We start from the raw sequence: 144179 nt of genomic DNA, 5'->3' as shown, positions 1-144179 counted from the left end.
AAATCTCTCTCTAAAATCCTCCTCTGAATTCTTCTGAATATATACCCAGAAGTGGGATTGCTGGGTCATTTGGTAATTCTACATTTAATTTTTTAAGAAGCCTCCATACTGTTTTCCATAATGGCTGCAACATTTTACATTCCCGCCAATGGTACACAAGGGTTTCAATTTCTCCATATCCTTGTCAACACCTGACATTTTCTTTTGTTAGTGGTGATCCTAACTTCTGTGTTGCCCTATCAAATATCAACTGTGCCAGTCAGTCTCTTGATAGGAATATTGTATAGCAAGCAATTCAAGATGGAGGTTGTTTGGATGCCCTGAATTGTAAGGGTTGCAACAATCTTAAATGTACACATTTAATTAATTTGAAATGGTTTAATAATGGTGGGCAGTCAAATAGTGGTGCCCATGCTATACAGTAGTGGTCTTTGCTGATGCAGTAGTCTTCGGTAACGTGGTATAGCGCTGTCAGAGAAGACAGCTTGAGTTTCCCAACCCTGATCCTGCCACTATCAAGTTATAGGATGTGGGAAAATACTTAACCACTCTGAGCTCATTTCCCACATTTGTGAATTGGGAATAATGATATCTAGTGCACAGCACATTGTTGGCATGAGGATTAAATGAAAGGATGTACGTAAAGTGTCTGGCACATAATATGCTATCAACAAATGTTAGCTTCTTTTTGCTTAATCCCCAAATCCATTTCTCATGCAAGTTAATATATTGAGAGATCAAGCCTGAATTTTTAATAAAAGTATGATAGGAAGTTTCAGGAGACATTCAACAGTCACTGTAATTTTAAGGAAGATTTTTTTATAGTAGTCTACACCAGACATTCAACCTGAAGCTACCCTACATGAAGAGGACTCTGCCACCCCAGATAAGATTTAAGCAATGCCTTCTGCAGAAGAGTTGCCTTACCTTTATCTTTAATATAAGATGTTAAATCAAAAGGGTTTTCATGAGTGAGTTGTCCTAGCATCTTCAGCAACTGGGGTCTGAGAATCTATACTCATAGGCCCGGAGGAACATGGAGAAGGCCTTACACTGATGTCTTTGGTAGTTCACCAGTCCATTCTATTTAATAAATGCATTATTAATCTATTTTCAACAGATCAGCCAGAGGGATGTTCTCTAGCTATTATACCTCTTAATCCTGTCACACCTCCAACAGCTTTCTACTAGAAAGTTATTAAGCCACAGATGGCAGGAATCTCTGTCCGTTTTGATCACTGCTTTAAACTTAGTACATAGAATAGTGCCTAAAAGATAAGAGGCCCTTAATAACTACTTATTGAATAAATGCATATATGAGTAAAGGAATAAACGAAACAGTCAAACTGAAAGGATTTCCATACAGTATCCCAGGTTCTGATTAAATGTCCTACTTCTTGTCAAGGCCTTCCTTGACTTCTAACCAAGGTCTCTGAAATAGAGTCAGGAAACCAGTCAACCCCTGGTGATGCAAGTGTGTGTCACTTCCTCTCTGATGTTTGAAACTACAGTCAGTACAGACATCTCTCCCTAAAGATTTCCAGGCTTGAACACTGTAAATTGTTTTCAACTCCTCCCTGCCCCCCACCGCCGGAGGAGAGACCTCACTCCAGTTCAGGCTCCAAGTCGGCATAAAAACTCAGGGCATTATTGTGGAGGGAGAAGCAAGTCTAGGGCACCACTATACTTTGAATTCCAACTAAGATGTTCTTCTCACGGACAAACAAGGATATGCTAAATAGTCAATTATCAATAAATTTTTGCTCCTTCGATGCAAACGAGGTTACCGCAAGATTTATCTTTGAGTTTCACTTAAATATATTGAGTTGTAGTTGTGAGTTTGATCCAAAATTTCTCTTGCTGGATAGGATATCATTGTAAGAACAATGGCCTATTGGGAAGCAATATCCTAACATTATCCTAAGCTAGGTAATCTAGCAATAGAATTTTTTTTTTTTTGCAGTACGCGGGCCTCTCACTGCTGTGGCCTCTCCCGTTGCGGAGCACAGGCTCCGGACGCGCAGGCTCAGCGGCCATGGCTCAGGGGCCCAGCCGCTCCGCAGCATGTGGGATCTTCCCGGACCGGGGCATGAACCCGTGTCCCCTGCATCGGCAGGCAGACTCTCAACCACTGCGCCACCAGGGAAGCCCTAGCAATAGAATTTTATTAGAACCATTTCTATTCTTGACATTCCGACTCCCAAAATTACTGTGTCAAATAAACGGTGCCTCAGACATATAATGTTTAACCAGCTCTCTACTTGGGACCATAAATCTGGACTTTCATATGCCTACTGGTAGTGTGTGTGTGTGTGTGTGTGTGTGTGTGTGTGTGTGTGGTGGAGAAACAGAGATAGGGACAGAGAGAGAGTGAGAAAAAGAGAGAACATACTCAGAGCTGGCTTGCCAATTAGTCAATCAGGAATTAGACATAGATTCTCATTGGTTTACATTCAGGTAGTTTAAACATGACCTGATTGATACTGACTTCACTCAGTGTGATCAAGAAGTCCTGAACTCCACTAGACATGTGTGGTTGGGTGATATTCTCTCAAAAACACAGAAAGGAAAAAAACATAAGTAGAGAACAAGGTTACTATATTGAAGTATCAATAAGTTAAATTTAGAAAACTGGACTGAAGGCCTTAGAATATTGTTTTCAGAATTGAAAGTGCACACGTATCACCCAAGGATCTTGTTAAAAATGCAAGTTTTTGCTCAGTGGACCTGGATTGGGACTGGGATTCTGCATTTCCAACAAGTCCCAGGTGATACTGATGCCTGCTGGTTCACAGATCACACTTTGACTAACAATGTTTGCAGACATGCTGACAAAGGCCTGGTCCCCCCAAATGAGAAAGAAGCCACCCAAACAAGGCAGGTCAAAGCCCAAAGTGATTTTAGAAAGCCCCTGAATCATTGTCAACTCATTGGAAGACCATGATTACATTATGGGAAGAAATCAGTATTTTATCGTGTGTTATAGTTCAAGATCCCTTCCTGTCACAAGCACGAATCATTGACGCTTAGTCTGCGGTTGTTGCCATGAGTTTTTATTGCTTGAATTCAAGAGCTACACAATAAGTCTCGCCTTTAGCACATTCCACGTTTATAGGAAATAGAAATAGAATCCTATGCAGCAGCACTGTATAAAACCAGTGATCAGGGCTTCCCTGGTGGCGCAATGGTTGAGAGTCCGCCTGCCGATGCAGGGGACACGGGTTCGTGCCCCGGTCCGGGAGGATCCCACATGCCGCGGAGCGGCTGGGCCCGTGAGCCATGGCCGCTGGGCCTGCGCGTCCGGAGCCTGTGCTCCGCAACAGGAGAGGCCACGGCAGTGAGAGGCCCACATACCGCAAAAAAAAAAAAAAAGAGAGTCACATCTATCCAGACAAAATTTTGTAAAGAACGGAAGAGTCAGGATTGAGTTTGGTGAATGGCTACAGTTAGGAAGAATAAAGGCTGTTAGAAGTTCATCTGTAGACATGATTTGTCCACTTAGCCTTGAACTTTAGGAAAAGTCTTTAAAGTGTGACCAGGCGCGTTGGGCAAGAAGGCCTAGAGAAGCTCTGCACCACCTGGATGCCTGCAGCTTGCCGCTGCCTTGCCTCCTGGGGGCGCTCTGGTCCCCTGACTCCTCCAAGCACCACGCTGGGCCACGGCGAGCATCCCTGCCCCTCCCCAGGACACATTCAGCATCAGAGGCTACACCTGACCAGCACAGAACAAAAGAAAGGAGACAATTATGTGAAAAAGCCTAGGGGGAAATACCAAATAAAAGCACTCAGAAAAGCTCTTCAACTTGCTGAAAATTCATAACTTGAGTAAAAGTCATTTACTTTTGAGCTTTTCCTACAGAATTCTCTGGCGTGTCCTGTTGTGCTGCATTGAGAAACAAAGCAAAGTCAGACAGTTATTTTCCTCACTGACTGAGCAGAAATATACGTTGGAGTAGATGTGAGTATACCGGAAACAGCAAACTCATCCACCTACGGCAAAGAGAAGATGCAGAGACCTTTGAATTTGGAAGTTTCAAGGTTTGACTTCCTTGTTCAAATAACAAAACATAATTTATGGGCCTTATATTACCATAGTTCTAGACAAAATGGTTTTGGCTACGACACATCCAATTGAATACTGAGGAGAAAAAACAACTTATTCTTTAACAGTTGTCAGGGTCAGTGTGACTTGCCTGAATATTGAAGCACATGTTCTGTGGGCGGGTAGGACATTGTTATAGGTTGAACCCTATGAGTATTGGAGTGAAATGGGTAGGAGACATTGAGGGCCTAAGGAATGTGTTATTGAAGAAAATATAACGAAAGACAGAGCCAAGGACTTAACCTCAGGGAAATTTTATACTTAGGGACGGGAAGAGAGAGAAGAGCCATGAAAAGTCACTAAAAGGACTGGTCAGAGTCAAATGTATTAGCACAGAAGCCAAAGACAAGAAATGACTTGGGAAAGGGATAGAGGTGCCCAATTGCTTTAAATATTCAAGAAAACTCAAGAGGTATGAGCACTGACAAAAAGTCACTGGATTTCACAAGCAGCATTTTACCTTGAGTATGTAGCGTAATTAGAGTTAATATGAATGACATTAGGAAGGGTTAAATTTAAAAGATAATGTGTTCGCAGGGAAATGGAGAAGTTTAACCTTGTATGAAAGAAGGTTAAGAGGGAATAACAAAATTAAGAGTTTTGAGAACGGGATGGAGAAAACACATTTATGTCAACGTAACATGGAGAGGATCCATGCCAGACGGGTCAGTTTTCTAGTCATGGTAGGTGATGCCACATCATTTCGGAGAGGGACACACGGAGCAGAGCTAAAGGAATATAATGGGCTTTGCTCTGAAACAGTTGGGAAATTAATATGAGAAGGATACAACGACTGCTCTGTATTTATGTACAAATATAAAGACACTTAAAGTGGGTATAATTTAGCACTAGAATGACCTTAAAACTCACTTTATAAAAAAACATCGCTCATTTCTTTGATTTCTTGGAGTTATTAGTTTTATCCCTTGGTAATAACACTATCGTTTGATAATAATTTTATAGAAAAATCTTTCTAAACAAATGTATTATATTTATTTTTTCTGTGCACATCTCTGCTCAGCCCAAGTCAGAGCAGCAAACATGGAAATGAACATGGCAGGAAGAGGCCTTGGGAATCTTCTGGTCCAGTCTGAGCCCATTTTTTGCCTCACTGAATATGCAATACTGTAATTATCACTCATGGGTGTTACCCACTGCCTTCCCTACTCTCCATTCTTCAGAGGAAGGAAAAAACATAAAGATCCTGTCATCCTCTTGACATTACATACCCAACTGGTGATAGATAAAAAATGCCAAACCTCTGTTTAAGACCCAGTCCTCTGTCTGTACCTCAGGCATAGCCCCCTATTTAGCCAGAACTCTTAACCTCTTAACAGAGACCTGAGTTCACTCAACATTTGATCTATTTGGTAATCAGTCATCTTAATAGTAAAATCTAAGAGGGTTCACCAAAGGAATGTGTTGTCATTTAAAAATATTTAGTATATTCAATAATAGTCCTATATAAAATAACTCAAGACATTATTCTATTATTTATTTATTTTATAAATTTATTTTATTTATGTTTATTTTGGGCTGCATTGGGTCTTTGTTGCTGCATGCAGAGTGGGGGCTACTCTTCATTGCAGTGCGCGGGCTTCTCATTGTGGTGGCTTCTCTTGTTGCAGAGCACGGGCTCTAGGTGCGCGGGCTTCAGTAGTTGTGGCGCACGGGCTTAGTTGCCGTGGATGGCACATGGGATCTTCCCAGACCAGGGCTTGAACCTGTGTCCCCTGCATTGGTAGGAGGATTCTTAACCACTGTGCCACCAGGGAAGCCCTACTGATTATTTTATGATACACAGTTATGCCAAACAGACTCTCCCTGATTGCCAATTCTGCACACACAAATCCTTGGTTTTTCTTCAAAAGTAACTTGCATGTGTTTATATTATCTTCATATAAAGATTTGTCCCTGCCCCCTAGTCACCAAAATGTGTATCTGTATGTGAAACTCAACACTGGTATCATTGGCCCTGGGCTACCCATACTCCTTTGCTTAGAATCCTTTGTGATGGAGTGTATATTCATGCAACTTTTGACCTGCTTAAGTGTATCATCCAAATAAAACAGTCATTATTTCTTTTGTATAAACATGTGGTCTATATGGAAACTAAGCCTAAGAATTTGGACTCATTAGCATGATGTTCAAACTGGCTTTGTTAACTCCCAGGAGGCATTATTACCCTGAAATATTTTTATTTATAAATCAGAATACAATCTCATGCTAATATATCAGTATTGTCGGAAAGGGTGGTGCTCTAGGAAGATTTCAAAAATAAAGCAAGGAAACAGGAACAGGTACCACAATACAGGGAGAGACACTGGTACACACCAAACGTGTACAGAGGTAAACAACAAGAATCCTGGTCAAAAAAAGAGCGGAGGGTCAGAAGCCAGCAGTTCATGGTGATCTGTGCTGGCTGATCACTCAGAGCGAGGGAATGAGGAAATACACAGGCACAAAGGAAAGACAGTATGAGTTCAGAGAAGCAGACGTGCTCCACAGGAAGCGAGGGGAACACACTGTGAGGTCAAGTTCTACCAGAGCCAGGAATTTCCTCCCACATGGAGTATCATTTTTGTTGCAAACAAACCACCTTAGAAATGAGTGGTTGAAAACAATATCCACGCTTATGTAACACAGGTATAGGGACCCACTGGACGGTTATTTCTGATGATGTGGGCCAGGCTCAGCTGATCTTGGCTGAGCTCCTCATGTGTCTGTGGACAGCTGGGGTGTTGGCTGGGGCTGGCTGGCCTCGGAGGGCCTCGCCTCAGAAGACTCAGCTCTTCTATTTGTAATGAGGTGGATAGACCTAGAGTCTGTCATACAGAGTGAAGTCAGAAAGAGAAAGACAAATACCGTATGCTCACACATATATATGGAATTTAAGAAAAAAAATGTCATGAAGAACCTAGGGGTAAGACAGGAATAAAGACACAGACCTACTGGAGAACGGACTTGAGGATATGGGGAGGGGGAAGGGTGAGCTGTGACAAAGCGAGAGAGTGGCACGGACATATATACACTACCAAACGTAAGGTTGATAGCTGGTGGGAAGCAGCCGCATGGCACAGGGAGATCAGCTCGGTGCTTTGTGACCACCTAGAGGGGTGGGATAGGGAGGGTGGGAGGGAGGGAGATGCAAGAGGGAAGAGATATGGGAACATATGTATATGTATAACTGATTCACTTTGTTATAAAGCAGAAACTAACACACCATTGTAAAGCAATTATACCCCAATAAAGATGTAAAAAAAAAAAAAAAAAGAAGACTCAGCTCTTTTCCAGGTTAGCCTGGGTATGTTCTCACAGTGAAGTACAAGAAAAGAGATTATACAAGTGCCTTTTTCAAGCCTTTGCTCACATCTGGTCTGCTATCGCCCCATTGCCCAAAGAAAGTCATGCAGTTAATCCTGGAACTAATATGGAAGGGCACAACCAAAGAAGATGGTGTTAAGTTGGAACCATTCATACAGTCCATATACCATACTAAGGAGCCAGTATCAGGGCATTGGTAGTTTGGAGCTAAATGATAAGGACAGGTAAGTGCACATACGTTCTGATGAAGAAGAGCCTGGGAACTGATGCAGGGAAGGCAATATTTCACTTGTAAATACTTGCTGAAAAGTAATTAAAGGAAGACAGGCCACTCAAAACCTGGCTGCACGTTTCTACCCGCTAAGGTTTCAGGATGCAGCATGGGAGACTTAGGCTAGATGTAAAGAAAATCTCGCTGACAATGAAAGTTTTTAAACACTGCAATGGATTACTAAAGGAACCTGTAATTTTCTTTTAAAGTACTTAAAATCAAACTAGCTACCTTGTTATCTGGTATGTGCCCTTGGACAGAAGCAGAAAGACGAACTAGTTGACCTTTCAGAGTCCCTCCAGACCTATTATTGTCACGCTGAACCTATTCGCACCGTGGAAGAAAGACTCTAACAGCCTGCCTTTGATTCCTACACTAAACGCACATTTATTACAGACCCTCTCTGTGCTTGGCACGCTGCTTGGTGCTAGAGATATAATCTCAGCCTTTAAGGAGATCACAGGCTTTGGTCAAAAGGTGAAGCAAAAATGCTCCATCTACATAAGTGTTAACACATGGGTGATAGAAGATGCTATTTAAAACAGTGAATGTCTTCAAAGGACAAAGGCTACTGTGAAGGGGAAGACCCCTTGCCCTGGGTCTCTGCCTATCTTTTGAGCCGCCCAAGAGACCAGAAGGCTCTTTTGTTCAACTGGGCCCATTGATGGGTTTGAGATAGACAAAGGGACTTAGAGCAGAGTTACAGGTATGGGACTGGAGAGAGCAGAGTTCTCTGCATAATTAAGTGAGAATTTGTGATTTGCTAGAAAACTTAGGTAAGAATGGGAGCAGAATAGGGATGGAATAGGGAAGGCAAGAGTCCAGGCATTACATGGGGTAACATGGCCAGGGAGAAAGCCCTTGGTCTGTGGTGGCTAAAGCATATCTATGAACCTAACAATCTCACTTTTAAAAAGCTAACAAGAGAGACTTCTGTCCAAACAAGATAACTAGTATAGACTCGTCTCTCCCTACTTTTTCCTACTTAGGATAATGATAAACACTGGAAATAATGCAGGATAAAATCAAAGGAGAACTCTGAGAGGTGGTTGGTGAAAGGCAAACTGCTTTAAGGAGCCCAGGACCGAAGAAACAGCATTATGTCTGGGCATCTTACAACCTCATGCCCAACAGAAGGGCACATGGTTGGCATTTCCCAACCCCCAAAACTAACGACAGAAGGTGTTAACATAGTCCACAGGGGTTTGACCGAAGCCCCAGTGAAAACAGGTTACCCAGGGAAATATTCTCCTTCCCTGACAGTCCTGGGACTCCCCTCTCCTACTCAGAGACACCCACGAAGCAGATCCCACCACAAGCACCTTCCCAGGAAGCCCTCTCTGTCCCCACAGGTCAGAGACTTCATTTTCTCACCTCGAGATTCAGGACAGGTGACACACCTGATGCCATTCCTTCCACCCCTTCAAGGAGCACCAGCGAAGATCTGTTGGAGTCCCGTGGCTGACCTTAAAGAATGGCCAGAAGAAGTTCTTCAAACAAAAATGAAATGAAAAAGAAGGTTTCCAAGCCACAAAGAAGGAAGAAAAAAACAGCGAGAAAAGCAATACAATAGACTGTCATTCTTCTCTTGAGTTTTCTAAAATATGTGTTATGATTGAAATTAAAATTATAACACCATCTAATACTTAAGACAATGATATTTAAAGTAGAGAGGGTAAAAGATAAATTGAAATGGGGTTTCCACATTTAACTGGAAGTGGCCAAATGCTGATACCAGTAGTCAGTGGTAAAGCATGTATATATATTGTAATGCCCAGAGCAGATACCAAGAAAACTACACTAAGCAAAATTCTCAAAAATACAAAAATTACATCAAGGTGGAATCTTTAAAACATGTTCAAGTAACCCGCAGGAAGGCAAGGAGGAAAAAAAACAAAGAACAAGAAACAGAGGAAATAAACAGAAAACAAATAACAAAATGTTAGATTTAAGCTCTAACACATCAGTAATTACTTTAAGGGTAAATGGTTTAAATATGCCAACTGGAAGGCAGAAATTGGCAGACTGGATTTTTTAAAAAATGATCCAATTACGTGCCGTTAACAAGAAATTTACTTCAAATTCAATGGCATAGGTAGGTTGAAAGAAAAAGGATGAAAAAAGGCATATCATTTTGTTTATGAAAAGGGATTGAGATACATGCATAAGCTTGTATATGTATAAAAATGTTACAGAAGGGCTTCCCTGGTGGCGCAGTGATTGACAGTCTGCCTGCCGATGCAGGGGACACGGGTTCGTGCCCCGGTCTGGGAAGATCCCACATGCCGCGGAGCGACTAGGCCCATGAGCCATGGCCACTGAGCCTGCGCGTCCGGAGCCTGTGCTCCGCAATGGGAGAGGCCACAACAGTGAGAGGCCCGCGTACCGCAAAAAAAAAAAAAAAAGCACTGAAAAAAATGTTACAGAAGGCTACAAAAAACCATTAACAGTATTTAGTTCCAATGAGGGTAATTGGGGATCTGGTATGAGAATACTTTTCACTGTCTACCCTTCCATGCACTTTAAAAAATTTAACACATGCACTGGTAAAGTTTATGCACGTTTATGTAAAAATAAACTGAAGACAATAACTTTGGTTAATAAAACGTAAGGACTATCTACTAAACAATGTTATGTTACTATAGTAGTAGAATAATAGACCCCACCAAGGCCAACCACAAACCATTAGTAAAAGTCCCACATTATGTGATTTATCTGCATTAATATTGCTCTAGAGTTAAAGGAGAATCATGGAAAAGGATCCACGTTCCCTCTTTGTGTCAACCCTGGGACTGAGATATAGGAATAGCCACAAGCTAAAGAATGAAGAATAATAGCTCAGCAGAGGCAAGAGAGAGCCAAAGTTGCTCATAAAAATATAAGTCCCCCTTGCCCTCCCCATCCCCATCCACCAGAGAGTCACAGAAATCTTGATGAAGCCATTGAACTTTACAGTCATGTGTGGTTGTTCAAGCTCATCTCCTTTTCAGCTCAAAGAAGAGAGACTTTTAGCTGACCATTAGGTGACAGCAGCATGACCTATACCTTGGTCTAGGCCACTTGTGTCCACTTGTGGAAAGACAGCCTTAAATGGTTTGACCAGGGCTTCCCTGGTGGCGAAGTGGTTGGGGGTCCGCCTGCCGATGCAGGGGACACGGGGTCGTGCCCCGGTCCGGGAGGATCCCACATACCGCAGAGCGGCTGGGCCCGTGAGCCATGGCTGCTGTGCCTGCGCGTCCGGAGCCTGTGCTCCGCGGCGGGAGAGGCCACAACAGTGAGAGGCCCATGTACCGGAAAAAAAAATGGTTTGACCAAAAACAATTCATCCAGAGTTCTCAAAATTTTTCAGTGGTAATGCCCATTGACAAGATTTATTATTTTAATTACTTAAGTATTATTTCTAAATTATAACAAAAGAATCATGTTCCTTAGATACAAGCTACTTAAAGCATCTACACCATGTTTGCAATATACCTACATCCATTTTCAAATTCAGGAAGAAAATGCCCCATGATCAGAACCCTGATGACAAATTCTGTTTCCTCTTTCATGACAGTAGCAGTGGGTGAGATAGATGACTCAGTGCTTTCATACATTATGGTTTCCCCATTAGCTATTTATACGGAAATCTTTTAAAAATGTATATGCTTAAAAGTTTAAAGTGTGTTTCTCAGGACATTACACTGACAAATAGATATTCTGTAGGTTCTTTCACTCCAGACAATTTTATTGCCAAAGGAAACAGAAAATGTAGAACGGTTCAAGTTCCTGATCAAAACCCTTAAGTAGGGACTTCCATGGTGGCACAGTGGTTAAGAATCCACCTGCCAATGCAGGGGACATGGTTTCGAGCCCTGGTCCGGGAAGATCCCACATGCTGCAGAGCAACTAAGCTCGTGCACCACAACTACTGAGCCTGCCCTCTAGAGCCTACGAGCCACAACTACTAAGCCTGCATGCCACAACTACTGAAGCCCATGCGCCTAGAGCCCGTGCTCCACAACAAAGAGAAGCCCCGCTCACTGCAACTAGACAAAGCCCACGCGTAGCAACGAAGATCCAATGCAGCCAAAAATTAATTAATTAATTAATTTGTTAAAACCTCAAGTAAAAAGAGAATTTCTTCCTAGATAAAAAATAATATTATCCAAAAATCCTTAAATTAAAAGAAAACAAAACAGGATTTTTTTCCCTAGAAAAAATACAACAGTACAAGACAATACACTTGTAAGCGTGATTCAAACCTAGGAAAGAAGTGGTATTTGGAGGTACAGGAAGAATATTTAGATTAAATGGAAGAAATGACAAGAAAAACCACCAAAGAGGAGTTGGTCTTAAGGACCCCATTGCCTATCCTTGTCACCCATCTCTTCTGTCTAGTGGCCTTAGAAGTGGCACATTTCTAAGTGAAGAGATGAAGAAATTACTGTAGTGGTTGCCATATTAGAATTCTATCTACCTCCCTGTCAAGTGAAGCTCATTTGATTCCTGTGGATAACTAAGGTGCATTAGTCAGCACATTGAGATGGAGCGGTTTTTTATATAATCAAATGACCTATTTAATTGAAAATCATGATTTCATCTTGGACAAACTACTTTTGGCCTATGCTTGCCTAACAGTAAAAAAAAAAAAAAAAAAACAGACCAGATCTTGCACTAGCATTCACCAGTAGGCTTAAGCTTCTTGGATACACTCAGTTTCCTTAAAGCCAAGAATACAATCTTCCACTTGGCTCCCAACCAGAGACGCCAAAACTCATTGCCTAATGCTGCAATTTATTTTGTGACAGCCCTCTTCTTAGCCCATATTTAAATTCCAGTACAAAATAGATACAGAAGGCACTTGGGATTTCAACTCTCATGGATTATATTGTTTAAACCTAGAAGAACAAAATGCCCTAAAATAGTGTATGCAAAACATGTATAAGTATTTTGAAGATCCAAATTTCTTTAAATCAACATAGTATTCCCTTTCTGCTTTCACTAAGTACTAAGTGGCATATGTGAAGGACACAGGCAAACCTGTGGAACCCGAGTCTGAAAGATTTTAAGACAGCAGCCCATAGAATAATAAAATCACTTTTAATTCAACAGAGTTACTAGGATAACCTAAAGTTATATACCAGCTTTTTAAAAAAATATATACAAAGCTTAATTCAGCTGACTCCCCTAAGTTTTTTCCTTGTATTCAAGGAATTTGTAACTGAATAGTATAACCAGCATACCAAATTGTTCAGTGATGCAAAAGATTATAAAGAGAAGAAGAGAGGTAAAGAAGGAAACAAGAGTCACCATTGGAGAAAGGAAGCAACGATTTACATGGAATATTTGGCATGGAATGCTTTACCTTGTCAAGACTTGCTGTGCACTGTAAAATCCTGTTTAGAAACTATGGCAGCATATTAAGGAGATTTAGTGTTATGAAAACAAATGGGGAACTAAAAGTAATAAAACAAAGTTTCTAATGTCAACTGACACTAAATGTGTGACCTCGAGCAAGTCACTTAACTTCGTAAGTCTTAATTTCTATGAAGACCTTAAACTAGAATTATTTCTAAGCTCTACACAATAGGAAATATGTTTTTTTAAGTATTAGGAGTCAAAATTTTAAAACATATTTTGGAAGAAGTAATACATTGACTATTGTTTCTTTTAGAAAAAAATTTTTACATTTGATATTTTGCAAAAATAATTTCTATTAAAAAAGACATCTATGATGTTTTTCTCAAGAATTTTGCATTATTAAAGGTTGGAAAGTCAGGTGAGACTTGAAATGTTTCTGAATAACAACTATGTCTAAAATGTTTTTAAATTATTCAGTCTTCAAACAAGTTGATAATTATTTATTTTAAAAATATCTTGCAATATGATAGCAGAACACGTGATACCTGTAAAAATCTTTTGTCAACTGAAAGGTAATAAAAAATATAAATATCACTGCTATTATTGTTAGTGCTAGAAAATTCTACATACGCTGCTGAGTTCTTAGGTTTATGGATTATTCCTTTACATTTTTAGTGACGATAAAATCTAGATGTTAAGTTCTAAGCAAGATCCTATAATGAACAGCTCATATGAATGTTCTTTCCCCTTAGCTTTTAGAATATTTGGTAAACCCAGATCCTATGCATGATTCTTCAACAGTTTTATTCAAATACAGTACTAGTACTGATTTTAACTTAAGAAGATATCCATTGTCACTCATGTAGCTCTGGATGAATGAATTTTAATTTGACCCTCAAGAGTCAGTCTAGCCAAATAATAACAATGAAAATGCATGAGAACAGTAATTTCAACCTGGCTATTTCACAGACAAGCTTATTTTATGCATCAATAGCAAATAAATCAAGAAATTGGATGGACTTGCTGAATGTCTTTCACTGCTCTAAGTAAATCCATCTAGCTAGCGTAACAAGCAGTTCTGAAGATTGGAATGTAAGCAGAGAAGAAATATTGATTGATTGCTTTATTTAGAGTAGAACTGTAACACCACCTATGCAAGGCATTTAGCATATCAAGCTAGGCAGTACCATCTTGTTGCTATAAACTTAACTGCAAGATAGATTAGACACTGGTGTGTGGAGTCTGGTCCCATAACTAAGAGCCATCTCTAATGGCAAAGCAGCTCCTACGAAAGGCATTAACTTTAGGGAGATGCAAGTGACTGCTGGCTGGCACATTGGATTTCCATACCGCAACACTACAGGGCAGCTGAGCATCTGTGGGAATGTCAAAATGCGCGTGTGGGAGTGAGTTGTTTCCAATCGACCTTGTAGGCACTTTAAAGAGGAAGAACGCCAAATTCGTGCACCATTTTGGATGTTTGGACATTGTTATGGACACGTAACAGCAAAGCACCCTCTAGAACAGTGGTCCCCAACGTTTTTGGCACCAGGGACTGGTCTCGTGGAAGACAATTTTTCAACGGATGGTGGCGGGGAGGGGGATGGTTCAGGCGATGGGGAGCGGCAGATGAAGCTTCGCTCGCTCACCCACCGCTCACATCCTGCTGTGTGGCTAGGTTCCCAACAGGCCACAGACTGGTACCCGTCCACGGTCCAGGGGTTGGAGACTCCAGCTCTAGAAAAACCTCTCCTTCCCTCTCAGCAATTCTTATTGTTGTTGTAATTATTATTTCACAAATAGAAATAATACAAATAAGCCCTGGCCCATCATCTGAGACCTAGTAGATGTCCTACTGAGCCTGAAAGAACATAAAAGAATTTAAAGAATGGGAAATACCTGCATTAGCAATATAACTGCCTGGTAGAGATATGTTTAAGTGCTTATTCCATGATGAGCAGCATCTTAATAACAATGCCAGCCCTGAGAAAAACTGGGAAAAATAGTTACCAATCTCATAAATTTCTAGACTAATCCACAAGATTATCCAGATCACTCAAGTTTTCCAGTTGATGTTTCTCTGGGATTGACACATCTATTCTGATGCCTTGCTTGAACAGCCTCCAGCCGGGGCTACATTCATGGGCATTTGAAATGCTTGCCTATGCCTGGTGCCTGAGTTTTCAGGGCACCCCTCATGCTCCACGCTCCATCTCCCACTTGTACAGTGTTGATGCAGACACTCCTTGGGGACCTTAAAATATGGGGGAAACAAACTTTGAAAGGAGACAACTAGAAATTCAAACAATTGGTTACCTTATGCCAAGAAACCAAATTGTCCAAAGTAATAGAGTGACTCGACATTCAGGGAGACCTAAATCCCAAGAGCTTTGCGTACTACAAATGAACACCCAACAACATAGCTTATAAATCCTTTTATAAAATAAAGCAAGTTATATCTGAAAAACAGACTCAAATGATGTCTGCAATTGCTCCAAAGAGTTACCTTGAATATCATAACCAGTAGAGGAATCCCAGTGCATGGAATTCCAACTGCTTTTTCAGAAAAATGACAAATTGCTATAGACCCCAAGCCTTGAGGAGGGTCACTTGTAAATGTAACTGCTCAACCTTAATTTATTACCGTGTAAAACCTTACAGGCATTCTTATCAGAAGAAGAATGTTTGTTCTCACAAATAACTTGATATAATCAGTTGTAATGTGATTCAGAAGTAAAATCATTGGTTATATTTGATACAAACGTCAAGGGAAAGTGTTTAAATATATTTTTAGTACAATCAAATGAACATTAGTAGTTTGTTAACTTTAAAAGAAGAACACGATTATAATTCTTTTTAAAGGCTTGGTTTACAAAGATCTTCTCCAATAGCCTTCAGAGACTCTCCTGTGAAACCGATGTTTGTCTAGCTTTTACTCTGCAGTTATAGTACTCCAGCGAATCCATCATGACAAGCCTTCTCTAAACACCACAGTTCCTACACTGGAGGATTACAGAAATAGGTGATATGTTCTACTGAATGTTACAGCTTTCACTCTGTTGCAGTGATGTCACACAATGTGAGCATCACTTGTGTGAAGGTTCTGGAGCGACCTGACCTGGGTCGCTCTCCTTTTCCCGTGAGACCTCACCTCTCCTTGGTGCTCCTGCAGTTCTCTTTACCTCGATCCTGGCACATAACCCACCGTGTTGATATTAATCCAAACATCATGTGAATGAACAGACAATAAGCTCTACAGGAGTAGGAGCTTTCTGTTACTCAGCTTTGTGTCTGCAGCCTCAAGCAATAACTGCACGTCACTCAAAAGTTCACAGAACATGTTCTTACCGGTTGAACTGAACAGTGACCAGGCATTTGACTATGTCAGCTTATTTTTTCTTCTTTTGTTTTTGCAGAATCTAAAAAAAAAAAGATACAAATGAAGTTATTTACAAAACAGACACAGGTTCACAAACATAGAGAACGAATTTATGGTTATGGGGGTGGGGGGAATAGATTGGGAGTTTGGGATTGACATGTACACACTGCTATATTTAAAATAAAATGCCCTTCCATATGTCAGCTTTCTATGTCTAAAGACCAATACTTTCATCTGAGGCCCCAAGAGGCATAACCAACCAACTTCCTGGCAGCAGCTCATAGGACTTTTTGGTCCTCAGGTTTTAGAAAGGAAGCTACTGTAACTTTACACAGCAATGCTGAAGGGAGATCTAAGTGCCTCTCTGTGAGATGCAGAAATAGGAATAGTTTATCACCTACTATAAATAGAAAAAAATGAGCATGTTTACTCTCTTTTCTTGTAGTACAGTATGAAAAAAAATTGAATAAATATCCTTGATGCCAAACTCATTAGGTTTCATTCTAGAAATGATTGTGTGAAAAGGGAGAGTTTCAGAAAAGCTTTTTCAAAATGAGACTGTTTAAGTAGGTTTTTTTCCTCAATCCAAACTACAAATTTTGATTTATAAACCACAAGCAGTTTCAGAAGCATCTCTGAAAAGGCTACTTATACTCTTCCAGGCAGGAATCTGATAGTGCTGGGTGGTTATTTTTCTAGAGAAAATGCTGTCTTCCAACAGGTTGGGCTTGCATTGTTCCATAGGAAACCACATTTCTCCCATCAGTGAGATCTCCCCGCTGAAAAGAGAATTCCATTTTCTTGAACCTTCTTTCTGCCACATCAGAGAAGAAATACCTAGAAGTTTGCACAAAGCTTGCCGAGGATTGAGCTGCAACAGCCTGAGAAGACTGGTAAACTCCCCACCTCTCCCTATGGGCACGGTGGCATCACGCCACGCGACTCCTGTGGCGGGTATCACATGCTCTGTCATAGAAGAGGACAGAGCGTCTGTGTCTATTCTAGATTTCTCTAGCAGTGATTTTCCTGTTCCTGTTCCTATTTGAATTGCCCCTTCTCTTTCTTCACAAAACATATCCCAGCTTCATTTTCAAGGCCAAGGAGGAGAGTAAGCTGTTTCCATCCAAGGGTGATTTTCATAATTAGTCAGTTCATCCCATTTCACATTCCCAATTTATTTCATGTATCTTCCAGTCCCAATAAAGGACCATATGAGCATTTTTATTTTTTTAAAGATATTTTGCAAATGGAAAAAAAAAGAACAGTTTTAAAGTGTCCTCTAAAGTTGTCAGGAACATAAAATTAAAATCCCTTTAAGATACCAAAATCAACCTAATGAAGAACAGATTAATAAGATTTCAGGAAATCTTTTTTTATTCCCTTAATCAGCTCCAGCTAAGAAAAATATAAATTCAACTCAATAGTAAATTCTTTCATGAGAAATGATTAAGGTTTGGAGAATGAAGTTTAGGAAGGGAAGAGGGAGGCCATTCTTCCACAGTGAGGACTAATTTCTAAGGTTAACATCATTCACTCACATACAAAATGGTTCTGAAAATTTATGTGGACAACTTACTATATCTACAGAGTAAGGAAACCATCATGAAAGATTTCACCCATGAAGGATTAACTGCTATGAAAATTTCCACCTGCAATAAACAACTAGAAAACGAGACAATATATATGAAACAAATATTTTCAAACAGTGAACACCAGGCAATGTGTAGGTCAGTGGTTCCTAAGAGAAGGAGAAAATGAAGTAAGTCCTACAATTGCCCTTGTTTACTGCCTGGGGTCAGTTTCTAGGTCCAAAACAGTGAAGCAGGAAATAAAGAGAGGCTGAAGTTCTCACTGAGTTGAAGAGATCAGGTTTGGAGTTTGATTATCTAAGCCAGATTGTCTAAAATTTACAGAACAGAATAGGGGAGAGGAGGGAGCTACACAGAGGTAGCTCCAGAGATCTGCAGAAGTGTCCACTGAAATCGTTGCCTAAATACTAAACTATGCATGTGTATGGTAGAACTCCAGAATGCTGGGGGAAGAACCAGAAAGCAGTAGGATGAAAAATTAATCTAAGAGAAGGCAGGAAAAACAGGAGAAAACAACGACCAAAAAACCCCAGATGGGACAAATAGGTAACAACTAGCAAGACGGTAGATTTAACCCAAAACTTGTCAATAATTACATTTAATATAAATGGTCTAAAAACTAATTAAGAGACAGAAATTGTTAGATTTAATAAAAAACCAAAACCAGCTATACGCTAGCTTCAAGAAACCAATTTTAAATATAAATACTCAGATAAATTAAATATAAAGGAATGGAAAAAGATATACCAAGAAAAATAATCTAAAGAAAGCCAGAGTGGCTATATTAACATCAGAGAAACTAGACTTCAGAACAATAAATATTACCAGTAATTAAGAGGGATACTTCATCACAATAAAACAGTCAGTCCAACACAATCTTAAAGGTGTACATACCTAATAACAGAGCCCCAAAATATATGAAGTGAATATTGATGGAACGAAAGGGAGATATAGATGAATCCAAAATTATTGTTAGATATGTCAATAATGTTTTTTTCAGTACCTGAAGTGACAAGTAGAGAGAAAAATCATTAAAATATTGAAGACTTGAGGAATAACACTATCAATCAACTTTGACCTAACTGATATTTATAGAAAACTCCACTCAAAAACAGAAGAATAGGGCTTCCCTGGTGGCACAGTGGTTGAGAGTCCATCTGCTGATGCAGGGGACATGGGTTCGTGCCCCAGTCCAGGAAGATCCCACATGCTGCGGAGCGGCTAGGCCTGTGAGCCATGGCTGCTGAGCCTGCACCTCCGGAGCCTGTGCTCTGCAGTGGGAGAGGCCACAACAGTGAGAGGCCCGCGTACCGCAAAAAAAAAAAAACAGAAGAATAAATATTCTTTTCAACTGTAGATGAAACACATTTACCAAGATAGACCATGTTCTGAGTTATAAGACAATAAATTTATTTATCTCAATAAATTTAGACAGACCAAAATCATATAAAGTATATTCTTTGATCACAGCAGGATTAAACTAAAAATTTAAAAAGATATCTGGAAAAATCATCAACTATTTGGAAATTAAATAACACACTTCTAAATAATCCAGGAGTCAAGAAAAATTATAAGGAAAATGAGAAAATATTTTCAACAAATGATAATGAAAATACAACATTTGATATCTGTGGAATGTAGCAAAAGCAGTGCTTAGAGGGAAACTCAAAGCTTTAAATACTTATATTAAGAAAGAAAAATGGTCTAAAAATTATTATCTAAGAAATTAAACCCAAAGTAAGCAGAAGAAAGGCAATAATAAGAAAAGGGACTATGAAATAGAAACAGGACACACAATAGAGAAAAAATCAGTGTAACCAAAAGCTGGTTATCTTAAAAAAAGAGAAAGAATATAAATTACCAATATCAAGACTAAATGAAGTGACATCACTTCTGAGTCTATAAAAATTAAAAGAATAATAAGAAAATACTATAAACATATTTATACTAATAAATTTGACAGCTTAGATAAAACAGAAAAATTCCTTGAAAGACAAAAAAATTCACTCAAGAAGAAATAATGTTAAAGACCTATATCCTATTCAAGAAGTTGAATTTATAGTTTAAACACCATCCCACAAAGAAAATTCCAGGCTTAAGTGACCTTATTGGTAAATTGAACCAAACATGAAAGGAAAGAATAACACCAAAGCTTCCAGAAAACAGAAGAGAAAGGAATATTTCCCTAAGACCAACACTATCCCGATTCCAAAACAAGACAATAAAATATTACAAGAAAAGAAAACTACAGTTGAAGATCTTTCATAAACATAGAGGTAAAAATTTTTAATGAAATATTAGGAAATCAAATCCAGCCATATATAAAGACAATGCACCATGACCAAGTGGGATCTATTTCAGGAATGCAACATTCAAAAATCAATGTAATTCACCATGTTAAGATGTTAAAAAAAAAAAAAGCAAAACTACATGATCATTTCAATAGATACAGAAAGAACATGTGAAAAAATTCAACACATACTCATATCAAAAACTGTCAATAAACTACAAAAAGAAAAAAACTTCCTCAACTTGATAAAGAACATCTACAAAAAAAAATCTTCAAATCACACTGTAAAGAAGGTAAGTCACTCTTGGAGGAGATATTTTCAAAACATATAGCTGATAAAGGACTTTTACCCAGAATATCAAAATAAGTCATAATTTGTTAAGAGGAGAATCCAATAAAGACTGGGCAAAACATGTGAACATTTCTTAAAAGAAGATATACAAGCGGCAAATAAGCACATCAATAGGTGCTCAATATCATCAGTCATTAAAGAAATTCAATTGCTACTCATGCCCACTAAATTGGCTAAAATTAAAGACTAACGCTACCAAACGTTATTGAAGATATGGAGTAACTGAACTTTCTTACATTGCTTCAATGTATAAATAAAATGAAACTTGCTATAGCTACTACGCAAAATAGTTTGGCAGCTTCTTAGAAATGCTGCAAGTACATTTACCATACTACACAGAAATCCCACTCCTATATATTTACTTAAGAAAAATGAAAATATATGCCATGCAAAGATATACCTGAAGGTTCATAGCAGTTTTATTCATAATAGCTCCAAACTGGAAACAAGCCAGATATGCCTCAAGTAATGAGTGAATAAACAAATGGTATAATTATACAGGTGACTACTACTCAGTCACAAAAAGAAATACTGAAAGACTTGAAGCATAGATGATTCTCAAATGAACAACGCAAGTGAAAGAAGCCAGACACAGAGAACCTACAGGCCAAATGACAAAGACAAAACTAATGTCATGCAAAGATCAAGAGTTTCCAGCGTCCAGAGCAAAGGAGAGACTGAATGCAAAGGGTCATAAGAGGATTTTAGGGATGATAAAAATGCTCTATATTTTTATTGTGGTGATGCTTACTTAGCAGTATACATTTGTCAAAATTATACATTTAAGTTGATTAATTTTATCGTAAATTGTTCATCAATAAAGCTTATTCTTTAAAAATATCAGAAGGAAACATAATAAAAAGAAGCCATCATCATTTATTTAAAATTCTATGCAAAAAGATATTGCTCTTTTTTCCCTATTATTGTGTGTCCTGAGGTGTGTTTTATCTTTTATCGAATAGGGGAAAAATCAAGCTATTTTAAACTGAGATTATGTGGAAAGAGCTTCAAGTGGTATAAATACATTTATATTAAAATTAGAGTACTTTACAATAACTAATTGATGGGGTTTTTTTAACATATATTTTAGAAGTGCAGAGAATACACATGGATGCTTATCTTTTTAAAATTAATTTTTATTGGAGTGTAGTTGATTTACAATTTGTTAGTTTCTGCTGCACAACAAAGTGAATCATCCATACATATACATATCAGATGCTTATCTTTATTGTGATTTATTAAGTAGTTGGATGGCTCTACTCAAATCTCAATATTTACTACTTTCAGTACTTCATTTGAATTACAGTTTCATTTAGAGAATTCTAATTTTTATAATCAATAAGTCATTACTTTTCACATACAATTATAATGAACATAACGTTGGGATAACATTATGTTTACTGTTTTGCAGTTTCACTTCTAGACTATTTCGTAAAAAGTTGAAAAACTAATTCACTGATGGGAATAGATTTCCTCTGCTTGGCTTTCAAATTCATTGTAATCAATCCTGTAACATTAAGCACATTTCCTCATCAATACAAAAATTAAACTTCAGGGACTGACCTTATAAATAGATCAGAGAAAGCAGAAGGACACTGAGAATAAGTTAACAACATTTCCAGATAATCAAGCCCAATAAAAATGTAGTGTTTGAATGTGAATTTGCAAAATAAATCAAATTGAAAGGTATGTTCCCAGACTTTAAATAGCCTATGCTGGGGCTTCCCTGGTGGCGCAGCGGTTGAGAGTCCGTCTACAGATGCAGGGGACGCGGGTTCGTGCCCCTGTCCGGGAAGATCCCACATGCCGTGGAGCAGCTGGGCCCGTGAGCCATGGCCGCTGAGCCTGCGCGTCCGGAGCCTGTGCTCCGCAACGGGAGAGGCCACAACAGTGAGGGACCCGCTACCGAAAAAAAAAAAAAAAAAATAGCCTATGCTGAAAGAGAAAAGAGTAACCTAGTAAATCTTGATCACTTTAAATTGGCAACACCGGAGGCTTCCGGGAAGATGGCGGAAGAGTAAGACGCGGTGATCACCTTCCTCCCCACAGATACACCAGAAATACATCTACACGTGGAACAACTCCTACAGAACACCTACTGAACTCTGGCAGAAGACCTCAGACCTCCCAAAGGGCAAGGAAGCCGTCACGTACCTGGGTAGGGCAAAAGAAAAAAGAATAAACAGAGACAAAAGGATAGAGATGGGATCTGCACCAGTGGGAGGGAGCTGTGAAGGAGGAAAGGTTTCTACACACGAGAAAGCCCCTTCGCGGGCGGAGACTGCGGGTGGCGGAGGTGAAAAGCTTTGTAGCCGCGGAGGAGACCACAGCAACAGGGGTGCAGAGGGCAAAACGGAGAGATTCCCGCACAGAGGATCAGGGCCGACCGGCACTCACCAGGCCGAGAGGCTTGTTTGCTCACCTGCCGGGGCGGGCGGGGCCTGGAGTTGAGGCTCGGGCTTCGGTCGGAGCGCCGGGAGAGGGCTGGGGTTGGCGGCGTGAACACAGCCTGCAGGGGGTTGGTGCACCACGGCTAGCCGGGAAGGAGTCCGGGGAAAAGTCTGAACCTGCCTAAGAGGCAAGAGACTTTTTCTTCCCTCTTTGTTTCCTGGTGCGCGAGGAGAGGGGATTAACAGCTCTGCTTAAAGGAGCTCCAGAGACGGGCGCGAGCCGCGGCTAAAAGCACGAACCCCAGAGACGGGCGGGAGAGGCTAAGGCTGCTGCTGCCGCCACCAAGAAGCCTGTGTGCGAGCACAGGTCACTCTCCACACCCCCCTTCCAGGGAGCCTGTGCAGCCCGCCACTGCCAGGGTCCCGGGATCCAGGGACAACTTCCCCGGGAGAACGCACGCCGCGCCTCAGGCTGGTGCAACGTCACGCAGGCCTCTGCCGCCGCAGGCCCGCCCCGCACTCCGTGCCCCTCCCTCCCCCGGGCCTGAGTGAGCCAGAGCCCCGGAATCAGCGGCTCCTTTAACCCCATCCTGTCTGAGCAAAGAACAGACGCCCTCCGGCGACCTACACGCAGAGGCGGGGCCAAATCCAAAGCTGAGCCCTGGGAGCTGTGAGAACAAAGAAGAGAAAGGGAAATCTCTTCCAGCAGCCTCAGAAGCAGCGAATTAAAGCTCCACGATCAACTTGATGTACCTGCATCTGTGGAATACATGAATAGACAACGAATCATCCCAAATTGAGGAGGTGGACTTTGACAGCAAGATTTATGATTTTTCCCCCTTTTCCTCTTTTTGTGAGTATGTGTATGCTTCTGTGTGAGATTTTGTCTGTATAGCTTTGCTTCCACCATTTGTCCTACGGTTCTATCCGTCCGTTTTTTTTTGTTTGTTTTGTTTTCTTAATAATTATTTTTTTATTTTAATAATTTTATTATATTTTATCTTTATTTTATTTCACTTTATCTTCGTTCTTTCTCTTTTTTTCCTTCCTTCCTTCCTTCCTTCCTTCCTTCCTGCCTCCCTCCCTCCCTTCTTTCTTTCTTTCTTTCTTTCTACTTCTACTAATTCTTTTTTTCTCCCTTTTATTCTGAGCCGTGTGGATGAAAGGCTCTTGGTGCTGCAGCCAGGAGTCAGTGCTGTGCCTCTGAGGTGGGAGAGCCAACTTCAGGACACTAGTCCACAAGAGACCTCCCAGCTCCACATAATATCAAATGGCAAAAATCTCCCAGAGATTTCCATCTCAACACCAGCCCCCAGCTTCACTCAATGACCAGCAAGCTACAGTGCTGGACATCCTATGCCACACAACTAGCAAGACAGGAACACAACCCCACCCATTAGCAGAGAGGCTGCCTAAAATCATAATAAGTCCACAGACACCCCAAAACACACCACCAGAAGTGGACCTGCCCACCAGAAAGACAAGATCCAGCCTCATCCACCAGAACATAGGCACTAGTCCCCTCCACCAGGAAGCCTACACAACCAACTGAACCAACCTTAGCCACTGGGGACAGACACCAAACACAACGGGAATTACGAACCTGCAGCCTGCAGAAAGGAGACCCCAAACACAGTAAGATAAGCAAAATGAGAAGACAGAAAAACACACAGCAGATGAAGGAGCAAGATAAAAACCCACCAGACCTAACAAATGAAGAGGAAATAGGCAGTCTACCTGAAAAAGAATTCAGAATAATGAGAGTAAAGATGATCCAAAATCTTGGAAATAGAATAGACAAAATGCAAGAAACATTTAACAAGGACCTAGAAGAACTAAAGATGAAACAAACAACGATAAACAACACAATAAATGAAATTAAAAATACTCTAGATGGGATCAATAGCAGAATAACTGAGGCAGAAGAACGGATAAGTGACCTGGAAGATAAAATAGTGGAAATAACTACTGCAGAGCAGAATAAAGAGAAAAGAATGAAAAGAACTGAGGACAGTCTCAGAGACCTCTGGGACAACATTGAACGCACCAACATTCGAATTATAGGGGTTCCAGAAGAAGAGAAAAAGAAAGGGACTGAGAAAATATTTGAAGAGATTATAGTTGAAAACTTCCCTAATATGGGGAAGGAAATAGTTAATCAAGTCCAGGAAGCACACAGAGTCCCATACAGGATAGATCCAAGGAGAAATATACCAAGACACATATTAATCAAACTCTCAAAAGTTAAATACAAAGCAGCAAGGGAAAAACAACAAATAAAAAACAACAAATAACACACAAGGGAATCCCCATAAGGTTAACAGCTGATCTTTCAGCAGAAACTCTGCAAGCCAGAAGGGAGTGGCAGGACATATTTAAAGTGATGAAGGAGAAAAACCTGCAACCAAGATTACTCTACCCAGCAAGGATCTCATTCAGATTTGATGGAGAAATTAAAACTTTACAGACAAGCAAAAGCTGAGAGAGTTCAGCACCACCAAAACAGCTTTACAACAACTTGTAAAGGAACTTCTCTAGGCAAGAAACACAAGAGAAGGAAAAGACCTACAATAACAAACCCAAAACAATTAAGAAAATGGGAATAGGAACATACATATTGATAATTACCTTAAATGTAAATGGATTAATGCTCACACCAAAAGACACAGATTGGCTGAATGGATACAAAAACAAGACCCATATATTTTCTGTCTACAAGAGACCCACTTCAGACCTAGAGACACATACAGACTGAAAGGGGCTTGAAAAAGATATTTCATGCAAATGGAAATCAAAAGAAAGCTGGAGTAGCAATTCTCATATCAGACAAAATAGACTTTAAAATAAAGACTATTAGAAAAGACAAAGAAGGACACTACATAATGATCAAGGGATCGATCCAAGAAGAAGATATAACAATTGTAAATATTTATGCACCCAATATAGGAGCACCTCAATACATAAGGCAAATACTAACAGCCATAAAAGGGGAAATCAACAGTAACACATTCATAGTAGGGGACTTTAACACCCCACTTTCACCAATGGACAGATCATCCAAAATGAAAATAAATAAGGAAACACAAGCTTTAAATGATACATTAAACAAGATGGACTTAATTGATATTTATAGGACATTCCATCCCAAAGCAACAGAATACACATTTTTCTCAAGTGCTCATGGAACATTCTCCAGGATAGATCACATCTTGGGTAACAAGTCAAGCCTCGATAAATTTAAGAAAATTGAAATTGTTTCAAGTATCTTTTCCGACCACAACGCTATGAGACTAGATATCAATTACAGGAAAAGATCTGTAAAAAATACAAACACATGGAGGCTAAACAATACACTACTTAATAACGAATTGATCACTGAAAAAAATCAAAGAAGAAATAAAAGAATACCTAGAAACAAATGACAATGGAGACACGATGACCCAAAATCTATGGGATGCAGCAAAAGCAGTTCTAAGAGGGAAGTTTATAGCAATACAATCCTACCTTAAGAAACAGGAACATCTCGAATAAACAACCTAATCTTGCACCTAAAGCAATTAGAGAAAGAAGAACAAAAAAACCTCAAAGTTAGCAGAAGGAAAGAAATCATAAAAATCAGATCAGAAATAAATGAAAAAGAAATGAAGGAAACAATAGCAAAGATCAATAAAACTAAAACCTGGTTCTTTGAGAAGATAAACAAAATAGATAAACCATTAGCCAGATTCATCAAGAAAAAAAGGGAGAAGACTCAAATCAATAGAATTAGAAATGAAAAAGTAGAAGTAACAACTGACACTGCAGAAATACAAAAGATCATGAGAGATTACTATAAGCAACTCTATGCCAATAAAATGGACAACCTGGAAGAAATGGACAAATTCTTAGAAATGCACAACCTGCCAAGACTGAATCAGGAAGAAATAGAAAATATGAACAGACCAATCACAAGCACTGAAAGTGAAACTGTGATTTAAAATCTTCCAACAAACAAAAGCCCAGGGCCAGATGGCTTCACAGGTGAATTCTATCAAACATTTAGAAAAGAGCTAACACCTACCCTTCTCAAACTCTTCCAAAATATAGCAGAGGGAGGAACACTCCCAAACTCATTCTATGAGGCCATCACCTTGATACCAAAACCAGACAAGGATGTCACAAAGAAAGAAAACTACAGGCCAATATAACTGATGAACATAGATGCAAAAATCCTCAATAAAATACTAGCAAACAGAAACCAACAGCACATTAAAAGGATCATACGTCATGATCAAGTGGGGTTTATTCCAGGAATGCAAGGTTTCTTCAGTATACGCAAAGCAATCAACGTGATAAACCATATTAACAAGTTGAAGGAGAAAAACCATATGATCATCTCAATGGATGCAGAAAAAGCTTTTGACAAAATTCAACACCAATTTCTGATAAAAACTCTGCAGAAAGTAGGCATAGAGGGAACTTTCCTCAACATAATAAAGGCCATATGTGACAAACCCACAGCCAACATCATCCTCAATGGTGAAAAACTGAAAGCATTTCCACTAAGATCAGGAACAAGACAAGGTTGCCCACACTCACCACTATTATTCAACATAGTTTTGGAAGTTTTAGCCACAGCAATCAGAGAAGAAAAGGAAATAAAAGGAATCCAAATCAGAAAAGAAGAAGTAAAGCTGTTACTGTTTGCAGATGACATGATACTATACATAGAGAATCCTAAAGATGCTACCAGAAAACTACTAGAGCTAATCAATGAATCTGGTAAAGTAGCAGGATACAAAATTAAGGCACAGAAATCTCTGGCATTCCTATACACTAATGATGAAAAATCTGAAAGTGAAATCAAGAAAACACTCCCATTTACCATTGCAACAAAAAGAATAAAATATCTAGGAATAAACCTACCTAAGGAGACAAAAGACCTGTATGCAGAAAATTATAAGACACTGATGAAAGAAATTAAAGATGATACAAATAGATGGAGAGATATACCATATTCTTGGATTGGAAGAATCAACATTGTGAAAATGACTCTACTACCCAAAGCAATCTACAGATTCAATGCAATCCCTATCAAACTACCACTGGTATTTTTCACAGAACTAGAATAAAAAATTTCACAATTTGTATGGAAACACAAAAGACCCCGAATAGCCAAAGCAGTCTTGAGAACGAAAAACGGAGCTGGAGGAATCAGGCTCCCTGACTTCAGACTATACTACAAAGCTACAGTAATCAAGACAGTATGGTACTGGCACAAAAACAGGAATATAGATCAATGGAACAGTATAAAAAGCCCAGAGATCAACCCACGCACATATGGTCACCTTATCTTTGATAAGGGAGGCAGGAATGTACAGTGGAGAAAGGACAGCCTCTTCAATAAGTGGTGCTGAGAAAACTGGACAGGTACATGTAAAAGTATGAGATTAGATCACTCCCTAACACCATACAAAAAATAAGCTCAAAATGGATTAAAGTTCTAAATGTAAGGCCAGAAACTATCAAACTCTTAGAGGAAAACATAGGCAGAACACTCTATGACATAAATCACAGCAAGATCCTTTTTGACCCACCTCCTAGAGAAATGGAAAGAAAAACAAAAATAAACAAATGGGACCTAATGAAACTTCAAAGCTTTTGCACAGCAAAGGAAACCATAAACAAGACCAAAAGACAACCCTCAGAATGGGAGAAAATATTTGCAAATGAAGCAACTGACAAAGGATTAATCTCCCAAATTTATAAGCAGATCATGCATCTCAGTAACAAAAAAACAACCCAATCCAAAAATGGGCAGAAGACCTAAATAGACATTTCTCCAAAGAAGATATACAGACTGCCAACAAACACATGAAAAAATGCTCAACTTCATTAATCATTAGAGAAATGCAAATCAAAACTACAATGAGATATCATCTCACACCAGTCAGAATGGCCATCATCAAAAAATCTAGAAACAATAAATGCTGGAGAGGATGTGGAGAAAAAGGAACACTCATGCACTGCTGGTGGGAATGTGAATTGGTACAGCCACTATGGAGAACAGTATGGAGGTTCCTTAAAATCTACAAATAGAACTACCATATGACCCAGCAATCCCACTACTGGGCATATACCCTGAGAAAACCATAATTCAAAAAGAGTCATGTACCAAAATGTTCATTGCAGCTCTATTTACAATAGCCCGGAGATGGAAACAACCTAAGTGCCCATCATCGGATGAATGGATAAAGAAGATGTGGCACATATATATAATGGAATATTACTCAGCCATAAAAAGAAACGAAATTGAGCTATTTGTAATTAGGTGGATAGACCTAGAGTCTGTCATACAGAGTGAAGTAAGTCAGAAAGAGAAAGACAAATACCGTATGCTAACACATATATATGGAATTTAAGGGAAAAAAATGTCATGAAGAACCTAGGGGTAAGACAGGAATAAAGACACAGACCTACTGGAGAACGGACTTGAGGATATGGGGGGGAGGAAGGGTAAGCCGTGACAGGGCGAGAGAGAGGCATGGACATATATACACTCCCAAACGTAAGGTAGATAGCTAGTGGGAAGCAGCCGCATAGCACAGGGAGATCACCTCGGTGCTTTGTGACTGCCTGGAGGGGTGGGATAGGGAGGGTGGGAGGGAGGGAGACACAAGAGAGAAGAGATGTGGGAACATATGTATATGTATAACTGATTCACTGTGTTACAAAACAGAAACTAACACACCAATGTAAAGCAATTATACTCCAATAAAGATGTTAAATAAATAAATAAATAAATAAAATTGGCAACGCCTGGAGTGTGCTCTGCAGAAGGTTTGTGTCAGATACACACACACACACACACCATGGGTTCATTATCAAACCAATCACAATAATGTAGATGTAAACAAAATAAAACCAATTTTCTCATATCAGGACGTCTCAGAACCTTTAATATGCTAATCTACATTGGGATTCTTACTGGAGAAAGTTGCATGTACCACAAATTATTTAACTATGAAATCTTTTATCCAGGATCAGCTACTGGAGTTTGTATTTTAAAAACGAACTTTGGGAAAGCTGGCCTAAATTGGTGTTTATTTTCCCAGAGAAACTCTTACATATATGAGCACAGTTCTCTAAACCACATCTTACTTAATCTTTTAATAGGTATGTTGTTTTATTTGTTCTGTTTGGTAAATGCCCGAAATAATTATTTTGTTGCTTGTTTTTTAATAATCTCTTGGAAAGTGTTTATTTGTACACATTTTCAATAAGTAAATAATTATAAAATGTATGTATATAATTTAGCTAATGATGAATGGCTCTATAACATTTTCTAAACCTAGGCAAAGCTAGTCTGCTTTATAGTAGATAGACATACCCTCTTATCTACAAAGGGACACTTTTTAAACAAGAGCAGTTGTTAGAAGACAATTCTCCATGGGTCTCATGCATTTCTGCATGTCTTATGACCAGAGGCATTGAGAGTTTTTTCAGTACTATCTTTTGAAAGACATTTGTCTAGCAAACAGCCTTGGAAGATATAGAGTCTTCCTCTGGGGCACAGTACTCCAGACAAAGGTTGGGCAGGTTTGCTAGCAGTCCCCTTCAAAAGAATAATTCCTTTAAAGTTTGGTCCCTGAACTCCCTTTAAACACTCAGGGCTTCTCAGCCATGAGACAGATGCACTGCATTGGAGTGTCCACCTGGGCTACTCCATATCACACCCACGGGCCTCACGGTGCAAGAGGAACATTGTGAACATGAAGTTCAAGCTTCCTGCTGTGCCATGAGTAATAAGATCCTTTGTCTCTGACCCAGGAGTCTCGTATCTGCAAGCATCCATGAAACTGTGACAGGCTATCATTAGCTTGCAAATAGGATAAAAGCTCAGACTTTTCATAGTTCTTGGCAGCGGTAACATTTACACTGAGGTGACACTTTCAGGTGAATAACTTCCTGTATAACAGCAAGAAAAGTTTGAAGATGTCAGTGGAGGATTGAACAGCACAAGACAGGGAAGGAGTAAGGAGGCTTAGTCTTTTATTTTATTTTATTTTTATTTTTATTTTTTGGCTGTGTTGGGTCTTCGTTGCTGCGCACAGGATTTCTCTAGTTGCAGTGCACGGGCTTCTTACTGCGGTGGCTTCTCTTTTTGCGGAGCATGGGCTCTAGGTGCACGGGCTTCAGTAGTTGTGGCATGCAGGCTCAGTAGTTGTGGCACATGGGCATAGCTGCTCCGTGGCATGTGGGATCTTCCCGGACCATGGATCGAACCTATGTCCCCTTCATTGGGGGACAGATTCTTAACAGCTGTGCCACTAGGGAAGTCTCAAAGGAGGCTTAGTCTTATTGAAAGAACCAAATACATACCATTGGTTCCCAGGAATGGCCAATGTAAGACACAATGACAAAGTCAGAAAGAAATAACAGAGGCAGAATTTCAGAACACAGTGATTTTGTTTTCATGGTCCAGCTGTACCTTCTACACAGTTTATGGGACTTACAAGCAGAAAAGAGTGACAGGAAGCTAGAATCTGGGAGAGTCAGGATAAGTCTATTCTATAGGTCTGCAAGAAAAAATCTAAAAAGCTAAAATAGTTCTGTGTAAACTGTAGTACGTCTTATTTTGGTTGCTCAGGCATGATCAGAATACGTACTTCATGCTTGCAATTCTAGAATGGAAGAAAGGACTTGAAAGGTAACTTGGAATAAGGACAAACTGCAAAGGAGAACATTCCAGAAAAATAAATGCTCTAGAATTAGAGAAATAAGATCCTACTGTCTACACTCATGGTTAGCACCTAACAAGTTATTCCTATACCATTTTGTTCATTTTATTCTTTTAGGACCCAAAAACCAAAAATCCCAAAGTTTTGGATGATGAAACTCTGGGTCTTATTATTCAATACTGTGGTAAGCAGAATAACAACCCCATAAATATTCATGCCTTAATCCTCTGAACCTGTAAGTAAGTTGCAGTACATGGCAAAAGAGACCTTTCAGATATAATCAAGGTTACAAAGTTGCAAATGCGGAGATTATTCTGCCTTGTTTGGGTGGACCAATCTAGTCAGGCAAATTCCTGAAAGCAGAGAACTTTTTTCCAGCTAGAGCCAGTAAAGATGCAGCAGTGGGAAAGTCGGGGAGATTTGAAGCATGAGAGGGACTCGACTAGTTGTTGCTGGAGGGGCACCACATGGAATGCATGAGAAGGAATGTGGGCAGCCTCTAGGAGCAAAGACCAGCTAGGGGAAAGACCTTTGCTGACCATCAGCAAGAAAAGGGAGACCTCAGTCCTACAACTTCGTGGAACTGAATTCAGCCAATGACCAGAATGACCTTAGAAGTGGATTCATCCCAGAGCTTCAGAAAGGAGTGTAACGCTGCCGTCACATTGAATTCTGCCTTACAATCCTTTAAGCAGAAGACCCAGCTAAGCTAAGCTATACCCGGAAATTCTGACCTATAGAACTGTGTGATAATAAATGGGTGTTGTTTTAAGTGCTAAATTTGTGGTAATTTGTTATGGCAGAAATAGAAACTAATACAACACTAAACTCCCTCTGTAACCGCTGATGGACAATTTGTCTGAAGATTTTATATTTGAGGATTCAAGAAGTGATGTCCCGATAAGCAAACCTATGGAGATGGTACCAGTTTTTAATTCCAGTGTCATTTATTTGCCTACAGACATTTGTCTAGTAAATGAAATAACTTGGTGAATAATTGAAACTTTGCTATTTGATACCTTTTCAATTATTCAGTAACAAAAGAGAATAACAGTATCATTCCCAGAGAGTTTAAATAAATATTTCTCTCCTGAATTTATTTAACTCTTACACTGTGACCACAATGTCAAGGCTACCATGCTGACAGTGAAGATTGGAAAACTTCTTTTGAATTATTCTTTTAGGCATTGCATGTGAGGTCGCTGTAGGTTAGTGAAGCACATATGTTAGTATTTGCATCAAGATGCAGTCCTTCTAAAAGGATCTTTCTCGTTCCTTTGGACTAAGGAAGCTAACTTTGAGAATAAAATTCCTTGACAATCTAAACAGTAGAATTGGAGTGTTGTAACTTTGGGGAGATGGTTATATAGCTGATCATTAGTTAACTCACTGCAAGATTATTTTTATTAACAACACAAGAATAGTAGTAAAGAACGGAAAAGAGAGGAGTGGTCTCTCTAGGATACAGTGAGTGGTTTGGAAAGATCACGATTATTTATGTGGTAACTCTGAGTCAATACTCCAGAGGAGGGAATGCTTTTCAGTATCACTAACGAGGTCTTAACTCTTCACATGTTTTCTCCCCATCCTTTCATTTAATATTAAGGTACGTTAGCTAATAATAACAGATTACCAATTACCTCCTTCCAAACATAAATCTCAGAAGCAGAAGATTCTATTTTCTGTCTTCTGACATCAACAACAAAACTAGAATAGAAAAAGATGCTGGTACCTCCCTAGAAAATGTTCTGCACTGCAGAACGTGGTAGAGAGCATTAAACCCCTGCCAGGAGAACTTCCACTTTGATAATAAGAATACACCATATCTCACTTACAATGTATGGTCTCCAGTAAAGGAGTATCAGAAAAATTGAGGGGAAATTCTCCTTATTGAGTCAACATTTATTTTTTAAATTGTACCCGGACATCTGTAAAGGGCAAACTCAAAGTGGAGCTTACTATGTAATATGTCCTCTTCTTAAGAAGGACAATACCATCTCAAGTGGATAAAATTTCCTGGTTTGAAAAAGTCCTCTAGAAAGGGGAATTTCCCAGTGTCCTATGGCAACTCATATTGATATAGCATTTTTGGAACATTTATTGTCATATGTAACTCAGCTGTTGAAGTCTGCTTCTTCTTGAAAAATCTTTCAGTCAATATTTATTAAGTACCTACCATGGTCTGATTCTTCCTATCTCCTATTTAACAAAGTTATTGAGCTATAATTCACATACCAAAAATTCACCCATTTAAAGAGTTTTTAAAGTGGTTTTAGTGTATTTAGAGTTGTACAGCCATCATCCCAGTCTGTTTAGAACATTTCCATCACTCCAGAAGGAATCCCATTAAAAGTCTTCCCAGCATTCTTTCTTCCCCCAGCCACTGGCAACCACTAATCTGCTTTTTGTATCTGTAGATGTGCTTGTTTTGGACATTCAATAAATATATGGAATCATATCTTTAAGACTGTTTTTTTTCACTTAGCCCAATGTTTCAAGGTTTATCCACACTGTGGTATGTATCAGTTCATCATTCCTTTTTATGGCTAGATAATATTCCACTCTATGAATATATAGCATTTTATTTACCCATTTATCAGTTGATGGACATTTGGGTTATTTCCACTTTTTGATCATTATGAATAATGCTGCTTTAATCATTCGTCACACAAGTTTTTGTGCAGATGTATGTTTTCATTTCTCTTAGATACGTACTAAGAGTGGAATGATGGATCATATGATGTGGTTAACATTTTGAGGGACCACCAAATTTTTTCCCATAGTGGCTGCACAGTGTTACATTCCTACCAGCAATGTCCTACACATCCTCTCCACACTTGTGATTTGTCTTGTGTCTTTTTTCTTACTGCCATTCCAGTTGATCCACAATCAAATTTTCATGTGCTAATTAACCACTTATATATCTTATTTGGATAACTGTCTATTCAAATAGTTTGCCCATATGTTAATTGGGTTATTTAACTTTTCTATTATTGAGTTGTAACAGTTCTTAATATATTCTGGATACAAATATTTTATCAGATACATGATTTTCAAATATTTTCTCCCATTCTGTGGGTTGTCTTTTCATTTTCTTGATGGTATTTGCTGAAAAAACTATTTGTTTCTCTATTGAATTGTCTTGACACCCTTGTCAAAAACCATAAATGTGTGGGTTTATTTCTCAACCTTGAATTCTATTTCATTGATCTACATATTTTTTTTTTTTTTGCAAGTACCACACTACCTTGATTACTGTAGCTTTGCAGTAAGTTTCAAAATTGGGAAGCATGAGTCCTTTAGCTTTTTCTTTTTCAAGATAGTTTTTGCTATTCTGGGCCCCTTCAGATTCCATATGGATTTTAGAATCACTTTATCAATTCCTACCACAACCAAAGAAAGAGCAACTAGGATTTTGACAGAGACTGTGTTGAATCAGAAGATCAGTTGGGGAAGTATTGTGTTTTAACAATACTAAGTCTTCTGTTTTGTGGTTTGCACTCCTTTTGTTAATTTGTTTCTTTTGTTAATGTGTTTTACAATCAGTCCCATGAATTAACTGTCACTGTGCCTACTGACCAGGCAGTTTGACTTGTTATGTATAAAAGTTCTTTAAAGCTGCAAATTCTCTTTTCTGTTGACTTTGAATCTCCCACAGCACCCAGTTAGAGTATAAGATACTCCACAGAAAGTTAATTTGTAAGCACTGAATAAATAACTTTTACTGAAAGTTGATTTATTACCTATTGTGGGAGCTGAATGATCCAATGATCACGAACGAGGAAATGAAGATAATATGCCAAAAGATATTGGAGAAAGTCACCCCAGGATTGGTTGCTGAAGACAAAAGATGCAGTCCTTGACTTACAAATGATCTTTGGCTGTATAGCAAATGCTGTGGCCTTTACATTTTTTTTCCACCTCCAGAAACCCAGACATCCATAAAGGCGGGGGGCATAGGCACAAGAAGCCTCTTCAGTCAATAGCAGTGTCAACATTTTTATTCTAAAAAGGATCGATAGTAAATACGTTTCGGGCTATCTGTCCTCTGTTACAGCTACTCAGTTCCACCATTGTAGCACAAAAGCAGACACAGACAAAACATAAACAAATGAGTGTGCCTGTGTTCCAATAAAACTTTATTTACAAAAATAGGTAGCAGATCAGATTTGGGCAGCAATCAGTACGTAGTCAACTCCTGGTCTATCATGATGTACCTAGAACACAGTGCTGTCATTACAGACCTGTTTAACTAAACAGCATGGGCAGAGGGTGCTAGTTCAAAGAGAAATCTTTTTCATTATTACAACCTAAAGTATCAGAATCACATCTGTATCAGGCATTCAGCTGACCAAGAGGAAGATAGACTGCCGATTCTATACCTTCAGTGATGACTGACTCCTGAGGAGGGAGCTGGGTTCATGCAGCCAGAGAATGGGGAGCTACAACTGCCCAAGCCTTCTGGATTAGTTTGCTAGGGCTGTTGCCACAGACTGGGAGGCTTAAACAACAGAAATTTATTTTCTCACAATCCTGGAGGCTGGATGTCCAAGATCAAGCACGTCAACAGGCACCAGTCATATTAGATTAGAGCCCACCTTAATGACCTCAGTCTAATTTAATCATTTAAAGACCCTGTCTACAAATAGTCACATTCTGAGGTACTGGGGGTTAGGACTTCAATGTATGAATTTGAATACAATTCAGCCTGTAATACCTTCTCTCAGAGAAAACCCAGAAACACTTAAGTGTAAAACCAGCCCCTATATTTTCCTTTTCTTTGTTTCACCTGTCTCCGTACCCGTACTTCCCACTTCCCTTTCCATGGCCACCACCAGCTGTGTAGGATCTGGATTTCTTCCCATCCTAGTCTACCAAAGAACAGATAAAATCTCCCAGCTTCTTCCTTATTTCTCCAGCCTATAGAGCATGCTCATAGCCATCTGAAGATTTCCATATGTTTAAAGTAGTGTGTAATAAATATTCTTTCCCTCTTTCAGAACTTAAACCTTGTTAGGACAGACATAGTTATACTAGAAGAGATCGTTGTATATACAATGGACAGAAGAAAGATTTGTCTAGTTTACTGTCAATAACACTAACTCACATTAACATCGAACTTTGCCGGCCACCATAATATACATATACATATATCATCACTTTTCATCCTTATGGTAGCCTGTGAGGAAAATAGGTCACCCCCAATTTACAAATGAAGATCTGAGCTTTAAAGAGTTTCAGTGATTTTGCCTAAGATTATACAACTAGGTTATACAACCAGAAAAATCCCATGGCTCTGACAAAGACTTGGGGCTATTTGTACCTGATATTATTCAGATATTCAAAGCTAGAACCTTCCTATTTTAAATGTAAATGAAAGTGTGTCATTTCTGTCCATCAGCAGATGAATGGATAAAGATGTGGCACATATATGCAATGGAATATTACTCAGCCATAAAAAAATGAAACTGAGTTATTTGTAGTGAGGTGGGTGGACCTAGAGTCTGTCATACAGAGTGAAGTAAGTCAGAAAGAGAAAAACAAATACCGTATGCTAACGCATACATGTGGAATCTTAAAAAAAAAAAAAGGTACTGATGAACCTAGTTGCAAGGCAGGAATAAAGAGGTAGACATAGAGAATGAACTTGATGACATGGGGTGGGAGGGCAAAGCTGGGGCAAAGTGAGAGTGGTATCGACATATATACACTACTGAATGTAACATAGTTGGCTGGTGGGAAGAAGCAGCATAGCACAGGGAGATCATCTCGGTGCTTTGCAATGACCTAGAGGGGTAAGATAGGGAGGGTGGGAGGGAGGCTCAAGAGGGAGGGGATATGGGGACATGTGTATGCATATGGCTGATTCACCTTGCTGTACAACAGAACTAACACAGTATTGTGAAGCAAGTATACTCCAATAAAGATCTATTTTATAAAAAAAAGTGTGTTATTTCTGATTGAGAAAAAGGAGGTAAGGATGGAGGGTAGATTTGCCCAAGGAGTAATGAGCAGATTCAGTCCTAGGAGAAACGGAAGAAAATATGTAAGGTAAGTAGGCTGCAATATTCAGAAAGTACAATACAAACCCCAACCAGGAGGGGAAATAGTGTGCTTCCCCTCCCCACACCTCTGCTAGGCTGAGGGTCCCCAGACAAAAGTTTGAAGCGCTAGCTTAGGGGAAACACGAGGGAGAAGATAAGCAGAGCTGCCTGGGCTTCCCAAAACCATTTTCTAAAAGGAAAGATGGCAGAAGGCTATCCCAAGAGGTAGCTGCTCCCACGACCACGGGGGAACAAGTTTGCAGACCAGTTTCAGGTGTTCCAGGCCAACGTTCCTTAATATGCAGCCTATGTATGTCAGACACAAGTAAGCCTGGATCTGCCTGCAGCCTGTTGACAGAAGAAATGGTCTGTCTTAGGTTTATCTTAGGGATAGTTTATCTTAGGGATAAACCTAAGAAGAAATCCTCACGTTGGAATACTCAGTGTTGAAAAGAAATTGTACAATCCTTCCCTCCCTGCCCTCCAGAAAAGGCTTTTTATTTTCTAAAGGGCATGATGCTTAAATTGTTCCAAGGCTGTGCAGAGCTCTTCAAAGGGGCTTCTGTGGCTGCCCTTGGGAGACAGTGCCAAAATACATTAGATTTTGAAGCTCTAATTTGAAAAAATGTTTCTCATTCAGATCCTCCAGTTTCCTTTAGTAAATTTCACAGTATTATTTCTTGTTATACTTCCTCTTGGCACTGTATATAATCCTACCCTTCTTCTTACCCTTTAGCTAGCAGTCAAGAGTTATTGCATCTCTCCAATTCATCACTTAGTTAAGACGTATAAAGCATAGTGAGTTATTTTAGCCACCTTTCTCAGGCTTAAATCCTTAACATGGTCTCTTTATCGTCCCTAGCACTTTTCTGGCAGAAGATCTCAAAGCTGGGAGAAATTTTAAAGATCACCTTAGTCCAGCCACCTAATTGATATCTAAATCCCATTCACCCAGAAGACCAATAAAAAGAACCCCAAATGGCTACTCAGCCCTCAGGTAACTCGGTACCTTGTGAAGCAACTCTTTCTTTGGACAGTGGATATGGTTTTTCTGTGTGTTCTTTTGTTCTAGTGAGGGAAAAAAAACCCTGTGGCTTCCAACTATTGTTCCATGCTCTTAGCACTAAACAAGAGTCTATTCTTTACACATGCAGCTGATCAAGTATTGAAAACAAGTTTCGAGCTCATTGACTATCCCCAAGACTCTAGCTAAGGTCAGATAGTAAGGGCGTACATTAAATTTAACTATGAAGTACGCAAATTGTCTACCTACTTACTCATTAGCTTGACTGGAAAAAACACAAAGAAAGCATCCAAGTGCTATTTACGGAATTTCCACCCTCCCCATGTCTTTTTTTGGTCAGTGTCCTGCTTGTTCTCCCTGGAGAGCCTTTACTTTTACCTTTTCCCCCATCATTTACCTATATTTTCCTTAAGTCCCTACTACGTAATTGGTTAAAAATCTAACATGTGAATTTGAACGACTAAGTGACCAGGACAGAATGACTTAGCCTTCTCTGACAACATCATTTTATGAGAGACCATTAATATTTAACACTAATAAATACAGGATAGTGCAAACACCAGATGACCTAATAGTTTGAAAGGGGTGAGACCCTGAGCTCTGGAAAGTAATTTTGACCCTTTTAAAAGTACATTGTTTATCTAGCCTAGGGCTCAGTGCTGGAGAATAACAGTAATGTGTTTCAGATTCTTGAATAAACCTCCATGTCAACGTTAAAGAATTGCTTATGTTTTTTCATTTGGGGAGATGACTCAACACTTCCAGCGTAAGCTGCAAATCAGCTCAGCTGAATTGCATTTGCATCTGGGAAGTGAGAAGCTTACCATAAGCATTCTCCCTTGATTAGTCATATATTCAAGGGAAGAAAGGTCTTGACTATATCTTTACCCTCATTTCTAGAAATCCCTTCATTCTATGGACAGAGAGACCCATTAGCTTAGCTGTTTCTCTACCAAGGCAGCACTCCTGCACCTTCTCTGACTGATGAGAAGTTAAAGGTTTCCCAGGAAGCAAATGCCACTGACTCCTGTGGTTACCTTTGTCAGTGTGGCACGTAAATATGCCTGTATGTCGCCCTGCCCCTCCCACCCTGATTCCAAACCCTCTGAGCCTCCCTGCCTTTTTCTACTATCCCCATGAAGGCATTTTTCACCCTTCTGGTCCTGACAGATTCATCTTTGCTGGGCCAGCTCTGACCTCAAAGAACTCCAGACGTTCCATTTGCTTCCAGAGTAAAAGCCGAAGTCTGACCAGGCATTCCAGATTCTTCCTGAGTGAGCCTCTTCCCACTGACCTGAACTTCAGTGGGGCTGTGACTGACCTTCCCACTGGGGCTGACCTCCCATCTTCCCTTCACAAATCCTCTTAGGCAGAGCTAACCATCGGGCTCACCTCCCATAAACACAGACCCTTTCACACCAGCCCTTGATGTCCTTTCTGCCTGGAACTTCCTTTGCTACTTGTTCCCAAAGGGATACGTTCTGCTGCCCCTCAGAATCTAACACTAATGCTTCCATCAAGGGTTCTTTGATATTGCTCATAACATTTCCTTCTAAACTCTCAGGAGACTGGCTTTATTACTTTTTTGTGGTACTTACAAATAGCCTAACTTGCACTGTTTTGTCATCTTCCTACCTGCCTATACTAATGTCTTACACCAGCACCTAGTACTGTGTTTGAATCCATTGGCGCTCAGTAAGTGCTTACCAGATGGCATCAAGCTAAAGCCATTAACCTGAGTTTATTCATAAACTCAAATTCCAATGAAAAAGACATAAGAAAGAAGAGATATATAAATGACACATACACATGTTCATTTTAGGCCCAAGACCAGCTTTTTAGAATATGGACCTTGGGCACTTGATCCAAGGCATTTTTGTGGTTGTATCACTGAGTCCTATGTTATTTATATATTTTGCTATTAGAAGACAATGAAAAAAGCTCATCACCACCAAGTTTTAGTACTGATAAACCACCCTGGAAACTCTTTTGTGTTTCATTCATTGCTGGCTCCGTCACAATGTTGCATTCCATTGGTGCTCTTGCTTTCCTTTTAGCATTTCTGGGTTGCTCTCTTAAAGTCCTTGGAGTTGTTGCAGAATAACATTGTGTCTTGTAATCACTGAGAAAAATGGAACAATTCAATTTCCCACCAACATAACTCTGGGTAATCCTCCTTTGCTGCTAATTCTGGAAAGGACCAGAAAACACAAAGAAAACTTCAAAGTGCTCTTTCCTGAAGTAATTCCATTCTCCTCAGTGCCTTCTCGAAAGTGACAGCAGAAGCAGAAGCTACAAGGTGCAGCTTGCAGGAGCTAATGACAGTGCCGCAGTCCAGGACTGCAGTAACTGAGTTTTAATGTCCTGAGCTGTTGCTTGTCATAAATCCTCTATATGTAAAACTCTAGCCTCCGCTAGGCGAGATGAATGGTTAGCAGTGTACATATTATTTATTAAACCTCTTTTTATGTTGCTTGGCAATCTGTGCTACCTTCAAACAAGTTGAAATAATTGACATTTAGCACATCAACCCGCTTTTGACTGAGAAGCATGACATTCATGTAGATAGTAAACATTTAGCAATTGCTGTAAATGTCTCCAAATTTAACGTCATGACCTTTTCTCAGGTAAATGTTTTTGGATAAAATGTAAATAATGATTCACTGTATGTCAAATACCACAGTATGTCAAATACTGTGCAGTGTCAAGTTTACTGTCTTGTTACCCTCCAGAGGTTCATAGATTGGTTGACCTGTTGCATCTTTCAGTGAGTTTTATATTAAAACTCACCATTATTTATTGTAATTTATTGGCTTTCCAAACTTTTTCCCCCACAATACTTCTGATTAAGAAGAAGTGTGGTTTGGTTTCATTGTTTAATTAAATGAAACTTGGCATTTTAAAAATCCATACTGCGGCATGAAAAAATTAATTCTATTTCAGAGGCTTCTAAGCACAGGGATACACACATGCCTCGGAGTCTCTGGAAGTAGTAACTGCAGATCATCAAATAGAAAGTAAGACTAACGGATTCAAGGGGCCCATTTTTTACCCTCCAACATCTTTGGGCTCTTCTCCAATCACATAACAAATGCTAATGTTATGAAAGTATAATGTAACTGCATCTAATCATGCTGCTTTATAAAAATTCATCCTCATTCATCACCATGAAAAGGATCACTCTAATTAATAATCCATAGGGCCTTTGTTACTGCATTTAAATCCTTTCCCTAAGAAGAGTTCTACTTTTCAGATGGCGTTCTCTTTGTACATGCTAAGTGCACGTGGCATTTTTTTCATGCGTCTTCCATTCCTTTAGTTTAACAAAGTATTCTAGACAGAGTATTTTGCAACTCTTGAAGTGGTTCAATTAGACTATTTTAATGTAGCAATAGAAATAGATATGCATTGACATGCTAAGAATAAAATGAAATCTATTTAAATTTTTTTTCTGATGTTGAAAAATAAGATAAGCGATTTGGTCAAATTTCTAGAGAGGTTCCTACAGAGGAACTCAGATAATCAGTTAAAGAAGAAATAGGTATGAATTCTGTTTCTAAATTGAAGTTTACTTGATTTACAGTGTTTCAGGTATATAGCAAAGTGATTCAGTTTCATACATATATATAATACATATATATGTAAGTATGTATATATATATATATATATATACATTCTCAAATATATATACATATTCCAAAACAAGAATTTTAAAAAAAGAAAAGGCTATGAAGACCCATTGTGTGCCTGACATTCATTTTGCATTTTGATCACCCTTTAGTAAACAGTTTTTTCAACAGAATTTTATTAAGCGCCTACTCTGGGCAAAAAGTCACTCTAGACCTTGTGACTTTCACGCTGGATGAGGCATTGGGGTGCCTTCCTCACAGAGCTTACACTCTGGGGGAAACTTTACATTACGCAGACTCACCCTCTCTTTGTTTTCACAACACCAAGGCACAGTTAAAACTGTTGAAACCTAAGAGATCACTTCTTCCAACACCTTCATTTTCTACATGGAAAACTTTAGTCCCAGGATTTCTCTCTGACTTGTCTGAGGTCACACGCTCTCAGCAGCAGAAGGAAACGAGAATGGAGTTCTCCCACCTCCTGCAGGGTTTGTGATCCTCCCACTGTCCACCTAATTCATCTTCTAGTCCATTTAAAATTCAATTCAAAATGCACCTCATACAAAAGTTTGGGGAAAATTATCCTATCCTTATGCAATTACCATTATGGGGAAACACAACAAACTGCATAGATATTTAAATATCTCTTGGGAATACTGTCAAATTGTGGTTAAAAATAATAGTGATGATGATAATAATATTAAACTCCTTTATCATGCCTCTTAGCTTCCAAATATACTTCTAAGCCCTTTACGTATATTAGCGCATTTAATCCTCAAAACACTATGGGGCAGGTCCTATTAACCCCACTTTACACAAAGACACAAAAAAGGCACAAAGAAGCAAAGAAACTAGCTCTTAAAATATTCTTCAATTTAATGAGACAGTGCAGCCATTAAAAATAATAAGCTGACAACGTGTACATACTGTACACATTATTGATACTGTAAGATTTCCATAGTTTATTGTTAAGTGAAAAAAATATGCATTTATGTATGTGTGTAAATACATATATGTATATATATGTACATATGTACCTATATATGTGTGTGTGTTGCTATTGTTTGTTTTCTTTTAATCGCCAAGGAACTTTGTCAAAAATATACTTTCCACACTAGTCAGGCATAAAAAAGAATGAAATAGTGCCATTTGCAGCAATATGGATGAACCTAGAGATTATCATACCAAGTGAAGTAAATCAGAAAAAGAAAGCAAATATCATACGATATCACTTATATGTGGAATCTAAAACATGACACAAATGAACTTATCTACAAAACAGAAACAGACTCACAGATAGAGAGAACAGACTTGTAATTGCCAATGAGAGTGAGGGGATGATTTGAGAGTTTGGGATTAGCAGATGCAAATTGTTATACGTCGGATGTAGAAACAACAAGGTCCTACTGTCTAGCACAGGGAACGATATCCAATATCCTGTGATAAATCATAATGGAAAAGAATATGAAAAGAATGTATATACATGTATAACTGAATTACTTTGCTGTACAGCAGAAATTAACACAACACTGTAAATCAGCTATACTTCAATAAAATAAAGTTAAAATAAAAAAATATATACATACACGTGTACATACATATACTTTCCAGTGTCTTAACTCTAACCTATCAAATTAGAGTATCTCTGGATGGGGTCTACACCAACTGATTCATAAATAGGTGATGCATCTAAGCGCCCTTGGTTAAGATTGCCTGCCCTAGTGGAGTCGAACTCAGCAGGGAAACGGCATTCTAATTAACTGATTACTATAAGTTATATTAAGTTATGAAATCCAATAACCTTAAAATTCTCAAGGCTTATTTACATATATATAAATATATCCCACATCGTGTACAAGGAAAGGACACATGAACAGGAGCAAGAGCTTTCAGCCCATTGCTAACGATGGGCATCCAAGAAATCTTTCCTGTCACTAATACACCAGAAAAGCAGGCTTCAGAATTTTAATTGTTAATCCCTGACTTAGACCATTGAACTGCAATGCCCTTTAAGGCTAAACTAAATTTTCAATTCAATTCACTTGAAGGAGTTCATGGGTGACCTTTGAGAAATCAATTGTGTAGTATTCCAGGCAAAAAGATGATCTAACTTCCCTGTAAATTGATGACCTTAAAAGTCATGTACCATCCCTACCAAATATATTGGGAGTCCACTTTCACGGTTCAAGTTCGATGACAGACTCTTATGTCCTAATGGGAAACTTTGAGTCTCCACAAAACGAGGGATGAACACTGAGAGCCAGCTCTGAGTTTGGTTCTCTGGAGAAACATTTAGCAATTTTTATAAACACTGTTTTGGTCTCACCCACTCATTGTTTTGATTACTTAAATAAAAATTAAAGTCAGTCCTTGATTAAAATCTTTATTTTAAAAGTAATAAATGTTCTGTTTTGGAAAAATAAAAGGTGAAGTGGTTTGTCTCTAGACAAACTTTAGAGGTAGTCATGGAGACACAATTTTCAGTATATAGATGCAGGAAACAGTAGCCGTCACCATGAATTGTCATAACACTCGAACGAGTCCACCTCCCACAAGTGGCCATGGCCTCACCACGTGCTTTCTGTCTGTCAGGGGCCCAGGATCCCTGACCATCCAGATTCAGGAGTCCCTTTCCTAAGGCTGAACCTTGTTTCTATTAAATTTTATATCAAGATCAGTGGACCTCCCCACATGACGTACGACCTGTTGCAGAGAAGCTCCCTCTCCGGAGACCCCTGACATCGAAGCAGCCCTTGTCCCATGGAAGAGCAAACCAAGCTCCAGTATGTTAGCCGGGGTGGTGGCCATCCCTTGAGATAACTCCGTGATTGACTACAACCACCAGTTCCTAATTTTACTGGCACTTATTAGTTTAATAAATCCACTAATGAGGTAAACAACCGAGTACAACGTTTAGACAAAACAAGGAGATGACCCCTGTTTTGTGAGATCAGCAGAAGCTTAGAGGAAAACAGAACTGGCCCAGAATAACGAAAGAAGTGTTAAGATGCCCCACGTTTCATTTGTTTTCAAGGAGTGTTTGTCAGCTCCCCTCTGACTCTCAGTTAATAGCGGCCCAGGTCCCCGTTCTATCGGCCCAGCCAGCAGAGTTAAACACTGCTTCTCAGGACAGCCTTATATAAATAAGTTATGGACAATATATTGCCAGCTTCCACCACCTAATAACATCATGTATTTTTCATGTATTGTTGGGATTCGTAAGTTGGAGGCATATCCATTGAGATGGATAATGGCTGTGCTCTTTTATTTTATGCACTTAACCTTCTTATTGAGAACTGCATTAATCTTGTGTTTTATAATGGTGAATGCCAAAGATGTGTCTCTCCTTCTCCGATTACAAAAAGAAAATCCTGTTTTGACTTCTAATATACTTGCTACTTCCGTTCATCCCCTGCTTAGACAGTTTTTATTAGTATAATTGTTTTTAGAGTCATAAACCAAAAGCTGAAATCTAAGGAGATCAAATTCCTATGGAGTAGATTTATGATCCAATATGAAAAACTTTTGTACTTTGAGATGCAGTCCCCAAAGTCAAGAAGGATTTGATGTCAGAATGTTTTTAAATCATTTCCTAGAGGAGATCTAATACAAGTGCCTGGAAACGCTAGGGCTCCAACAAATGGAGTTAAATTTCAGATTAATTTGCATTGATATCAAGGAGTATTAGGTGATTTAACCATCATTAGTTTCAAATTGTTATACAGATTAAGCAGCTATTTTATCCTAAATGCAAACACAATGGCAAAACACAGAACTACTATTTAATTGTTTTAAATAGGCTGTAATTTTGAATATTTCTAGTGTGACAGATTTTCTCAACCCCTCTGAAATAAGCAATGCTGCAAATACGTGAACAAAAACCAGTTAGTGCAAACACACCATTACACCGTAGAAAAGCAAGCTTCCGCAGATACAGGCTTTCTGCAACTACGTGGACTTTCTAACAAATTTCTTAGCTTACAAGACATCAGAGACTAAAGGGAGTGTGAAAGATAATCTAGTCTTGCACCTTTATTTTACACCGGACATATCTGAGTGGAGAAGTGGATTATCACACAGCTGTTTGAAGGAAGAGATTATGTAAGAATACAGGACTCTGTCTTCTACGACAATATTGTTTCCAGCAGACCATCTCATGTCTACATGACCGTAGAAAAGCAAAGTGGTAGAGTGTGTGTGAAATTTTTTGCCATCCTTGAATGACAATTTGAAGGACTCCATGATTACTATAATATTTAAAAAAATAAAACTAGGTAAAAACCAAATTGTTCTTGGGTGTTACATACAATATCAGCCACTTTTTTTTTCTATTTTTGTTGTTTTATTTTTACTGATGGTTCATGGAACTTATTTTTACTGTTTCTCTAACCTTGAAATTATCTTTTAGAAAGCGTTGTTTTCTGATCTTTGTTGTTTTCACTTAGGGTTCAGGAATTGTGAATACTTTGTTAAGATTTGAAAAGGAATATCCGAGGCATTGTGACAAAGCTATTAAGAGCTATTACATCTATACCATCAAATTACTCCATTAGACATACACATTTTCATACTAAGCCTAAAAATGTGATTAAGACCACCAGAATGAGAACCAAGAGGACAAATCTAATTGTTGTACTTATATCAGTATTTAAGATTGCACTGTTACACTGTTGACATGTTGCACGTTAGTAGAAATGTAAATTGGTGCAGCTACTATGAAAAAGAGTATGGAGGTTCCTCCAAAAATTAAAAATAGAACTACCATATGATCCAGTAATTCTACTTCTGGTTATTTATCTGAAGGAAATAAAATCATTATCTCAAAGAGATATCTGCACTCCCATGTTAAATGCTGCATTATCTACAATAGCCAAGACATGGTAACAACCTAAGAGGCCACTGACAGATAAATGGACAAAGAAAATGCATATATATATATATATATATATATATATATATATATATATTCAGCCATAAAAAGAAGGAAATTCTGCCATTTGTGACAATATGGATGGAACTTGAAACATTATGCTATGTGAAATAAGTCAGTCAGAGAAAGACAAATCCTTGTATGACTTCACTGATATGTGGAATCCTAAGAAAACTGAATTCAGAGATACAGAGAACAGATTAGTGATTGCCAGAGGCAGGAGTTCAGGGTTGGACAAAATGGGTGAAGGTGGTCAAAGGTACAAACTCCCAGTTATATGACAAGTCCTGAGGATGTAGGGTACAGCATGGTAAGTATAGTTAACAATATTGTACTGCATATTTGAAAGTTGCTAAGAGAGATCTTAAAAGTTCTTATCACAAGAAAGAAAAAATTTGTAACTATGTCTCATGATGAATGTTAACTAAAAATTATTGTGGTAATCATGTCCCGATATATACATATATAAAATCGTTAGGTTGTACACCTAAAACTAATCCAATATTATATGTCAATTATATCTCAATTTTTAAAAATTAAAATATATATGTGTAGCAATAGTTAAAATTTATTGAGTACCTATTGTGTGCCAAGCCCTTGTGAAGGGCCATATATATATATATATATATATATATATATATATATATTTTTTTTTTTTTTTTCATTTAATTCTCAGCACAAAACTACAAGGTGGATAGCACTACTGCTCCAGTATGCAGTTGAAGAAAGAGAAGGTCAAAGAGAACTTGATCAAGATCATATTGCTCGGGAGTTCGGGGTTTTTGAGTATGAGCCACCAATTCCTTTTTTTGTTTGTTTGTTTTTTGTGGTACGCGGGCCTCTCACTGTTGTGGCCTCTCCCGTTGCGGAGCACAGGCTCCGGACGCGCAGGCTCAGCGGCCATGGCTCACGGGCCCAGCCGCTCCGCGGCATGTGGGATCTTCCCGGACCGGGGCACGAACCCATGTCCCCTGCATCGGCAGGCGGATCCTCAACCACTGCGCCACCAGGGAAGCCCCCGAGCCACCAATTCTTGCTTGGCCCTGCAATAAATCTTTCTCTGCTAAAAAAAAAAAAAATTAAAGAAAAGAAAGATCATATTGCTAACCAAAGATACGTCAACGTTCAGATCCCGGCAATCTGGTTCCAGAGTCTTTGCACTGAAGGAATCCAATGGAAACTTATTAAGAACTTCACTTGGAGCAGATTTAGGACCAGTCTATCTTCTACTATGCAGATAACAACTTCATGAGATTTGAAAGCTCTTTTTCCAATAGCCTCATCAATTGCTTTCAATTTCTTATGCAAATGAATTTACAGATATGTAAATGCAAGCTCAAAGCAGAAATGCAAACCTAATAAATCTGTAATGAATGCAACCTTTATTAACAGTCTATGGTTCCAATGAGAACTCTTCCTATAATTTACAGCAGTGGCATAATTATTCTATTTCCCATAAATGGCTACCATAGTGATACCAAGTTTGTAGCTTGTCACATGGATGACAGCACAAGTCATATATAGCTGTTCATTTTTAACAAGTCAGATACATTGTGGGTATTCCCTAGCAATAACATTATGAAATATATTTATGAATGTATGGGGACATTTACTTAATGGCACAAATTAAAACATTAAGAAGTAAATATGATAAACAATGAACTGCAGCATACAAATAAAATGTTGTTATACATTTTGTCATTTTTGCCTTGCTACCTCTATACTTATCCATTTGTGCCCTGTTTTTAGTTAATGTCTGAGTGACAAATGTCACCACAATTAATCCTCCTGTGAAGAGAACTATTTCTATCAATGTAGTTATGAAGGGAAGAATGATATCTGGAAATACTTTGGAGTCCTATTTCTGAAATATTGGTATTAAATACCAAAGAATGGCTTAATTATCTTATGTCATTATTTTACTTCAAAGTCTAAAATATTGATAATGAAGTGATTCACAGGGAGTGATGACAGTAACCTTTTACCTTTGTTATGTCTTGAAAGGTCACTTGGTTTTATGGACTTCTATGGGCACTTGTTTCGAGTAATTGTGCACTATATATCAGTGAAATCAGATGTATAATGCCAGAAGAGAAAAAATGCTCCAGCCTAATTTTACCCTATGTCTTCTAGACTGAAGGTCACAATGATGTGTTTTCACATTCACTTAGTTTGCTCAAACAATTACATCTTGGATACCTTCAAGATGACAGAAAATGGTGTAATGAATCTTAAGTTTGTGACCCTCATGTTTGCCCCATAACACTGTGTTTTCTTATGTCTCATTGTTCTGTAATTGTCTATTTACTAATTTAGGGGGCCTATCTCCCCCTAAATTATAAGTTCCTTGAGATGATGACTGTGTCTTCTTCCTCTTTGAATCTGCATGTTCCTCTTTGGATTTTCAATACAGGCACATTACCTTGAACACAGTAGGCATGTGACATCCATTTGTGGAGTGAAGAAAGGAAAAAAAGAGGGAGAGAGGGAAAGAGTGATGGAAGGGAGGGAGAGAGGGAGGGGAGGAAGGAAAGAAGGAAGAGAGGAAGGAAGGAAGGAAGGAGGAATGAATTCTGCTGCATCCTCTTCTTAAACTAACAGACTCCATCCTTGTAGTCCTAGCAATGACATACATATGAAGGAAATGTGAATTTTAGATGAAGATATCACACAGATACAATTGATACCAACAAAAGACATCAGCACAATGTTCTGCTGCTATGAAACTTAGAGAAAATTCCTCTGGTTACAGTGTGCTTGGAGTTCTATTTAATTAGGTTAATCAAGCATGAGATCATACTGATCATTGTTTTTTTTCTTTTTATACATCTTTATTGGAGTATAATTGCTTCACAATGCTGTGTTAGTTACTGTTGTACAGCAAAGTGAATCGGCCATATGAATACATATATCCCCATATCCCCTCCCTCTTGAGCCTCCCTCCCACCCTCCCTATCCCACCCCTCTAGGTGGTCACAAAGCACCAAGCTGATCTCCCTGTGATATGCTGCTTCTTCCCACTAGCCGTCTATTTTTCATTTGGTAGTGTATATACGTTGATGCTTCTCTCACTTCCCGCTCCCCCCGTCCCGCATCCTCAAGTCCATTCTCTATGTCTGCATAATTTTAAAATACTCAAGTAGTGTTTATTAAGTGTCTAGCACAAGTCTGATATTATGCTATCCACTGAAAGAAAAGCAAAAGAAGTTGTGCAATCATCCATTCATTCAGCATTTATTATTTAGTAATTTGCCAGATGTGTTGAACATTTTCCCTGCCCTTGAGATAATTACATTGTTCCTGGGAAACCAAGGCCTGCAAGTGTAAAATAGGACACTGAGAACACTGGCATAAATATAAGCATTTAATGATAAAGGTAGTATTAGCCAACATTTAGTAAGTGCTTACTATGTGTCAGTCAAGGTGTCAAGCATTATACATGCATTACTTTATTTAATGTTCACAGTACTTTATACTCATGTCATTGAAATACCCATTTTATAGCTGAGAAGTCTCAGCCCAAAGCATTTAAATAATTTGCCAATTCATTTGAACCAATGGTCTTTCTGGCTCCGAAATTCATGCACTTAACCATTATGCTCTACCGTCTCTGGTCACCTGCCTAAATTTTTGGAAGTAGACAATATACTCTAAGGAATAGAGATTCTGTTTTGGCTAAAATTAATTTTTTTTAAGTTTCATGGAATAGACAAAACTTGAGATACAGGTCCTGAAGTGTGGGCATGATTTATATTATTTGAATAAATAGAAGAAAGAACTGGTAATATCAAAGTGAAAGTGTGGAATAGTAAATACAAAAATGTCAATGCAAATTTATGTGAAATGATGAGATCTGTCTAGGAGCAGATAATTTAATGGGATGGACGTTTTTTGACCATGAGTCTACCAAGACCAATGGATATACTCAAGATGGCAACCTAAAACTAATGAACCACCATCCTCTCCTCCTCCATCAGCCCTTTCTTAATGACACCAAGACTGTTCACTTAGCTTTTGAATCAGTTTTCTCCTTTCCATGTCCACCAACAAAACCTTAGTTCCCAACTACACAATTTCTTCCTCAGATTTGTGCTCCAACATAACTTACTTTCATGCAAAGTATTAAATCTCTCTCTAATCCTAAGTTTTCCTATTAGAGAAGTGAATAGGAGAATAAAACATGTTTCAAGGCTAGTATGTGCATTGAATAAAACAATACATGTAAAGTACATAGCTCAGTACTATTTACCTGGCACATAGTATGAACTCAATAAATATTAGTTTTGCCATTTTCTTATCTCATCTTTTTATGATGTCTCCTCTGTTACTTATCTCCTAAAATACTGCTAGAGTTAATGTTTCCCTAAATGCACATCTCATCATTTCAGTTTGCTGCTTTAAAATTTTCCAGTGAGAGGACCTTCAAAATGGTGGAGAAGTAAGACATGGAGATCAGCTTCCTCCCCACAAATACATCAAAAATACCTCTACATGTGGAACAACTCCTACAGAACACCTACTGAACGCTGGCAGAAGACCTCAGACTTCCCAAAAGGCAAGGCACTACCCACGTACTTGCCATGTGGCTGACAGTGTCTTGGTGCTCTGGCCAGGTGTCAAGCCTATGTCTCTGAGGTGGAAGAGCCAAGCTTAGGACATTGGACCACCAGAGACCTAATGGCCCCATGTAATATCACTCGATGAGAGCTCTCCCAGAGATCTCCGTCTCAACACTAAGACCCAGCTCCAGTCAATGACCAGCAAGCTCCAGTGCTGGACCCCACATGCCAAACAACTAGCAAGGAACACAACCCCATCCATTAGCAGAGAGGCTGCCTAAAATCATACTAAGTTCACAGACACCCCAAAACACACCACCAGACGTGGTCCTGCCTACCAGAAAGACAAGATCCAGCCTCATCCACCAGAACACAGGCACCAGTCCCCTCCACCAGGAAGCCTACACAACCAACTGAACCAACCTTAGCCACTGGGGGCAGACACCAAAAACAACGGGAACTATGAACCTGCAGCTTGCGAAAAGGAGACCCCAAACACAGTAAGTTAAGAAAAATGAGAAGACAGAGAAATACACAGCAGATGAAGAAGCAAGGTAAAAACCTACCAGACCAAAGAAATGAAGAGGAAATAGGCAGTCTACCTGAAAAAGAATTCAGAGTAATGGTAGTAAAGATATCCAAAATCTTGGAAATAGAATGGAGAAAATACAAGAAACGTTTAACAAGGACCTAGAAGAACTAAAGAGCAAACAAACAACGATGAACAACACAATAAATGAAATTAAAAATACTCTAGATGGGATCAATAGCAGAATAACTGAGGCAGAAGAATGGATAAGTGACCTGGAAGATAAAATAGTGGGAATAACTATCACAGAGCAGAATAAAGAAAACAGAATGGAAAGGAATCGAGGACAGCCTCAGAGACCTCTGGGACAACATTCGAATTGTACCAACATTGTACATGTTGGTACAACATGGTAAATGTATCAACATTCGAATTATAGGGTTCCCAGAAGAAGAAGAGAAAAAGAAAGGGACTGAGAAAATATTTGAAGAGATTATAGTTGAGAACTTCCCTAATATGGGGAAGGAAATAGTTAATCAGGTCCAGGAAGCAGAGAGAGCCCCATAGAAGATAAATCCAAGGAGAAACATGCCAAGACACATATTAATCAAGCTATCAAAAATTAAATACAAAGAAAAAATATTAAAAGCAGCAAGGGAAAAACAACAAATAACATACAACAGAATCCCCATAAGGTTAACAGCTGACCTTTCAGCAGAAACTCTGCAAGCCAGAAGGGAGTGGCAGAAAATATTTAAAGTGATGAAAGGGAAAAACCTACAATGAAGATTACTCTATCCAGAAAGGATCTCATTCAGATTTGATGGAGAAATCAAAAGCTTTACAGACAAGCAAAAGCTAAGAGAATTCAGCACCACCAAACCAGCTTTACAACAAATGCTAAAGGAACTTAGCAAGAGAAGGAAAAGACTGACAATAACAATAACAAACCCCCCAAAATTAAGAAAATGGTAATAAGAACATACATATCGATACTTACCTTAAATGTAAATGGATTAAATGCTCCAATCAAAAGACATAGACTGGCTGAAGGGATACAAAAACAAGACCCGTATATATGCTGTCTACAAGAGACCCGCTTCAGACCTAAGGACATATACAAACTGAAAGTGAGGGAATAGAAAAAGATATTCCATGCAAATGGAAATCAAAAGAAAGCTGGAGTAGCAATTCTCATATCAGACAAAATAGACTTTAAAATACAGACAGTTAGAAGAGACAAAGAAGGACACTACATAATGATCAAGGGATCGATCCAAGAAGAAGATATAACAGTTGTAAATATTTATGCATCCAACATAGAAGCACCTCAATAAGTAAGGCAAATGCTAACAGCCATAAAAGGGGAAATCAACAGTAACACAATCATAGCAGGGGACTTTAACACCCCACTTTCACCAATAGACACATCAACCAAAATGAAAATACATAAGGAAACACAAGCTTTAAATGATACATTAAACAAGATGGACTTAATTGAAATCTATAGGACATTCCATCCAAAAACAAAAGAATACATTTTCTTCTCAAGTGCTCATGGAACATTCTCTAGGATAGATCATATCTTGGGTCACAAATCAAGCCTTGGTAAATTTAAGAAAACTGAAATCATATCAAGTATCTTTTCTGACCACAACACTATGAGACTAGATATCAATTACAGGAAAAAAAAAAAGAATACAAACACGTGGAGGCTAAACAATTCACTACTTAATAATGAAGTGATCACTGAAAAAATCAAAGATGAAATCAAAAAATACCTAGAAACAAATGACAATGAAAACACGACATCCCAAAACCTATGGGATGCAACAAAAACAATCTTAAGAGGAAAGTTTATAGCAATACAATCCTACTTCAAGAAAAAAGAAAAATCTCAAATAAACAACCTAACCTTACACCTAAAGCAATTAGAGAAAGAAGAACAAAAGAACCCCAAAGTTACAACTATTTGCCAATAAAATTGACAACCTGGAAAAAATGGACAAATTCTTAGAAAAGCACAACCTTCTGAGACTGAACCAGGAAGAAATAGAAAATATAAACAGACCAATCACAAGCACTGAAATTGAAACTGTGATTTAAAATCTTCCAACAAACAAAAGCCCAGGACCAGATGGCTTCACAGGCAAATTCTATCAAACATTTAGAGAAGAGCTAACACTTATCCTTCTCAAACCCTTCCAAAAGATAGCAGAGGGAGGAACACTCCCAAACTCATTCTACGAGGCCACCATCACCCTGATACCAAAACCAGACAAAAATGTCACAAAAAAAGAAAACTACAGGCCAATATCACTGATGAACATAGATGCAAAAATCCTCAACAAAACACTAGCAAACAGAATCCAACAGCACATTAAAAGGATCATACACCATGATCAACTGGGGTTTATAACAGGAATGCAAGGATTTTTCAATAAACGCAAATCGATCAATGTGATACACCATATTAACAAATTGAAGGAGAAAAACCATATGATCATCTCAACAGATGCAGAAAAAGCTTTCGACAAAATTCAGCACCCATTTATCATAAAAACTCTCCAGAAAAGTAGGCATAGAGGAAACTTACCTCAACATAATGAAGGACACATATGACAAACCCACAGCCAACATCGTTCTCAATGGTGAAAAAGTGAAACGGTTTCCACTAAGATCAGAAACAAGTCAAGGTTGCCCACTCTCACCACTATTAGTCAACATAGTTTTGGAAGTTTTAGCCACAGCAATCAGAGATGTAAAAGAAACAAGAGGAATCCAAATTGGAAAAAAAGAAGTAAAACTGTCACTGTTTGCAGATGACATGATACTATACATAGAGAATCCTAAAGATGTTACCAGAAAAATACTAGAGCTAATCAATGAACTTGGTAAAGTAGCAGGATACAAAATTTGTACACAGAAATCTCTTGCATTCCTATACACTAATGATGAAAAATCTGAAAGAGAAATTAAGGAAACACTCCCATTTACCACTGCAACAAAAAGAAAAATATACCTAGGAATAAACCTACCTAAGGAGACAAAAGACCTGTATGCAGAAAACTATAAGACACTGATGAAAGAAATTAAAGATGATACAAACCAATGGAGATATACCATGTTCTTGGATTGGAAGAATGAACGTTGTGAAAATGACTCTACTACCCAAAGCAATCTACAGATTCAATGCAATCCCTATCAAACTACCACTGGCATTTTTCACAGAACTAGAACAAAAAATTTCACAATTTGTATGGAAACACAAAAGACCCCAAATAGACAAAGCAATCCTGAGAAACAAAAATGGAGCTGGAGGAATCAGCCTCCCTCATTTCAGACTATACTACAAGCTGTAGCTTGTAGTGCTCAAGACAGTACGGTACTGGCACAAAAACAGAAATATAGATCAATGGAACAGGATAGAAAGCCCAGAGATAAACCCACACACATATGGTCACCTTATCTTTGATAAAAGAGGCAAGAATATACAACGGAGAAAAAACAGCCTCTTCAATAAGTGGTGCTGGGAAAACTGGACAGCCACATGTAAAAGAATGAAATCAGAACACTCCCTAACACCATACACAAAAATAAACTCAAAATGGATTAAAGACCTAACTTTAAGGCCAGACACTATAAAACTCTTAGAGGAAAGCATAGAAAGAACGCACTCTGACATAAATCACAGCAATATCCTTTGTGACCCACCTCCTAGAGAAATGGAAATAAAAACAAAAATGAACAAATGGGACCTAATGAAACTGAAAAGCTTTTGCACAGCAAGGGAAACCACAAACAAGACAAAAAGACAACCCTCAGAATGGGAGAAAGTATTTGCAAATGAAGCAACTGACAAAAGATTACTCTCCAAAATATACAAGCAGCTCATGCAGCTCAGTATCAAAAAAACAAACAACCCAATCCAAAAATGGGCAGAAGACCTAAATAGACATTTCTCCAAAAAAGGTATACAGATGACCAACAAACACATGAAGGGATGATCAACACCACTAATTATTAGAGAAATGCAAATCAAAACTACAGTGAGCTATCACCTCACACCAGTCAGAATGGCCATCAACAAAAATCTACAAACAATAAATGCTGGAAAGGGTGTGGAGAAAAGGGAACCCTCTTGCACTGTTGGTAGGAGTGTAAATTGACACAGCCACTATGGAGAACAGTATGGAGGTTCCTTAAAAAACTAAAAATGGAACTACCGTATGAGCCAGCAATCCCACTCCTGGGCATATATCCAGAGAAAACCATAATTCTAAAAGAGTTATGTACCACAATGTTCATTGCAGCTCTATTTACAATAACCAGGACATGGAAGCAACCTAAGTGTCCATCGACAGATGAATGGATAAAGAAGACGTGGCACATATATACAATGAAATATCACTCAGCCATAAAAAGAAATGAAACTGAGTTATTTGTAGTGAGGTGGATGGACCTAGAGTCTGTAATACAGAGTGAAATAAGTGAGAAAGAGAAAAACAAATACCGTATGCTAACACATATATATGGAATCTAAAAAAAAAAAAAAAGGTTCTGAAGAACCTATGGGCAGGACAGTAATAAAGACCCAGACATAGAGAATGGACTTGAGGACACAGGGAAGGGGAAGGGGAAGCTGGGACAAAGTGAGAGATTGGCATTGACATATATACCCGACCAAATTAAAATAGATAGCTAGTGGGAAGCAGCCCCATAGCACAGGGAGATCAGTTGGGTGCTTTGTGACCGCCTGGAGGGGTGGGATAGGGAGGTTGGGAGGGAGGGAGATGCAAGAGGGAGGTGATATGGGGGACATATGTATACGTATAGCTGATTCACTTTGTTATACAGCAACAACTAATACAACAAAGTAAAGCAATTATGCTCCAATAAAGATGTTAAAAACATAAATCAATAAGAATAAAAAAATGTTTTAATTAAAAAAGAAATAAAAACTTCCAGTGATTTCTCTTTGCATCCAGGATGAAATTCAAACCACTTAGTCTGGTACTAGCTTTGTAGGCCATTCATTCATTGGTAGATTAGTTTCATTTTAAAAATAAGTAAGCACCTCTTATGTGCCAGCAACTATTCTAGATGTGCAAACAAAAACAGCTACAAACCTGGTAATTCAAAGTCTAGAGCTCAAGATGAAGTTCTGGACTAGAAATAGTTTGGGGTTCATCATCATTAGGGTGAAACTATGGGGCTGGTTGAAATTGCTGATGGAGAACATGAAGCTTGAGAAGAAAAAAGGGTCAAGAATAAAACCTTTGAGATAACCAACATTTGATGTGATGTTGATCAGGATAGAAAAAGAAGAGTTCATGAAGGAAATTAGAAGGAACAATTGGGAGAAATACAATGGGAACATATAAGGCTGACAATAGTCAAGGAGGAGGAAGAAAGGAAGGAGAGAGTAGTCAACGACATAGGTAAGTAGACCCTGCAATGAGAAAGCCATCAGTAACGTGTGCCCTGGCAAGGGTAGAAACCTACCTGCAACAGCTAGAAAAGAGAATGGCAGGTGAAACAATGAAAGCAAGGTTATGGGCTACATTCTTAGGTGCTTCTTGGTGAAATGAAAGAGATACATCCCTCTATGCCCACCCCTGCAACTCCACACAGCCAAGAGCAGAATATTCTTTAAAGAAAGATTTCATTTGCCAGGAGCTTTCAACCCTGCCTGCTAATTAGAATCACTTCAAGATAGTTTAAGAAATAATGACACTGTGCCTAAATTCTTATCCAGTTGATTTTGAAATAGATCTGACATTCATATTGTTTTAAAGTTTCAAAAGTGATTCGAATTTGCAGCCAGGTTTAAGGACCATTGTCATAGACAACAAGGAAGAAACGAATCACAAGCCTTCTGGCTATCTCATGAAAGAAATGGGTAGAATCCTGTTGCGTGGCAGGGACTTTGAGTAATAATAACTAATATGTTTTATGTGTTTATGCTGCACTGTGCCCAGGAGTTGATGTACACCATCTTAATGTATCCTTACCATCACGCTGTGAGTATGAGTATGATAATCATCCCCATTATATGGCTGTGGAAACTGAGGCTCAGGAAGGTTAGGACTTTAGCCAACGTTAGTCAGCTGGTAAGAGCAGAGCCAGGTTTCACAGGAACCCAGTCTGTTGATTCCAGTTTCCTGTATGCCTAACCTGCTCAATCCCACCACAAAAGCACTGTGGTTGACAACACAGAATAACTGTGACTATACAGACAAAAGCAAAAAACCAGAAGTGAAAATTTAAGACTAACAACACAAACCAACTCTATTGTAGGTTCTACTAGAACATTCAAAAGTACTATGTTGTTAATTTCCAAAGTTATCCCTACATCATTGACTTGGCTAACTCTAGACTGCAGAAATTTAATTAGCAGGTCCAACACAATCCAGATAAACCACTAGACAGATAATTAATTTTGCTTAAACTAACACTGAACCTGAACAGCACTTCTATTCTACCTTCCTAAGTGACCCCAAACCGAAAGGATGTGATGACATAAACTTAAATAATGATTTAGTAGAGCAATTACCAGAAGTTAAAAATGTTCTCCTAAATGATCTGCATGATAGAGAGTCCTAAATTTGCACGTAAGTGAAAGTTTATAAATTATTCAAGACAGGTGAGTGGAAGGGTATCACCAGCCGCCCTAAATTGTAACTCATTGTAACTAAAATTCATTTCGTGGCACACACACATACAAATCACGCCTGTCCTCAAGGAGTAGACATAAATATGTTAGCACGTGTGTGTATGTGTGCGGTATTCACATGTTCCCTAACATGGAAGAGCTTAGGTCAATCACAGCATCTACGGTCGCACTGACAGCCACAGCATTTTAGGAGCTAAGTAAACAATGGATACTTTTTTAATTTGCAAGTGACAGGATGAAGAATATTGTGGATTTTCCCCACCAGACTATAACAATATTAAGGTAAATCAAATTTTGCACCTCATTTATTTAACAATGTCATTTTTCAGTTGCTATGGGGTTTTTTAGCCTCTCAGAACACAAGGCTGCACAAATTGCCCAGAACTTATTTTTGCAAAGAAAAAAAAATTGTCACCTCTTGAACACTTAACTATAATTGGTTATGCTTCTTTTCTTTTATTAAAAGATAATTTATGAAAGACTATTTCAAGATTGTCTAAAATGCTGCCTTTGGAAAGACTGAAGCAAGGGAATGTAATCACTATGTAATGTAATCAGAATATGTAATTAACATATAATCATAAAAGAAGAAAATAGTCTCACAGCATCTGTGCCCCAAAGTCAACAACAGGACTGTATTTAAAAGGCTATATATGTTTTTAAAAAATATTTTTAATGAAGATAATAGGGTATTTTATAAAATATTTTCTCAATCTTTTTTTTAAATTTCAAACAGAAAATTTAAAAATTTGACCTAGAACTTAGTACCGGAAGGATGCTGTCTCTGGTTTTCAAATCAGTTCACACATCCCTCCATATTCCCCAGCTCCCACTGAGCTCCCAATCATTCTCCATCCCAAATGTTTCTCCAGTCAAATCCTCCTCCATCCACCCCATACATTTCTTCTTTCTCTTGAGTCTTTGTTTGCTACTGAGGGCCATCCTCCAAAACCAAGACTTTGTTATTTTTAATTTCTGGTCAATTTTTTTTCCTAGTTAAGGATCCATAAGAACATAGAGAAATGCAATCACGGAAAATCACTGAGGATGGGGAAGTCACATAATTTTGTACCCCAAATCCACGACAAAACACAGGGCAAGAGACAAATTTGATTGAGTGATAAAGGTAATACTAAGAATCATAATAGCCAACAAAATTCAGAATCGAGTGCCTTTTATACGTTCTCCTAGTTGTAGACATGAGGTGGTTTCAAATTTATTTCTTTAAAAAAATGCAACAAGGGCTCCCCTAGTGGCGCAGTGGTTGAGAGTCCGCCTGCCGATGCAGGGGACACGGGTTCGTGCCCCGGTCCGGGAAGATCCCACATGCCGCGGAGCGGCTGGGCCCGTGAGCCATGGCCGCTGAGCCTGCGCGTCCGGAGCCTGTGCTCCGCAACGGGAGAGGCCACAACAGTGAGAGGCCCACGTACCGCAAAAAACAAACAAACAAAAAAGCAACAAACTTCTTGTACATATCTCCCTGGATACATGTGTGAAGCTTCTTTAAGGCAGGTACCTAGCAGAGTTGCTAGGTGGTAGGGTGTACAAATATTCCAGACAGCTACGTACTACTCAAAGCCTTTCCAGAGTGGTTTTAACAGTTAAATGGTTGGGGGAATTCCTCTTCCTTAATCCTTGCCAACTCAGTATACTCTGGCATTTAAAATTTTGCCAATCGAATGTGTCAGAAAGGGTTCTTTGTTTCTTCAATTTGTATTTCTCAAATTATTAATAAAGTTAAATTTCCTTTTATAGGTGTGTTGACCAATTTGATTTCCTCTTCTCATTGCTGTCCAGATTCATGTGTTTAGTTTTCTAGAGCGTTTTCTGTCTCTTTCTTATGGATTTCTAGGATTTCCTTCTATCTTTATATTAAACGTATTAATTATATAGCATTAATATATGTTAACATTTTCTCTCGGTTTTCACACTCCTTTAACTACATATTATGTTTGTTATTGTATAAATTAAAGCTTTAATTTTGGTGTGGTCAAATTTATAAATCTCGTTTTTTGTACCTTGTTTAAGACATCCTTTTTTATTCCCAGGTGATAAATCTATCTCCTGTATTTTCTTCTAATAGCTTCAAATTTTTGGTTTTCATCTTTATGCATTTAATCCACACAGAATTCATTTGTATAGATAGAGTGAGAAAGGGAACCAATTCTATTTTTTCCATATTGAAAGCCATTTATCTCCTTAGCACGTATTAAACAGTCCATCTTCTGCCCACTGAGTTGTAACGGCACCTCTCATATAAGTTCCCACATAAGATAAATCCTCTACTAGACGTTATATTCTGTTCCATTCAGTAATTTGTTCTTATTCCAAAACCACATAATTTTATATTGTATCATATTTTTAATTAAGCTTTATATTATCTTGGTACTTAGAATAATTGTCCTTTCTTTGTGCCTATTACCTTTACTTAATTTTGCTTTTAGAATTATCTTATTTTTCAAGTTTTTATTTTTCCATTTTAATTTTTGAATCTCTTTCTCAAATTCCAAAAACTTAGTTATGAGATTTTAATGTAATTGCATTGAATTTAAAAATTGATTTGGTGGGGAAATGGCATCTTCATTATTGTGAGTCTTCTCATTCATGAAAATAATACATTGTTTATTACTTTAAGCTGATTTCAATGTTTACATTTCAAAGTTTTATAATATTTTCCATAACAATATAACATATGTTTTGCTAAATATGTTCCTGGCTACCACATAAATTTTATTGCCATTGTGAATAGGATTTTATCGATTGTATTTTAGAAATAGAAAATCTATTAACTGTGTATGTTAATCTTTTATATACCAACTTTCCTAAAGTCTTTTAGTTGTAATTTCTGATTCTTTTGGACCATATATGTAGATAATCGTTCGCAGTCTGCCTTTTTCTTTATAATTGTATAAATTGTAGTTCTATTTCTTGTATTATCTTCTTGGTTAGGTCCTCGAGAACAAGGTTGGATGATTATAACGAGCATCTTTGTTTTATAAAGTACACTAATGGAAAATGCTTTTAAGTTTTATCATTAAGTCTGAGGTTCATTATAACTTTTTGTTAGATGCCCTTCTTTAGTTTAAGAACTCTATCTCATATTCATAGTCTAATAAGAGCTTTCATCATAAATGAATATTGACTTTTATAGAATAATTTTTCTCCAACCGTTGAGACAGTTCTATTGATTTTGATCTGAATTTGTTAATACAGTGAATAATATTTAGAGATGTCTAATTTTTTTAAAAAACATCTTGAATTCCTTAAATAAACAGTAGTTTGTCCTAACAATTTTTTCTCTATACACTTATAGTCAATTTGCTAATATCTTACTTAGGAATTTTACATCAAAATTTGTCTATAATTTTCTTTTCTTGTACTTTATCTAGTTTGGCTATCAAGATTATACTAGCATAGAATTGTTTTTACAAGAGAGACATCTCTTGTAAAGGTTCCATAAGACTTTCTTCTAAAACTTCCCGGGCCCTTTGTCCTATCACTGCTTTGGGAAAGGACAGGGTAGGATTTTGACTATTAATTAATTTCTTTAATAATTACTTTTCTACTCAGGTCTTCTATTTCTCCTTGAGTACATTGCACTAATGTATATTTTTCTTGAAAGTCATATGTTTTATCTATTTTTTCAAAATTTTAGAGAGTTATTCATAGTATACTCTGATGCTTTAAAAAAAATCTGTGTTGTTGGGTTCATTGTTTCAGTTTTGTCTTTACTATTTTGTTTTACTTATCTTTCATTATTTCATGCTATTATTTAATGATCATCTTCCTCTCAACTCTCTATTTTAAACATTTATTTTAAAGTCTCTTTCACATTTTTCTATTATTTCTTTTTCTAGAACTCTTTATTTTGTTAAATATTAGAGAGGGTAATATTATGAACCCACATGTACTTGTCCTAGATTCAAAAATAATAAACTCTCGGCCAGTCTTTATTCATTTGTTACCCCCCCCATCCACTTTCTCCTACCCCTTGATTATTTTTAAACAAATCTCAGACATTATATCTTTGCATCCACACATATTTTAATATATATCTCTAAGTGATAAACTCTTTTTTAAATGTAATCACCATAACATTTTCATACCTAAAGATTAAATATATATATATATATATTTGATATCACCAGATCCACTCAGTGTTCAATTTTCTTTACAGTCTCATAATTTTTTATAGTTTTATTTTCAGTTTTTTATTAAGGTCCATGCACTGTAACTGGCTAATGTGTCTTAAATCTATTTTGATATATAGATTTCCTCTAACTTTCGTGTTGTTGTCTGAAGAAACTGAATAGGTTGTCCTACAGAGCACCTCTTAGTCTGGAATTTGCTAAATGCCTCCAGGTATTATTTTAAATAATAGAGTATTTTATACTCTACTATACCCACTATTCCCTGAAAATTGGTGGTTAGATCTAGAAACTTTATCATATTCAATATTTTGCTCGGCAAAAATACTTTATAATGTTATGGACCATGAAGAGATTCATAATGCCTGGTTGAATTTCTTTTTTTGATGTTATCGACTAGTGATAAAAGTTGCCTAAGTCCATTCAAGTTGCATTTCCAAATGATAATTCTAAAATTTTATTATTCCTTTTGCAGTCATAAGCTTGAAATCTAGAAAGAGAATTTTTAGATTCTAGAAAGAGAATTTTTCTTCATCAATTATTTGGTTACCCTAGGGACAGTTCAAGCAGAAAGGATAAAAATGTAAAAATGGTTGACTCTTTCCTTTTAACAGGTTTCAAATGAGCTGGTGTCCCAACAGCTTTGAAAGGTGATGAAGGAGGTGCTTCCTTTTAATATCTTTATGAACTCATGCCTTTAACTATATTTGATATGTGCTGTCTTTCTTGGTCCTCAAATTATTCCACCTCTGGCCTGTGGGAACTTTCTCAGTTTGGCACTGAAGTCTCATTGACATGTTACTTGGAGTCTTTGATAGTTCCCTTGTTTTCTGGCATGACAAGGTAGTCCAGGCTTTTGTAAATTTCCTGCTCCAGAACTCAGACACTTCTCCATGGATTTGTGGTTGCTTTTATTGGCAAATGGTATTTAGAAACCACAACCTGAGCCAAGAGATGTTCATTGCCCCTTTGCCACTTGGTCCCCTCCCTGTTCCCACCACTGGCCTTTTTTATTAGCATAACTAGAAAATAATCTTTTAGATAAATATATCATGATGTTATACTGATATTTCTAGTTCAAATCCATAATTATAGATTATATAATTTATCCTCATTAAGCTCACATATGTATCATTTTTCCCCACATTGAAAACCTTGGTTCTCAATGACACAAAAATACATATTCATTTTCTTTATCCTTCAATACACACAACAGTCTTACAGTAATATTACCAATAAAAGTATACTTTAGTTCTTTTAGTTCTTACAGTCTATACCACAAACGTAGTTCAATTACTTTTAAAAATCAGTTGGAATAATTCTTTTTTATGTAGTTATTGCTCCTTTATTCCTAATAATTTAGATGATAATTATCTAATTTACTATGGGCTGTCTTGCTGTGTACCGAACCTTAAATGTACTATGTAAAATTTCCCTATGTAAGGTTATCTCTCAATCTTAAAGGAAACCCAGTAGTTGAGTGCTACCTTCCATGGGACATTTTCCAGTGTCTCTGCCAAGACCTTAAAAGTTTTGCTGGTTATGAACCATTTTTACATTAATTCATGGCTCTATGTTTATTGCCTTTTAGCACAAATTCAGGGTTCCAACTCTCAAGGCAATTGTCTCCTCCCACAGTAAGGTATGAACTCCTGTCTTCCAGGATTATAAGCAAAGATCTTTCAGTTCTTATTGACAGACAGGACAGTGATGTCACAGCTTCTTCCATTGGGTAGGTAGCCTGTATCACCTCTTGGGTATGCGTGGGGCATCTTTCCTGACCTGTAAGTCCTGAGGTGAGTTTCCACACTGGAACCCACCTCTCACCACTGCTTCTCTGCGTACTGTGCCCTCTTCATTTTGCTACCTGGAGTTTTCTCATAAACTTGGTTTCTTAATATTTAAAAATAATTTAGGTGGCAATTTCTGTGTACTTTAAGTAGTAGTGGAGTTCCCTGCATCTATGAACACCACAGCCTTGATCAGAAGTGTCAGAAATTAAACTTGTACAGATATGTGCACACAGTCCAGAAAATCCAGGTGAAATCTGGAAGCTTTCTTCATCCAGATATTTTGATATTTGTAAACATCTGAATAATTGAATTTTTCACCTGGACACTTGAGTTCATGTAGATATATATCCAGTTTAATTTCTGGTACTCATTTTAGACAGTTTTTAATCTTTTAATCTACGTCCTGCAATAATTGGACCTTGAACTTGATACTTACACTCTCAGTGATTCAATGGGGACTCTGCCTTCTAGATCGTGTGACTATAACTGATACACTGATGCACTACAGGCTAATAGATCCTACAAGTTTGAAAGCTTTTTCTCTGCGTGTGCACCCGGCACAGTTTAGGGGTATTATCTTTTCCAGTTCCTTATTTAGTCAATTGTTGTTCTGAAGGAGGCTTCAGGGCTCCCCAAGTGTCTCATTTGCATTTGTTATTAGGTTCCTCAAACTTAGCCCCCATCTCTTCTTAAAAGTTTAATTTTTCAGAAGAGAAAGAACCACATGTTTTCAGCACTTTCTTCTTTTATGTCTTAAACCTATCTTAACACGATTTTTTTAAGATATTTTAAAATTAAATTTATCCCTCGGCAATTTGATTTGTAGGGTAAGGAGAGCAAAGTTTTACAAATGGAATACTTTTAAATAAATCATAATTAATTAACTATGCAAATATATCAAATAAGTGTGGATACATAGTTAGATGACTAATTACCATTCAGAAAGGTTAGAAATTGTAATACTATTTTTTAGCTTGGTTAATATAATATTATAATTGGGGTTGCTTTGATCATAGGGAATGTCACAGACAATAATTTTTCAAGCTTGGCTGATTTTGAAATCATATGGTTATGAGTATTAGCAGCTTAATATAAAATGTGGTGCTGTCCACAAAGTTAAAAGAAAATTATTTTTGTCATAATAAGCTATATTAATTTAATTAGTTGTGCATATGGTTACATTTTTCATTTGAAAATGAAAGCAGAATGTTCGTTGATCCAGTTTTTTAAAAAGAGAAAAAAGAATTCTTTGATATTTTAATTCTACAGGAAAAAATGTTTGTCTCCTTAGGTTTTATTATTTCATATGTCCTAGTTTTTTAAATGCCTGTTAATTCCTGTATCATTCAGTAAGTGTTCACAGGGGCTCGGTGATGCGTTAGGGCTGCCACTCCTTGAATTAACTGAATGTGCTCTCTCCCAGCCTAATGCAATGACCTTCTACTTTGCCTTCTGGCTTCTAGGCTCACTCCCTCAGATCCATCCTCCACCCTGACACCAAGATCATCTTCTGATGCTGCAATCTGGGGCTGGTACCCTGTGTTTCACATTTTTACAGGGCTGATCACCCCTTGGTTCTCAACCAAGGGTCCATGAGCCATTCCCAATCAACAGATTCATTTCTGGGGCTCATACTGTAATATAAGCCTTGGTTTAATTTTCATTTTAATTTGTTCCCAAATTTTAAAATAAGGAGATTTTATGTAAAATTCTAGAAATCTGACTCTTCTTCAAGACTTGAAAAGATATAATAATGCTGGCCCACGTTCCTTCAGGAGCGGAGTAGTGGCTGCTCCTCTCAGATGAGGTCGGTCACAGCAGACAACTTGGGCCCCAGCTCACTGACATTAACCACCTGGAATCTGAATCTGTGGTCCCTGAAAGCAGGCTCAGATCCAAATCTGTTATTTTTTTCCTACAAGGCTGTAATGGATTAAATTGTTGCCCCCAAAAGATAGGTCCACCTGGAATGTCAGAATATGACTTCATATAGAATAAGGGTCTTTGCAGATATAATAAAGGTAAGTATCTGAGATGAGATTATCTTGGATCAGGACAGGCCTTAAATATGATGATGGGTTGTCATCATAAGAGACAGAAAAGGAGAAGACAGAGACACACAGAGAGCAGAAGGCCAAGTGAAGACGGAGGCAGAGATTGGAATTACACTGTCCCAAGCCAAGGAGAGCCAAGGGTGTTGGCAGCCACCAGCAGTGTAGGACAACAGCTTTCTGTTGTTTTAAGCTTCCACCTGGTGGTAATTTGTTATTGCAGCCCTAGGAAACTAACAAAGTCCCTCTGTGATCTGGCCCTGGTCTACCTCTCCAGTCTCTGCCCCTGTACATGCTTGCCGTTCCCTCACAGCCATGTGGTTTTGTGATTCTGTTTTTGCACCTGCTGCTCCCCCTGCCTGGAAAACTCTTACATCTCTTTCTTCCTGGTTGAATTTCACTTCACTTTAAGGCTCTTATCAGAGGGCAAACTCCTTGGAGAACCCCTCTTCCTTAGCTGGGAAAATGAGCAGACTGCTGCCCCCTAGTGGTAACAATGTTCCTTGACCTACAACACCTTTTAGTACTCACCACACTAGGCTGAAAGCATGCCAGAGGTGTTCATATTTGAACTAATCCTTGATGGCGGTGAAGATTATGAGGCATGTGATGGTTAATTTTATGTGTCAACTTGACTAAGCTATGACTAAGCTGTGACAACGTTGTTTGGTCAAACACCAATCTACATGCTACTGTGAAGGTATTTTTTTAGATGTATTTAACATTTAAATCAGTAGACTTTGGGACTTCCCTGGTGTCACAGTGGTTAAGAATCTGCCTGCCAATGCAGGGGACACAGGTTCGAGCCCTGGTCCAGGAAGATCCCACATGCCACAGAGCAACTAAGCCCATGCGCCACAACTACTGAGCCTGCGCTCTAGAGCCTGCGAGCCACAACTACTGAGCCCATGCGCTGCAACTACTGAGGCCTGCATGCTCTAGGGCCTGTGCTCTGCAATAAGAGAAGTCATCACAATGAGGAGCCCATGCACCACAACGAAAAGTAGCCCCGCTCACTGCAACTTGAGAAAGCCTACACGCAGCAACAAAGACCCAATGCAGAAAAAAAAAAAAAAGAAAAAAATCCATCTATTAAAAAAATATATAAATAAACCTCAAAAAAAAATCAGTAGACTGTGAGTAAAGCAGATTATCCTCCACAATACAGGTGGGCCTCATCCAATCAGCTGATTTGTTCTGTGATTTAGAAAGGTAGCTACTTTGATTGCAATATCAAGATGGAAGCAGAATAACTACAGACAGATATCAATTATGGACTGTTGCAAAAATGCAAGTAAAATGTAATAAAGGCATGTAGTGAGGACCTGGAATGAATGGGATGGCTGGCGTGCTGCACTGTAACTTCTTGAAGTCAGGCTTATGTCTTATTCCTCTTGGCCCCCCAGAGCCCACCCAGCACTCATGGGACACAGCATGCAATAACTTGTTAAATGAGGGATAAATGGAAGAATATACAGGAGAAGAATGAAGAAAGGTTTAAAGACAGCCTTGATGCTTCTATTGATACATCAGCATATCCATTCTTTTCCCTTTCAGTGCCTTTTTAAAGTTCTACTTCTTGCCCATCCTCAAAATCTATATCATCTAAAAATAATCAGGAACAGCGTGGATTTAACTTTGCACAAAACTTCTTCCCCCTTGAGCCTTACCTCTAATCTCTTCCCTTTTTCCATCCTCCAGTTTTCCTTTGTATCATTTGGAGCCATGAATGTATGAGATGTGATTGATGAGTATGAGGATATGGTGATCAGCGAGGAGATCTAGTTTAGGGAAGTGGAGTCAAGGTTGGTTAGAAAAAATATTGTGTTAGCAAACTTACGGGAAAATGTATAGGTAGTCAAGGCCTACCTGTACAATGTGGACAGGAAGAAAATTAGGACGATGTCAAGATACCATTGGGTATTTTGCAGTCATCTGACAAAATCACCTGAACAGAGTCAGAGTGTGACCAATCAGTTTTGAGAAAACCCAAATTGTACTTTGTACCATATTGGTCACCTTGACAACAAATCCTCTTTCTTAGGACAATAATATCATACCAAGAAAAGTGCTTGCAAATTAAGAAAGTATTAATTATAGGTGGAATATATATGGCTAATCTAGCTCCACCTGAAGAAATAAGTGGGAAGGTATCTGAAGAGATTGTACCACTAACAGAAGATGGGGTAAGGAGGAAATATTGAAGTTATATTACAAAAAGGATAAAGTACAAAGAACAGATGGGTTTATTCACAACCAGCGTCAATCAGTCAAATGATGTGCAGCCAGGATTTTGGATCCATTGGTCTCACCTCCTGGAAGTGACTTTAAACTGAAAAAGGAACAGTTATAGTAGGAGACTGTAGCATTGTAGCACCTGCAGCTTCAGTTGACACAAATCAGCTGGGATGATTGAGGCCACACAGAGAGGAGGAGAACCAGATATCAAAAGTGACAATAGACCAAAATACTGATTTTCGACATACTTATAGGAGCTCATTGTTCTTAATGAATATCCATCTTCTAAAAAGCACTCTAACATGGATTCTGAGCAATTTTGTTTCCCCCCCACACCCTCGGCCAAAAGAATTGCTAAAAATATGGCATTGGGAAAAGTAAATTTTATTTTTAAATTATCTACAAGTAACAAAGCACTTCTTCAGGACTATTGTCCTATTAAGCTGTACTTTTCCCAGGAAAATTTAGGTTTTAAGTATCAACTTTTAAACTTTGACATAAAATCCGCAAGAGCTATGCTGTCAGTGAGGCCAGAGGAGCGCTAGATGACTGATCCCATCTTTACATGCGCCAAAAACACAGCTTAATGGCTCTAGTCATTCTGAATAATACTTTTTCTTTATTGGTTCAAGTTAGTTAGCCAGACCATTGTAAAATGCATCTAGCTCTGGACACCAGTCAAACAGAAGCCTCCATGCGCATAGGGGAAGTTGTCATTGGTAGTTTGGGAAGTGCATAAGTGCATCTGTGCATCTGTCTTTAGAGTAACAGGCAGACCACAGGACCAGGGGTCAGGCACGTGCAGCTCAGCTATATTTACTAACTAGGAGATCTTAGGATGACTTCTGAGCTTCTTTGCATCACTATATCCTCTTCATCTGTAAAAAATGCCTTATACCACTCTCGTAGATCTGCAGGATTAAGTTTCATAATATATGAAATGCTTGGCACCTGGGAGGCTCTCTGGGAATGTCCACTCTCCAGGCTTCTGGAGAGTAAATACATTCTCCCTATTAGCACTTCCAGGCCCCATTGTGTAGGACCCAGGCTCCTGGAATGAGCCCTTTGATGCTTTTCGCTAATTATTTCACCTCTGTATACTGTAGACTGCAAAGATATGAAAACAGAGGTGTAGTGAGTGATACAATGGAATAGCCGGTAGACTTGAACAGCTGGACTCTTGTCCTTTTTTACTATTAACCTGCAATATTACTTTAAACTAGTCCCTTAAGCTCCCTGTCTCTGTTTTCTCCTCTGTAAAGTGAAAATGTTGATCTACATGATCCCTAGGTTTCCCTCAGTTCTTGAGTATTATGATTCTAGGCAATTTTTTTATTGTATAAGTTTTGGGTGTACAGCATTATAATACGACACCTGTATGCACTACAAAGTTATCACCACCACAAGTCTAGTAACCACCCATCACCACACAGCTGACTCCCATCACCCATTACCCTGCCCCCAACACACTTCCACTCTGGTAACCACTAGTCAGTTCTCTGTATATATGAGTTGGTTTATGTTTTATCTTGTGTGCTCATTCATTTTTTTTTTTTTAGATTCCATGTATGAATGAAATCACAGTATTTGTCTTTATCTCTCACTTACTTGACTTAGTCAAATATCTTTAAGGTCCATATGTGTTGTCACAAATGGCAGGATTTCATTCTTTTTTATAGCTGAGTAGTATTCCATTATATATATGTGCCACATCTTCCTTATCTATTCACCTATCAGTGAACACTTAGGTTGTTTCCACATTGTAGCTATTGTAAATAATGCTTCTATGAACATAGGGGTGCATATATTTTTTCTAATTAGTATTTTCCTGTTCTTCAGATGAATACCCAGAAGTGGTATTACTGGGTCATATGGTAGTTCTATTCTTAATTTTTCGAGGAATCTGCATACTGTTTTCCAGTTTACAGTTCTACCAACAGTACAGGATTTCCTTTTCTCTACATCCTCTCCAACATCTGTTATTTTTGTCTTTTCAATAAGACTCACTCCTGTCAGCATGAGGTGGTATCTCATTGTGGTTTTGATCTAGTTTCCCTAATAATTAGAAATGTTGAACATCTTTTCATGTACCTGTAAGCCATCTGTATGTCTTCTTTGGAAAAATGTCTATTCAGATCCTCTGACCATTTTTTAATCTGGTTGTTTGTTTTATTGTTGTTCACTTGTATGCCTTCTTTATATATTTGTATATTAACCCTTTATTGGTTATATGATTTGTAAATATTTCTTCAATTCCATAAGTTGCCTCTTCATTTTGATATGTTGCAGAGATTTTAGTTTGATATAGTTCCATTTGTTTACTTTTGCTTTTGTTTCCTTGCCTTTGGATTCAGATCCATAATAATACCTCTAAGACAGACGTCAATGAGGTTACTGTCTATGTTTTCTTCTAGGAATTTTATGGTTTCAGGTCTTACATACAAGTTTTAAATCCATGTTAAGTTAATTTTTGTGTAAAATGTAAGATAGGGGTCTAGTTTCATTCTTTTGCATGTGTGGCTATCCAGTTTTCTCAACACCATTTATTGATGAGACTATCCTCTTTCCTTTGTATGTTCTTTGCTACTTAGTTGTAAATTAACTGTTCATATATATGGGGATTTACTTCTGGGCTCTCAATTCTGTTCCATTGATCTGTGTCTGTTTTTATGCCAGTAAAATATGGTTTTGATTACTATAGTTTGTAACATATTTTGAAATCAGGGAGCATGATATCTCCATCTGTTCTTTAGAATCTCTGCAGATTCTTTTGACTATTTGGGATCTTTCATGTCTCCATACAAATTTTAGAATTATTTGTTCTTGTTCTGTGAAATATGCCATTGACATTTTGATAACAACTGCATTGACTCTAGATTAGTTTGGGCATTATGGACATTTTAATATCAATTCTTCCAATCCATGAACATGGAATATCTTTCCCTTTATTTGTGTCTTCTTCAATTTCTTTCATGAGTGTCATAGTTTTCCATATACAGGTCTTTCACATCCTTGGTTAAATTTATTCCTAGGTATTTTATTCCTTTTTGATACAATTGTAAATGGAAATATTTTCTTAATTTCTCTTTCTGATATTTCCTTATTAGTGCATAGAAATGCCACAGATTTCTGTATATTGATTTTGTATTCTGCAACATTACTGAATTTGTTTATTAGTTCTAAGTTTTTCGATGGAGTCTTTAGGTTTTCTATATATAGTATCCTGCCATCTGCAAATAGTGACAGTTTTACTTCTTCCTATCTGATTTGGATGCTTTTCATTTTTTTCTTGCCTAATTGCTGTGGCTAGGACTTCCAATACTATGTTGAATAAAAGTGGTGAGAGTTGGCCTTCTTTTCTTTTTTCTGATCTTAGAGGAAAAGTTTGAGCTTTTCACCCTTGAGTAGCTGTGGGTTTGTCATATATGACTTTTATTATGAGTCTTCTCTCTTTTTATTTAAGTCCTCTTTCTTTTTCATTGAGAAGCTTTATCAAAATGGATGTTGGATTTTGTCAAATGCTTTTTCTGCATCTATTGAGATGTTCATATAATTTTTATTCTTCATTTTGTAATGTGAGTATCACACTGATTGATTTGCAGATGTTGAACCATGCTTGTAAACCTGGAATACATCCCACCTGATCATGGTATGTGATCCCTTTACTGTATTGTTGGATCTGGTTTGCTAATATTTTTTTGAAGATTTTTGCATCTATGTTTATCAAGGATATTGGACTGTAATTTCTTCTTTTGTGGTATCGTTGTCTGGTTTTGGTATCAGAGTGATGCTGGTTTTGTAAAATGTGTTTGGAAGGTTTCTTTCCTCTGCTATATTTTGGAAGAGTTTGATAAGGATGGGTATTAAATCTTCTTTGATTATTTTGTAGAATTTGCCAATGAAGCTGTCTGGTCCTGGGCTTTTCTTTCTTGGGAGATCTTTGATTACTGTTTCAATCTCCTTACTAATAATTTGTCTATCCAAATTTTCTGTTTCTTCATCATACAGTCTTGGAAGATTGTATGTCTCTAGGAACTTATCCATTTCTTTTCTTATTGTTGTCCAACTTGTTGGTATATAATAGTTCTTATAGTCTCTTATGATCCTTTGTATTTCTGTGTTATCTGTCATAACTTCTCTTCTTTCATCTCTGGTTTTATTTATTTGAGTCCTCTCTCTCTCTTTTTTTGTTAATTAGTCTAGCTAAAGGCTTATCAATTTCATTTATCTTTTCAAAGAACCAGCTCTTAGTTTCACTGATCTTTCTATTGTTTTATCTGTCTCTATTTCAGTTATTTCTGCTCTGATCTATATTATTTCCTCCCTTCTCCTAATTTTGGGCTTCATTTGTTCTTCCTTTTCTACTTCCTTCTGGTATAAAGTTAAACTGCTTATTTGAGATTTTTCTTGTTTCTTGAGGTAGGCTGATATTGTTATGAGCTGCCTTCTTAGAACGATTTTTGCTGCATCCCATAGTTTTTGGTATGCTATATTTCTCTTTTCATTTGTCTCTAGGTATTTTTTAAATTCTTTGATTTCTTTGATTACCCATTGATTTTACAGTAGCATGTTGTTTAATCTCCATATTTTTTGTGGCATTTCCCTTTTTTGTGATTGATTTCTAGTTTCATGCCATTGTGATCAGAGAAGACGTTTGATATGATTTCAGTCTTCTCGATTTATTGAGACTTGTTTTGTGACCTAACATGTTATTTGTCCTGGAGAATATTCCATGTCAATTTGAGAAGAATGTATATTCTGCTCCTTTTGGCTGAATGTTCTATGTATATCTATTAAGTTCATCTGCTTTAATGTGGTGTTTAAGTACAATGTTTTCTTATTGATTTTCTGTCTGGATGATCCACTGATGTAAGTGAGGTGTTAAAGGCCCCTACTATTGTTGTATTGCTTTCAATTTTCCCCTTTAAGTCTATTAATATTTGCTTACATATCTTGGTGCTCATCTGTTGGATACATATACTTTTATAAATGTTATATCTTCTTGCTGGATTGACCCCTTTGTCATTACATAATGCCCTTCTTTGTCTTTTATTACAGTCTTTGTTTCAAAGTCTATTTTGTCTGATATGAATAGCTACTCCATGTCTCTTTTCATTACCATTTGCTTGAAATAGCTCTTTCCATCCCCTCACTTTCAGTCTGTGTATGTCCTTTCTACTGAAGTGAGTCTCTTGTAGAAAGAATATAGATAGCTTTTTTTTTTTAAATCCATTCAGTCATTCTGTTTTTTGATTGGCAAATTTAGTTCATTTACTTTCAAAGTAATTATTGATATGTATGTATTTATTGCCATTTTTATAAACTTTAAAAAAAAATTAAATGCCAAAGCTTCATCTTTTCATTCCGCCTCCCTCACATTTTATATTTTCGATGATGCATAGGCAAGGCTGCCCCTAGACCAGCTGCAGAGCCTGGCCATGGCTGCTATGGCATGCTGGTGGGCAAGGCTGGCCCCTGGAATGGCTACAGAACGTGACCACAGCTGCTGTGAGGTGCTGGTAGTAGGGCTAGCCCCCAGATGAGTCTAGGCAATTTTGATTCTAAGTATGAAGTTCTGAAGACCATCTTTTAAAAACTTTTACTTGGGGGCTTCCCTGGTGGCGCAGTGGCTGAGAGTCCGCCTGCCGATGCAGGGGACACGGATTCGTGCCCCGGCCCGGCAAGATCCCACATGCCGCGGAGCGGCTGGGCCCGTGAGCCATGGCTGCTGAGCCTGCGCGTCTGGAGCCTGTGCTCCACAACGGGAGAGGCCACAACAGTGAGAGGCCTGCATACCGCAAAAAAAAAAAAAAATTTTACTTGGGACTTCTCTGGCAGTCCAATGGTTAAGACTCTTCACTTCCACTGTAGGGGGCATGGGTTCAATCCCTGGTGGGGATCTTGCATGCCGCACAGCATGGCCAAAAAAAAAGTTATTACTGAGTCTTTTGTGTGTGCATGTCCTGTGTTGTTGGATGGTGGTTGTGGTGATGACTGTGGACAGGTTTGTCCCTTTTTGCCAGTTTCTAGTTTAGTGTTTATTGAATATCCATAGAAATTTTGTTAAGCTACCAAGCAAACATACCTCTTTTCTGTGCTTACAATTCTTTCTTCTATTTTCCATTTTTAAAATTTTTGTATTATTATGGTTCAGTTTCCTAACTGAGTCCTTTGTCAACAAAATGAATCTTTAATGTTGTAATAATACAAATATTGATAGCTGAGCAGAATAATAACAAATTGCACATGAGATGACGAATGAGCAGCAAATCATTTCATCCTAGAAGAGAGATACCGTTGTGCTTGTTGAGTGACATTGGCATCCTTCAGAACAAATGTACAATGCTTTCTCCAGCTAATACTTTCTTATCTGATGGCTTTATTTAAAAAAAAAATACAAAACCTTTGTTTCATCTTTCTGTTCTTTTCTGAATTCTGATCAAACAGTCCCACAGTTTGGCTTAAAAGTAAACTCTCCAGCTTGTCTAAATGGATCATGAAAACAGAATATTTCAATAGGTGTTCATTTGCTTTTTTATTTGCTACCAGAAAATTCATGGCTGTTACAAAAAAATATTTGTTTTTAGGAAGCTTGTTTTATGTTGCTTCACCCCTCCCCTGTCTTTTAAATCAAAAGGATGTAATCCACTGCTTGATGCCTCAGAAACTTTCCCTGCAGCACACAGGGGATTAGGAAGCATGCAATGTGAAAGAGCAGCAGGAGAGATGGTTTGGAAGTGCTCTCCTCATCACAAATATGTGTCTTCAATATTTAGTTGTTGTGGCAGGAAAACAGCAACAAATACATGAACTGTAAACCATCTGGCTTGAAATATGTTCAAATATGAATGTTCATCTTGAAAAATGAAATCTATGGAATTCTGGCATCCACTTTGACTTTTGAGAGATGAACAGCTTGGATATGCAAAGAAGGGATTTCTAGACTAGCCTTCTTAAACTTTAAATTTTCCTGAACTAGAAGTTAAATAATTCACTACCTAGACAGGAGAACTTTCCTCTCACTTTTAAACTTTAAGGAAAAACGTTGCTCGAAAATCCTGCAGTTGTATCTGTGTAGGGATTTGTACAGAATTGTCTTATGTTTTAGGAAGAAGAGAAATGAATGTGGTTCTGTGTTTATTATTTAACATTTATTAAGTTGCAGTGTATGCTAGGTATGATATAAAACACATAAAAAGCATGATAATTCTGACGTTCACCGGATTCCTAAACCAAAAAGTTAAAACTGGCAAAACAGGAGGCTTTGAACTGTTCCACTTAGTTTGGGGGTAAGAAATGATGAGTTAGTCACTCTGCTTGCTTTTGAACTATGATCCTGAGGCTACTCAGCATCCGTTCCCTATAAGAAGTAGCTCTCCAAATGACTTTCAGAAATATTTTAGGTGACTCAGTAAATGTAAAGATGAAACGTGCTGCAAACTTATGTGAGCGATAGGGAAGATGAAGGCAAACAAAGCACAAAGCCCTCTGGGCTTAGCAACCAGATCAGAAGTAACCACAGAAAGGACTAGAAGCAGGAGTAATTTTTGCTTTTGCTGTTTGATGTTTTGGGAGCTTTTCAAATTGACCCTTTGAGAGACATAGAAATTTAAACTTATTTGCCTCCTTCTCTTCTTCACGTTATATAATTTTTTTTTGCGGTGCGCGGGCCTCTCACTGTTGTGGCCTCTCCCGTTGCGGAGCACAGGCTCCGGACGCGCAGGCCCAGCGGCCATGGCTCACGGGCCCAGCTGCTCCGCGGCATGTGGGATCCTCCCGGACCGGGGCACGAACCCGCGTCCCCTGCATCAGCAGGCGGACTCCCAACCACTGCACCACCAGGGAAGCCCCTATAATTTTTGGCAAAACCCAGATTGATCCCCATCTAGAGAGAATTCTCCCTACAGTAAATCCTTCAGCTAGATCTCTTTGTGCTTCAGTGACCCTCAGGTGGACAATCTCTACCACTCCAGGATGTACTCACTTTTAAATGATTCTTTAGTTGCTGCACATGTTCCCTGCTACACTGTAAGCTTCTAAATAGGGGACTATTCACTATTCACCAGACTCTAAGACCCTGTGTGCCTAGCATCATGAGATGTGTGCAGCGGTCTCAGTAAGTATTCATTTGAAATTATGAAACTTGGATAAATGAAAGAATTATGCCTAGGTGGGAAAAAAAAGGCTTGAACTGGATAATGTTAACAAAGTTTGTGAAACAAGCCATTTTTACATGACATTAAGAGAGCACAATGTTTCCTAAAACAAAAATACAAGAAAAGGTAGGGTATTGGTGATATATTTAATTAAATTTTATTTTAAAATCAGATATATTTCAATGCATGGCCTTTCTTTTTTCTTTTATTCTACTTTCTCTTTAAAAAGTTGGATTTATGGGCTTCCCTGGTGGCGCAGTGGTTGAGAGTCCGCCTGCCGATGCAGGGGACGCGGGTTCGTGCCCCGGTCCGGGAAGATCCCACATGCCGCGGAGCGGCTGGGCCCGTAAGCCATGGCCGCTGGGCCTGCGCGTCTGGAGCCTGTGCTCCGCAACGGGAAAGGCCACAGCAGTGAGAGGCCCACATACCGCAAAAAAAAAAAAAAAAAAAGTTGGATTTATTCAACATATGATTTATCTAACAGAATTTCATAATTTTCACAACAAATGTTCTTCAAAATAACTATGTAAAGACCTGAGATATATGTGTTTGTATTTTTAAATTTTTTTTCACCTCTTTTCACTTTAATACTTAGTTGTTTATAAATGCTTTTAGGAAAAGGGGCAAAAACATGTTCAACGCTTAGAAGAGGAAATTTGGCAATGCTATTTCTATGCTCTGTGAACTCTGCTATATCTACAGGAAACTTAGATTTTAGTATGCAGCAGCAAAAGCTACTAGATGATCAATCTTGCCCTTGAGGATCAAAGTTCTTCTTTGGTCAACTGTTCAACTAAGAAACTAAAAAGAACTAAAAATATAATGCAGCAAATCCAGTCCAGGAATGTATTGTGGGCAGCATGGAGTTTGTGTCATACATACAAGCAATTAACCTGCCTTTGTAAAGGTATTTGTTTGGTTTCCCTCCTACTTGTTCCATTATAGAAAGTTTGTTGTTGGTGATCTTTACAAGGGAAAAAACCCACATCTTTTATGTAGTGAGCTGGAAGAACCAACCAGTATATCCATTTAATTAGAAAGACTGTATCTGCCTTAGAAACACACAATGCAGATTTCACTTCATTTGTTCTGAGAAAAGTCTGAAAATGAAATGGACACAACGTATTAGCAACGAAAAACAATTAGATGAGACTAGATCAAATTCTGAGCATTTATATCATTTTAGTAGATTTCGTACAATTTCCTCTGCTTAGGTGCAACTCCATTCACTTGGCCCCAATTCTTGGGAGATGATTCAGATAGTTCTGATTTAAATTCTGATCTGTACAGATTTCTTCACTGAAGTAAAAACTGCGGCAGACATTTTGGGGCATGATAGGCATCCTCGAACTTCACCAGGTAAATTAAAATTAAAGAGCGCAGCCACAATACCTTAGTTATCAAAACTGAGAGCTTCTGAGGAGCCCAGAGGCTGAACTGAGTTGTATGTGGGTGTGTGATATAAGGTATGATATCTTGTGTTTTATAAAATCTGATTCCAACATTGTAAACCAACCAGTGATGTCAACAGATTATTGTTATGTGTGAATATAGAGAAGATGAGAAGAAAAGGTATGTCCATCAATTGAACAAGTGTTGAGTTCTGAGTGAATTGAATATAATTTGAAAGTCACATATTTTTTAACATGAGTAAACTAAATATCATGCAAGTTCTACAAAAATAAAATCTATAAAGAAAAGTGCTGAAGTTAAATCATGATTTATACTTTCATAATACAACTATGAGCCATTTTTTTACGCTGTAAGTGAATAATAGCTTCACTTTAACACAAAGTATCTTTACATATTCAAAATGAGGAACAAACACATCACATTTTAGAAATAAGAATGGAGCATGCAAAGATCTGTTTTTAAACCTAAACTTTTATATTTTTATTGTAGCACTAGAAATAGTCTAAGCAATTAACAACAAAAATGTGACCACAATTATTATTCAGCAATATGTGCCTCTCATTTGTAACACTGTGTGAAGAATACAGAAGGCTAGAAAAGCCCAACTCTTCCTGACACTCACTGAATCTAAAATAGACAAGATAGTATAAAATTCTGGAGGTAGTCTCTCTGAATTAATTTTTATAACCCAACTGAATAATGCCTCTAAGACATGTAAATCCTAAGCACTTCAGAGATAACAAATCATCTCATCATGGAAGATTATTGGCTTAAAGAAATGAATATGAAGACTTTACACCTTTGATATTTCTCACTGTTAAAAAAGCTACTGAGGATATTTCACTAGCTGCACACTTACCTCAGGTTAATGCTGCCAAAATACATGTATTTTTATGTTTCTAGAGGGGAAGGTTCCTTACAAAAATGATATCTTTTTCTAAAGAGAAGCAAATTTGCTAATTTTTGTGGCTACTCTAAAACTTCTCCCAAAGAAGCATTACCTCACATAAGTGTGAGTGTTTTATAACTGTGTGGGTGTATGTGCCTTGGTTAGGGGGACTGGAAGTGGAGGAGGAATGAGGTTGAATTCACCAGGTAGATATTACAATTAGCCTCTCTAAGCAAATGTGTAAACGGAGGCTCAAAAGAGGTAACACAGCCAGGTCTGGGTGACAAGGAGAAAGCTCACCCATCCATCAAAATGCTTAACTTCTGATACCAAAGTTCAAAGTGGTTAGAAATATGGGTGTTTTAAAAGGTACCTGGGATTTGTTCCAGCCAAGTATGGTAAGATGACAGACATGGAGACGTCCGCCTTGAAAGAAGAGTTTCTTACCTAGAGTTCCCAAGAGGAGGGGACACACACACCACACAGGGCCACACAGGGAAGCACCAGGGTCAGTCAGGAGGCAGGAGAAAGGGGATGAGCATGAGCCAGAGCCTTTATTGAGGTTTTTGTGGGAATGAATGGGTGAGACAGGGAGGGCAAACTGAGCAAGTTTAGGATTGGGTAGATTGAATAATTCCAATAGGCTCTGGGATGGAAAAGTAGTGCCTAGTTGTCCAGTATCTGGCCCTCAGGTGACTTAGGGAAAAAAGAACATTAGATTGGTGTGTGAGAGTTTGATCCAGGAGACGTTTGGGGAATGGGCTCTAGATTGATTGGTTTGCATATCAAAGGCTGTTCTCTGCAGGTTGCTTTCTATCGCTAGGAATTAGCCAACCCTGGAAGATACAGTTCCTCCCCTGAGTCTGCAAGTCTCCAACATGTCAAAGACATCTTCCTATATAGAAAATTAAAAAGAAAATGGTTAATAAAATAGGATAACATATATTCATTTCTCTATAACCTATCGGCATTATGTAGAAATAGATGGCATACTTAATCACATATAACAGCATACAGTTAGTGCTCTGTACCTGCAGGCTCCACATCCACGGATTCAACAACCACGGACTGAAAAAAAAATTTTTTTTTCCATTTCAGAAAGTTCCAAAAGGCAAACTTGAAGTTGATGCACTCTGGCAACTATTTACTAGCATTTTCATTGTATTAGGTATTATAAGTACTCTAGAGATGATTTAAAGTATACAGGGTGATGAGTATAGGTTATACGCAAAGACTACACCACTTTATATAAGGGACTTGAGCATCCGCAGATTTCGGTATGCGAGGGCGTCTTCGAACCAATCCCCTGCATTTACTGAGGGAGGACTGTGTTTATTCACAATTAATTATTAACTAAATTAAATTAATTCCTATGACATAAATGTGTCCGATTACAAGAATGCAATTTATACTGTATGTTAAGTGTGTTTGATGCACAAATCCATTTATTAGTACTTCATAAAAGGAGATGTTTAGGGAGCTGTGCTGGGGTTTGCCGCCATCTTGGAGGAGAATCGCTGCGAGCTCCTGGGGTTGGGGGTTGGCCTCGGGGCGGGGTTGGGGGTTGGCCTCGGGGCGGGGTTGGGGGCGGGCGGGGGCGGGGCTGGGTGGCCTCGGGGCGGGGCTCTGCGCCTCAGCGCGGCACCGCTCCGGAGCGTGTTCTGCCAACGGGCGAGGCACCGCTCCTCAGGCGTTGTGACGGGGATCCTAAATCCTTCCTGCACCGTCTGTGCCAGGCCCCCCTGGACCCGGACTCGGACAAGCATGAAACAGGTGTCTCTTTCATGGTCAGAGACGCCAGCTAGTTCGGCCCGTGGTGCCCTCCCCGAGACACTGGTCATTCACAAAGACCTTGCAGAGGGAGCGGAATTTTACAATATCACCTCACTAGTAAAACTTGCAAAGGACAGAATTAGAGAAGGAGACAGCAAAACATCACAGCTGCGGGTGACGCATGTGCACCGAGGGCTCCAGGTTCCAGGGGCGGAGCTCCCGCAGACCGGGCCCACCAGGCCGATGGCGGGAGGTCCGAGGAGCAGCATCGGCTCTTCCTGCAACGACAGGGGTGCAGAACAGGTGGGTTCCTCTGCGGGGTTTCCCAGGAGTTGCTCGACTCCCCCGACGGCCCAAGCAGGGAGCCCTGCGAGAAGGCCACCATTTTGTAAGCGCGGGGTTCAAGGAAGGATGTGAGGAAGACAGTATCCACAGCTTTAGAAATGGTTTACCTTTTCCCAAGATGCAATGGTCCCCCATGTCGAGGAAGACTGGCTGTGAGAAGAAACCTGCTTTGTACAATTTCTCGAGAGAGGTCTGGGTGTGACTCCTGGGCCCTGGAGGTGGGCGGTGAGGGACGGGGCCAGCTGTCCGAGGCCGGGCGTCCCCACCCAGGAGGCCCGGGTGGGCGTCCCCATAGGGACTTCCGCTTGGTTTCGCCAAGGGCCGCTCAGGCCTGAGGCCGGGCGCTCCTGACTGACCCTTTTAATCACCGAAGATAGCTGAAAGGACAGCGTTCCTGGTGCTACATAAACAGACTGTAACGGAGCCCGGGCCACACTGGTGGGCAGTGGCAGCAGCGCCCCGGCCCCGGGCTCTGGGTGCCCGCTGCTCACCCTGGCAGCACCAGGCCCTGGTCCTCGGGGCAGGGGGTCTGCGCTGCCTCCTCGATGAGATGGGTTGGTGGTTTCTCCTGGCCTCCGCGTGTTCAGTGCTTCCCGGGCCTCCTTCCTGACCCGGCCCGGAAGAATCGAGGCTTCTGCATTGGTCATTTCCAGGCGAGAGCCCTGCGCATCCTTTCTTTCCCTGTGTGGACGCTTTTACTTCTTTTACTTCTTAGATATGCCTGAAAGTCCTGCTGCCTTTGGGGCTGATCTGTTAAGTCAATTTAAAGGAGGTACAAGTTTTGCCTCGTCGGACCCACCCGGGGCCTCGGGGGACCTGGCGCCCATTCCTGCCTTGGTCTGGCCTGGGATGGAGGTCAGGGCGGGGTGTCTGTGCAGTTTCTGGAGCCGAAACTCCGGGTCACGTTGCAAAGCGGACGTTTACAGCACATCTCAAACATCTCTTTCCCACGGGCCCCTAGTCCTCTTGTGTAACTATGCACGTCTCCCTGATATATCTGGGGCGTTGGTGACACAGCCTGCACGGGTCCTGCTCCCCGACATGACGTTGGCGCTGCTAGGATTCCTTTGAAACCTTCCTCGGCTGGTCGTGCGGCCTGTCAGTCCGGGGGGGCCTGGGTCGGAGGGCAGCTCTGCTACCTGACCTTGGGCTTCTAGGCAGGTCTGGCTCCAAACGCTTCCAGAGGCTTCTCGCCTGTGCCCTCTTCTCATTTGCCAATATTACCTGATGAACCAAGTTCTGCAGCACCTAGGACTTGCCTCCTCCTTTTTGTAAGGTCTGTTGTATGTTGCTAAACGTTTGGCTTCATTGGTTTATAGCAACCTTTCTATAGGGCACACTTAACCCTGCTGACGCCCCTCCCCGGAGCCCGCAGGCGTGGGCGGCCCCTTCTTGGCCCGTGGGGCGCTGCTGTGATCTTGACATAATACATAGGCTTGTGGCTTTTTTTTTTTTAATTTAAAGATATCAAGACTTAATTCACTAAAATTTATTCTAAGTGGATATTTTTACTTTTGTACTTCTTTAAGTATCCATATTTTATCGGCTTACAGTTCATGCCTAAGTTTCCCCTGAAAATAGCAAATAAAATTGTGTATTTGTGGGGAAAAAAGAAATGTTTAGGGTAATGGTTAAAAATGAAGATGCTAAAATCAGAGAGAACTGGATTGAGGTCCCAGCTGCCCCTACTGCAAGTTACTTCATTGGGCCTGTTTCCACTTTTGTGTAAGGGGGCTTATCATAACCTACCTCATAGAGTGAGTCAGTGTATGATTTAATTGGACAATACTGGAAAAGTCCTTAACCTGGTGCCTGGATATTGATTTAGGATTTAGAATTACTCTTATTGTTTAGGTCAATGAATACTCATCATTATTATTCTCGACAGGTTTTTTCAAAGTTTTAATTTTTTTAGGATAACTAAATAGATTCACTGTATGAAGATGCAGAAAGCTTAAGCAATTATTCAAATGATTCAAATCTCCTCCTGTTTTCATCTTAATTGTCCGAAAATTTTAAATGAAATATTTGAGTCAAAACTAGCCAAAAATTTGCTTCAGGTGGGCCAAGTTTGCCTACCAGAGCAACCATAGTCACTGTCTAATAACTATAACTTAAACAAAATCAGAGAATGGACCAGGCTTACGCATAGCCACTCCTGGGATCACTAAGGTATGAAAGAGTATTCTCACTGACCTCATGGGTGCACCAAGTGGGATTAGGAAGAAAATAGGGTTTATTCCATCAATCCCACAAAAATGTCTCCTTTATTCTTCATAGCCACGTGTTAAATTTATGAAAATTCTTCCATCTGTGTTTTTTTAAGATCCTTTTCTTTTTTCTTCACCATCTTCTGAAAGATTGTTTAACTTATATTTATTTACCCGCTCTTCTATGTCTCCTATAAAAAGCTTTTTTCAAAGAGGGAGAAAGGAAGTAAAGAAGCTAAATAGAGAAAACTCTATAAAAATGTTTTGCTGTATCCAGCCATCAGCAGCTAGGTTATTCTTCAAATTTACATAAGGATTTATTATCATCTTGACTGCAATCATGTAGAAAACGAATGGGGTACAAAGTACATGAGGCTAATTTAATAAAACGAGCTTTCTTTGCTTGTGAAATCTTTGAAGAAAGGAATCATTAGACAGAGACTTGCCTTGTTTTCACCAAGGTCAGGAGGCATGTCAACTTGGAGATGTGCCCTTGGCGAGAAGTCCTTAATTAGAAATTCCTCGGGAGCTGCTCCCAGTAGGTGCTTCCTAAGACGAAAAGACAAAATAACTTAGCAGGGAAGCCCTTACTAAGGGTAAGGTTATAACGTCCAGGTTCAGGTGAATGAAAGAAACAATTTGCTGACAGCAAAAGAGCAAAGCTGTCATGATGGGTTGCTGGATTTTGAATGAAAGTCTCTCCATCATATTAGTAGTAAGTATCATTTTTGTTATTTAACTTTAAATATATACATTGAATGTCTTGATTCTTAGGATAACTTGTAGAGCGATATGAAATAACTTCAAGTATTGCTCTGGTTAAAGGACTAAAACTTGTTAGAAAACATTCAATAGATATATTTAATTTACCCTTGCAGAATCATGTAAGTCATGACTTTTAAAGTCAAGTAGTTTGCTTTTGCATCATGTATGAATGTTTCTCTAAATCGAATGAAGGCTTTGAATTAGACTATGAAATTGGAATTTTTCCAGAGTACTTTCTGAGTTGTTTTTAAAGATTTCCTCCTTCTTGACATTATTGACTTAAAATGTTATAGCAGTGTTGATTAGGATGGTTTTGTACTTTTCATTAATTTCCTTAAAATACACCCATATATGTTTAAAGTCTTTTTTTATAAAGTTAACAATTTCTTACCAGTACGATCACTGTTAAAAAACTGATCTATGAGAAATAAGTACTGTATATTGTGGTTGATATTGAGAAGCTCTTCATTTCACTTTAAAAGAAGAACCCCCAAGAACCCCAAGTGATTTTGAATAGAAGAAAAGGTTGAAGACAGTATTGATTCGTTCTTTTTTCATTCTACTCTAGCTCTCATGGCTGGGAGTAAATTTATATCTGTTTATTGACACATTCTGTTGGTACGAAGAGGAAGAGTCTTTCCTTTATACACGAGTTATTCTGGGTGTAAGTAGATTTGGGGACTACACATTAATTATCATTTCAGAAAGAAAATGCATTCTCTTTTCCCCGGCTTCCTTGTTTTCACTGTATCTCTTTCTTGTGTGTTTATGTATGGACAGTCAACACTGGCTTGGGCTCGAGCATCTGCAGTGTGCCTGAATTTTAACTGCATGCTAATTCTGTTACCAATCAGTCGAAACCTCCTTTCACTCATGAGAGGGACAAGTAGTGTAAGTACTAAATTATCTGAAATAATTTCAGTTGTTATGATCTAATGTGTGTCATTGAAAACAAAGATGTACTTCACTATGAAATTCCCAATAATCCTGGTTAGATTGAGGTCTGTTTCTCTGTAGTGAGAACACAAGGACTAAAACTGAACGTCTGAAATTGGAACATCTGATTTGTCTTTTGCTTTTGCCATTGACTCCCTACATGACATTGGACTCATTGCTCAACCTTCCCCTGATGCATTTGCTTCATTGGAAAAGAAGAGCTAATAAGATTGACCTGACTCGTGAAGATGGAAGTATTATAACAGCTTGAATTACTACAGTTTCTGATTAAAAGGAGCTAAATAAGTAGATGAGCCAAATGCACTCAAGAAGCATCTCTCTGAGTTTTCAGCCCAGGAAAACACAGTCACTGTACATAGATTTTAGTATGTAAATTTTAGCCCCTACCAGACATATTGGGGTATTTCCTAATTATGTAGATTTCACCGTGTTGGGTGCTTACCTGTGTTTCCTGCCAAACAGAATAATGCACTGTACAGAAAAATAAGACCTTCAATAACCCTTCTAGACTACATAATTTATTATATAATCATTTTCATAATTTTATGAATATCTAGTTGTAGATGCATATAGAGCCTTTCTTGGTGTAGTAAGGAGTAATTTATAGACTACTTAAACCATGTCACTGAGGATGATGGTTATAATCTTCATTTCCTAAATTAGCTGAGGCATGATTATTAGCAGGTTTATTCTAGAGTTTTGGCTTATAGCCAGGCAACTACTAACTCAGTCACTTTTATTGAGTTGAAATTTCAGCAAAGCCAGTAATAACCATTTGATTTTGCTTGTTTAATTAATGGCCACTAATTTTTGTGTCATGTCGCCTCACCTTCAGTAATTTAGAGACAGGGCCTGAGTCTTGCTTTCTTAACTCTTATGACACTGTTATTGCTATGATTTTCCCTGAATAAGACTTTTAATTTTTGTTATTCTAGTGCTTCAGAGGACCATGGAGGAGGCAATTAGACAAAAATCTCAAATTCCACAAACTGGTTGCCTATGGGATAGCCATGAATGCAAGTAAGTGCTAGTTATTAATTGCCTGATTAATTTTATAATACCTCCCATTCACTTTATAGTTTTATTTCCTCCCTGCCAAAGACTCACCCTTAGGTAAAAGAAATCTTTGCCTTCCATCTGACCATACAAACCTTATATAAATGGATTTTTTAATTTCTGATTTATACTCATGCAGTCTTCCCTACCAAGCTTTCAATTTGTCAAGGAAAAGTTTATGAAACTTCATTTTCATTTGTGAATAACTAAGCTTGTTGATAATACCATGGTAAAAACCCACTTGAAAAATGAACACTTTGTTAGTCAATATAATTCACATCAGAAATAAAATTGACCTATACTCAAAATCCCATTCAGTCATAGGAAAATGACTATCAAATGGTATCATGGGCAATAAAAAGAAAAAAGAAAAGCAAGATCATGTGAACAAGGTTCTGAACAGTATTGAGCTAGTGGATATAAAAGGATCTTGAAAAGATATGAAGCTTTATAGGTATATAAAGTGTTATCACTATTTCTTGAATAGAAAACAAGAGAATTCAAGATACAGGCACTAGAAATTAGCATCAAAGGTTAAGGTTAAACTCTGGTGAGGAAGAAAGGAACAGGGGCAATAACCAACTGGCTTGTGGTTTTGTTGGGCAACAAAGACATTGAAATAAAAGGCTATCTGAACAATAAAGAGTTATGATTCAGGACTGTTTCCCTCAAACTAATTTAACAATAAACTGTTTTTCTCATTTGTTTTTATCCTCTCATGCATAAAAAATAGCAGAGTAAAAAGAACACTCAAAACAAATGCGGGTTTAATTAAGCAACAAGACATGACAGACGGTGCCCCAGTGCCAATTAGCACAACTTCGGGTGTGCGCTGAGATGTGTGGGGAGAGTTCCCTACCGGCTGTCTTCAATGCCAGATTAAACCAACCCCGGAAACGTTTGCAAAAGGTCTTTGGAGTTTGTTAAGACTTAAGCGTAAAAATACATCATGTCTTAGAGAACACTAGCGAAGGGATGGAGGACAAGGAACAGGGCTAATTCATGTTTGTGTTCCAAGGCCTGCAATAGCGCTGAGTATATGTAGGTGCCAATAATCTTTGTGAATACGGGAAGGGATGAAGACTCAGGGAAGCAGATTTCAGCTCAGAAATGCAAGTCTTTGCCAGACCTTGAAAATTATCTAAAATTAGAACGAGGGTCCCCTGAGAGTGCTGAGTTCCCTGTTGGGGGAGGTGCCTAGTGGAATCCAAATTGCTCCTTGAAAAGCACTTCAGAGAAGGAATTCAAGGAATCTCTAGGCTTCCTTTAAAATCTTAAGAATCTTTAATTCTGTATTAAAAGAGGAGATAAAACACAGTACAATGGCAGGAAGAATATGATCACTCTGCAATAGCTTTAAGGCAGAATTGGACTCTAAGAGAAAGTTACAAAGATATTACAGAGAGAAGGAACAAAAAAACCCACAGCATCAAAACAATCAAAAAAGAAATCAAAGAATAAAGGAAAATATGTATTATACAATAGGTTTCTCCTTAAACCTTTGCGTATGTATAGTTCTTCATCTGGAATCATATATCAATAGTATACCTGCATCAGTGATGTGTACTGAATATCTCCCTCCCATGTGCAAGATACCCTGATAGGAGCTGTAACCATCTGAAACTGGTACAGTCAGTAATGTTTTCAGGATGGAGTATAATTCATAGGGACAGCAGTTGACTAGAATCAGATAACCAAGTTATTTTATACCCCTGCTAGTGATGGGTTGTGTGATCTCGGATAAGTTCCTTATGTCCTCCTCTGTGAAATTAAAAGAACAATAATCCAATCTATCCATCCTTATAAGATGCGCAGACCAGTTGTCAGGAGTGGACCTCTAGGAAACCGACAGACTTCAAGGTCATTCACTGTGGCTATTGCAAAGAGAATCAGGTCCAGGTTTAACAGGGCCAGCAGGCTCCGCTCGTCAAGCCCCGGCCACTGGTGCTTCCCCTCACCTCTCACCGCACCCCTGTGCTTTTCCCTAGCTCCCGGCGGTCCCTGAGCAGTCTGTGCCTTTGCTCTTGGTATTCCCTTTGTCCAAAATGCTTATCCTCTCCTTCTTCGTTGGGTAAGTGGTTGCTGTACCCAGGACTCAGCTGCCTGGCCAGCTTTCCTCTGAGCCTCCAGGTCTGGGCTGTTGGCCCTCCTCACCTGCGGGTCCAGCCGCACCTCCTGCCCTATAGTACTATTTCTCAGACTCTCATCACCTTAAAATTTGCGACTGTGCCTTATGCCTCTTGGCTTTCCTGGTCCCGGCACACAATAGGTCCTGAACAAATTGGTCAAACCTGAGGATGAGCAGAGAAGTCAGCTAGCAGGCAAAAGAGATCAAGAGAATTCCTGGAAAAAGAGACAAGATATGAGAGTGCGGGAGTTCCCAGGGAACCGGGAGCAGTTTGGGGTGGACGAAAGATAGAGTGGGCAGTGAAGAGGTTCAGAATGACGTCAGTCATCCAAGGTAATCAGTTCGCATTCTGCTATGACAAGACAAAGCAGGCAGCTCTTTCTCCTCCGTCTTTCCCTCACAGATCCCTGGAGAGAATCAGGTATTCTCTCTGGCCCTCTTCTGCTTGAGTCCCCACTGTTTGCCAAGCTCCCAAACATCTCCCGGGGCTGTGCCAGCAGGGTCTGACTGCTTTTGAGAGCAGAGCGCCCCTCTTCTCCCACCTCCATGGCAACCAGCGGCGCTGCGGTTGTTTCCATTCCAGGCAAAGGCGGGAAGGTGGGGAGATCGCTCTCTGCTTCTCCCAGACCCTGACAAAGCAATTACTACATTTCACATTAACTACAAAACGTGGCTGGCAACGGTGCTTTTAGAAGAAAAAAAAAAATGCTAAGCCCTGGTTTCATAGATATACCTTTGCTTTTCACATTTTGTCCTTCCGGTGTATTCACTTGGGAGCAGCTGAAAATGTCCCCGTGCTTATTTTATTAGCATCGCCCATGATGCTGCTTTTCAAATAGCCGACTGGCTTAATAGAGGTGTGTAACCTTGGAAGAAGTGCGTCCACATCGAGGTTTGCGTGCCAGCCTCTAATTTCTCATCCATTCCCCTGTAAGTTGAACTGCAGGCTTTAATTGGTCAAATCATTAAAGGATGTAATTAGAGCCTTGTGAAAGTAGGCTGGGGTGGAGGAGGGAAGAGGCAGACAATGGTATCCATAATCAAGGGCATCACCGAAAATGCAGTGACAGGAACTCTTCTTCCTTTGGCTTCCTGCCTTCCTGCATGCCTGCCTATGATAAGAGCTGCTGGAGCCTTCTTCAGCCACTAATAAATCATTTTCAGAGCCCTGTAACCTCACTGGTATAAAAATCATAGTTTCGCAGCTTCTCCGTTCTTATTAATGCAGGTCTTTCTGGGCTCTCTGGTCCACAGTAGACCTTGAAGACGCTTCCAATGGAATAGTAGTACTTTGAGCCCGAGCTTCCTTCAAGAGGTCTGTGAATAGAGACCAAGGCAGCTCTCTCTGGCAAATTCTGCAGCTTGCATCCGCTAGGTTCCAGGGCGGACAGTGACCCACGTGTAGCTCCTGATGAGTTGCTGATTAAACCTCAAGAAACACAACACAGACAGGTTGAGAGAAACGACCTCAGAATCGGGGTGCTAAGAAAAAGTGATTTGGAGGACTCACCACAGAGAACAGTCCCAGAGGCCCAAACTCTTCAGGACTTGATCCCAAAGGAATGGCTACTAGTTCTGCTTGAGGCACGGGGAGGTCCAAGGAGGCTCTCTACCCTGTCCTGCCTATAACATGATTTAATGGGATTTACAAACGAGTGGCATGCACAGGATGCCAGAGAATATGTGTGTTCTTGCAGAAATCAGACCACACACTTGAAAGTTTGGGGCCAGATTCTGAAATGCAGAATCAAGAAGCGCAGCCAGGATTTGTCCCAGCATCCTTCTTTCTAAAAGCTGCTTAATTAGGAGGTGACTAACTTCAGAATGACTGTTATCACTGACAGGCAGGCAGAAAGATAGCAAGAACTGACCACACTTCCAAGATTCTCCCTCAATCACACTCCCTTTGATCTCCTGCAAAAGAAAAAGAAGGAAAGAAAGAAGGGAAAGGAACTTTCTCAGGGCAACTGGCTCTAATTGTAGCCTTTATGGTTTTTTTGTTCACTCTTCAATAAAATCTCCTTATGTGAGCTCAGAAGTTCAGACACCAATGAAATGTGCATTTGTAGTGTGTCTAAGATTGTGGCTCTCTTTTAACTGTAAAAGTACTTTGGTAAGAAAATAAAATTGTGGGAAGACCCAGTCACAGCATCTTTTCGTCTGGCATTAAGGTGGGATCTGGAAATGTGTACCTAGGGCTCTTCCAAGGGCTTTGGCAGAAAGTCCCCAGAGGCACCAGGAAGAAGGAACCTGTGTAGTTGGTGACACTGGATTTGCCGTAACACTTAAGAAACCCCTTTGAGACAGTGTTGACTTTGAAAACATATTGAAACATAAGTTTCATGTTTGCATTGCTCTCGTATTGGACTCCAGCTCCCTTTTAGATTGACAGATACTCCCAATTAGCTTCAGACGGAGACACAGGAGCCAGACAGCTGGAAGGGAGCCTAGACATCAAGGTTTAGTCCAGTCCACACATTTTACAGATGAGAAAACAGGGACTGAAAGAAGTTAAGTAACTGAGAAGTATCCTCTTCAGTATTGTTTCTCCTACATGCTCATATCAAATCTAGTAACATGATATGATTTTGATGACTAAGAAAGAGGAAAATAAAACCATATCTCTATTTTATCACATACTTGAAGCAACCGTCACTGTAAATATAGCATGGCTATTCATATTAAAATAACTAAAATGTATAAAGGGAAGAATAGGAAATATAATGTCTGAAAAAGAACAAAATCAGTATCTCTCCTGGTATCTATCAAGTCCCAACTGTCCTGGATTTGGTAGCTGGGATACCTTTGGTTCCAAGCCAAGATCACAGTAAAATTAGGGTCTGATCTAAGAGGAAATAAAACATTTAGACAAACAAAATGGGCACAAGCAGTATCCTCTCTGAGAATTCCTGAGATAAGTAAAATAAGATATTCTAATTTTTATTTTCTACCTGTGAAAAGAAAACAAAATAGAGGTAGCTGGAGCAAAGGAACATTTAAGACATGAATTTTAAAGTACGTAAAAAAACTGGAAAGAATAATTTTCAATATATTCCCTCAGGAGCTACCTTTTGCAAAGCATCTTGGGTTTTCTTATACTACTTCATTAGTTTCTTCAGCTCTGTTATGGGAAACCTGGCAAGAAGAATAAATAAAGAGTTCAATATCTTTGCTCATTCAATAAATGTACTTAAATTTAGTTTATCAGTGTCAAATTCTCATGTGGAAATCAACCTAACAGAAAATAGATTGTGATCAACAACTCATTACATGGGAGAAAGATGTTACAGAACGTAGACTATAAAAGACCTAGAATTTATCCTGTGTTCCGTTTCTGACCATCACATGTGGATTATGTAATGGTAAATACATCACTTAATTTTTTGCTTGAAGCTCAGTATCTATTTCTGTAAAATGGGAACAGCTCCTCTCTGTCTGGTGTGCTTTAGTCCACAAAGGGAGAATTGAAGAAAGCTAGGAGCAGAGGAGTGAGGGTAAAGGGATATAATGTAAAAGGAGTATTTACACCCACCTACAAAGAGGACTCCAAAGGTCATAAGTCTTAGGAGCTATTTGACTCTAGATTAAAGACACCAACTGAGCCATTCAAAGAGTCTAGCTAAGCCCTTAGGAGAAATTCATTTTCAGTAAACTGTAAGGATATAACAATTATTGATCAGTGAAAAGAAGCAGTATAACTTAAAGGTCAAAAGATGGGGCCCTGGAATCAAGCGAACAGGGTTTTATCCTACCTTTGCCATTAATGGACTACAGGTCTCTTAACTTGTTATATACTGGTCTGAAAAGTGGGAATAAGATTAATACTTGAGGATTACATGAGATCGTATGCCTAAAGAATTTATAACAGTGTTTGCGGTATAATAAGTATTCAATATCTGTTAGCTATGAAAAATATTACCTGTTTTTTTCAAACCTTTAAGATACTTACCAGAAAACAGCAATTAAAAATACTGGACAGGGGCTTCCCTGGTGGCGCAGTGGTTGAGAGTCCGCCTGCTGATGCAGAGGACACGGGTTCGTGCCCCGGTCTGGGACGATCCCACAAGCCGCGGAGCGGCTGGGCCCGTGAGCCACGGCCACTGAGCCTGCGCGTCCGGAGCCTGTGCTCCGCAACGGGAGAGGCACAGCAGCGAGAGGCTCGTGTAATGCACACACACACACACAAAATACTGGACAATGTTTATGTTCAATTTAGCAAATAGTTCCTATTTTACATACAGCATATTGCAAGAGACTGCTGCCGGGTAAGCTTTTCTAGCTCTGTGGACGCTAAGACCAAACAAGGCAGCCCCTTCGTAGACGTGGCCGCATATAGTAACAAATGGAACTTAACGAGGAAAGACACCGCCCCTTTGGTGCTAACCTCACCAAACCCGTAAAGAGACAGTCAACAGCACAGACTCAGAAACACTATATAATATGCTTTGCCTTCTTAAGTGAGCTTCAACCAAAAGTATATTTGAACTGATTTCTAACTAAAAGGCTGTAGAAAAATGTGTTAAAACACGTATTAGCAGGGAAAACGCTACTCCAACAATGTTGCACACAGATTGGCTCCCTGGACCTTTCTCCCTTTCTGTAATCTTATGGTCACTCTGCAGATCATTACTAAGGACAGGCTGGTGCTAAGCATGTGCCGGGTGTTGAGGTTTCAAGATGAACGAGTCTTGAGGCGTCAAAGTCCATCAAGAAACGCAGGTATAAAAAAAAAAAAAAGAAACGCAGGTATAAATAAATACTCAGAACCATAGTATCTGGGAAATGTCATCAAGGTATGACATCCGTGCTTGTGGAATCGAAGAATGCTTGAGAAGACAGCTTTTGAATTGGGTCTTAAAGCGTGAGGACTGCTTTGCAGCGCAGAAGAGGGAATGGCTCTGTTAAAAGAAACTCAAGTGGCAGAGAGAAGAGGCTAAACAGAAGATGTCATTTCTAGATGTATCTGATACTGGGACCACAGGAATCAAATGCCACCGATACTCACAGAACTTTCTGCTGTTCCTTTTTCCCTCACTCCCCATACCTCCAGCCAGAACTTAGAGCCGTGGAGGACCCCCAGAATTCACCCACAACTGTAGAGATTTATAATAGTAGTAGCCTCTGCTGCTTTTCACTGTGGGTGCAGGAAAAAAAGAAAAACATATCAACTGGGAAATTATCTGTACTCTGGGTAATGAATTCTCATTTCACACTTGAATCTGATCCCAATGGCAAGTATCAACTGGCCACCCAGCAGGGCTTCCATTGGTAGGAAAAGACTCAGGATGTCTTTGTCTGGACGTTGTGACTGCTGGCTTCCCCACAGATTTCAGAAGACCGGGAAGAGTAGCATCGGGCACAGACTTCGTAGGCTGGATGATGCTGTGTTCTGAGCTTATTCTCTTCATTTGGAATTTAGACATCACCAATTCCCAGAATTAGAAAGCTGAATTTTCTTCTTAAGAATATACAAAGAGGCTTAGTTCCATAAATACTGGCTTATTTCAGTCCACTAGGAATAACACATGCAAGTATATGTGTGTATGTGTACATGTAGGTATATATATACATGTACACTAAAATGTATAAAGTAAGAATAAAAAATATAAAGTCTGAAAGAGAACAAAAACACTGTCTCCTCTGGTATCCATAACGTATGTCGTGTGCATATATATTAGTGTGCTTGATGTACAGTATTCTAGACAATGCTTTCTTATTTCTCGGGAAAGAAGGGGTGTGTGTGTGTGTGTGTGTGTGTGTGTGTGTGTGTGTGTATCTTCTTATATATATGTATAGGATGGAATACATATATATATATATATAAAATTAGCTTGTATATCATAATATCTATTCCAGGTCCAGAATGATTATATGTTTATAATTAAATTATGGTGAATTGAAATTTAATTTATGTGAATATAATTAAAATGAATGCTGTGAATCATACAATATCTTCAAAAGTATTTGATTCATTCCATTCAAGACACTTGGGAGAGATGCACAAATTACTCCTCCTTAGATATTACAAAAACCAGAACAGAGAAACTTGACCAGATAGGCACTGAGTTTCTGAGTAACTACCAAGGAAGAAATCCACATGGTACATGTCCCATATCATCCCTGGCCCGTAGCCGTCCACATCTTGGCGCATTTGTGTAACCTGGAGTACTACCACTGGAGCCAGTCGCCGGAAGCAGAGGGACTTGTAGCTGCACTTTCCAAACTTGGCAACGCCCCAGATGAGACCTACCTCAACCCCATCCGGACCTTCCACACAGTGAGTTCTCCTCGCATGCCACCTGGCTGCTCATCCCCCAGATTCTTCCTTTTCTGATCCCTTTATCAGGAATACTGTATTTCAAAAGCTTTTACTGAAACAAAAAGCTAGAGAGGTTTTTATGCCAAATGCTAACATCAATTTCACCTTTTAAAAAAGTTATTTTCTTCTGCCATCAATGTTGCTGAGAAGTTATGAACAAGAAGAAAAACCGATGCCACTTAATTAGTTTATAGCAAAAAATAGTAAATACACCTAAACAAGAAATGCAATAACCTGTTAAAACCCTAACATTTAAATTTTTTTAAGTAGCTCATGATTAGATTTTTTTTGCCTATGTTAGAATCATAAAGAATGTGAAGTACCATCTAAATTCAGGGAGGAGGAATTGGATGTCTTCATTTTCAGTTTGCAGATTGTTTTCTGGATCCCTTCTCCTGTGTCATTTTTGGCACACAGGTGACTAGCTAGTCTGGCAAATCTGATGCTGGGCAAAGCAGCTAATTCCAGAATAAGACCCGCATGGCCAGTGACATCATTAATGCTAATTAGCTGTGTGCCCATGTGGGATACAAAAAAGAATACCCAAAGTGTAGCCACAGAAAGCCATCTGTAAAGACTAAGACATTTCTCTCCTTTAATCCACCCTCTACCTCTCTTTTCCTGATTGATTTAAACTTTTGCCATGTACTACCTGCTATATTGGAACATGTACCCAGCAAGTTGACGAAGCTCAAAAATCTGTACTGCCCAAGAAGAGCCCTAAGACAATACTCTCCAGAATGGGAATTTCTCCACTACCATCCCTTTAAGGGCCATCCCTTTAAGTGACCCTTTTGCCCACGCAGCCTGATTTGAAGAAGCAAAATTCAAAGTCTCTTTTTGGGGAAATTCTTCCATGTCATGTCCTCTAATTATCCTAAGATGATTTTGAAAAGCAGGCCACTGATCAAGTAGAGCTACATTTTCTTAGCTGACAACAATTAGAAGCTACAGATGCCCTAAGCTTGTGGGAATGGAATGCCTTTGGTGTACTCATCTGAGCTGCAGGATGTGTCTGGGCACCTACTGGGGTTAACTCTTTTCCCCACTAAGGCTCTGGAAAATTCATTGCAATACACACCCGAGAATAAATCTCAACATTTTGAAGAGACTATGTAATAAATAGCACTTATTATAAATATTTTTAAAGCAATTTAACAAGATGATTAAGCTACTCCCTATATGGTTATTTTGTAATTTTAGAAGCAATATACTATTTAAGTACTAATTAAGTTCAGAAAACCCTCTAATTTGGGATATTTAGAGAAAGATGGGTATCAGTAACACAGTGTGTACATTACAGAGTATTTCTAAAGAGACACAGTGGAATTGTTTAAGACAAATCATTGCAACTGAAACCAGTCTATAAATATGTCGTGACAAGAGGGAAGTGGGGATTTGCTTTAATAAGCAAAGAAGAATGATTTGTAATTAGCACATCATATGATGTAAATGGATTTCTAAAATGCCTGGGTACACTTGAAAAAAGTCTTTTAAATGTTTTACACATACCCCTTTCAATTTTATTTCCACTGTTTGCTCTATGAAGAAGAAATAAACAACAGAGAAGTCCCTGTCCAAATTACCTTAAGATCTCAAAGCAGCCCAAATTAATGAGATTTTACTGACAAAAGATATAGTGTGAGTTCACTGAGCTCATTGTTGTCTCAAAGATAGTAACACAATGTGTGAATACTAATGACTTGGCCAGAATATGGGAAACTCACAATAAAAACAAAATGCTTTGTGATTCACATTCTAAAAAGCTATTTAATCAACCTCTGCATTCACAGGGCAGAATTCTGGCCTTTTGGCAGGGTCTGTCTGATAAGGAGAGCTCTATCTTTATTGATCACCTGGGATTTACAAAGCCTTATTCCAAGCCTCCTGAGGTAACATGGAAGAAATGCAAGTCATGGTCCTTCCAATTAAAAAGCGAGAGCAAGGAATAACCGCCAGGGGAACAGAGTGTGCAGCTGCTTTGTTAGGAATGCCCCTGAGGGACCTCTCCAAAACAGTGTTTATTAATGTTAAGATGCAGTTAAGCATGGACATTCTTATTTTAAAAATTAAAAACTTGAAACTCGGCTTTATTTTGCAGTATTGTATCTTAAAATGCATTTTCATATATTGTCCTAATTTCAATTCAACATAATAACTTTGACTTGACAATTGATTTATACAGATGGAAAAATAAATGTAGTTAACAAAATGGCATTGGGCAAAATTTGAGCAGAGTGAATTTCTACCCTCAGGTGGAGTAGAGGAGAGGGCAAGGAAGTTCCCTCTTGAAGTGTATGGGGATGCTTTTCGAGGCTAATATGCTTCTGATGAGAACATTGTGAATTGCTACCTGCTTGGACTCTCAAATATTGATCCTAAAATGGAAAAACAGGACTGAGACATTAATGTCATGGTGCTTGTTTCTTTTAGAACACAATCACTGAGTTGCTAAGGACAGTCGCGGGTATTACTGGCCTGTTGATCTCTCTGGCTTTGATCTTGATCATGACCTCTTCCACCGAGTTCATCCGGCAGGCGTCCTATGAGTTGTTCTGGTACACACACCACGTTTTTATCATCTTCTTTATCGGTCTGGCTATCCACGGGGCAGGGTGAGTCCTTATGGCGTCTTAGAAAGTCTTTTAGATGGAAAAACATGACATTCAAGACTAATGGACACATAGAATGTATGAAAAAAGCACATTCTCTGTGCCAAACACCTTTTTAATAATACTGAAAATAAGCTACGTAGGTGGTGAAGGATTATACTTTTCCTAGCTAACTCTGTTGGAGAGTCTTGACATGTATATAAGAATTTTAATGAATGCTGAGTAACAATAGATCTCTGTTTCATTCAGAACCTATTTTCACGATCCAATTTATATGGGATTCGTTGGGATATATATTTTTGACACCCAGAGTTTACTTCTGCTTGACCAAAATCATCCCAGTGTCGGGGAGGGGACAGTGTGTGAGATGGCCAATCTGACCTAGGCTCTGCCACTGGTCTTCAGAGTGACCATGTGCAAGGCTTTCAATTCCCTGAACCTCAGTTTCCCCGTCTGACCTCTAGGAATCCTTTTTCTTCAAACATCCAATAAAATGCTGTGCTGGCATTCAACACCCACCTGATACTCTTAATTCCTTCATCAGGAAGCTAGAGCAGCAGCATCTGAAGTATAGCACCTTCAAAGATAATGTTTTCAATTCTTTAAATATTACCAAAATGGCTCTAGACCAATTAACCAATTGATGTCTGTAAACTAGGTTGTCCCATATTAATTATTTCATAAATTGATGCCCTTTTTTCCCATGTTAAATTTTCAAAGTACATTTATGTATATGCATGATCAATTTGACCTTGAAAACCGTCCTGCCCAATAGAGACGGTGCTGTTATTCCCCATTTCATAAGGAGGAAACAGATGTTCAAAGGGTTAAGTGATTCGCTCAAGATCCCAGGACAAATAAATGGCAGAATCAGACCCAAGACACCGGTCTTCAGACAACCAAACCTTTACTCGTAACAAGCCCTGAAGATTGGGTCTCTGCTTTCGTGAATAAACCATTCCTCGACACTTGCAAGACCGTGCCTGGTGATATTGCAAAGCCCTGTATGGCTTGCCAGAAGTTCTTCATCTGCTACCCACACTCACATGATACCATGTCTTGCACCTTGTTCTCCCACCACGGCAGCTGCTGAGTGCAGGGGGGCCGAGTCTCAGAGGTGGGCTCTGTTTCTGCCCAGACCTGGAAGGGCAAACACACGGCCCAAGAGGCTGGATGGCCAAGTAAGTCACACACCACGCGGTGACTGTGGATCCCATGCGGGGCCCTCTGGGAGCTCTTCTCAATCAGCACCTCCCAGCAAGTCAACTGCGTCCTCCAGTCTCCCTCCCACACTAGAAGCACCCCTCATCTCAGCCCTCCACTTCTTGAAGGGGCTCCGAGCGGCTGCCACTGCCTCTGCCCAGTTAAGAGCTCCCCCATCATCTGTCTGCTTGTCTGACACAGACATTGTAGGAGGAAGAATTGCCCCAGTGGTGTATTTTACCCTAAAAAATTGGCCATCCCTCTGCTAATCTTTAGAAACCTAGTCAGTCAATGTTCACCATGATGCTGCTGCCTGGCTAAGGGCTTTCTAGCCTCTTTTAACTTTAAAATACCTGCAATTGACTCTTCTGAATGTGCCATCCCTCACCCTGACTTTTTGTATTTGGAGGGTGGGGTGGATGGTACGTAGTCCCCAAGCCTTCCACCCCAAAGACTGTCAGGCCTTCCTTTCTCTGCAGCCTCTTCTGCCGGTGCCAGGGTGTTAACCCCTGTAGTTCACTTGAGAGGCTCTTCGTAATTCACATGTGTCTAGAGGAACTCTTCACAAAAATGACACGTGCGTCGCCCTGATCCTTCCTCCCCGGCATTCACGCCCTGGTCCATTGTAGAAGCGCAAGAGGATTTCAATGGGCAGTGTTTCATTGGAGATATTTTTTTAATATCCAAATACCATTTCATAAGATGAAATTTTTTTTAGTCATTTTAACTTAGTTGGAAGGCTTATTTTGGGATAAGGGCCTCATTTAATCTTCTCAGCGTGAAGTATTCTACAGCTACTGTTTACAGCAAAAAGTAATTTGCAAATTCTGTACAAAAATGCCAAGTAGGATTATTGGAATGTGTTAAAGCCCACTAATCTTCTTATTTTGGGATGGCATAGATGAAGACATAAAAAGTTTAAAAATTTTTAAAAAGATACCTACTGCGTTTGAGAAGTGTTCTGAGGTTCCTTTAGGTAAAATAAGAAATGTTGTCCAAGGCCTGAGAACGAAGGTGTTAAAATTGACAGATTCTTTTCCTCTGGCTCCTATTTTTTATTCACCCTTCCTCTGTCTGGGCATCATTTGCTCATGGGAGATTCACAGATAGTTTTGCTCATCTAACTCAGTGGGATGTTATCAAGTTGGATGACTTCCATAAAACAGACTGGGACAAAGGCCAGGATGGCAGTTCTCCAGGCTGTTTCCAAGGGCATTGCCGTGCCCTCCTCCCAGGCCCTATGATGCAAAAGGAGACATGTTACTCCACAGGCTACCCAGGACCTGAGCTGTGTCATGCTAAATTTTCTCTGTGAGGATCATGTTCCTCAAAAGTTAATCCATGTATTTTACTCATAAACTGCTAGGAATTGAGCAACACCTGGATTACATGACCTCAGCATCACATGCTTCACAGCCTGTGCACCAGTGGGTAAAGGGAGGAATTTGTACCTAAGCGAATTGTCCAGGGTCAATGGGTACTGCATCTGTAGCAAATATAATATAGCAGGATCAGAACTTCCCTGGCAGTCCAGTGGTTAAGACTCCGTGCTTCCACTATAGGGGGCATGGGTTCGATCCCTGGTCACGGAACTAAGATCCCACATGCTGCATGGCACAGCCAAAAAATGAAAAAAAAAAAAAAAAAAAAAATATATATATATATATATATATATATATAGCAGTACCACAGGACTCTTGATCCAGTGCTCCATTCACGAAGGCCAGCTTCCTTTTTCACTCTCCAATTCAACAATATCGTCTTGAAGGCACATTTCACACTGACCTATTTTTACCCTGTCAAATACTACGCCTGCTATCGGTCACTGGCGGGAAAAATACCATTATTCAGGGCACTTCTTTTGACTTCTTCACTTGATAACTTCTAGGTGCTTCAGAAACTCCAGAAACAAACCAGGAAGGGTAGAAGTTCAATAAATTTGCAAAATTTCCAAATAGTACAAAGGTAGCCAATTAGCCCAAATCAGCACTCAGAACAAGACGTAACCTAATTAAAGTCAACAATCTACAAAAGGATGTGTTCCCACAGTTTCCCTTCATTATGAATTCTCTAATACAGACGCTTTCAGTTTAACACAGGATACCACCGAGGGGTACTTCTTTTCTGGTATCTTCAGAGTTACTCGAAGCTTCTTAAATTCCTATTTTTAAAGATGCTCAGGGAAATACACCCCAGCCCAGATTTCAAGACAGTGGAAATGTTATTGCAGAGTCCGTCGTAGACTATGTATATCTGTGGCATCCCAACACTGCACAAAATCAGTTTCAAATTTGGCGGTTTTGTTTTGTTTTGTTTTTAATGGCAAGTCGGATTGTTCGAGGGCAAACCGCTGAGAGTCTTCTGCTACACAACGTCACCTTCTGTAGAGAACACCTCGCTGAGTGGCAGACAGCTGCCCGGTGCCCCGTGCCTCAATTTTCTGGCAAAGAACCTTCGGTAAGAATGAGCCCAGGAGCTTTTAAAAATAGCTGTCGCCGCAGTCGAAATAGCTAGAGCTTTTATATGCTTGAAAAAAGAACAGCGCATGTCACCATGAGACAAAGCCAACTCTTTATTAAGTGTGCTAATGGGGAACTCGAGTTATGGATCATTTTACGAGAGGTTGCCTGCCAAAAGCACTTTGTTCATTTTGAAATGTGTTCTTGCACTTACATTTAAATATGGATGGCTGAGAGGGTGGGAATTCAGAGCCCCCCCCCCCCCCCCCGCCCCCGAAAGCACAGTCCTGTCTCCAGAGGAGTCAGAAAGCTGTTTGGCTCACCTCCCTCTGCACTCAGCTCCCTACCCCCTGAACAACTGCCCTCTCCACTCTGAGAATTAATAGCATCCCTTCCCAAATGAACATTAGGCGACGACCAAATGAGAATCATGCCCTCTCTATAAGCTTGCCTTCTTTCTTTCCACAACTTTCGAGATGGAAAAAATTGAGTTTACGTGCATTTACTTCCTGTTCTAATTAAGCTTTTACTACTGAAATAATGAGAATATTAGCCCCAAATAGACTTAACTAGACGATAATGTCCACAAGATCTCAAAAGTAAGATTTCCAGGGTATGCTGTAAGCATGACACTTGGTGGCATAGATAAATAGAAATAGTAATTCTCTTTGGTATCCTCACAGGTCTTAGAACAATGCAAACCTTGGGGCAGCTGGGTAATGCATGAAGGAAAGTAAATAAAGCCAGCAGATTAAAACAAGGAGGAAACAAGTACCAAAAAATATGTATCATTAAACAATGGGAAGATAGTTTTCAGTATATAAATGGTGAGGATTCGGGAAATTATGTCATCAGCATATGAAGAATATAATGATTGACTTTTTCGAAAATCCCTAACTCTATTAAATTAAACGCTGGATTTTAAGAGTGGAAACAGCTAGGAAGAATGTTTAAAACCGAGAGAAGTGGAATGGATGTGTCCATTAGACTGTGGTTCTTTTAATGGCCGGTATAGATTGCCTCTGTCTTAAACCCAACCATCGGGAGCCACTACCCAGCCTGCATATTAATGAGGAGCATGAATGCCTCACTAAAATGTTCAGCTACAGTGTCTCCATAAAAAAAATCAATACTCTCCCACACCTCATGAATACAGACTAGAGCCTGCTCCCAGAAGCGTGTGCTGACGTTAACCATCATGAGAAGGGGGGAACGTACCCACCTCTCTGTTCACTCTCCCCTGCTATACTTCCTTGCACACCCAAACTCAGGTTGTCACTCTTTCCCATTATTTTTAATGGATCCTGATTCAAAGCGTGTGTGGGCTCTGCAATTACCGCTTGGTTGAGCTGTACGACATTCTCTCTGATGTCTTAGAGACGCTGAATCCAAAAGGCATCCCAAGGACAAGTGCCCTCGCTTCACTGCACCGCACCTACCCCGTCTTTGCAGGAATCCATCTCTTCCTCTTTGCCTCTCTTAACTCGGTGCATTTTCACGGTGCTTTTCTCAATAGAATATTTATCAGTTCACCTTTAGGGGTGTACTGCTCCCACGGTAGAGCTAAGGATGCTTTGTACATCACTTCATATAAACTGAACTGATCAAAGGAAACAGTTATACTTTGCAATCCCCTTTTCCCCCACTTGTCTCACTCCCCCTGTCTACCCAAACTCACAGACACATGCAAGACTCCAGACTCTATAGAATTCCTCATGCAAAATCCATCCCAAAAGATGCCTTGGTCTTCCTTAGCCAAAGAAGCACCTTAGTTCATTTAACTGCAACATTAACAAATAATAATAGTAATAAGACTGGCACTTTTTAAATTACTAGGGAATGATGTCAGTGGTATAGGAAAAAGCTTTAACTGAGGTAGAGTCAATTCAGCAAACTTTTGCCGAGTGGTTATTATATTCTTGGCATCGCAGTAGACGCAGGATTCAGGGATGTGGTTTCCGCTCCTGGAAATCTTATTGTCTAGAAAAAGAGGCCATTCATAAACACATACATAAAATAAAATCAAAGCCAGCATGTTCTTATTTCTGGTAGGAATGAAAAACCAGGAGTGAAAGTGGAGGAAACAAGTTTCATTACTGCAGCTTTTAAATCAACATGGTTTTATTTCTATCATAAAATACTCACTGTACCATGACTTTTTGAGTATTTTTAGAGAAGAAAAAATAAAGCTAAAAATCCACAGGTCTTTTAACATTAAAGAAACTTAGATACTAAACAGACCTGACCTTTTATTTAATAGATGGAGAAATCGAGGTCCAAGGAGCTTTTATTTCTTACCTATGGTCACAAAGGGCATTCCTAGCAAAATCACATCAAGGAGCCAGAGCTCCTAACTCTGTGGCCATGAACTTTCACCTCTCTACTCTTCGACATTCATTCTGAATCTCTGGCCTCCTTCCACTCCTCATTTTGTCATCTCTCTGCTGCTATCTACAGCTCTATGACCCCGACATTGTGTTTATCTCTGTGAGTAGAACTAAAACATATAAGAGCTTGGAGGGAACCCAAATAATAATTTCCTTCAATTCTCCCATTTTATAAAGCAGAAAATTTGAACATAAAAATACCCAAGATTTTCCTAAAGGCATAGGGTGAGGGATGGTTACCCCAAGACCAGAAGCCAGGTCTTCTGGGACCCAGTCCAAGTTCTACCTTGCCCCTCCCGCTCTGGGCCGTGTCTCCTTCTTGTTTTTACTTGCTCTTGCCTATCCTGGTCATCACTGCCGGGATATTTATCTTTGAATATTCATCTCTGGCCATCCTCTCCCCCCATTCCTACCTTCCAGGGGCCCCAGGAGTATCACAGTGTAACTAAACTGGGCTTTCTCTTCCTGGAGCAATTTATATACTAGATAGAGATAGAGCCAAGGATTAATAGCTTACATTCTCCTCCCTGACTAACCGTACAAAGAAAAATAATCCGTTCCATTTTGTCAACATGGAAAAAGCAGAGAGCATGACTGACTTGACACCAACAAAATGAAGTGTATGATGTCGCAAACTTCCTAAAATGGGTGTGGAAGATTACTTGTAAAATTACATAGAAACCATGGGAGTGTTTTTGCAAATCTCTCTCTAAGCTCATATAGAAAGAATTGCATCCTTGTTATCATTTCTGTAAATATCCAAGCCAACTCTCAAAATATTTTTTGGTTCATTCGAGCATAAGAGACCTAAGGATTCACTGCTTTCGTCCAACCGCATCCTTCATGTCTACCCCTTCCTGCCTCATCCCTTACTCTGATCATCATCCTTACCTCACCCACAGCATAGGTGGACAGAAGGGTTTATTCTCTCTGCTATTCTGCACACATTGCTGAACCCCACTGAGGCAGAAAAGAATAAGTGGGTCAAATTGCTTTGTGTTGCCTACCTAAATCGAGCCTTTGTCAGGCAAACAAGAGGCTCCCAGGGAAAAAGCACAGAAGGTTGATGTAGGTGAGAAAAAGTGCAGTGCAAACAGACCTAGAAATAAACAAAAGAGATTTAGAAGAAACAGGAAAGATAACAAAAGCAAAAATGATGCTGAAGGGCTTGTGTCGTCATGTCAACAGAAAAGACAGAGAAGGATAATAGATAGGGGAGTAATGAACAAGGAAGGTGATGAGTCCGTCGGTGAGGTTTTTAGTGAATATCTGAGTTCAAGAGAAGGGGACACCCTTTCTGTTCCTGAGATAGGATTCTAAGAGTAAGGTCGGTGGATTTAGAATTCCAAGGAGGGAATTCGGGGAAGTTAGGAGAAGGCTTGGGTTCTAGTCCTGGCTCTCTTGGGACCGCCTTCTGTGTCCTTAGGCAACTCATACTCATTCCCAGAACGTTATGTTATTTCTTCTTTAAAAGAAGAACTAGACTAGATATCCAAGAACCCTTATCCTCCTAAAATTCAATGAATTAATGAGTCTCTAATAGTTTGTAAAATACGTACCCTTTCTAATGTCAGCATTGGACAGAAAGAAGCATGATAACATGGGAAAAGCACAGGCTGGGTGGTCAAGACCAGTTCATGTCTTCACTGTGCACCTTGTTTATCACCTTTGTGACCCTGGACAATTTGTTTCATCTTGCTGAGCCTTAGTTTCCTTTTCTGCAAAATAAAGAGAATATCATATGCCTCAGAAGGTTGTTTGATATCAAACCTAGATATCAAATCTTCAAAAATTTTAAGTTGCCGTTCCTTGCCTTTTAGGGGAAGCACACACCTAATGCTGTAACTCAACCCATGGTACAAGAGTGGCCTGCTGGTAAACTGACCCTCAATAAGGCAGATTATACTCATAAAAGGTTAACACAGAATGGGGAAGTTCCCTGTCAAAATTCTCCAGACAAGTGTTGAGGCTTTTGCTCTGATTCTGTAAACCTAGATTTAAAGTGTTGAAAACTGGGGACTTCCCTGGCATTCCAGTGGTTAAGACTTCGCTTTCCAATGCAGGGGGTGTGGGTTCGATCCTTGGTCGGGGGGCTGTGATCCCACATGCCTCATGGCCAAAAAAACCAAAACATAAAACAGAAGCAATATTGTAACAAATTCAATAAAGAAAGACTTTTAAAAAAATAAAGTGCTGAGAAACTAAGTTTGTTTTATTCCATATAACATTGGCTGCACGCATGTGTGGGAGTGGGAGTGGGAGGGTGGGTGTGTGAGTTGCTCTAGGCAGATCCCCCAAGTTGTGATGCATTGTTGGCCCCCAAAATTACTGTTCGAAACATTTTTTATTGAATTTTCGTGTCCTATTAACTCAGTAATGTAGTTTGTAAGCCTTTGACTTTGGCTGAGTTTGGGAGCATTTATGACCCTATCATATATGACATAAACATCAATCTGCTTTCTATTTCTTTGCAAATGCAATTATTTCTAATTACATAAAAGCATCACTGATCAAGTAAGCCTAAAAACCAATACAGAAGGGTTTAGTCTCTTAAATAAGCTTGTAGACTTCAAGGAATAATTGAATGTTATAGCATTTAATACAAGGAGATATCTTTGTTGTTGATAACTGGCCCAAACTTAAAGGAAAATGTCTAAACTCCGTCATGTTACATATTGATTGGTTCAAATTGGAAATATTTGGATTCTATTTTCATTTCCTTTTCCTCTCTCTCTGCAGGCTTGGAAATGGGTTTTAGGCCCTGTGGTCTTGTATGCGTGTGAAAGAATACTTAGGTTCTGGCGATTTCAACAAGAAGTTGTCATTACCAAGGTATGCATGCAGGTTTATGTCTGGATAAAAACCTGAGTGTAGATGAAAATTTTTTATTAGCCCAAGTTTTTAATTTGCCATTTTTATTGCAGAACCATCTGTAATTTAGAGGCTCATCTTCTGTTCTAATAATTTCTTGTATCCTGTGCATCTTTTAGTGAGACTAATTTTACTGAAGACAGGGAGCAGGGCTCTGACTGGTACACAGAATTCTGATAAGGGTTATGGTGCAGCCCTGGAGTCATCTGTATTTCTCTTTATTTCGGTGTCTCTCTAGGGGGAAAACGCAGGAGGGCTGAGTATGCTTTACATGGGTCATAGTGACTTAGGGTATAATCACTTCCTCCACAGCATAAAAATACGAACGTTGCGAACACGCAAATAATGTTCACATATTTTCAAATACACACACTCTCACTTGGAACCACTCAACAGAAGATGCGGGAACAGTCACCCTCAGGTTCAAAGGGAGAAAGGGCACTGGGGGGGTTCAAAATGGAGAGGAAGGGCCCTGCCCTAAGGAATGAAGGCACGGTGGTAATATTTTCCAATCTTGCCCTCTCTCCTCACCGCTCTCCAATTTTTACCTCATGCTGGAGGAAGACCTCAGCAGATAGATCAAGAATACGTGCCTAGGAGGACTTCCCTGAAGGTCCAGTGGTTAAGACTCCATGCTTCCACTGCAGGGGTTCAATCCCTGGCTGGGGACCAGGATCAGGCATGCTGCGCGGTGCAGCCAAAAAATGTTTTAAAAAAGAATAAATGCCAAGGAGACCGAAAGCCTACCCCAGACTCTCCCCCTAGTTGTTTCAATCTCTTAAAAGAAACTCTCTGCTAACCAAACCCATGCAGCTTTGCGAATACAATATTAACAGAACGCTCTGTCTCTTCATGAACGCAGATGCACAGGAATTGCTTCATATTTCTGTTTTAAACTGCTTCCCTGTTGCTGTTTTTAAGTTAAGCACCAAAGGATATCAAGCTGTATCAAGAGCCAGACAGTAACACTTCTGGAAATCTACTCGAGCTGTTACTAGGGAGACCATTTAACAGCAGAATCAGAACGAGTATCAGTAGGGAGAGGAGAAACTAATGATTAAAATGCTGTGAAATTCTCTTCTGAATGGAAAAATACTGTCACAGTATCCAGACACTAGATTCTGCCCCCTTATACCTCCTGCCACAAAAGAAGACGTGGGGGCCTGGAAACAAGAGGGAGGTCTAAGAAGGGAAATTGGTTCATTGTCTCTGATAAGTAGCAAGTTATAGAGCTCTTTAAAAGGGAATAGCCTTTGCATCACGTTTTCTTACATCTAAGACTCAGAGCCTAGGTAGGAGATTGGACGAGACTTGACTAAAACCAAACCAAATGAATAAAACATTTCAGAGTACGAAGGCTGTTTTTTACACAGAATGGAGAAATACCAGGGTTAGTTCACAAAGAAGCAGGAAAAGATGCACATCATTGAAAATAGTAACAAACTGGACCTATATTTTAAAACACGAAGTTGATTCTGTGGCTATTTTGATAACTTTAAGCATGATTAAGTGCTGTGGATGATATGCTAGTTTATATTCTCTTGGGCCTGAAATTAACTGTGCTATCGAAATAGTGGCCACTTGGGACAAACAGTCACGTGCTGGACACCACTTTGCCCCTGGATGCAGCTACCCAAATTTCCTACCTAGCGCGCTGAAGGAGGTCAATGCCGTTCGTGCTGGAGTTGCCATCACTTTCATGTCCGGGTTGGAACGATTCTTGAAAACTCATAATGAATGGTCTATGTCAATCCTACCTCAGAAAAGTTGATATAAACATTTTAAAACCTTTGATGGAATGAAGGCCATTGTCTTCGTATTTAACCTGAGTGAAAGAACCAGCACCTCTCTTGCTGTGATTTAGGTGGTAAGCCATCCATCTGGAGTGCTGGAACTTCACATGAAAAAGCGTGACTTTAAAATGGCACCGGGGCAGTACGTCTTGATCCAGTGCCCGTCCATATCCTCGCTAGAGTGGCACCCCTTCACCCTCACCTCCGCTCCCCAGGAGGACTTCTTCAGTGTGCACATCCGGGCAGCAGGAGACTGGACAGAAGCTTTATGCAAGGCCTTTGGGGCAGACGGACAGGCCCTGAAGGAGCCCTGGAGCCTGCCAAGGTGGGAGCCCATTTCTTTTTTATGTGTAAGTTAGAATATTATAAAAAATCAGGTCCTTTAGTGCATCAACATGCTAACAACTTCTGCAATATCTTATTCTGTATGGTAAATTCGAATCCATTTATAAAATTTGAGACTCTCTATTAAAAAAATATAACTCAGCAGATTTCCATTTGGAGCAAGTACATTTCTTTAAAAAACAAATGTTCAAGACAGGTGATGATCCAGGGAGGGGAAACATTTTGCTTTCCCAGGTCCAAAACATCACTTTGGCAAATTATAAGCAGCTTGTGATGAGTAAGGCAGCCCGGTGAACTTTTTGCTGTCACGGTCCGAGGTTTTTCAATTGTATTTGTAAAGTTTGGTCTTCGTAAAAAGGATGCTTTACAGTCCAAATTAACCTGGCAGCCTCCATACACTGGAGAAAGAGCTAAACGATTAGACTAAAGCTCCGAAAATGACAAAATAATCTGAGAATCAAGAAAGTTAGTGGTGGTGTGCATTGTCAGTCCCACATGTGTGATTGCAAAAAGTATTAATTAACCTCCACTGTGTGCCAGGAATACAAAGATGGCAAAACATTGCCTCCATTCTCTAGGACTTCTGAAATCAACACTGGTGTGCAAACAAATGATTTAATTTTGCTACAAGGATGATGGGTAGACCTGAGAAAGTGGAATAACACTGATACCATATGTAGTTTCCTGGAGTTGTCGTAACAAAGTACCATGAACCAAGGGCCTTAAAACAACAGAATTGTTATCTCTCACAGTTCTGGAGACTGCAGGTCTGAAATCTCGGTGTCAGCAGGGCCGTGCTCCCTCTGAAAGCTGTAGGAAGGATTCTTCCTTAGCTCCTCCCAGCTCCTGGTGGTTTGCCAGCCATCCTCGGCGTTCCGAGGCTGCGGCTGTGACAGTCCAGTTTCTGCATCTGTCATTACATGTTGTCCTCTCCTCTTGTGTCTGTGTCTCTGTGTTTCTGTGGTCCCTTCTTGCAAAGACACCAGTCACACTGGATTAAGGGCCCATCTTCCTGGATGACCTCATCTTAACTTGATTACATCTGCAACAATCCTATTTCCAAATAAGGTCACATCGGAAGATAGGATTTCAGCATATCAACTGGACTAAACAATTGAATCCAAAACAACATCCTATTCAGAAAAGCCTGGGCATGCGACAGAAGTCCCAGTGTCCTTGGCTCCTTTTAGTAAACAATGGCTTAGAATTGATTCCCACTCTTGCTGCAGGATCACACAATAAGCACTCAAAGCCCATGTTTCGGGACCCAGAAAAACAGGGACACACACAAAAAAATGTTGAGAAAAACTTTGTGAAGGAATTTGATATTTCAAAAGAAGCCTCAGGACATCCCCTCTTCTGCCATCCTTGGAGGGTATCAGGAACTGCCAAGCAGGTGACCACAGCTACAAGACTTCGGGTGGTGAACCCAGTAAGGACACACTTAGAATGGAACTTCCTAAGGGCAAGAGGTTGTCCTCCTCTATATGTCCCATGCCTAGAACAGTGTCTGACACGTAGTGGATACAGAGTAAATATTTGATGAGGAATGAATACCTGGACCCAAGATGGACGCTTCAACTCATTTAATTTAACAAATATTTACCGGTGGTAAACTAGGCACCAGAATAAATTTAAGGCACAGGATCTACTCAGCTTATTGTCCCTCCTCTGTCTTCCCATGGGACACTGAACTGTGACTATGTAGCACTGGGCTTGCTTGTGTTGGGTGGGGGGGAAGAGCCACAGTCTTCATTTCAAACACTGGTACTAAAGAGCAGTGTGATGATAAACCAAGTACAAACATCATCTATTCAGACTAGAGCCCCAAGTCACAAGACATCTGACTATTCCATTAAGACCTTATCCTTTTTATCATGGAAAGGAAGCCATGTAACAGAATTCTGAGGTTCAGAGTGTAGTGTGAATGCTTAAAATCAGGAATGAAAGTAAACACACATACGCACACGCACATGCATGCACACACACAGGTCCCAGCCCTCCCTTGGCATTGCCAAGGTGGATACCTTCATCCTGTTTGCTAGCCTGGTTTCTGCTCTGAGTGTATACAGTCGTCCGGCCTATCGACCAACCTTCCTCTTCACAAACCAGCTCTCATTTCAGCCAGTCCCCCAACAAGAGCTCAGGAAGTGTTTCTCCGTAGTCGGTATGCTTGCTTTCTTTTTGTTTTATTGAAGTAGAGTTGATTTACAATGTTGTGTTAGTTTCAGGTGTACAGCAAAGTGATTCCATTTTACATATATACATATATCTATTTCTTTTAGATTCTTTCCCCTTAGAGATTATTACAAAATACTGTGTATAGTTCCCTGTGCTATACAGTAGGTCCTTGTTGGTTATCTATTTTATATACAGTAGTGTGTACATGTCAATCCCAACCTCCTAATTTATCCCTCCCCCACTTTCCCCTTTGGTAACCATATGTATGTTTTCTATGCCTGTGGGTCTATTTGTGTTTTGTATATAAGTTCATTTGTATCTTTTTCTTAGGGTTCCACGTAATATCGTATGATACTTAGCATGCTTTTATCTCCAGAGTGCATCTTCAGCGCAAGGCCTGACATGATCTGGCCCCCAGACCTCCCTGGGCACCCCTGCTGCACCACCTGCTCCCTCGCTCGCTCAGCCACTCTTCCAGCCTCTTGCTTCCCTCCCACACCAAGCACACTCGCCTCAGGGCCTTTGCCGCTGCAGCTCCCTCTCCCTGGCACACTCTTCCCCCGGTCTCTGCTTGGCCGCCCCCTCACTGCCCCCAGGTCTCTGCTCTAATGTCTCCTAATGAGGCCTTCCCTTCCCATTTCCTGTGATCCAGCAACCCCGACAGACACTCCACACTCGTCGTGGTCACTGTGCCCCGTGCCTTACTTTCTTCCTCTCCACCTGACACACTAAATACCTGGTTGTTTATTTGTTTACCATTTATCTCCCCACACGAGAATGGGGACTTTATCTCTTTGATTCACTTTGTTGTCCCCAGTGACCAGAACGGGCCCTAACTCTCAGCTGGCACTCAATAAATATTTACCAAGTGAATAAAAATGAGTCGTTGTACACAGTGCAGCTTCCCTTCATTTGTTAACTTCGTTTGACCTCTGCCTCTATATATGTGTAGGCATAAGAAACCCCCCAAAACCTAGAATTTGTTTAAATCTTCAGCACATGACAAATCAGAATCTTATTGAACTTCCTTCGATGATTTTACCTCTCAACATTGTTTTAATTTTGGATTAAACGGAACAGTTTAGGGAGAGTACCATAATTTTTCACTGCTTTGCACCCAGAAAGGATTTAATCCAGTCCCAGGAACCTGTGAGACAAGCAGTGACTGAGGACCCCAAGAGGACATGCAAAGCTTAGTGAAGAGCAGGGAAGCTCTTCCTCTGAACTCAGGAAGAAGGACAATGAAGCTCTTTTAAAAGACTTCGCATTAACAGATACACACTACTGTATATAAACGAGACAAACAACAAGGACCCACTGTATAGCACAGGGAACAGTATTCAATACCTTACAATAACCTATAATGGAAAAGAATCTGAAAAAGAATAGATATATATGTATGTATCACTGAGTCACTTTGCTGTACACCTGAAACAATGTAAATCAACTATACTTCAATAAAAATAAATAAATAAAATAAAAGACCTCACCTTCTGAAGTAAAATGGAGGAATTTCTCAGAGTCTGTGTTAGAGTTTTTAGCGATTTAATCTACTGCCCAGAGCCAAGGGTTCCAGCGTCCGACAGCCTGGGTTCAAAGCCCAGTTTTGCATGGGATCTTGGAGGATGTATGTAACACCTGCCTCAGTTTCCTCATCTGTAAAATGAAGATGACAATAATAGTACATAGGTTCTGTTTAGGATTAAATACGACAGTCCATATGAAGCCCTTAGCATAATGCATAGTAAAAAAAAAAAAGTTAGCTACTATTGTCATTGGCAAAATAAGAAACGTCATCTACCACAGAGTCGACAGTGAAAGTGCTGATGACACAGGAGGGACAGCGTGGATGAATAAAGTTCATGGGTTCAGAGAGACAAGACGGGAGGTTGATGAGGTGGTGGGTGGTGCTGCTGACAGGAGCAGCAAGGGCCAGGTGATGTGGCTGCTGGAAAGGGGACTCGCTTCTAAACTGCTTTATTAGAAACTGTATCCACATCAGACAGGAAGTAACTGAGTGAACTTGACAAATGAGAATTTGTGCAAAGGAAGCCAATTCAACATTGTGAGAGATGGAGATATTTTGGTCCAAAAAAGAACAATTGGGGTGTCATGATAGCTAGATCAACTAGTTTAAGGGTTGAGAGGCAGGAAAGGGAAAACACCTGGTTTGTTTCTCAGGCAGGCAAAAGGCATGAGTTGTCAGAAGACAGATCCCAGTGAAACATGAGGAAAACCTGTCTAATACTTAGCCCTCCCTGCCCCTCTATGGAACAAGGGGCCCTACAATTTCACGTGGGAAAGTGATTAGTGATCAGGGATGTGAAAGGAGGGAATCTCTGTATGAACCAGGAGGTAGGACTCAATATTTCCTCCTGCTGCTTCCAGCTTAGGTTCTCAATTTTAATTATGTAGAAATTTGTTTATTATGCACTTCTATGAATTATATGACACAATTCTTCTTTGGGTTTAATTGTTATCGTTTAAAATCAGTGTCAAATAAATCCCAAATACAACTAATTATAAAAACAATTAACAATAAGACACTTTAATCGTGGACCGTTTCATATTTATTCTCTTTCTCTCAATTCCCCTTATCTAATTATTTATAAAAGAATCTACCGTGGGCTGAGATACTAACCCTTTCTGATTAATGACCTTTTATTTTTATTCTTCTATTTCCATATATCAATATGTAATAAAGCCTTATTAATTAAGATAACTTGAGGAGAGTTAATTTGAATTGTTAGGAGGTCTGGCATATGGAATATTTTAAAATAAACCCAATTGAACTTTCATGAACACATAGTAAGCCCAAAAGGGGCAACCTCGGGTGCCTTCAACAGACACTCCTTAGGGAATGGTTATGAATAACTTAGAAGCTTCTTAATTAGCATATCTTTGTTCATATGTAAATGTGTGCTTTTGGAATAGTTGAGGTTATTTAATACATTCCGTTGACTGAAATATTTTAAACATTCCCTTTACAATTTATTCAATAAATTGTTATTGAACAGCTCCATGTAAGGTGCTGGGATACAGTGGTGGGCAAAGACAGACATGGTCCCTACCTCTGCAGACCTGAGAGTCTAGTGACCAAACAGACACAAATTAAGTCATGCACACACACACACACACCACCCAAAACAACTATAAAATTACAACTGTGATAAGGACTACAGAGGAGAGATGCATGGTGTTATAAATTATCTAAGAGGGGATTTAACCTAGTCTAAGAAATCCATGAAGACTTCCCCAGAGAAATGATAATTGGGATGAGACCTAATGGAAGGGTAACTATGAACCAAATAAGAGGATAGGAGAGAACTTGGGGCAGAGCATTCCAAGTGACTAGTTGGATTATCATGTGCAAAGGCCCCTTAGCCAAAGAGGGTCCTGTGTACGTTAAGAAACAAAAGAAAAGCCAGTGTGGAGAACTGGCCATGAGAGATGGAGCAGAATCCGGGGTCAGTCCATTTAGGACCAAGTTAAAGACAGTTGCACTTATTCAATGAATATGCATGATCCTTATAAAGAAAAATTTGCTAAGCAAAGACAAAACATCAGTGCCACCCCTGGCCTAATTATCACAGATTTTTGAGTTCGCATAATGTAAAATAATGAGTTTTAGAAATTCCACACAACTGACAAATTATTCCAAAATTATGTTTATTCCAAATGAATGGCTTCCATTAGACTAAAATTATATAAACATACGAAGAGGTGGGAACGGGGAGAATCATATTAGCAAAAGGACACGTAAGCCTTCTAAGCCACCTTGATGATTCTGTTTTTTCCCTCTGAGGGCAGATGGGAAAAGAAAGGAAAAGAAAAGGCATCTTCTACCAATCCTCATGATGCTTGAAGGCAAAACAAACTCTTAAGAACTGTAAAAAAGAGCTGTGCCATAAGGCCGGCCACCACAGCGCTACACTACGTGTGTCCCAATAGGGCATGCTCAAGCACAGAGCCAACTTCCCTGCACACATTTGCTAACACATCCTATACAAAGCACTCGTTTAGGATGGCTTTGATTTCAAGAGCGGAGTGTTCTGAATGTCAAACGGCACACTTTGTGATTGCAGGCTGGCGGTGGACGGGCCATTCGGAGCTGCACTGACAGATGTGTTTCACTATCCAGTGAGCATGTGCATTGCCACGGGAATAGGGGTCACTCCCTTTGCCGCTCTTCTGAAATCTATCTGGTACCAATGCTGTGAGTCACAAACCCAGTGGAAGCTGAGCAAGGTATGGAAAATATCATCAGCTTACCCTTCCATGAATTCAAAGGTTCAACATCCTTCTATCTATCATCTGCCGATTCCTGGGGAGGGTTTTAATTAACTGTGAGGGATAAACTCAAGGATCCTTAACTATACTTATGTTCTTAAAAATCTCCATTCAGTATTACATTTATGAGAAGGGTTATGTCTAATCTTGTTAAAGATGACAAGACATAAATTTTATTGCTTCATTGCCATTACAGGACATGTAATTGCTCATGTCAGTAAAATATGGACAGGCTGCAAATGGCTATGTGACTGCGCTGCAGTGAGTACTATTAACAGGCAGCCTTAGACTCGAGCTTGATACTGTGGTTGCAAGTGTACTATTCAATATCTTCATCTCATGGACTCGGGGTCTTAACTGAGAAGCAAAAATGCCACAGTTGGGATTCATTTGTCTGCTTGCCTGGTGTTGCCATCCAGCTCCAAATCTCCTTTTTGTCATTTCTTGTATGTTCTCTGACTAGCTGCCTCCATGGTTCCCTTGCTCCCTTTGTGCATCCCATGTTTTAACCCTCTTAGGATCAGCAACAGACACTAGAGCAGCAGGAGAAAGGGAGCCATGCTAACACTAAATGGTGTCAACTCAGGAGGGCCAAGGACATCGGGCAAACTTGGTTCTGGTCCTGGTTCTGCCGCTTCTCTGACTGACACTTTGGCTGCAGTTTCCTCGTCTATCCCAGGAAGATGCTTGATTAAGTCAGCATGTCTATGGGACGTTAGTCATATGAGAAGGTCCACTAAAGAGAATTGTGTAGTGAAATGATTTCAGAAATGCTGTCACAGATCCCCCTTTAGAAGATTCACATCTTCTATTGGCCTGTTAAATAAATTCTGCAGAAAAGAAACTCATTCAGTTTCATTTCACCCACCCTTCCCAAGCATATTTAGCCATGGAAACTTTCTTCATCTATCATTCTTTAAGAAATGGCACTTTGCGAAGCACTGGGGCAAGGCCAGAAGGGAAGATCTCTACAGGTGGGGCTTTCTCAACCAAGAAATTAGAGTAAAATTAGCTATCATTTCATGAGTTTCCAAGTGACAGGCGCTTGACATATGTTTTTTCATTTTATTTTTATAATCTTCCCAACAACCTTAGAAAGTAGATAGCACAAGCTCTGTTCTCCAAATAAGGCCTCTGAAGCTTTAGAGACACTAAAGTCACTTTCTTGGAAATACACTGTTAATGAAGGGCAAAATCAGGGTTCGAACTCAGGTGCATTTGGCTCTCTGGTTTGACATAACCAACACATGGTAGACATGGCTTCCACCTACTGTATTGTAGGAAGATCGTGGGATTCCTGGTCAGAAAATCTACCTCAGCCTGATTCCACCCTCACTAGACGCATCACCCTGAGTGCATCAGATCACCTCTCGGAGCTAGGTTTCCTGATATACACGATGGAGAAATAAGAGTCCATATCCATCAGGGAGTTTTAATACCAAATAAGACAAATAAATAATGTAGAAACATTACTGTATAAATGTGTATAAGATATATTAAGTGTGTATAAGATTATAATTAAATTAATTATATCTGCCAAAGATATAAATTACTAGTACTAATACTAATAGCCTAGATTAATCAATCATTGACTACCTAGAAGGCAGGGAGTTAGGCATTTTACACATACTATCTCACATCATCTTTACTTACCACTTGCCCATTTTACAGATGAGAAAACTGAAGCTGGATCACAAAGCTAATAGGAATGATAGAATCATATCATTGAATTGTTATAATACCTCTTTCAGATAAGTAGTATCCTCAGACTACCAGTGAGGAAACAGAAGCACAGAGAGCTAATAAATATCAGAATGAGAGTTTGAACCCGGGTTCTTCTTAAGCTAAATCCCATCATCTTTCCTTTATACCACAATAAGATTAACCAAGTGTTTTAGTCTGTTCGGGCTGCTATAGCAAAATACCATAGATGGGGTGGTATACCATACATACAACAGAAATGTATTTCTCCTACAGTTCTGGAGCCTGGGAAGTCCAAGATCAATGCACCAGCATCAGACTTGGTGTCTGATGAGAGCCCACTTCCTGGTTTATGGACGGTCATCTTCTAGCTCTAACTTTCCACTGCAAAAGAGGGCAAGTTTTTTGGACACTGATGGGCACTAATCCAATTCAAGAGGGCTCCACCCTTATGACCTAATCACCTCCCAAACTCCCCACCTCCAAATACCATCACACTGGGGACTAGATTTCAACATATGAATTTGGGGCGGGGGCACAAACATTCAGTCCAGGGCACAAAGCAAGCAAAACAGACACTGTTTCATACATTTGGACTCCACTGCAAAGCTTTGTTATGGTTTATGTTGATTTCCCCATCTCTGTAAACTCTTTCCTCTTGCTGTCTACCAAGTGAGACCCACTTATAGCAGCGGCTCATTGCTTCATGGTTCTCACTGTACAAAAGGTCACATTATGCTTCACATGGAGATGGTGATGGAATTGTGTGTCTCACTTTCATTCACTTATTCACTCAATGAGTATTTATGCAGCACCTACTATGTGCCAAGCCCCACTCATACTGGCTGAAAAGCCTATCACTCTCCTCTCACCAGACTCACAATACCTGACCCTTCTCTCAACATCCATTACCCCTGTGCTGTTCTCCTTTTATATCATTTATCCTTCTTTTTTATTTTAACGTTCACAAAGTACTTTATTTCCCTTAACAGATTCTGAGCTCCTTAAGCGTGGCTTTTCTCGATATCTCCATTATTAGAGAGATATATATTTATATATGCACACACACTATAAATTTTGAATAAATCAATGAGTGAATAAATGTCCACTTGGCCAAAAGAATTAACAAATGGCTTCTGCACAATTTTCTGTAAAATTCTAGGTTACTAAGATTAATTTTTTTTATTTAAACAAAAGGCTATTAGTTCAGCAACTTTATAATTAAAATAATACATTCCAATTATTTTATCACAAATAGGAAAATTCTTCTAAGAATCCACAAAATCTTAAAGTCCATATTGGAACCCACAGAATATTAATACCACCTTCTCTCTCACCATTTCAGTGTTATTCCCGGGCTGTTTATGGGCTTTTTCAAAGCTGTTTCAGTGGGAGGGCTAAGGATTTACCACAAAAGTATAAAACAGGGGCTTTGATCTCTAGTCCAAAAAACAGAGATCATAGAATTGGAAATAAAACACACTGTTTTAATGACTTATAAAAATTGGGGGTAATATTGAGACAACCCTCAACTGAAAATAAAGGCAGGAGTTATAGTATATGGGAGAAAAGAAGCTAAAAGCATGAAATCACAAAATTGAAGGGGCTTGACCTTCCAGTTTTGCATAGGACAATACTTACAGTGGGAAGTGATTGGTTCAAAGTCCCTAACTGGCTAGCCACTGATTCAGGACAGGAGCCTGTGTTTCTGGTTTCAAAGCTCTTTTATGAAAGAAGTGAGGTTTCACACTACAGAAAGTTCAGGCTGAAAATCACACTTGACATCCACTTCCTCAGAATCTGCATGCTTGAGAAAAAGCTTAGGAAATTTCTGTTTTAAAGCAATTCTGTGTTTATTTGAGTACAGCTAACATTAGGCTTATGTAACTAATATTTGTCAGGGCCGCCCACATGCTTTTGAGATATAAATACTACTCCTTCCACTAAACTGTCAGCATCTCTATAATTTTTTAAGTGCGGGAGAGCAAAGCAGTACATTCTTATCTAACAGCATCTTCACAATTATAGATCTGGGCTATAGTTTTCAGAGTGTTCTTTTCTGCAACAAGGAAAGGGGAAAAAACAGCATAGAGGTTCAGAGCTGGAATTTTAAGTTTAAATAGTTAACTGCAATTGGTTCGGATTTTCTCCCTCTTGTGTAAAAGTTGGCATAAAGGCAGTCGTTTTTATGAACAAGGCTTATACTGCAAGTCTAGAGTAAAAAATTTGCACCAAAGTTTTCTTAGTTGTGACCATTGCAAACTACATCTCTTCCTCCTTCTCCTCTGCCACATTATTCTAGAACACTTCTAAGTAAAATGCAAAAAGATATCCAATAGGACTCCTGCATCTTCTTTGGGGTCATATGTAGCACTTTCTGTTTGAAGCTAGCGTTTTTCAAATTTTTTCTAGCTATGTGTTATTACTAAAGATAGTGGTGAGGAGCAGCAGAGGAAGAGAGAGAAGTGGTTAGGAGACACTTCCCAAGAAGGCAAAATAACAATAAAGATAATGATGCCCTGCTGTGAAGAAAATAGGAAAAAGTTGTAATATATTAGAGGGATATTTCCAACCCAAGAGTAAGAGCCACACTTCACTTAGTTGGAGGCAAATGAGAACACAGTGCTCTTTGGGGATGAAGGAAGGGGGTGTGAGCGGCTGGGACATCCCTGTGATACAGTATGGAGGAAGCCGAGGGTTAAAATGCCCCTTGGGGATGAATGTCCCCCCAGCTCCTGCCTAACGGAGATGATTAATGCTACATCACACTCAATTTGTGAAAAGAGCTCTTGAAAAAAGTTAGGACAGTTTGCTTGTGCAAACTGTCAAAATGATGAATGGAAATAGGTGTGTACAAACCAGGGGTGGGGAGGGGGCAGATTGCTGACATAAATGTATTGGCCTCCACATTTTAGTTCCCTAATATCACAGCCGTGCAGTCAGAACCGAGAGGACGGCCAACTGGATGATTTGGTTCATTTTCTTAACTGCATATGTAATCTTCAGATGATAATAAAATAGATTCTAGAAAAACTGAGATAACCTAATTTCTTCATAAATGGTCTTCCTTCATCAGCTCAATAATACATAACCGTGATAATGAGTATTTATAGTGTGTCCTGCGCAAAATGGCCTTTGGGTTCTTAACCTAATATAATAAACAGATAATTCAAATAAAAAGACAGCATGGGCCAGTGGGAACAAGGCAAAGAGGCCAAGAAAGGCAAAAATCCATACTCTCCTTAAATATATTAATAAAACAAAGGAGGGCCTGCTCTCTTTTCTAATGAATGAAAAATGCATTTAATTTAATCTGTTTTGAGGAATTATTTACTTTCACTTTCCCTCACCCTGCTGCTCTGGCTACTCCTGGAACTGATCATCTCTGGTAGCCGCTGAGAGTGTCCTGATAAATTGAACCAGGGAACATGAGGCCAGCTTGCATCTCCAGGAGACTCACGTGCTTCTCACCTTTCACTAGGCAGCCTCAAAAGACTCCAGTCCCCCAGGAGGTCTCCCCATTGCCCTGTGGGGAAGTGACCAGTATTAATATTTTTAATATCTTGGTTTATTAACCACACAAGCCGTACATGACTACAGGGTCCTTGTAAAAGAGTCAAATAAAATACTCAGTCAAAAATCTCAATCAGAACAGACTTGTGGTTGCTGGGGGTGGGGTGGGGGGCGGTGGCGAGGGATGGACTGGGAGTTTGGGGTTGGTAGATGCAAACTATTACATTTGGAATGGATAAACAAGGTCCTACTGTAGAGCACAGGGAACTATATTCAATATCCTGAGATAAACCATAATGGAAAAGAATCTGAAAAAGAATGTATATATATGTATGTACAACTGAGTGACTTTGCTGTACAGCAGAAATGAGCACAACTTTGTAAATCAACTATACTTCAATTAAAAAAAAAAAAAAAGAATGTGTAAGCATGGCATTACAGAGAGCAAAGTGCACTGTTCTGGGGACCCTTGCAATGAAAGACATCAAGACTTCATTTAGCTGTGTTTTTTTTTAAACCTCATTTCTGTTTAGAAATAAATTGATTTAGCAGTTTGAAAAAAAAAAACTCCCTTTATTCACCTCCCTTCCCAAATTAACCACTGCCACCACTTGGCCCTCCAGGGTTCTCACCTGAAACGGTTGAGCACATCTTATTCCATTCCTTTCCTGCACTTTTGTGTACACATACGCACCTACACACATATGCAAGGTGTTATTTTATTTTTACATAAATAGGGATGTGGGGATGGGGAAGGAGGGAGAGAAAGAAAGGTGTGCAATTTGTGTTTTTGTTTTTCATTCTAACATGGCCTGGCGCTCCTTCAAGTGTCACTGCCTATTTATTGACTTTATTTTATTTAGCGCCTTCAGTGAATTCTGTAGTATGACTATCTCACAATTGATTTTATCATTCTATTATTAATGAACATTCCAGTTGTCCAACAACTATAATTTGAGCAAACTGAGGCACAATAAAGTTTAGGCCCCAGTCAAAGGGCAAAGCAGCAGCATAGCCATGAAATAGTTAACATTAAGGATAATGGCTTTAAACAATAGTCTTAAGGACTAAAAGTGATTGACAAAGGCTGGTCTTAGTATTACAATGGATAATGGGAAAAATAGTTTTATAATTTTATTTCTTTAAAACCAGATGTGGAAGCCATGTTAGGGAAGCTTCTCAAAACTAGTTGCTTCAAAAACTGTTTGCTATTGTCTTCACCCACGATGACCTTGGTAACAGCAACCACAAAATAAAAACCAGGACAATAATAGTTACCATTTATTGAGGAGGTATTATGTTTTCTAAATATCAGTCTCTATCTTTTCAAAGAGAAAAGTTCTCTTTTTAGAAAATATTCATGATTCCCTCCATGGAAAGTCACCATCACCCTCCCTGATTGAAGCTTCTATCAGTTCTGTTACATTGTATAGGGAGCGTGGAATCTTAGCTCAGGCTACTATAACAAAATACCAAGGCTGAGTGGCTTAAAACAACAAACATTTCTCATAGGTCTGGAGGCTGGAAGTCTGAAATCAGGGTGCCAGGATGATTGTGTTCTGGAGAGGACTCTTCCTGACTTGCAGATGGCTACCTTCTTGCTGTGTCTTCACATGACGAGAGAGGGAGCTCTGGTCTCTTCCTCTTCCTATAAGGGCACTAATCCCATCATGGGGGCCCACCCTCATGACCTCATCTAAATCTAATCATCTCTTAAAGGCCCCATTTCCAAATCATCACATTGGCGGTTAAGATTTCAACACACAAATTTAGGGGGGATGCATTCATACCATAACAGTGGGGAACATAGGATGCTGCCCAGGAGGAGGCAAGGTCACAGTGCAATCCCACCGGCCTCCTAGAGGGAGCTGTTGTTCAAGGTCAAGGTCAACCCTGGCACCCAACATGGATCTTAGAGTACCTTTCACTAGTGAATGGGTTCCTCTCAGAACTACATCTTTATGACCAATGCTGAGGTTTCGAGACTGGTGCTAGAGATTTTGGTTTCACCTCCTGTCAATAACCACCATCTCTATAGTTCAGGAGTGACGGTGGACACAGACCCCCAAGTAAGGCAAGTGTCCCTCTTCGCTCTCTAATATAAACATGTGGCATTCATTCTGTAAGCTCCTCCAGATGACAGTGAGGTAGTAGCAATATCTCAGCTAACATCTCAGAGCACTTACTGCATCTTTAGACTTTGAGCTAAATGCTTCCATGAAACCTATCCTTTCATCTTCAAAATAATCTCATGGATTATTGTTCTGTGTTTTTGTTCTGGGGTTTTTTTGCCATTTCAATGTGTGATAATCTAGACTCAAATTACATAACTTGCTCCCAGTTACACAGCTTGAAGGTGGTGAAGCCAGGAGACTAGGACAGGTTGCAGGATTCCATGCTCACAATGGTTAACTACTATGTTATATTACACCTTCAACCTGCACCCTCATGTGCAATTTCCTTCCTTAGAAAGGAAAAAGCCCCTTGGGTGCTCTCAGCGATAGATAGATAGATAGATAGGTAATTTTTGTCCCCATTCCACCCTCAGGAAATTGATTTTGGGTCTAAAGAAATGCAGGTTGTATTTGAGGATGTGTCCCCTGCTGTGTTTGTGGGTACCTATCCAGGCCATGGCACGGGAATGTCTGATGGAAGAGTCTGGTGCTCTGGTAGTAAAATAGATAAGTAGCTTTTCTTATTTCATTTCCTGGAATTGTTTATCCAAAAATAGCATGGGGACATTTCCTACTGGGCCCAGATGACCTGGTCCACACTCTCTTAAAGAGAAGCCCAGGCTGTGGGAAAGGTGGGGATGAGCTGGAGCTGAGACCCAGGCCCCCCCTGAGATTGGCTCTGGCTGAGTTTATCTCGTGGTTTGTGCTAGGAACGATGTGGCAGCAAAGGCCTGTGATAGGCCACATGCATACAGAACTCCCTAACCCCATAACAACGTCCTGGAGTGGTGCCCTGCAACATCTGGGGATCCATTAGATCTACAAAAATGTGTGGGCTGAGTCCTGTAAAAGAAAACTTCATTACTACAGAAGTTCAGAACTTTCATCATTTTACTGAGGATGACTTTCTGTGTAACAAAACCTTTTCAAGTTACCTGAGGTATTTTAGGCCTCTGTTATCTACTACAGATTTCTGAAAGCCATGCTTTATACAGGTAACCGATTTTAGGGTGGTTTTATTTTTGGAGACTGAGGCGGGGCGAGAGTTGGGAAGCACAGATCACAGACGTGTAGCCTATTGTTTGGGACGTTTGTTCTACCATTGACCAGACCCTTCCTACTGGAGGAAACACAGAGGTGGGGAGCCTCTGTCCCTTCACAGTGAGCGTCCCTCACTATTAGAAAGATGAAAGGGAGTCAAAGTAAATGTGCTTTTTCCTCTCTTCAAAGTCCATTTTCTTCTCTTTCTGCCCGAGGCACTTCACCAGAGCCCATTCAGTGCCCCTCCATTGCCTCTTGCACCAAAGCTGCCCAGTGTCACCTGTGAGTCAGTTACAGAGGGAAAAACACACAAAGCCATTACAAGGAAGCAGAACGTATAAAAGGCTTGGCGAACCCTCAGAACACTGACACACAGCTAAGCCACAGGAAAGTAAGGACAGGAATGATTTCTGTTTGAAAGAATAAGGGTCAGTAAGTGGAGGAAAGCTAAGATGTGACTGTTTTTCAAGTAAGGGTGATTGGGACTGGATTTGAAATTGACATGTTTAAAAAAAAACGATTTTTTGGTTTGTTGTTTCAGATGAATGTATTTTTAGCATGTTTCTTAAAGAGTGAAAATAATAGAAAATAAGTCAATGTTGTTTGTTCTATACCAAATGCACCGTTAATATTCTTAGATCAAACAAGCTACTGGGGCAGGAACAAGGGGAGGAGCATAGGTGAGAAGGGCATTAAATTCAGTTAGTTGGTTTTGATTTCCACAGGGAGCAAAGCGAGTTAAAGGCAGGGCTGAGGTTTTGAAAGAGTAATTTAAATGAGGCACTATACAAGGTGGAAAGAAAGAGGATAGCAGTACTCATCACCTACATAGCATATAAAATCAGCCTCTGGCCTCCATTCTTCCTTCCTTCCCCTACCCCTCCCCGATTCACCGCCCAGTCTATAAAAATGCTGCCAGAATGGTCGGGCCCAGGATCCTTCCTCAGATGACGTCATTCCCCTGCTGGGCACCCTGCAGTGTCTCCCCACCTCACTCAGAGTAAAAGTCAGGACGGCCTCACAGCCCCCGTCTGCACCTCTCCGCCTTCCCCTCAGACCTCACCTCTCGCTGCCCACCCCCCACCCCACACTCCACTCCACCAGCTCCTGGCTCCCCTCTGACAGCTCCCACCCCGGGCCTCTCCCCTAACCATTCAATTCTCTCCATGTCTTGGCTTCAATGTCCTCTTTCCTTGTCCATTTGACTTAATATTGCAGGACTTTCCAGCCTGCCTTTTTTTTTTTTCAGAGTACCAATCACCCTCTGACATAGTCTATATTTTAGTTGTTAATTTATCATCTTTCTTCTCCCTCTAAAATGCAGATGCCATGAAGACAGGGAATTTTTGTCTCCTTTGTTTGCTCTTCGAGCTCCAGAGCTGAAAACAGTCTTGACATGGAGTGAGGATTCAGAATGTTCAGTACATTCAATTCAATTCTTTGAATCAACAAGGATGAACACGATTGTCAGGAGGGCCCCACTGACTCAGTTTTACAGCTGAGAAGAAGCTCCTTTTGGGGTAGGGGAGCTAAAATACCTGGGGATTATTAGTAGTCCTGAGATTAATATTCCAAGAACCCTTCCAAGCAGCAACTGTCCAACAAATATGTAGGCTCTAAGCTTTTGTTCTTCTTGAGTATTAATTTCATAAATTCCTGCACAAACCTGGAGAGAATAGGCAAGACACTTAGCCTGGAAACACATTCTGTGATTTCTTTTTCCTCATGAATATGATCTGTTAATTAAATCTCGCCTGTAAATTTCATTATATGATGATGGTGAGCTTGCAGCCTGGCGGGGGAGGGGAGGGTGAGAACACTGGCTATTGGAGACGGTATTTCCTGGTGGAGATCAAGGCCGGCCCCCTCCTCTATCCTGTTAATCAGCATCTCTTTTGGGAGGGGGTGCAGGAAAGAGCAGTGGGCAGTAGCGGGTAGGAGTGTGAGAAAAAGAGGAGAATTAATAGACCTATCTCCCGTGGTTTCTTCTAGATACAATTATCTGAAACTCAAAGCACAAAATCTAAGCCTTTATTTTAGCAAAGCCAAACTACTTCTCATCACATGCCATTTGCTAAACACAGAGAGTTTAAAAAAAAAAAAAGGAAAGAAAAGAAGAAAAGAAATGTTCCTCAGTGCAATTTCATTATAGCAGTTGACACACAACCTCTGCCACCACCCACCAGCTTCCTTGGACACTGATATGTCTGGCTGATGGGAAACTTCTGGCCTGTGTGGCTTGATTCTGCAATTACCATAATCTCCACCCTCCGGAGGGCATGGCTGGTGAAGTGGATTAGTGAACAAGCCTTTGGGTCTCTGGAGACGGTTCAAATCCAGAGCTTAGGTCATAAGTGAAGATGAAGGGCGTTGGTCTAACAGTTTATCCCCCTTTGGGAAGAGTGAAAGGCACAGCTAGTTATGATTATTAACCTCATTCAGAAGAAGCACAGCCAGGAATGGGGTAAATTGATCCTCATCCAGTGAAACTGGCAACAGCCCACAGGCTCCTGACTCTGAATTCATTCTGGGCCTTTTCAAACACAATGTGAATTTTTTCAAAAGAAATCACAGTGTGACTATTTGTTCGCTGGCAGAGGGAAGCGTGTTATTTTGCAGAAGTGCCCATTTGGGCTCAAATAATTTAGTGGAGATAAAGTAGTCTGCGATTATCAGCACATTATGAAAAGAGGGACAGATCTGTTTTCTTGCCTTCTCTCTTAACAGGTGTACTTCTACTGGATCTGCCGAGATCCAGGAGCCTTTGAGTGGTTTGCCGATCTCTTACTCTCGCTGGAAACAAGGATGAGTGAGCAAGGGAAAACTCACTTCCTGAGTTATCATATATTTCTTACTGGCTGGGATGAAAATCAGGTATAGATAAGACTTTGAGAATGAGCAATACTATCTAACTTGTGTCATGATAGAGCAAAGAGAAGAGGAATAATTTCAATAATGAGCTACACGGTTATCTAGCAGCATGAAAGTATTGTTTTTATGTTCTTTAAAAGAAAAAGAATAAAATAAAACCAGATTAGAAAGAGCTATTCAATTGTAGCAATAAAAGCTACAGTTGGGCTTCCCTGGTGGCGCAGTGGTTGAGAGTCCGCCTGCCAATGCAGGGGACGCGGGTTCGTGCCCCGGTCCGGGAAGATCCCACATGCCGCGGAGCGGCTGGGCCCGTGAGCCATGGCCGCTGAGCCTGCGCGTCTGGAGCCTGTGCTCCGCAACGGGACAGGCCACAGCAGTGAGAGGCCTGCGTACCGCAAAAAAAAAAAAAAAAAAAAAAAGCTACAGTTAATTTGCTGAGGAATAGAAAAGAAGATTGGAAAAAGAGGTTGGTTAAAGGGAGAAAACCCCAAGTTTGGAAATCCAAGAGAAATTATGTCATTAAAAGTTGCATTTGGGGCTTCCCTGGTGGCGCAGTGGTTGAGAATCCGCCTGCCAATGCAGCGGACACGTGTTTGAGCCCTGGTCCAGGAAGATCCCACATGCCACGGAGCAATTAAGCCCGTGTGCCACAGCTACTGAGCCTGTGCTCTAGAGCCTGTGAGCCACAACTACTGAGCTTGTGTGCCACAGCTACTGAGTCCGCATGCCTAGAGCCCGTGCTCTGCAACAAGAGAAGCCACCGCAATGAGAAGCCTGCACACTGCAATGAAGAGTAGCCCCCGCTCACTGCAACTGAGAAAGCCCACACCCTGCAACGAAAACCCAATGCAACCAAAAATAAAAAATAAATAAAATAAATAAATTTTTTTTAAAAGCTGCATTTGAAATTTAGTAACATCAAGCAAACATTATGGATTGGCTATATTGTCTCGTTGAGCTCCGAATTGGTTCTAATTCTATGTTTTGAGCTGTTCAGAGTTAAACAGAAAAAGCTGACAGGTGTTGACGTTCAGCATTTTGTATTGTAAACCATGTGAGTTCCTACAGAAAATAATTATTATGAATACATGATTTATCTAGAGATTTATTTTTCTTAAGGCATTCTTAGAAATTGTGTGCACGTATGTTTATTCACCTAAGATCAAAATGATCTGTTGGGACAGGTGTTCTGCTGTGTCCATTAATATGTATTAATGACATATTAAGGTTGAGTTTACCAAAAATAATGCATATCAAAATATTGCACTATGGTACTATTTCAGTGTTGATAGTATTGAATGATAACTATTACATTTCCAATCTTTTTTAACTCCTCAAATATGGAAGTTAACAATGAAGTGATTACTAGGTTATGACATTTATGTCCTAATCAGCACTTCTGTGACAGCTACTATAGATATTTAAGGAAAGTGTGTTTGAACCAGAGATTTGCATTAGTTACTAAATTTACAAATGAATGCACTCCTGAGAGCCTCTCTCTCTCTCTCTCTCTCACACACACACACACACACACACACACACACACAAATTGGCCCTATAGAACATCACTGTAATTTGACTCTGTGCTTCTGCAAATGAATAAGACTTGCTTGAAATTCAGTAGCTAAACAATTTTTTAGGGTCTTATTTGCAGTCGGCCTTACATATTTATTCCTCTGGGATACTCTGAAATAGAGGTTTCCTGGGAATTAGGCTTGAAACATCTTCATGAATTAAATAGTATTAATTATATTTTCCAAACAAATACTTTTCTCATATTCAATGGGATTTTTGACTAATGATCCACTTGGTGAAGTACAAACAAGCCTTTGTCTTCTGCTTTCTGGTCCTGTGCTGGCTCTTCTGCTTCTAAAGTGAATCGATCCTGAGTGTCCACTTAAGCAACCCCAGTCACTTGGAAGTTGCAAGACCGAGGCTCTGTTTGATTTTGTGACAACACAGCTCTACCCCATCCCATCCCTGCCACTTCCAAAAGTACGCTGTTAAGAGATAGTTTTCTTCTGAATACGAGCAAATTAAAATAGACATGTTCTTAAATTTTTGCCATGACATGTTGGAAATTCTTGAGATGCTTAAATTTCAGGACAAAATAATTGGTACATGCTGTCAGTCAGGAATCAAGAGGCTGTTTTAGAAACAGCCAATTGCTAAACTGAATTCAACAACCTCAAAGTGGCAGAATGACAAGAACAGAAGGGACAGATGGAAAAGGGCAAATTATTATTATTATGAAGGGCAAATCAACAGGGTTTGGAGAATTAATTGAACACTGGGCTGAGAAATATGGAGCAAACATAATTCCAAATGTTTGAACATCAGTGATTGGTAGCTGGAAGGTACCATGGGCGGAAGTGGGAAAAACTCTTTTTTCTACTGAATAATGCCCAAACTTCTTAGCAGATATTTCCAGGCCCCTCCTGACCTGACGGCAAAACCCACTTGTTCTATAGAATTCCCATCATTTTCCCCTGGCACCAGAGCCACCAAACAATACATGTTCTCCAATCACACCAAGGACTTTCTTAATTCCATCTCCCCTCATCCTGTTTCCTTTCCCTGACATGTCACTCAGTGCCCTCTGTCCCACCTGCTGCACTACTGCATGGAATCATCCTTTCAAGACCAGTCCCCGCTAAGGCCTTGCCCAGTTCTCTTAGTCAAAATTACTTGGGGCTTCACCAGAGTAACATGCTTCCTTCTCCAGAGCACTTCGCTTCTGTCTCTGGTAAAGAAGGGTGGTGGTCTGAATCAGGGCATAGAAATTGTGCACATGGTCTGCCTCTCCCTCCAATGACCAGTGCCTCACAGAGCAGAGACCTTCTGTCTGTCTTCTTTGTACCATTCGATTCATAGCACTCTGCCTGCCTATGGAAATCACTTAACAGTTGTACGTGGAAGTAACTTGAAGTCACAAATTATTTGGAAAGTGAGATGATTCATTTATAGCTATGATGGTCAATTTGAAGGAACAGAAAGAATTCTACATAAAAATATGTTTGGGGAGTCTGAGATGCAGAATTCTACTCAAGCAGGAAGAAGAAGGCTTGGGAGAGAAAGTTTGAATTCATCTTTGTAGATTATGCTAATTGGATTGTGAAAATGGAAGCTCTGTGGGGAGTAGTGGTCCGAAAGAGATGCAGAGAGCTGAGCTAGAGACTGAGAAGGCAGCTACATATCAAGACAGGAGAATATGATAAGAAAATAACAACTACTGTTTCTTTCTTGAATCAGAGAGAAATAGAAGAACTAGGATTTTGTAATGCAAATAGAATCAAGAAGAAGCAATGTTCAACCACATGGTGGAGAAGCCAAGGAAAATAAGGCCTGAGTTGGTCATTAGATTTGGCACTTAGTCAAAAGGGAGTCACCTGTCTCTGCCTTCTTATTCTGGCCACTGCTGGAACCAACTTCCTCTAGAGCACCAATCCATCCTACTGTTAAGCAAAAGCCTGTGGAGATGCAACACTGCCATTCTAATCCGGAGGCCGATACAACTCTGACCCTGAGTTCCAGTTCTGATAATGCGGCTTCCGCCAGTTTTCAAGGCTCTGTCCTCAACTACCACCTCCGTTCTTATCCCTGAACTCTCGTCTCATATTTCGTGCTTTGAAAAACTTGCCTAAGAAGGGGGTCCTGCCCCACTATTGCCAGTTTTCCCTCTCTTGCCTGGAGTCCTCTTCCCAAATTCAGTTCCTGTAGTAGCCCTGCTACCTAGGCTCAGACTTGCCTGGTGCCAACTTCCTGCAGCCTGGATATCTGAGACTCCACCAAAGTCTGCCACCGTCTACTGCCTGTTAGGGTGCGGCCTCCCTACCCCTGGCTGCTTTCCTAGACTGATGTGAAGGCCAGCCGGGGAAGCCAGTGTTGCAGCAGGATCGTGGGGTAAGAGTTGGGCCCAGCAGGGTTGTTACCCATACTGCTCAGAGGATGTAAGCAAATGAAGTACCAAAGGGTAAAAACCCATGAGCTCAAGAGCTGTGGCGGGATCTGAGCAGAGCAGACACATATCCCAGGAGGTAAGAAGCAAGAATCCTTCTTACCTACCAGAGTTCAGCGTGGGCTGAAACAAATCATAGCAACTTAAAAAATCATCACTAGGCATGGCTATTCCCCAGACTCTTATTTATCGACCACTTGATGCCTGGGTGCTTTCGTGTAATTTGAAGGCAAGCCGTTGGCCACAGAGCTCCAGCCATGCCCCTTGCTAGTTCTGGCCACCTCTCTACCTGCCAGACTCAACATCCTCCCAGCACTTGAACCTGGACACAGACCGTTTCACTCCAGTAGGCAGATCTCACCGTAAAATCCAGCTTCACCCTGGGCTTTTTCTATCACTTTAATCTGTCAGGGCCCTTCTCACATCCCCAGGATTTACTGTGAAGTGAATGGGGACAGAGCTAGAGATTACTTTTTGAGAAATTTGGCAGAAGAAAAAAAAAAAGGAAGTAGCTTAGTGCTTGCTTTCCTTTACCCCTTTTTACCGTATTACTCTCATCCTTTCAAGAAAAATCTTCTTTCCAGGCTCACGTTTCTGCACATCAACCACATAGAAAGCACTTTGTTTCAATAGTGCCCAAGGTAGACTACAAAGAATTTCCTATGAAAAGTTGTGTATTAAATCTACAAATGAGCATAATTACTTCATCCTTCATTTATTAGAGGTTCCTTTTCTTTTCCCTCTAAATGTCATCTGATACCACAATTTTTACTTTAGGCCTTTCACATAGCTTTACACTGGGATGAAAATACTGACGTGATTACGGGATTAAGGCAGAAAACCTTCTATGGAAGACCGAACTGGAATCACGAGTTCCGGCAGGTAGCCTACAGTCACCCCAGGTAAGGCAGCTCTCTCTCCTCTGCCTGTTGCGAGCCTCCGTGGAGAGACAATGCCTCCATTGCTGCTGGAATGGAAAGCTCTCGGGCACAAACTGGTTAATCTGCAGCAGTGGGCATCTTGTTTAGAGAGAAAACATCCACCTTAGAAAAGGTGGTCATGGGATGTTTCAGGAACTACAAACCTCTGCTTAAGCAGATTACAACATCTGACAATTATCAATTCCATTGAAATTTTTCACACTTAAACCCAATCGAAGATGGTATTTCTTTTTTCTTAAATTTTATTGAAGTAGAGTTGATTTACAATGTTGTGTTAATTTCTGCTGTACAGCAAAGTGTCTCAGTTGTATATATTCTTTTTTATATTCTTTTCCATTATGGTTTATTACAGGATATTGAACATAGTTCCCTGTGCTGTACAGTAGGACCTTGTTGTTTATCCATCCTACGTATAGGAGTTTGCATCTGCTCATCCCAAACTCCCAGTCCTTCCGTTCCCCACCCTCCCTCCCCCTTGACAACCACACATCTGTTCTCTATGTCTGTGAGTCTGTTTCTGTTTCATAGATATGTTCATCTGTGTTGTATTTTAGATTCCACGTATAAGTGATATCATATGGTATTTGTCTTTCTCTTTCTGACTTACTTCGCTTAGTATGATCATCTCCAGGTCCAGAAGATGGTATTTCTTTTTCTTTTTTTTTTTTTAATTAATTTATTTATTTTTGGCTGTGTTGGGTCTTCATTGTTGCACACGGGCTTTCTCTAGTTGCGGGTACTCGGGGCTACTGTTCGTTGCAGTGCGCGGGCTTCTTATTGCAGTGGCTTCTCTTGTTGTGGAGCACAGGCTCTAGGCACGCGGGCTCAGTAGTTGTGGCTTGTGGGCTCTAGAGCACAGGCTCAGTAGTTGTGGCACACAGGCTTAGTTGCTCCATAGCATGTGAGATCTTCCCGGACCAGCAATCAAACCCATGTCCCCTGCACTGGCAGGTGGATTCTTAACCACTCTGCCACCAGGGAAGCCCAAGATGTTATTTCTTAAACTCCCTATGCCTTCAAGAAATCTTGGGTGAACACAGTTGACCTCTAATTACTCAACTGGAGAACTCACTTATGCCAAACTGTAAACTGTATCTAGCATATCTAGCAAAGCAGACAAAACTACTCTACAACCAAGCAGGGATTTGGGGTTGTAGTAGGGACCCAGGAACTGGAGTCCTAGTGCCTGGGTATAAATCCTACCTCTGCCGTTACCACCAATTTACCATGAACAGGTTATTTAACCTGGCACTGACTTAGTCCCCGTCTCCGTAAACTGCAAATAATAAAACTGTTTACCTCCTAGGCTTCTGTGAGGATTAAATGTGAGAATACTTATAAAGAGCCTAAAACAGTGCTTTGAGTTCAGTAAATGTTAGCTGCTATCATTAATATTATTATTTTAATTATTACTATTATTATCATTATATGTAGAGGAAGAAGAGCATTTGCTCTGGGACTGTAAGGCAGGAGTGAAGGCTGATTCTAGAAGATTCTAGAAGATACTGGCTATGTGACCTTAGACAAGGCCTCATTATAAAACATGAATGATTCTATGCATCCACAGGGTTATTTTCATATTTTAAAGGTGCATAGTATGTTGAAGAGCTTCGTAAAGGGCCAAGCACTAATATAAGTAGTTGTTGTTACTATATATCGCCTAAATCAGTCTTTGTTTTGAACCCAATCATCTAAAAATCTTGAAAGTAACCTGTCCTAATATGGTCTTTGTTTAAAGAATAGTTTCCACATTTGAGGAAAGTCCTGGAGGGAGCGAGGGAGTGTGCCACATGAACAACTGGGAAAGAGCAAAAGGGCAGCACGTGCCAAGGCCCTGAGGCAGGATACACTGTTCCTGGCATGATCCAAGAGACCAGTGAGGTTGCGGAACACAGCGGTTGAATGAAAGAGTAGCAGGAGAAGGCATTTAGGAGAGACAACTAGGGTCATTTTATTTGGATTTTACTCTGAGAGGGGAAGCTACTTGAAGGATTGAGCAGAAGAGTGAAATAATCCATCCATTTTATGTTTAATTGGATCCCTCTGGCTGCTATAAGAGACGAGATTGTAAGGGGCCTTGGATGGAAATGGAGAGGCCAGTGAGGAGGTGGCCTGGATAGGGGGGGCCACAGTGGAGGTACTGAGAAGCCTTTGGATTCTGGATATTTCTTGAAGGTAGAGCCAGCATGACTTGCTAATGGGTTGGATAGGAAACATGGCCCAAGCTAGAATGGAGTTCCCAACAGCCGAGATGAGGACAGCTGTAAGGAGCGGTTGGCAGGCATGGGATGTCAGGAGTCCAGTTTCTCAACATGTTTAGCTTTAAGTTGCCTGTTATACATCCAGGCAGGGATGTTGAGTAGGCAGATGAATATGAGTCAGGAGTTCACGGGAGAAGTTCAGATTGGAGATACATGCTTGGAAGGTGTGAGCATATAAATTGTGTTTGGGGCCATGAAACTAGATGAGATGGAGAAAGAAGCAAATATAGATTGATGAGAGTTCCAAAAACCACAGTATTTGGAGGATAGGGAATTATATTGTCTATTTGCAGGTTATGGAGTTCAATATATATTATTCATCACTATTTTATTTAATCATGTTGTTTAGGTCTTCTGTAGAACCTATTTTCTATCCATTTAATCGGTATTGAACCAGTAACAGTAAAACAAAAATCTAAGGTATTTCTGACTAATTTCTCATTCCCTGTGATTTCCCTGTTGTCTTCACATCTTTCCCCCCAGTTCTGGCATTGATGCTTTGTGGCCTTCCTTCACAGAGGTTATTGCTTCATTAAACTTTTTGTAGTTCCCTAGCATTTTTCTGCTCTCTGGAATACTTTTCTGGTGAATATTATTCCTCTTTTGGTCAAATTGGATGCTGTTTTATACTTTTTCTTATATTCTCTTTGTGCCAGAACTATTCTACTTTTTTTAAAAAAAATTAATTGTCACTGAATCTGTTAGACTTCCCTGGACCAGCTATTTGAAGGAGGTTTGGTGAGGAGGGAGGTGTGCAGGAGGGACCAGATGGCTGCCCAAGGTTCATAACCTATCCAATTCCAATGGCTTCCTTTGTGTGAATTCACTCTGACCTAAACTGTCGTGCACTGTGAGGCCCCCAGCCAACCCTTCTGCACCCTGTGCCCAGGCAGCCTTTGGGAGAAACCCTGGACCCCAAACAGTGTTCACTGCGGACACTCTGAACCCCTGACCACACCATGCCAATGTCAGCCCGGGGAAGAGACGGAAGGAGTGCTTGTGGGGACTTACTCCTGGTCTTGAATTGTCCTGAGAATAAAAGACTTCCAAAGGGAAAAGCCAAGAAAAGCTTAATCTTTGGCTTCAGGATTAAGGGAAGGAACGAGTGGACCAGCTGCACTACCTCTTCCTCACCTCGGGCTCAGCTTCAGATGCCCTATAAGGCTGGCCAAGCCCCGTGAAGGTGGCCTTGGGACTCTGCAGGCACCACTCCTGAAACCCAGCTGCTTCATTTCACCTCTTGCCTTGACTCTTGCTGACATTTGGTCTAGAATCCAATTCTCACCCTCCATCCGTCCAAATGTGGTGCTTTGAACCCATCCCGGCTTCTGGAGCCTCAGAATCCAGTTCCTCTGTGCTCCTTACTCAACACCCAGTCCTGGCTCCTAGACTCCCAGCCTCCTCTGAGCCCTGAAAGTCACCCTTCCTCTCACACCCATCCAGTACTTCTCGTCCAGAGGCAGAGACTGGATTATTATATCTGCAGTTTCCTTTAAAAATTATAGGTCGAAAACTAACAAAATGTTACAAGCTTCTATGTTACAATCACATTGGTATTTTCTCCTTTTGGAAAAAAAAATCTATTCATCTGATAAATGTTTTACACTCAGTTTTCAATTATCATGGGGTGAATGTTCCCACGTTGCAGGCTTTTGACACGGACACATAGATCTTGGTTTTTAAGTTTTTATAGATGAGACTGCTCTTTGCTATGATTGTCCCTCATTGACTCCTCACATTTGTATTTGTGTTACACATGAAGTTTGCAGCCCAGTGGGAAGGCCTTTCAGATCAAACCATTTAACTACCTCCCTCCCCTCAGAAAGGTGTGAACCAGAAACACAGCATCAAGAGACCAAGAGTGGAGCTGAGTTTGCACACACACTGTCTCCAAAATTATATTGCATCCTGCTGAAAAGTGAGTCTGCCTGATTTTGCAGGGAGTGATGAGTACAGAAGAGCTTGAAGGTGGGAAAACTATATAGCTCTCACTTTTCTCGTTGCCCTTGTGAGGAGTGTGTTCATTCCTTTTCAAAAGCCATAATCAAAGTGTAGTACATACATGTACCTAAAGCCCAGCTGAATCTTTCAGCACAGCTGAAAACTTGTGGAATCTCTCTCTTCCTAATGGATGACTTCATCTCTTCCAGAGTAGAAGGAGGCCCCAGGATTTGGATGTCCCTGAATTAAGCCTCTATATCATACTCCCTAGCCCCAAATTCTAAAAATAGTGTATTTGTGATAGATTTAGACTCTAGAACACTGCAACTTGTTATATAGCTTCAACTTTCAATGTAACTAATATCAGACATGTGTAGGCAAAGATCAATTATCATTTTATCCATGGAATGCCAGATCCCTGGGAAGAGACAAGTCACCAGTAAAACACGTAGCACTACTCTTCCAAAAGACCTTTTAAATGTCCTCCTTAAAATTTTGTTTTCTGCTGTGTAAAGAAGATTTATGTTTAATGAAGCTTTTAATGAAGAAATCTCAGAAAGAGAATGCCAATAGAATCTAGTTTTTTAAAAAGAAAATCTAATATTGAGAAGTATTTCAATATCCTGGCTTTTGTCCAGATATAAATAAAACACACAATTCAATTATTGTTCTGCACAAAGGACAAGGTCACATTAATTTTCCTCAAGATGGTTATTAAAGAGATAAACGGTATGTTTTCCCCTGATTATGTCAAGGAGATGTTTGTTCCCTCCCAAGCCTTCTTGGCTACTCTTATAAGACAGGTCTGTCCTGTCATTAGCTCAGATCTTTTGGCAAAGATGGGCCATAAAGAATTGGTGTATTTGTTCGTGGCCTCAGAAAAGTTTCTTTGTTCTTGAGGGTCTTTGAAATAGGCTCTCAACCATTTCTACTCATCAGCATGAAGCCAAGGATTCTTAGGGCTTACTCTTTTAAAAACATTTACCTGTTCACTTAAAGCTGGACTCTGTTCTTGTTATAAGAAGAAGGAGTTGAATCAAAAGAATAAAGGGAAGAGGGGCAAAAATGTTTTTTTTACAGAACATGAAAAACAGCACCAAAAATAAAGCTTGAAGGGAAGCAGATCAAAGAGAACAGTGCACGCTATAAAGGAAGCAGAAAATTGCAATAATAACAGTAATAGAGAAACAAATTGATGGGCATCAAAATGAAAACAAATAAGGAAAGGGAAAGAAAAAATTAAAAAGAGATCAAAGACCAAGAGTAGAAAATAGGAAAGTATATTCTGTTGTTTTTATGTGCAATTAATTTTCGTAATTGTATCAGCTGTATTACAAAAACACAAGTATATTTTTAAAAGAAGATCAATAAATAGCAAGTGGATATGTAAAAAGTAAGTCTTTTACTGATACGGCCAAACTCACACACATGTGACAATCGTTGTATATTGCTTAAGTTAGACAAGCACAGAAAATTACTCTAAACACAAAAACAATGGAAATTATTGTCTTAATTAAAATAAATAGGTTAATTAAATACATACAATACATACCCTGATACCTATGTCTTATTAATCTTTAGAAATGTGCATCTTATACAAAAATAGAAGTTATATTTCATTTTTTGTAGATGTTCTCAGTATGTTCCCAAGCTTTTGGCAAATGTTCAGAAAATCAGGAAATCGTTTCCAAGAAGGTAGACAGAATGCAAATAAATACATCTTGATCACATCTAGCTACTTTTTTGATAAACACACATTATGCGTGTACCCAGCCTTCTGGATTTGTAGATCAGTTGTTTTTAATTAATTGAATAAAATGATTCCATAAGACTTCAATCTTCGACCTTACATTTCACATAATATTTATAGTTTGCCGCTTTTGACTTATCTACTAATAACTTCACCATGCCTTTTAGGCATAAAACTTTATGCAACTAATTACCATAAAAACTTTGAAGGTTTGGCCATTTTTCTTCATAACTTCAGTAGAAGCGTTTCTTTTCTCTTGAAGGAAAAAATAAAGAAGAATACTACCATTTGTTAGAACAGCACAACCCAGCCCAACTGTGAAGGAAGGTGCCAATTTACCATAAGATTGGGAGCTTCTAATCCATGCTGCATAAATGTATTTTAGACCACCCATTGTTTTCAGAAATATAAAAATACCTTTATACTAAATCGAGTAAATGTGTCCATCTGGAACCACATTTGCTTGTGTGCACACCCTCCAATTCTCATTTGTACGTGCATATGTGCAAAATGTTTTCAAATGATATTTTTAAGAAATTAACATTCTGATTATAGCACACAAGTCTGCCTATCTAAAAGGATATCCTAAACATTCCTTACATGACTAAATTGTTCAGAATATTCAAAGAAATAGACTTAAGTGGAAATCCCACACAAAATAAATTATAGCTTCATAAGAAAAAGAAAGCCACCATAAACTTATGACTGGATATTATTAGCATACGTAAATATACCTTTGCACCAGAGGGCATCCAGCCCTCCAGTTATAATCAAGTGAAGATTCAACGAAAATTACTGGCACTATTCCATTTGTGGCAGGTGGGATTAGGGAGGTGGGTGAGCACAGGGTGGATCTATCACTATTCTGCAAATTTTCTTTGGTGATATTATCTGTCAAATCATTAGATATGGCAAAAATATTTGGATATTTCTGGGTGACGTATATCAGTGTGAAGGTGTATATTTTTTAGTGTTTTATCAGAAGGGGAGGGGACAAGATTGGCAGAAACATGGCTCTACCATTCCCAGGGATCCAATACTACGAGTCAACTGCTTTCATTTCTCTCCCCTCTTTAACTGTGACATCCTCAAGGGCAGCAACTTTATCTGTGCTCCTCAGAGCCAAGCACAGTAACCAGCTTCAGCAAGTGAAGGGACCCCAAGAGGGATGAGGAAGCTAGGACAAGAGTGCTGACTCACCAAAGAAGATGGAGTTGGTGGGAAGAGCTAGAGAAGTGCCTCAGCCGTGAGCAAAGCACCATTAGGGACGCCTGTAGCCCCTAATCAACAACTGAATAATTAGGATGCAGAGAAAAGTAGTAGAGCAGGCTGCTGCAAATCAGTTGGGAGATGGGTTTAAAAAAAAAAAAAGGCCAACACAGTTATCATCTGTGGTTATGAAAAAGAAGGTGTTGTACAAAATATAATTATGTGTTGAATCTTTTGGAGGCATTTCTAATGAAAAACATTCTCTAGGAAAGATTAACCAGAAGTTGTGTCCATTGTCTGATACCGAGCTTGTAACTCTTGTTGTCTTCTCTCTAAGCCTCCATAAATCCATGGGAAGCTTCTGTTTATCGATTTTATTTGCAGAATGCACTCAGGGCATAAAGTAATTTGATTTTTTTTAAATGGGGTTTAGGGTCTGCCCCTACAGGGTTATAACTTACCAAGCATAAAAGCCAACACAGAAAAACAAACATACAATTTAAAGAGAGCAGGGCTCAAGGCAGCAGAACCTGGGAAGCCAGCAAGATGGTGGGATTATTCCCAAGCACACCCACCCTCCCGTATATCTGCTGGGCGGAAATCTCCTGGGAGGTGACATTTTGGCTGCCTTTCAGGCATGGCATAGCTGAACTGTTTTGAAAAATGCATCAAGCCCACAAAAAAAGAGCACAATAGTTATTTAGCAAATAAGAGGGGGACAGGAGGATTTTCCTTATTGTTTATCAGAGCTAAAAATAATGCTGTTAATGTTAACCAGCTTTGCAGCTTGTGTAAAATTTGTCTTTTTCCCATGAAAGTCAGCAGCCCAGACTGATCGATGCCGCTAATGTTGTCCCTAATCCAGTGCCTCCCGGGTGTGCAAACTCTGCAGCTTGCAGGCTGTAAACTGAAGAATAATGCCTTGTGTTTTTATACTTCTTTTAGAGAGAATCTTTTTTTTTTTTCATTCTGAGCAATCGTGGATAATTAAAGTTTATAGAAGAATTTTTTCTTTACCAACCCCATTAGGGTTCTGTTGCAGTTGTCCGTTGCCTCATAAAAGAAAAAAATGCTGCCGCATCTGTGCCTTAACCACTTTGTGGGGCTTCTCAGCTCCATGCTTCACAGTAAGCCTTCGTGATGAGAAAGCTCCGTACTTGAAACCACAAACGCCGAGGAGGGGAAGCAAGACAAGCAAAAGAATGCCATGTGTGGGGACAGTGATGCAGGGGAGCTAGTGAACCACTGGCCTTTCTGCCTTAGTGGAAAGTAGATAATGAATGGCCTTTGTGAGACTTTTTGGTCATTGCGTAACCATGACAGTTACATAAATACAGAAACGTGTGTACTCAGCTGTGTAATGTCGTAGCCACAACTTCACAAGAGGCAGGGTGACTGTGAACTGCTGCAGACGCCAGTGGTACACCTGGCAGCCAGCAATCAGAATCCTTTGAAATGGAGTCTTAAAGGCAGAGCATCAAAGAGCATCTTCACGATCTGCAAACAGTCACCATGGCTGCAAACGAAAGGGCAATCTTAGCCTGTTGGGAATGGGCCAGTGGGCAATCTCTTTGGTAACACCTACACTACTGGAAAAATATCACCACCCATAACAATGTCTTTGAATATAGATGCAAGGATGCTTCGGGGCAGCAGACTCCCCACTGGGAAGCGTTTTGCCTGACCCGTGTATCATTCAAAATGTTGCAGTCCAGAGCTCAAAAAACCTAGTGCAAGAGTGCTGATTCCAGGAAATCTGTAATCACTGCTGGGTTAACAGCCCACATCGCACCTTGTGGTCAGCCTCGCGGAGCAGGCAGACATCGTGTGGGTCATAACGTAAGACAGCGGTTCCCAGGAGCTCACCGTGTGCTAAGTCTGGTCTAACCCTCACGGAGGCACTAGGAGTTTGGCATAGAACTGTCCCCATGGAGAGATAAAGAAAGGGGGGCTTTTAAGAGATGAATTAATATGCCCTAAATTTCCCAGCAGCGAAGTGGTGGAACCAGTAGCACTCTTAACCGTTGGGTGATATTTCCATAAACACCTTGAAAGTGCTTCACTAAGTCATAAACATAATTTTTCCAGTGGGCAATACTTTCTGAAAAAGTATTTTCTCGAATTTAGCCATGGGAATGATGTCTTTAAAAATAATACTTATACATTTTAAACATACTGTCATTTACAAATGAATCCACTTGATAAGTTCCTTTGAAGCTAGAGTTTGAAATGTAATTGAACCATCAATTTCTACCGTGGATATTATGGTCCTGGAACACATAATTAAATGTGGATTCAGTACATGGCACGGAACCATATTAATATACAAGCTAAGAAGAAAGAGACTATAGAGGCATTTCCCAGCAAAAACGGTCTGAGGAGGTAAAGGGGGTGCAGTGAGCTGGTCCCGGAGTCCGAGGAGCTTCTCTAAGACAGTGTTTCTCAAAGTGTAGCTCATAGTGCCACGTGCTTTAATGTCACCCGGGGGCCTTGCTAAAAATGCATTCCTTGGATTCAAGCCCGGGACTCTATGTTTTAATAGTCTGCCTAGATAACTTTTTGCACAGCAAAGTATGAGAACTTTTGATCCAGACTAGAGCAACTAATTAAGCTTGTGCCAGAGACTGCAAAAATACTACAAGGAATAGTTCAATGCAAGATAAGGGGAAAACATGGTCTCTACAAGTCCCTATAGAGACCGGCCCCTCCCGATTCCCAGAGACAACTTGAATCCTGGTGCTGACTCACTGTTTATATATAACGAGAGCTGTCAGTTGTGTTTACAAGGGAGTTGAGCAGCCCTGGGATAGTCAGTATACGCAAAAACACCTCTTCAACACTGTTTTCTGAAATGCCATAATTAGAGATGACAACTTTGGGGTGACTCCATTTTCAGGAATGTGATTTTCCTTTCCACCTCTTCTTTTTGACCTTCCTTGAAAAGTAAAGTAATTCCAAAGGGAGAGCTAAACTAAGTTGCTAGAACTTTTGTGTAAATGTTATCAACTATGAAAAGGCAGGGTTGAACAATAGTAATAACTAACACTTTTAAAACCTTTTGGAATGCATCATCTCATTTTGCTTTGGATAAAACATACCAAGTAGTCGTTATTATCTTGGCTTTAAACATGCGGAGATTGAGGTTTCGAGTCTTACTCAAGACCACGCAGATAATAATGAGCAGAGCCCTTCATTCATTCCTTCAACAAACAGGTATTGAGTGTCTACTGTATGCTGGATACTATTCTGAGTGGTAGGATTACAGTGATGAGTAAAACAGACCAGATGCCTGCTCTCAGGGAGCTTACATTCTAATCACCAATCCAAGAGGTGGACCAAAACTCCAGGCGTTACCACCTCTATATTGAAACACGCTCACCTGCCCTCATGGCCCCTGCCAGCCTCAATCTTCTTGGTCTCACCTACCTGTGTGATGCAGGGCATAACAGGACTCTGGGAACCTGTGGGAGAACGTGGTACTGAAAGTAGGAGAAAAGAGTCTAAGAAAAAAGGAAGTGGGTGGAGAAAAACAAATACATAAAGTCACAACCGCAGCTACTCACTGACTGTATCATTCTGTCTTGGCTCCTGGCTGGCCGTGCCCTGTGTAACACGTTCTACCCTTGTCTTACCTCTATTGCAGCAGTAACATTGGAGTGTTCTTCTGTGGACCCAAAGCTCTCTCAAAGATAATTCAAAGAATGTGCCGCTTATATTCATCAGCTGACCCCAGGGGCATTCATTTTCATTATAACAGAGAAAGCTTCTAGACTTCGGAGGAAAACAATCCACCTGTTGTGTAAGTGGCTGCAATCATATAGGTCAAGAGTCGGGAAACTTTCCCCATAAAGGGCCAAGTAATAATTATTTCAGATTCCGTGGACTACATGGTCTCAGTGGCAACTACTCAACTCTGCCATTACAAGCACCAAAGTAGCCCCAGGACCTCAACAAATGAGCATGGCTGTGTTCCAGCAAAATTTTATTTATGGACACCGAAATCAAATTTCACAGTAGTTTCTTCTGTCATGAAATATTCTTCTTTTGATTCGTTTTCAACAATTTAAAAATGTGAAAGTCATTCTTGGTTCATGGGCTGTCCAAAAAACGGTGGGCCAGATTTGGCCTGTAGGAGGTAGTTTGCTGAGCCCTGATATAGGTCATCTTTCCCAAGCTTGTTTTCATGCTTAACAATATGTCCAAGTGGAGACCAGCATGGCTGCTTGGCTCGAAGCCTCCTTTAGAAGTCATTTCAAATTTCATCTCCCTGATGGCAGAGACATCTGTCTTGTATCCAAACCTGATCTTTTCTGCTTTAAACTTAAGCTCCTTTGTGCTTTTTTTCATCCTCTGTAGATCTGAGAAATCACCAATGGAGGTTATCTTTCACAAAAATCCTTTCTATACTTGAAAATGATAATAAAATCATCCTTTACCTATCCCTTTTCTAGTCCAAACAATACTGAACTCTTAACTTTTCAGCCTAAGATATATACCCTAGCACTTCAATCATTCTTGTTGCCCTTCTTCAAATCCATTTTCATTTCTTCACATCCTTTTAAAATGTGTTGACTAAAATGAGACAACGTTCTAATCTAAGCATGACTAGTAGTGGCTAGAAGTGTGATTCTTTTTAGAGCTTGTGTGACGTATGCTTTTCAATACGACTAAATTCTGTTTGCCTCTCCTTTTTTCCTTCCTTCTTTCCTTGATTCCACATTCTTTCTCACTCTCTTTTAACAAATACTTTTCATTACTATCACATTTTGATCTATGATCATCTTGACACTTACACCCCAACTCAACTTCTGCCCCACAAACATACTGGGATTTTTTTTTTTTATATACTCACACTGAGCCAGTCTTTCCATGCCATGCAGCTCTTTTACCCCCAAAGTGTTCACAAAATAATCCTCATATCGTATAGTTTTCTCTACTATTATCAATTGTTTTTTTAGAACTTTTCTTTCTAATATTTCGAGATTGTTTTCAAGTCTAGCACCAGTGACTAATACTGGTATTTAGCTCAGTAATATCTATAGATTTAATTAGTGATATCTCAAACCTTTTGTTTAGATGTTCAAGTTTAGATTCTTTTGTTTAGATTCAAGTGATCAAATCCAAAGAACTCCATCATGAATTCTTGTAACTGCCTGTTAATGTGAGCACCCACTTGGGACTATGTTAGTAATAACTAGCCATTGAGAATGGCACGTCGCCCTATACTTTCTTAGCTTAACAATAACATGTCATATACAATGAAACAAAAGCATTTATTGAAATGAAA

At 39.6% G+C, this 144179-nt stretch overlaps 1 protein-coding gene across 1 annotated transcript; it reads left to right on the top strand.

Annotated features, from left to right (window-relative positions):
- Positions 1 to 84791: 84791 nt before the first annotated feature.
- NOX3 (NADPH oxidase 3) lies at positions 84792 to 142662 on the top strand (the record flags this gene model as incomplete). Its single annotated transcript, XM_082669390.1, has 13 exons — positions 84792 to 84881; positions 85500 to 85595; positions 85712 to 85822; positions 86824 to 86908; positions 95204 to 95349; positions 97825 to 98006; positions 101534 to 101663; positions 106792 to 106884; positions 108788 to 109041; positions 115328 to 115490; positions 126689 to 126835; positions 131568 to 131692; positions 142536 to 142662. The coding sequence occupies exons 1-13, from the start codon at positions 84834 to 84836 to the stop codon at positions 142660 to 142662; spliced, it is 1707 nt and encodes a 568-aa protein (XP_082525516.1). The 5' UTR covers positions 84792 to 84833.
- Positions 142663 to 144179: the final 1517 nt, after the last annotated feature.

This window comes from Grampus griseus (genome assembly GCF_964374135.1).
Source record: "Grampus griseus genome assembly, chromosome: 13".
Lineage (NCBI taxonomy): Eukaryota > Metazoa > Chordata > Mammalia > Artiodactyla > Delphinidae > Grampus > Grampus griseus.
The sequence above is the reverse complement of the archived record's forward strand: the minus strand, read 5'-3'. Positions and strand labels throughout refer to the sequence as shown.